Raw genomic sequence first — 144179 nt, 5'->3', positions numbered from 1 at the left:
GATCTTTGCAGTCAAGAGCCTTGAGATAGCTTGGTAATTGCTTCTATCAGACCCTGGGAAAGAAGATGCTTTCTGCCTTAAAGCAAGAGTCAAAAGGTGGTGATGGAAAGAAGGTCACTCCCGTTTGTCACATGATCAATGTCAAGGCTGAGGAAACCAGGACATTCAGACAGTTCAAATGAATATAGCAATAGCACTTCGACTTATATACTGCTTCACCGTGCTTTACAGCCCTCTCTAAGTGGTTTACAGAGTGGGCATCTTGCCCCCAATAATCTGGGTCCTCATTTTACCGACCTCAGAAGGATGGAAGACTGAGTCAACCTTGAGCCTGGTGAGATTCGAATTGCCAAATTGCAGGCAGCCGGCAGTCAGCAGACGTAGCCTGCAATACTGCCTTCTAACCACTGTGCCAACATGGCTCATAATATTATACAGTATACTGTATCTCTCTATGTGTGTATATATACATATACATACATACATACATACATACATACATACATATATATCTATTTTCTTTGTAGGGTTTATGTGTGTTTTTCCTCTAGCCAGGTTTTTCCTATGTAACCAAGGTTTTTCTGCAGCCCTAGCTCAGTAGAATCACATCCACTCGATTCTGGGCTTTTTTCTTTTCTGGCAGCCAGCAAGTTCTTGCTGCCAGGTGAGAGACTTATATAGATCTATTTCTAGCTCATTAGCCTTCATCAGTAAGCCACACCCACATCTCATGTATCCTCCCTGTAAAGGTATAGTATCTATTTTCTTACTTCTTCATAGGATTTATGTGTGTTTTTCCTGTAGCCAGGTTTTTCCTACGTAACCAAGGTTTTTCTGCAGCCCTAGCTCAGTAGAATCACATCCACTCGATTCTGGGATTTTTTCTTTTCTGGCAGCCAGCAAGTTCTTGCTGCCCAGTGAGAGACTTATATAGATCTATTTCTGGCTCGTTAGCCATCATCAGTAAGCCACACCCACATCTCATGTATCCTCCCTGTAAAGGTACAATATCTATTTTCTTACTTCTTCGTAGGTTTTATGTGTGTTTTTCCTCTAGCCAGGTTTTTCCTATGTAACCAAGGTTTTTCTGCAGCCCTAGCTCAGTAGAATCACATCCACTCGATTCTGGGATTTTTTCTTTTCTGGCAGCCAGCAAGTTCTTGCTGCCAGGTGAGAGATTTATATAGATCTATTTCTGGCTCGTTAGCCATCATCAGTAAGCCACACCCACATCTCATGTATCCTCCCTGTAAAGGTACAATATCTATTTTCTTACTTCTTCGTAGGTTTTATGTGTGTTTTTCCTGTAGCCAGGTTTTTCCTACGTAACCAAGGTTTTTCTGCAGTCCTAGCTCAGTAGAATCACATCCACTCGATTCTGGGCTTTTTTCTTTCTGGCAGCCAGCAAGTTCTTGCTGCCAGGTGAGAGACTTATATAGATCTATTTCTGGCTCGTTAGCCATCATCAGTAAGCCACACCCACATCTAAATTTATGACCGGGCCAATATTCTTTTCAGAAAAGATGTATTGTATGTTTGTTTGTGTGTTTTAAAAATAAAAAAAAATACTAAAAAAAAAAAATCAATCGAATTCAAGATGGGCACAAGGTACCTGAGACTAATGATAAATTTGATCCCTCCCTCGCGTAAAGCCTGATCATCTCCTACAATCAAAGTTTTATATCCGCCCCAAGGCAGCCCTCAAAGGCTACTTACTTAATTGTCTATTTCTCAAATATTTTTATCCTTAATTCATCATCATGCTTTTTCTCTTGCCAATGTTTCTAAATTGATTAATAAAAAAATTGAAAGTGAGTGAGTTTTCTGTTTCTTCAAGAATAGAATGATTTTTTTTAAAAAAATTTGATTTATATGCCACCCTTCTCCGGAGACTCAGGGCGGCTTATATTGCTTAGCGCATTGTAAGCCACCCTGAGTCTCCGGAGAAGGGCGGCATATAAATCAAATTAAAAAAAAAAAGAGGCAGTCAAGCAATGACTGAAGTAAAATTTCATTAGCTCTCAATTCTAGTATAGTATGCTTAAAAATGGGGCAGACCTACCCATCAGATAGGAAATCTTTTCTTCTTCACATCGAAAACAATCATAGCAACAGAAGGGCTCAGCCTCCTTCTTGACCTTGTGAAATCCAGGCTGGCAGGGATCATTGCACAGAGAAGTAGGGGGTACCTGTCCAAACACATTAAGATGGAGATAATGTAGTTTTAGGATGACTATCATCATGATTTATCACTTGTTGCTTGTATCTACACTGAAAGCATATGCACTGGAGACAAATTCCTTTTGTGTCCAGCCACACTTGGCCTATAAAGAATTCTATTCTATTCTGTTCTGTTCTGTTCTGTTCTGTTCTGTTCTGTTCTGTTCTGTTCTGTTCTGTTCTACTCTATTCTACTCTATTCTAATTCTTCTCTTCTCTACTCTACTCTACTCTACTCTACTCTACTCTACTCTACTCTACTCGATTCTTTATTTCAGTTTCCATCTGTCAACTGCTCAGTTTAATGGAATGAAGAGTTTTCACATAAAGTTGGATGCTCTTGGCTCTAAGAATTTGCAGTTTTGTAAACCATTGAACCATAATGAACCATTTCTTAGTTCATTATTTATCAACTTCCCAAAAAATACACTTTCTACTAATAATTTTCTGCTTAAAATATGCCAGTGGCCATATGAATCTATTTCAAATTTCTTAGAGTGGTTGGAAAAATGCTTTTGTTCATTTGTTAATATGAAATCTGCTACCACCTTATTCAGATGGATAGTGAGGTGGGCAGAATATAAATTAAATGAAAATTGCATTAAACAAAGAAACAAAGAAACAAACAAGCTGCTAGCTAGCAAGCAAGTTAAAAGATGCTTGCTCCTGGGGAAGAAAGCTATGGCAAATCTAGACAGCATACTAAAAAGCAGAGATATCACTCTGCCAACAAAAGTGCATATAGTCAAGGCTATGGTTTTCCCAGTTGCAATGTATGGCTGTGAAATTTGGACCATAAGAAAGGCTGAGCACCAAAGAATTGAGGCCTTTGAACAATGGTGCTGGAGAAGACTCCTGTGAGTCCCTTGAACTGCAAGGTGATCAAACCGGTCACTCCTAGAGGAAATCAACTCTGACTGCTCTTTAGAAGGCCAGATCCTCAAGATGAAACTCAGATACTTTGGCCACTTAATGGGAAAGAAGGACTCACTGGAGAAGAGCCAAATGCTGGGAAAGATGGAGGGCAAAAGAAGAAGGGGATGACAGAGAATGGGGTGGCTGGATGGAGTCACTGAAGCAGTCGGTGTGAGCTTAAATGGTCTCCGGAGGATGGTAGAGGACAGGAAGGCCTGGAGGAACATTGTCCATGGGGTCGCAATGGGTCAAACATGACTTCGCAACTAACAACAACAAGTAAGCAAGCCACCACCCTGTTCAGATGGATTTAGCTAGCTAAGTAAGTAAGTAAGTAAGTAAGTAAGTAAGTAAGTAAGTAAATAAATAAATAAATAAATAAATAAATAAATAAATAAATAAATAAATAGCTGCTAGATAGCAAAGCAAGTAATCAAGCCAGCAAGCCCTTATTTCAGCACAATGATCTTTTGGCTACCTGTTTGAAATCTCCATGCCACTGAATTCTTTCATCAGTCACCACAAATTCTTTCTCTGAAAATGTTTTAGGATTCAATCTTCCCACTTTCACCCTGGTGTAGGAGCCATTTGGAAAAGTGATCAAGTTGATAAGATCAAATCCATCCATCACTTCTCCATGTTCATTCAAGGTGACTTCATCTCCAACACTGTTGTTGAAAGAGATTTTTTGAAGAAGTGAATGGAGCTTGGGGGGGAAAAAGTAAGGCATTTAAAAACATTTTCACCTTTCTGTAACCACCCTGCGCTTCATAGCATTAAGCAGTGGTGAAATCCTCTGTGGATCGCCACCGGTTCGCTGCCCGCACATGTGCGCTGCGCACCTAATGCGCACTGCATGCATGCATGCACATCACACACCAAAATCACGCTGCATGTGCATGCACAACATGCACCAAAAGCACACCGCGCACATGTGCAATACACGCCAAACGCATGCTTCACACAGAAAAAGAAGACTTCACTAGGTAAGTAGAACAGTGAGGGTGGGAACAGCTCTGCCGCACAATTTAGCTTTGCTAGAAAGCAGGATTTCCTGCTTTCTAGCGAATATAAACCGTGCGGCACAGCTGATTATCGGAAATACTGGTTTGGATGGTATTTTTTATTTTTTTTAAACTACTGGTTCGACTGAACTGGTAGCTTTTTTTTTACTACCGGTTTGCCAGAACCGGTAGTTTTTAATCACTACTGGTTCTCCCAAACCAGAACGAACCAGTAACATTTCACCCCTGCCAGTAAGGTTAGGAAGGAATTGTTACCTGCCAGGGTTCAATATCTTGAGATCTTGGTACTGCCTTAGATCTGTGGTTGGATGAGTACATCGTATCTAAGACATGTGCCATGGCATAAACTGCATTGTAGATGCTGTAGCTGTGACCAGTCATGCTCATTTCAAAGATAGGCGTGGAAAGATCCTGCAGCATCTCTTCTCCAGTACAATCATCTATTGTGGTGGAGTTTGAAATTGAACAACTGAAAGCATTTTCCCAAAAATTATTGATGAAACTGTTTCCATTTGCCAACGAAGGCTTTACTCTCTGAAGAAATTCTTCAAAAGCTAAAACTTTCTTTGAGTGGATTGAAAAGGAAAGGGTGCCATGGAAGATCTGTATATTGAAATCTTTTTGAAATTTGTTTGATACGAAATCAATCTGGGCTGTTGAAATCCACACTTTTCCTGAAGAAACGTTGAACTTCTGTTCTGAAATTAGCATGCTCATCCCGATGTCGTACCACCATAAAAGATCTGCCAGCCAGAACATGGTTACAGTTTCTCCATAAACAACAACTGCATTGGCTCTGCTATTTTGGAAAACTGAGATCTGATTAGGAATTTCTTCAAGAATTTCTTCTATACTGCAGATTGGGTGAGTTTTTGGAATTCTTTTAATGAAGGCTGAACATATTCCCTTCTGAGAAAGTACAGGTTGCAAAACCTCCAGGAAACGTTCCCCACTTTGGTCATCGATACTGACGAGGCCAACCCATGTCCACCTGAAATGCAGAAGTAACTGGACTATCCCCTGAAGTTGAAGGGCTTCATTTGGAACCATGCGATAAAAGGAAGAGAAGTGAGAATCATAATTTACTGTTGGTTGAAATGAACCATAAGAAAGCTAGGGGGGAAAAAAAACCATATGTTTCAAAGAGGAATGAAATGGAAAAATGACAAAATCCTGCATAGTCAGTCAGTCTGTCTGTCTATCTGTCTGTCTGTCTGTCTGTCTGTCTCTATCATCTATATCTATCACCAATCTATTATCTATCTATTATCTATCATCTATCTTTCTATCTCTATCATATAACTATCATCTGTCTGTCTGTCTGTCTGTCTGTCTGTCTGTCTGTCTACCTATATTGCCTATCTTTATCAACTTCCTATCATCTATCATCCCATAAGAAAAGCGAGCATTCCACAAAGCCAGAGCTGCAAACATTGCAACAGTGGTGCCCACACATGTCTGTCCGACATATGGCAGAACATTTTGTGCCTGTATAGGCCTTACCAGCCACCTGCAGACACATTGTGGATAGTTTACAATCTGTTAGATGTCAAGGTCCTCTTCAAACATGATAGACAAACATCATCTATCATCTATCTGCCATCTATCGTCTCTCTATCTCTCTACCTATCTATCATCTGTCTGTCTATCTGTCTATCTATCTCTATAATTTATTTCACTCATCAATCTATCATCTGTCTGTCTATTTCTATCACATCTATCTATCTATCTATCTATCTATCTATCTATCTATCTATCTATCATCTATTCATCTATCCAAATATCCAAATATCCATCCATCCATCCATCCATCCATCCATCCATCTATCTAGCTATCTAGCTATCAACCTCTATCATCTGTCTATCTGTCTGTGTATCTATCTCTATCATTTATTTCACTCATCAATCTATCATCTATCTATCTGTCTGTCTGTCTGTCTGTCTAACTATCTCTACCACCTATCTCTATCATCTATCTATCTATCTATCTATCTATCTATCTATCTATCTATCATCTATCTATCTATCATCTATCATCTATCATCTATCTATCTATCTATCTATCTATCTATCTATCTATCTATCTATCTATCATCTATCATCTATCTATCTATCTATCTATCTATCTATCTATCTATCTATCTATCATCTATCTACAGTATATCTATCATCTATCTATATCTATCTATATCTATCCACCATCTATCTGCATCCCTCCCTTTATCCATCTCTGTCCATTTCAATAGATGCCAAGAATATAGTCAACTATAATCAGGTATTATGTATAAATACAAATACCCAAGACCCAATGTTTTTGGTATCAAAATTTTGGTCCACAATTTCATAATGAAACAGTTTAATGGAATATTGAACATAAGATAAAAATAAGTCCAAAGACAATTGTTCTACTATGTACATTGATGAGTTATTCGATGGAAAAGTTTCTCCGTCGTGGGCCAATGTTTTCTGTCTCATCATTTTTAACACTATTATTTTTTTTATTGTTCTTCATCATCACCCTCTTTCCACTGCTGTTGGATTAGGAACAGTAGCAAAAACAGCAACTTGATCATTGATTTGTACTCCATGCGTTTGGAGAATTGGAATGTAATCCTTAAAAGATGGCCACGACACAGAATTTGAAGAAGTATACTTAAAAAAAAAACAAAAAAACTTTTCATATTTGTGTGTTTGTATATTTGTTTGTATGTGTGTGTATACACATACTAGCTGGAGTAGTCTCCTGTGCCGATAAAAAACAATATGTTTTTAATGTAACACATTTTTTCATATAATAAAGTTTTTCTTGTCATTTGAAGATTCAAGAAATTGATGGCATACTGAAAGTTTTGTGAATTAAAGTTCTTTAGGTGGCTGTAGCATAATTTATAAAATGTTATCATGTACTACTATTTTTAAAGGCTTAAATATACTACAAACCTGATATATAATTTTTATTATTTTTTTTTAAAGGAAAATATAAACTCAGATAAAGAGAAAGAAAAGAAAAAGAAAAAAATCAAAGAGAAAGCTTAAAAGAAGTAACTTCCCATTTTCTTTTTGGCAATTATACGCAAAATCTACCTCTTATGCTATGGTTACAACATAATTCTCTTCTTTATATATCAAACGTGTCTCATCGCCAAACCATAAATCATAAATTCATTTTCTGTTTCCTACAAAAAGTTTATGAGAGGTTTCCACTCAGCAATAAAAACAGATATTGTCTTTGATCAAATAAGTCAATTTAGCCATCTAATCAAGATCTATCATCTTCATGAATCATTTTTCCATTATGGGTAATGTTGAATATTTTCATCACTGTGCATACAATAATCTTGCTTCTGTTATCATACAGAAGAAACAGAGCTCAATGTCTTTTTTTCCCCAAGTGTCCATCAAATCCAAAAGAAAAACTTCTGGTCTCAATTGTATATTAATCTTTTAAATCCCCTGAATCAGTGTATGTATTTGAATCTGGAATTTTCTAGCTTTTTTACATACCCACTAAACATGATAAAATATCTCACTAACATTTTGAAGAGCTCTGAGGCCTTCAAGAGTTCTGTAATGACTACTACTACTACTTCTTCTTCTTCTTCCTCCTCCTCCTCCTTCCTCCTCCTCCTCCTCCTCCTCCTCCTCCTCCTCCTCCTCCTCCTCCTCCTCCTCAATTTTATATATTTAAAAAACGGTCTTAACTGGTTGTAATTAAGAGACAATTTCTCAATTACTAAGTGTTTTTGCAAAAGGAGTAAACTAGGGATGGGTTCTACTTACCTTTACTACTGGTTTGCAATGGGATTGCGTGTGCGAGTATGTGTGCCTTGCTTCTGTGCATGCACAGAAGCTTCTGCGCATGCACAGATCTTTTCTGATGATGTCAGGATCAGTGGGCTGAGCCTCCCTCCAGTTTTACTACCGGTTCTATAGAATCTGTCCAACCAGGGGCAACCCACCACTGGAGTGAACCCCTACATAAAGGCACATATTTCAGGTGCCATGATGTACTTATTTATGACCTTATGCTTTCAATCCTTTTTCTTAAATCATGCTTCTCTCATAATTTGTGATGGTCAATTTTCTCCCAGGAAAAAATGAGACGGAATTAAGGATCAGATTATCATAAATATCATGATGCACATCCATAATTCTTACCTGGGGAACTTTGTAAAGGCCTAAGATTTCTTCCATACACAAGGAAGTATCAGCACTTAGTCCACCAATGACACCTGTTAATTTTCCATTGCTTCCACACTTGTAGTTGGGAAGAAACTGATGTGATTTAGAGAGCAGGTCCAAAGTGGCATGGAAGGTTGTCCTTGAATCAGTATAGCTGTCATGGATGTGAAACCCTAGAGTAACATTGGGTAGGAGCTTAGGGTTATCATTGATCTCATCAATGGCGAAGACCAAGGCTAAGATATGTTGGATGAACTTTGTGATCAATCTGCAAAGAAAGAGATTGGATGATTGTAGGCAGAAATTAAAATTAATTATTTTTAATTATTTATTGTTTCCCTTTGGAAACAATAAAATAGGTCATAGCTGCCACCAAACTGACTACGTCCATGAACTACGCTTACTAAATAAATTTTTAAAAAGTGCTAGTGCAGATCAGATCTATACACTCACCACTGAGCTATAGAAACTGAAGATTTAAATGGAAATTATGTTGAATTAACTCCATCAGATACAAGCTCCTTGTACGGAATTATATTCAATGCAAGTACAACCTAAACAATACATTTTATTCATTTCTTATCCCTGTGAATGGAATCCAGGCTTAATTGTCCTTAAAAAATTTAAATAAATGGGATTGAAATTTGTTTTACCATGATTCCAGTGGATCCAGTGACAGTCCAAACATAACTAAATCTGGGTCCAGTTGTATGTCTTTAGCATTTCTGTTTAAACTACTGATCCTGATTGTGAAGTTACTTAATAGAACATAGGAATTTCTTAATAAAACTGGAAGACTTGGATCTGTAACATTCATTAATTTCTGGTCACCCCTCCAATGTAATGTAATTTCATTTTGCCTACTGTTTTAATTTCACTCATGTTCTTGTTTTCCATAAATGTGGCCTTTGAGAAGTATATTTTTATGGTACAGACTAGGCAAAGAGCTATGTCAGGTATAAATCATCTATCCAATTACTACCAATCTGCCTTCCATTGAGGACCTGCATACTACATGAGTCAAAAAGAGGCCTATGAAAATATCTACAGACTCTTCACATCCTGGACATAAATTGTTTCAACTCCTACCCTCAAAATGATGCTATAGAGCACTACACCCCAGAACAACTAGACACAAGAATAGGTTTTTCCCGAATGCCATCACTCTGCTAAACAAATAATTCCCTCAACACTGTCAAACTAGTTACTAAGTCTGCATTACTATTAATCTTCTTATTGTTCCTATCACCCATCTCCTCCCACTTATGACTGTATGACTGTAACCTTGTTGCTGGTATCCTTAAGATTTATATTGACTGTTTACCTATGACTATCATTAAGTGTTGTACCTTATGATTCTTGACAAATGTATCTTTTCTTTTATGTACACCAAAAGCAAATGCACCAAGACAAATTCCTTGTGTGTCCAATCACACTTGGCCAATAAACAATTCTATTCTGTTCTATCCTCAGTTCTGTTCATGGTTTCTTCAAAATTATAACAATGTATTAGATAGCTGATAGACGGGACATAAGAATATTTCCCCAAGGCAGTTCTGATTCAGCCCTGGATCTGAATGTTCTCCAACACACCAACTAGAATGAAATTAGGGTGACAGAACATCTGCTTTGGTAGATTTGGCATACTGGATAGTTCCAGATGTTATGTTAACCATTAGTTTGACTGTTCTATATGTATGTCTTACCCATGTATATAATGTATATCTTGGATAGGATTCATAAATGAATTTTTCACACATTTTCCTACTAGTTGCTCTGGAGGATCCTCAATGGACTCCTATATTACTAAAAATACAGCTGGGAAGTTAAAGTAACTTCTTTTATCCAGGAATTTAAATAGCTGCCTTGTTCTGAGTATAACTCAGCAGGTATAATCAGCCTTGTTTAATAAATTCTACCAACGAAGGTCTGAAGTTGAGAGATGAATTAAATTGAAACATGTGGAACGACTTGCCTCCAGAAGTTGTGAATGCTCCAACACTGGAAGTTTTTTAAGAAGATGTTGGATAACCATTTGTCTGAAGTGGTGTAGGGTTTCCTCCTAAGCAGGGGGTTGGACTAGAAGACTTCCAAGGTCCCTTCCAACTATTCTATTCTATTCTATTCTATTCTATTCTATTCTATTCTATTCTATTCTATTCTATTCTATTCTATTCTATTCTATTCTATTCTATTCTATTCTAAATGTTTAGATGAAAGTGAACTGTTATATACTGAAAAAGTAGAAGGGTATGAGAATCTCTCTCCAAGGCACCTTTGTTTCACTCCTGGGTTTGAAAGTTCTCCAAGATACTAACTAGAAAGAAATTAGGATGCCAGAACTTCCATCTCAGTAGAAATTAGACACTGGACAAATCCAGATGTGCCTGTGTAACCATTATTTTGGGTACCCCTTTCTACTCTTTTCCAGCTTTATAGCATCGATTTAAGACCAGAAATCATCCAAAATAGAATGCAATTTTCCAGATGAGCTTTCACCATAATATTTCTACAAAAGCATTGTATAATATTATTTCAGATGCCTGGTACAGAAACAACAATAACAACAAAACCCTTTTTCACAGATTCCACACAATAAAGATATATTTCCGCTGATATTATCCAAAAACTGATTCCATATTCCTATAACATCATATTATTTTAGTTTATTTATTTTGTGAATGTCTGGCAATAGCAAGTCTCTTTTTCTGATACTTTGGGATTTCAAAGAAATCCTAAGAAACGTGTACGCCACGATTACGTTATATAAAAATATGTACACGTCAATAAATTCAAATCTTTATTGTCAGTGCACAACATATGTACAATGAGATTGTTTGAGCTGAAGAAATAGTAATTAAACAGATCCTCAAATGTGCTGAAATGGATCAAATGACAATGGAGATTAAAGAAAGAGATGATTCGGACTACTATAAAGTATGGAATAGATTCTATACGTGGCTAGAAAATAGAATGATTAGGAGGATTGAATTTAAATGTAAAGATAATTGTCGATGCAGAAAGTTGTAAAATATTATATAATGTTGTTATTTATGTTTTGTATTTTACTGCTTGGTGTATGTGTATGTTTTCTTTCTTCTTTTTTCTGTCTTTTTTTTTGTCTTTTTCTATTATATTTTTTGTTTTAAAAATGTAAAATATTCAATAAAATCTATTTTAAAAAGAGAGAGATTGGTTGAGCTCCCTCAGTGCATCTCCTCCTAACACAATACAACTAACAGCAAAGACAGAAAATCCCTAATAATTTAATACTAATTAAAAAAAAACCAATGGGGAGAGCTTCTAGTCATCCATGAAAGTTTTGGGAGAAAGGGAGAAAATGATTTCCTTACATCGGAATGTATATCCAGTCTTGAGAAGGAACCTTTGTAAACATTATCTCAGACAAAAGAGGAATGATGTGAGAGGTAACTCCGCCGATGATGATGTCACCTGATTTGTGCCACTCGTGTAAGATGCTATGAGGTTCACTTTGCATGCATGTAACAGAACCTGCTTTGCCCACAGTGTTAGGAAGCAGCAGTAGCAGTATTGCCAACACTACAAACCTCCCCATTTCCAATGCTAAACTTACACCTAAAGTGCCATTTTCCCCATGTCTGTTTACTAGATCAGCCTGGTTTTATGAAACAAGCTGCCCTGGTTTTCTAAGAAATATATTAAAGTGGGAAATAAAGATGATTGAAAGCATGCCCTGAAAGGTATTCAAGAGAGAAGTATAACTCTAATATCAGCTGGACAAACTGTCAGGAGTTAATGGCAAATCCCTGCTATGCTAAGCCCCTAATTGCTGTTCTCCATGGTCTTCATTGATTTATATTGACATTTCCGCTCTTTCTCTCCAAATCTGGTGGCTTCAGCAAAGCCACCAGAACTCTGGCTAGACAAGTCGATAACACCGGCAATTTCCATAATTACAATAATTATTTCAGGAAAGTGCAAAAATATGGGAAGCAAACAAGTTCAGCTCAACTCAACTATGCACCAGTTGTTTCATGGAATGAAACTCCTGAATCCCAATGATCGAATGATAAAGTGCATCTCAAAGTATTCTATCTCTCTTTGGAATTGGATGCCATCTGCGTCTCTTTTTTTCTGAGCATACATTACCTGACTCTGTGGTTTCTTCCCCAAATCCCCAAAATTTTAACCTTCGACTGTCTACTGTAGACCTCACCCCATTCCTAAGAGGTCTGTAAGGGGCATGCATAAGTGCACCAACGTGCCTACCGTCCCTGTCCTAATGTTTTCTTTTATTCATATCCTTTTCATGTATTTATAATTATATTTACACTTGTATCTGTCATAAAATACATGCTTGATGAAAATAAATCAATAAATAAATCAATAAATAAATCAATAAATAAATAAATAAATAAATCAATAAATCAATCAATAATACACATAGGGTCACCTTTGCACTTGCTATGGTTGTTGGGAAGCTCATTTTAATAATCACTTTAATAAAAGTATAATTTATACATATAATTTATACCTCACCCATGTTTCTCTCCATATTGTACTATTCCTCTAAGAAAGAGTGTACATGAAGGGATCTTGCATCAATTAGAAGTAAGACCAAGGATCAGGATTCAATTTCCATTGTGTGCTGTAATGTAATTTCTTCTAAAAAGTTGACCTCTTCCAATATGAAAAGATGGAATTGTCTTCTAAGGGCCAAGTCACTACTTTGGTTAGCAATCACCATGGGATTCAATTTAAGAGAGTCATTCTTGAGTTTAGATGGGAAACAAGGCCAGTTCCTGAATAATCGTCACTCCAAGAACTTAGCAAATGAAGGAACTTCCATACAGGTAATCCCTAATATCCTCCTCAGTAGCTTCATACCATGATTTGTGTGTCCACACTGCTGTCTTCTTTTAAAGCCAGCCAGCCAGCTGGCTCTGTCCTGAGCTATGAAATGGGACAGTGCCATGATGAAACCTATTCTCCCACTAGTTATCATTCTCTCTCATTACATTGACATTTTGCAACATTGCCCAAATGGTCACATGGGGTAATAGCTGAATGGAGCAAGGATGATCGCAAGGCACCTTGGTTGCAGAAAAGAGGGCTATTCCATGAATGGAGAGTAAGAATTCTCACCAATGGGGAAATACCTTCCCTATTAGCATTTCCTGTGGGCCAGGACCAGGGGTGGTATTCACTTACTTTCTCTACCAGTTTGCAAATGTGAGCATGTGTGCATTCACGTATGTGCCTAGCCTTCCATGCATGTGCTTTGCTGGTACACATGCCTTCTGCGAATGCACCCGGCCTCAAAAACATGTTGTGGTCTGGCAGTGGAGTCGGACAGTAAGGAGGCTGGGAAGGACAATGGGCCAGTCCTGGAGTCAGGGGAAGGCCTGGACGAGGGCTCTGAATCAGAGGCAGAGATGGGGCCAAGGACATATGGGAGCGTTGTGCAGACTCCGGAGCCTCCAGAGGCAGACAGCAGAGAGGCAAAGGAACAGGAGTCTGTTCCTAGTGCATGCATGCAAAGAGCTGCCAGAAGGCAAGAGCAGCTGAAGCAAAAAGGACAGCTCAGGAGTAAGGCCAGAAGATGATTGGCCAGTCCCATAAGGCTTAAAAGAGCATCAACGAGCTGTTGGGTTCTTTGTAGAAAAGCAACATGGATTCCAGTGCTTCTTGTCAGCATCTCTTGAACTTTGTGGGGCTTTTGCCAAGAAAAGCCTTTGACAGGTTGCCGAAGACATCAAAGGTTGGTGATAAGGCCGGCGGACTGGTTATTAAGAATTTTGTTTTGGACTAAGCAGAGAATGAATTAATTCTCAGCTGTTTTAATAAAATAAGTTTCAGGATTGAATTGTGTTTGGTAATCACTACTTGGGCCTCGGTCACAACAAAACGTGCCTAAATAAGATGGCATAGAGCTGGGATGGGTGGGTGGGTGGACAGGCCCATCCGCGTTTTCCACTACCAGTTCAGGCAAACCAGTCTGAACCAGCTGAATACCACCTCTGGCCAGGACCAATGGCTAGCTGGATAAATTTCCCAATCCTTAAGTCACAGTCATGTCAGGACAGGCACCATAGGAAATGTAAAAGCAGAACAGTAAAACAGTAAAAAGACTTAAAAATAAAGAACATCAGGAACCACAGGAGAATTGTGGAATGAACTTAAGTAAATGCTTAAAGTCAGGGGTGTCAAACTCATGGCCCATGGGCTGGAAGCATCACACACTGGCCAGGCCCACCCTGTTTTAGTGAAGGGGGAAAATGTTGTGATATGTCACATGACAACAATGTGACGACATGAGTTTGACATCCCTGCTTAAAGTAGTTACAAATGTGAAAAGAGATTTCCAGAAATGAAAAAAAAAAAAAAGGGGGGGGGAGCAAAGTAGATGTTAGAAAACAAACAAACCTAGACATTGCCAAAAAGAAAAGACAATCCAATGCCAAGAAAGACAAAAAAGACAAAAATCTCGAAAGGGAACTTAACGAGTTCCAAAGAACTGTTAGTAGAGAAAGAAGTTGGAAAATACATCAACATCTATAAAAACACTGAAGATGGAAACAGAAAAGATCCCTAATTCCAAAAAATCCCTGAACTCAGAAGGATGTTCCAATCTCAAATTGGTAAGCTACAGTGGATAGATAGTATCCAATTTAAATGATGTCAAAGGAAGATGGAAAAAGTATACTGAAACACTATATCAGGGATCTCCAAACTTGCCAACTTTAAGACTTGTGGACTTCAACTCCCACAATTCCCCAGCCAGCATGGCTGACTGAAGAATTCTAGAAATTGAAGTCCACGGCAGGGGTGGGCTGCTGGGGGTTCACAGGGCTTTGGGAGAATCTCTAGCTAAGATTCTGTGCAGTTCAGAGAAACCCCAAATCCCACTCCTAGCTGGCCCCGCCTACCCCACCCTGCCCTCACAGGAGTCCCCACACAGGAGGGGATGCAGGTAAGTGCAGGACATGAGGAGGGCAAAAAAAGGGCCTATTGGAAGTTCGGGAAGGCCAGACACAGGCCTCCAGACGGTGTCCAGCTGTTTTCCCCCTCCCGGAGGCTCGAGGAAAGCCTCTGGTGCCCAGGGAGGGAAAAAACACCACCTTCCTGCCGTGGTGCAGGAGGCCAACTAGGCCACGCCCACCATGGCCAAGCCCACCCAGTAACCAAGCAGAGAAACCCTTGCTAAAATTTTTGAAGCCCACCCCAGTCCACAGGTCTTAAAGTTGCCAAGTTTGAAGAGCTCTGCACTAGACAATAGAAACATCAATATCCAAGATGTCTTGGAAGATATTGCTTACCTACAATAACCTATAGACCTAGATCTATAGATTTAGAAAAGCCCAAAAGAACACGACAATATTGCTGAAGCATGCTGGATAATTCAAAAAGTTAAAGAATACCAATAAGTAATCAGTATGTGTTTCACCAATTATAGAAAACTCATTGATTGTTTTGATCATGTCAAGTTGTGGAACATGTTTGGAAAATGAGAATCCCAGAACACTTCATTCTTCTCATGAGAAATTTACTGTATTTTTCAGACTATAAGACACACTTTTTTGTCTCCCAAAAGGGGACAAAAATGTCTGTGCATCTTTTTCTTTTAGTCAGGTTTTTATTATTATTTTTTAAAAAAAATATACATATCATTGTGTGAATAGTTGCATGCCGCTGTAGCAAATTGTTCTAAAAGGTATTTCACTTAAATTTTTTCTGGGGTCCAACTTCAGCTGTAAATCTTTTCTTACCCAGACGACACACAATTCAGCATTTCTCTACTCCTGCACAAACTTATGGTTCTAGCTGTTTCCCGGCTTCATGGCAGCAATTTTGACTGCTGCTGCTCCTAGTCTTCGGATGAGGGTTTTGTCTGAGTCAGAGAGGGGAGATGCAGCTCCCCTTGACCTGCAAGGTGGCTCCTCTTTGCTTCACCACCACTCCAAGGTGGCTATGGCTTCTAGTGAAGCCCCTGACAGGGAGAGTTCAGAATGGACCTGAGAGGTTGCAGATCTCGTACCGAAGGTGCCAGAAGTTCAAACCAGAAGTCTCATGTCTGTGTGTCTTATAGACCAAATATTGCCGAAGCCCTGCCCACCCGCTGGCCAGGTTTTTCGTCTCCACATGCCCTGTTTTGGGGCCTTTTTTCAGCCTTTTTCAGGCCATTTTGGCCCATTTTCAAGGCTTTTTTCAGCCTGTATTTTTGGCTTTTTGGTCCATTTTGGGGGCTCTTTTTTTGGCCCATTATTTAGGAAAAAATGGGCTGAAAAAAGCCTCAAAAACAGCCCCCCAAAGCCCCCAAAATGGGCCAAAAAGCCTCAAAATAGGGCTGAAAAAAAGCTCAAAAAATGAGCTGCAAAAAGCCTGGAACACTGGAAATTCTATTCTATTCTATTCTATTCTATTCTATTCTATTCTATTCTATTCTATTCTATTCTATTCTATTCTATTCTATTCTATTCTTATCCATTTCATGTATTTATAATTCTGTTTACACTTGTATTTGTCATAAAATACATGCTTGATGAAAAATACAAAATAAATAAATAAGATAAATAAATAAATATAAAATATAAACATATTTATTTATTAATTAAATTTCTATACCGCCCTTCTCCAATAGGACTCAGGGCGGTGCACAGCCAAGATAAAAACAAAGCATACAAAATTTAAGAACAGTATTAAAATAATTAAATATTTTGGCCGAAATTAAGATAACCCAATTTAAAATCAATTTAAAATTTAACTCAGGCCAGCCCAGCTTGTTGAAATAAATAGGTTTTCAGGGCCCGACGAAAAATCGGTATGTAGGTTCTGTATGGATAATTTTTGTCTAAAACATTGTATACATATAAAAATGCTTATATAGGTATATGTGCATACCCTCTTATGTGTGCATGATATATGTAATATATCTATGCCTACCCTCACACATATGCGTGTATCTTGTATATACATATGTATTTTATTTCCTTCTATTATAATACTTACAAATTTGGATATAGAGGATAAATGCAAATATTATGCACCAGAATACAGCAAATCTTGCAAGTAGTTTATTAAAACATGCTAAAAGAACAGATAATGCAAGCTGTGTGATGTCAAAACACAGAAGAAAGATTAGAGTTCCCTTTAATCAATGAAAATTCTTTCTTTTTGATTAGTGTTGAGCATGGCTTGATCAGGGACACAATGGCTCAGTGGCTAAGATGCTGAGCTTGTCGATCAGAAGGTCGGCAGTTCTGCAGTTTGAATCCCTAGTGCCGCGTAACGGAGTGAGCTCCCGTTATTTGTCCCAGCTTCTGCCAACCTAGCAGTTCGAAAGCATGTAAGAAATGCAAGTAGAAAAATAGGGACCACTTTGGTGGGAAGGTAACAGCGTTCAGTGTGCCTTTGACATTTAGTCATGCTGGCCACATGACCACGGAGATGTCTTTGGACAGCCCTGGCTCTTCGGTTTTGAAACGGAGATGAGCACTGCCCCCTAGATCTGGGAATGACTGGCACATATGTGCAAGGGGAACCTTTACCTTCCCTTGGTACTCAGGTAAAAAGTAAAGTAAAAGCCCACCTCTGTAGTGTAATGCTGTAATGATGTTGCAATGGTGGTAATGAGTCAACAGGGTTATTTGACTGTTACCACTTTAAGAGATTGTATTATAAGAGAGGCCCTGTTGGGGCGTATCTCTCTCTCTGTGTGTTCTTCCCTGCTGTAACTGCTGATTGATTGTTTGACCTTTGCCTAGTACATGTATGTATATTCTTTTGTAGAGATAAACCACTACTTATTATTACAAACCTCTGTTTGCTATTTTTCCTCCTGGGTAGTCTCACATAGTCATACTGTGCGCACTCTGACAATGTCCCTTTGTAATCTCTCCAAATTTTATTGTTACAGTCAATACAAGCAGTCTTCATTTAATAACTGCCTGTTTAGTGACTAAATTTACAAATGGTGCTGAAAAAAGTTACTTTGTGACTGGTCTTCAAACTTATGATTACCACAGCATCCCCATAGTTATGTAATTGCCATTTATGTGTTTCACAAGCAGTACACATTTATGATGGGAGCAGTATTATTATTATTAGAGGGTCAAGGTTTATAATAACACAGTAAGAGGAAATACAAAATGGTTGTTCATCTGGGAATGGGACTCATTTGGGAAAGGCATGGTGGTTCAGTGGTTAGGATGTTGGTCTTGTTGACTGGAAAGCTGGTAGCTCAGGTTCGAGACCCAAATACTACATGATGGGGTGAGCTCCCATTCTTGCCACAGCTCCTGACAAACTAGAAGTTCAAAATCATGCAAATGGGAGTAGATAAATACTTTGGTGGGAAAGTAATGGTGCTCCATGATGTCATGCTGGCCACATGACCATGGACATGTCTTTGAAGAGTGCTGGCTCAATGGCCTTAAAATGACATGAGCATTTCCCTCTATCAGCGGCAGCAACCAGTGGAGCAGAGGTGGGATTCACTTACCTTCCCTACCAGTTCGCAAATGTGCTTCGCTTGCACAAGCCTCCTTTGTGCATGCGCATGGCCTTCTGAGCATGTGCAGTGCTCATACATTACATCTGGGTGGGTGGGCGGAGCCTCCCACAGTCACCGCTACAAATTCGCCTGATCCAGAGAGAACCAGCTGAATCCCACCTCTGCAGTGGAGTAAAATCCGCAGGGACCTTTTTATCTTTTTTTTAAAAAAAAACTTTCTGCTGCATAAATTAAAAAGAACTTCAATTTCAACAATGGTGGAAGGAAAGGTATAAGAATGGTGGGAAGCAGATTGAGATATTCACAGGATTGTAAGAACATGAACAGCATCACTGAATCATTAGATACTGAACTATAATCATGGTAATAATCTGTACCACTGTATGTCAGCTGAAAAAACTCTAACATTCATCAGAAGTTAACGTGTTAATGTACAATTGTGATGGGTGAATAACTTCAAATCTATGGGTCAGGCTGCCATTTTGTTCAGTGTTCACAAGTAAGAGGAAAGGAAATTCCAATTTTTAAAGTAATGCCACTAAATTCTTTTTTCATATATCTATATTTGAGAAGTTTAGTACAGCGGTGTAGGGTTTTCTGGCTAAGCAGGGGGTTGGACTAGAAGACCTCCAAGGTCCCTTCCAACTCTGTTATTCTATTCTATTCTATTCTATTCTATTCTATTCTATTCTATTCTATTCTATTCTATTCTATTCTATTCTATTCTATTCTATTCTAGTGTCATTCAATCAGGATAGAGATTTGGCACATAGATTTCCAAAACAGGATCATTTCTCAAACCTTCCTTCATAAAAAAGAAAGTTGGAAGGATAGATCCCCTTCTTCACAAGGACAATTTATTGTGAGTTGCATAAAATCATGTAAAATCTAATTTTAATGTACATTGAGATTTGGAAACCGAGAATTCCTATATATTGAGAATGACTATCAAAGAATATTAATTTTGACAATGAGGGTTTTATTTTTTACAGTATCATGAGACAGAAATTTCAATTTGACCAGAACAAAATTATTGTAGTTAAAAATTGGTATAGACCAAATAAATCTATACTATGGTCACTACTGCTAATTCATTGTTATCTGAGACAAATGATAAGTACCTGTACTTTAAATTAACAATTGTAATGCGTTAAAAACCTATTGTATTAGCTGACACCTGACATAGCTTAAAACCTTTTAATACATGTGACTTCAGCAATCCTTTGGTGAAGTCTCTTTTTTTTCTAAAATGACTATTTTGAGTTATGGAATGAAGTGTCCTGGAAGACTGAAATATTCTGATGTTCTTTTGTTCTTGTTTGGAGTTCTTATGTTAAACATTTGTCCATGAATTCTCTTTCACAAAGCTTGATCTGTTTATCCTATGTAGAAAGCAGAGGGGCATTGCTGGCTAATGGTGGAATATATCCAGGGTTGAAATGCTCCTGGTTCAGACCGGATCTCCCAATCCGGTAGTGATGGCGGCAGGTGGTTCGGAGAACCGGTAGCAAAAATCCCTGCCCCCACCATGCCCAGCTGAGCCGTGCAATCATCAGAGGCTTTTTTTTTTTTTTTTTTTACTTTTAAAGCATTTTTTCTTTGGCGGAAAAAATGCTTTTAAAAGTAAAAAAAAAAAAAAAGCCTCTGATGATCGCATGGCTCAGCTGGGATGCTTTTAAAAGTAAAAAGAAAAAAAGTTGGCCACACCCACCCAGTCAAATTACCCCCCCACAGACACACACACACCAAGCCACACCCACAGAACCAGTAGTAACAAATTTTACAATACACCACTGAACATATCACATTAGAGGACAAGCATCAAGTCACCTCTAATGTTATATATGAATTTTTGAGGCCTGCGATGGGCCTCTTGGTGCAAATGTGGGGGCAAAGTAGACATACTCTGGTTTGTTGCAGGCTCTGGCTCCCATGTCAGCAACATTGTTATGTTGTTTCTTCTTGCTTGTGAAAATTGGTTTCAGACTGGGTTGTTGTTTCTATGCAATTATGGGTCTGGCACCTAGTGCCTGAGAAAAAACAGTGTCCTTGTATTTGTATTATATTGGATATAGGTTATTAATAATGTGTTGGTGAGCTGTAAGTAACAACCAGTGAAAAGCATTGTTCTGTGTGTGAGAGAGAGAGGGTGTGTGTGTGTGGTTTGACTTTTAATAGACCCAATACTGTGGATTTTATCTTTCCCTGATCTATATCACATAAAACATCTATACTGTTTCTTCTTTAAAATGAGATGGAATGAATAACCACCAGTACGTGATTATCTATTCTATGTTATAATTATCCAATTAGACATCATTATCTCCACTTCTTTTCCAAAACCTTGAAAATATCAATGTGGAAAACAGAAAGATGAAGAATGCTATTAATTCTTCCTAAACATTCAGTGCTGGGCTGCAGGCAGACAAGAGTTTGTCCGTTGGATCACTAACATATTGTATTGTCCAGTTTGGTCTTGGGAACAATTGAGGGAATCATGGCAGGATCTATGATTTGGAAATATGCATTTGCCAAAGTGAAAACAGGTCCATGTATATACAGAAGGAAAACTTTCAGGCAATATGGTGGCATTTATTGTTTCCTTATTAGCATCAATGCCTGGGTGGTGTGTAAAGTCCATAATCGTAATTGCAATGTTAGTAAACCTCTCCCTATTCTTCATAAATATGTTCAGTCTGGAGATCTCAGAATTGCTGGCATTATTTCTCAAGTCTATGTCTTTTCCAATCCTATTGCTTTCATTCAACATCCTTCTCTGGAAATTCTTGATGACTTTGCGTAAGTCTTGCATTTTTACCTCAGTGTTGAATTAAATTAAATTTCTCAAGATAATCTCTACTATAGCTATCAAACCCCAGTAATCTGTTTAATCGATTTTTAAAAATAAATATTTATACATATTTCACACTTGGAAATCACCCATCTTTCTTACAGAACAACTCTTTAACATTAACATAGAGATGTGGAAACTTTCTGTCAATACTGGCATTCTTCGACTGAATATATGAATGATACCAAAATACTTTGATAACAATAACCACTATAGCATAACCACTAAGGAGAAGGGATAGAACAAGCGCCTAAATTATGTTTGACTTAAATTAGTTTAACATTAGCTAAAATTAGCTACAACTTCTTCTTTTTTGCATTATCGGTACCAGAAGTATCATTCTTTAACCCTTAGTTTCCATCCACTATTATGAAGCTGGTTTGTGATACTGCGAATTCTGCATACACACAAAATTAATTATGCAAATTATATTTACTTAAAGCCAATGCTTAATTGTTCAGAAATATCCAAACAAGAGTTTTTTTGCATTTACTTAATCAAACCGTGATTTTTTAGAAATACAATTGATGAAATGCTTAGCATTAAAGTGATTTCAGCATAAATATAGTTAATACTTTTGGAACCATTTACTTTTAAAACAGCATGCAGTTTTCATTGCAGGGTATTGTTTCAGAGTTACCAACACATTCTGGCCTTAGTTTTTGCTATAAAAGAAATCAATGAAAATCCTCAGATTTTACCCAATGTCACCATGGGATTCAACATCTATAATAGCTACTTCAGTCCAAGCTGGACCTACCTTGCCTCAATGGAGCTTCTCTTTGCTCAGAATAGATTCGGCCCTAATTTTAAGTGTGACATTCAAAACAATCCAACTGCAGTCATTGGAGCACCTGATATCTGTCTCCACATGGCAACCATACTGGACATCTATAAAGTTTCACAGGTAAAGTGTGTTGATGACACAATATGAACCAAGCAAGCCATTTACTGTTCTTGTGGTTGTTTGGATGCAGTTTGTGGCTGAGGGTTGAGAAAGGGTATGATTAAAACATGCAACTAACATTATGCTGGGAGAGAAAATTCTTGAATTCACTTATACACAAAGTTTCCAGTTTGTGAAACCGACCTGCAGTTTGCTTTCATTTACAGGTATGGGCATTGCCTGGTCTTTGTTTTAAGCTTCATCCATGTAATAGCTTCATTTCAAAAATCTGTTTCTGGATCACAAACAATCCATCATTTTAGTCTCAACTCAATTTGTGAAGACTCACTCATTACTTCAAGCACTTGCCTGAAGTAATAACTTTCCTCTAAAGCTAAGAGATACCCATTTTTTTAAGGAAAAGGCTTTAATTCAGGTTTTGATTTTTTTTTATTGATTAAATAATCAGCGTGCACATTTGGCAAGGAGAAGAAACTTTGTGAAATCACACAGCAGGTTGTTATGTACAGAATAGAATAGAATTCTTTATTGGCCAAGTGTGATTGGATACACAAGGAATTTATCTTGGTGCATATGCTCTCAGTGTACATAAAAGAAAAGATACATTTGTCAATAATCATAAGGTAAAACACTTAATGATAGTCATAGGGAACAAATAAGCAATCAAATCCTATTAGAAAACAGTCAATATAAATCTTAAGGATACCAGCAATAAGATTACAGTCATACTGTCATAAGTGGGAGGAGATGGGTGATAAGAACGATGAGAAGATTAATAGTAATGCAGACTTAGTAACTAGTTTGACAATATTGAGGGAATTATTTGTTTAGCAGAGTGATGATGTTCAGGAAAAACCTGTTCTTGTGTCTAGTTGTTCTGGGGTGCAGTGCTCTATAGTGTTGTTTTGAGGGTAGGAGTTGAAACAGTTTATGTCCAGGATGTGAAGGGTCTGTAAATATTTTCACAGCCCTCTTTTTGATTCGTGTAGTATACAGGTCCTCAATGGAAGGCAGATTGGTAGCAATTGTTTTTTCTGCAGTTCTAATTATCCTCTGAAGTCTGTGTCTGTCTTGTTGGATTGCAGAACCAAACCAGACAGTTATAGAGGTGCAGATGACAGACTCAATAATTCCTTTGTAGAACTGTATCAGCAGTTCCTTGGGCAGTTTGAGTTTTCTGAGTTGGCGCAGAAAGAACATTCTTTGTTGTGCTTTTTTGATGACCTTTTTTATGTTAGGTGGCAATATTCCTATATATTAAGAGTTATCCTTTTGCATACAATTACCAAAAGTTTTGGTCATTCAAAATTTTGGAACCATGCACTAAAAGTAATGTTCAGTGGAACATCAACCGAAAAACATCATCACAAATCTCATGATTAACATTTAGGTGGCATAGGGTGTCCAATCTCGATCTAGATTGTATTGTATAGAATCTTAAGCCTTTGAACTCCCACCACATTCTTAAACTTCTTATGTTCTTTGGAGAAAAGTTTTAATGAGAGCTTCTTAACAATGCAAAAGCATTGTTGCACTTGTAATACCAGGACTGTGCATTGAAACATCCATTAAAAACATATAGCAGTTCAAGTCAATTTCCTCCTAAGGGCAGATGTTTTCTACAGCAATACATTCATAATGCTCTCGTGTCCACATGGAAAAAATGGAAATAGCCCAATTTGTTCAAAATCATCATAGGCATGCATGAGTATATTCATGATACATCCCATTTGCTATTTGAAAGATAAAATTATAATTTAGAAAGGATAACACCATTTAAAAAGCCAGTTTGATGTAGCGATTAAGACACTGGGCTTGAAACTGGGAGATGCAAATTTTAGTCCCACCTTAAGTATAAAGCCAATTGAGTGATCTCGAACCAGTTACTCTTGCCCTGCTCTAGGAAGTAGGAAATAGCAAACCACTTGTGATATCTTGCTAAGAAAACTGAAGGAATTTGTCCAGGCAGTCACCAGTATGAACACTATTCCAAAGGTGGGGGAAGGGAGCAATTACCATTGTTCAGGAAGAAAATAGAATAGAATAGAATAGAATAGAATAGAATAGAATAGAATAGAATAGAATAGAATAGAATAGAATAGAATAGAACAGAACAGAACAGAACAGAACAGAACAGAACAGAACAGAATAGAATAGAATTCTTTATTGGCCAAGTGTGATTGGACACACAAGGAATTTGTCTTTGGTGCATATGCTCTCAGTGTACATAAAAAGACAAGATACATTTGTCAAGAATCATAAGGTACAACACTTAGTGATAGTCATAGGGTACAAATAAGCAATGAGGAAACGATCAATATCAATATAAATCATAAGGATACAATCAACAAATTGACAGTCATGCAGTCATAAGTGGGAAGAGATGGGTGATAGGAACGATGATAGTAATGCAGACTTAGTGAATAGTTTGACAGTGTTGAGGGAATTATTTGTTTAGCAGAGTGATGACGTTCAGGAAATCAGTCTTACGCATCCCTCATTCTTCCCTATCATTTTTCTTAGCTGACCTATGGCTCTGCTCCAGTCATGGATAAAGAGACTCAAGCAGTTTTCTTCCAACAAATGTTTCCAAATGAATCCCACCAACATAAGGGCCTCCTCCAGCTATTGCTCTACTTTAGATGGATCTGGGTCGGAGTTCTTGTGAATGATGACCAAGGGGAGAAATTTGTACAGGAGGTGCTCCCCGTGTTTTCTCAGAAGGGCATCTGCTTTGATTTCATAGGAGAGTTCCCCAGTGTAGCTTTTTACAGTGACTTTACAAATGTGATGGATGAAACATACAGAACCTACTCTACCATTGCAAAAAGTACAGCCAAGGTGATTGTCTTATACGGCACGATGCAATCCATGACTTTTTTGAAAATATCAGTGCAGTATGCAGAAGTGGAGGATATATCGGTCAATACGAAGGTCTGGATCATGAATGCTGAAATGGATTTCACATCCGTATCTGTTCAAAGAGATTGGGATGTCAATTTCCTCCAAAATGCTTTATCCTTTGCAGTTCACTCAAAAGAGGTGCCAGGCTTCCAGGAATTTCTACTACTCAGAAATCCAACAGCAGCAGAAGACGATGGGTTTCTAAGGAGTTTCTGGGAGCATGCATTCCAGTGCTTGTTTCACAGCTCTGAACTAAATAAAAAATATGGCACAATCTGTACAAGGAAGGAAAAAATGGCAACCCTTCCAACCTCTGTGTTTGAATTTAGCACAACTGGCCACAGTTATAATATATACAATGCAGTCTATGCTGTAGCGCATGCTTTGGAGTCAATGCATTCATCAAAACTCAAACACAACCATCTTGTGGGCAGAAGAGGACCAAAACTTCAGAACCAACAATTCTGGCAGGTAATGGGCAGAGGAGAAATATGCAGGAGAACTGCAAGTTCAGATAGGCCACATAGAAGGCTCACTCCAAAGGAAATTGGGACATCTAAAGTCCATGTCTACCACCAAGTCCATTCTTACACCATCTTAGGACCACAGAGGACATAGGAAGCAATTGTGTTATTAACACCACAGTCTCCTTATGTTGATTAGACCATTTGTTTGGTCTAAGTTCAAGGCAAACAACAGAAGGGATCCTTTGCATTTATAACATATTCAGTGCCCTCCAAACAAGGAATATCTTGTTGCTATGGCTCAGACACTGAAGGAGACAATGAACCCATAATAATAGAAGCACATAGTTACATAAAAACCTTGGAAATTAATTCTGCCTTTGAATCAGCTCCAGTGTTAGAGCTGTTCATGGTCCTTGTTGGAGATAGCGTCTTACAGTCTTTCATATCCTCATATCCAATTTTATTTATTTATTTATTTATTTATTTATTTATTTATTTATTTATTTATTTATTTGTCAAACATGTACAAGATAACAAGTATAGGTATGAACATAAACATGAACAAAGGAAGTAAATACAGATAAATGGGGACAGTAAGACAGGGACGGTAGGCAGACTGGTGCGCTTATGCACGCCCCCTTTACGGACCTCATAAGAATGGGGTGAGGTCCATGGTAGACAGTTTGAGATTGAAGCTCTAAGGGTTTGAGGCTGTAACAACAGAGTTGGGTAGGGCATTCGAGGCGTTGACCACTCTGTTGCTGTAGTCTTATTTTCTGCAATCGAGTTTGAAGTGGTTTACCTTGAGTTTATATCGATTGCTTGCCTGTGTATTATTGTGGTTGAAGCTGAAGAAGTCATTTGCAGGCAAGATATTGTAGCAGACAATTATGTGTACTATGCTTAGATCGGACTGCAGGCAGTGCAGTTCCAGATTGTCAAAGCCCAAAATTTCAAGCCTGGAGGCATAGAGAATTCTATTGTGAGTGGAGGAATAGAGTACTCTTCTCGAGAAATACCTCTGAACCCACTCAATTGTGTTAATGTCCGATATACAAAGTGGGTTCCAGGTGGATGAGCTGTATTCAAGAATTGGTCTGGCAAAGGTTTTGTATGCCCTAATTAGCAATACAGTGTTACTGGAGAAGAAGCTTCGCAAAATTAGGTTAACAACTCTTAATGCCTTTTTGGCAATGCTGTTACAGTGAGCACTGGGCCTTAGATCATTTGTTTATTTATTTTTTGCTTTTATTATTTTACAAATAACTCAAGGCAGTGAACATATCCAACACACTTTTCTCTCCCCGCCCCCCAGAACAGTAACCCTGTGAAGTGAGTTGGGCTGAGAGAAAATGAATTGTCTCAAGGTCTCCCAGTTGGTTTTTATGGCTAAGATGGGACTTGAATTCACGGTTTCTTGTTTTCTAGCCCAGTACCTTAAATACTAGACCAAGCTGGCTCTCCATATTCCATATTCTCCCTATTCCATATTCTCGATATTCCTTACATTTCTCAGAAAAATAACAACAATGCTGGAAACATATACTGAAATATTAGGCTGAACCTCATTAAGGGAGGAAAAACATTTTTAACATAGTTAACATACACTTTTAATGTATACTACTAACATCTTTCAAAGCCTTCCATTACAGAACAATGCAATCCAATATACAGTATATGTACGTTTTCATCTGTTCCTCTGTTTAAGAAACTCAGGCTAAGACCGAACAAAATGGACTCTGACCAGAAATAGAACGATGAATAGTTCCTAAATATTTTATCTTCCCTCCCTTCTTCTTTCCAATTTAGCTTCATCCTTTCCTAAGAACAGTTTCATTCAATAACAGTGCTGGAGAGAAGATTTCATTTGACAAAAATGGGGAGCTCATTGGTGGATTTGATATTAACAACTGGATCACATTCCCAAACCGATCATTTTTTAGGATCCAGGTTGGAAGGATAGATCCCATGGCTTCCCCAGACAAATTCTTCAACATTTCCAAAGATTCTATCACGTGGCCCAAAAGTTTTAACCAGGTGAGGTCTAACTAGTTGCATTTTCTTTCTTTTAAACAGCATTAAAAACATCCTGGATTCAAATGTATTTCTCAGCTCCTTCTCTGGGAAAAGCCAGTGTTAAAGTTACTCCTTTTTGAAGGCTGATTTCCTAGGAACAGAAAAAGATTCCTACACATCCCATGTTTGTCGTTAGATACAAAACATAAATTGCTACAAAAAAAAAAGCTTCTTCCTCTTCCCCTTCCCCTTCCCCTTCCCCTTCTTCTTCTTCCCCTTCCCCTTCTCCCTCCTCCTCCTCCTCCTCTTCTTCTTCTTCTTCTTCTTCTTCTTCTTCTTCTTCTTCTTCTTCTTCTTCTTCTTCTTCTTCTTCTTCTTCTTCTTCTTCTTCTTCTTCTTTTTCTTTTTTTTGCTTTGAGTGTTTTCTTAGTTATAGACTCTGAAACTTTAGTCAGGAAAATTAGACTGCTGTTCGATCCTAGGTAGAGGCAGATGTAGGATCTCCTGCTTGGGCAGGGGGTTGGACTCAGTGGTGGGATTCAGCCAGTTCGCACCACTTCAGGAGAACTGGTTGTTAACTTTCTGAGCAATTTGGCAAACTGGTTGTTGGAAGAAATCATTAGGGCAGAGAACTGGTTGTTAAATTACTTGAATCCCACCACTGGTTGGACTAGATGACCTGCAAGGTCCCTTCCAATTCTGTTAATCTGTTTACTGAAATGGGGTTTTGGGAGGCCAAAAAGTGGCTGTATTTGCTTTATAAGATGCACCAACATTTCCACCCTCTTTTGGGGTGGGGGTGAGTGCGTCTTATACTCAGTGGTGAAATCCAAATTTTTTTACTACTGGTTCTGGTGGTGTGGCTTGGTGGGCGTGGCAGGGGAAGGATACTGCAAAATCTCCATTCCCACCTCACTCCAGGGGAAGGATATTACTAAATCTCCATTCCCACCCCACTCTGGGGCCAGCCAGAGGTGGTATTTGCCAATTCTCCAAACTACTCAAAATTTCTGCTACAGGTTCTCTGAATTGCTCAAAATTTCCGCTACCGGTTCTCCAGAACCTGTCAGAACCTGCTGGATTTCACCCCTGCTTATTCTCCAAAAAGTATGGTAATTGTTCTTTAAATTGCCAATTCACAGATAGGATTTTACAATAGTTTGTTTTCTCTGAATTCATTCTCAGGCTGCCATCCTAAATGCGATTAAAAGGCAAAAAGCCCAGTAGATGTAGGATTTTTGTTTTTTAGAAAGAAACTGGAAGCAAAATATGTATGAAGATCTGAAGAGGTTCTTTCTTTCAATGAAATGTCACATGAAACTTATTTTCAGATGTTAAAAAAAAAAAAAAAGTGTCCCCTCACTTGTAAGAACAAAGCAAATTGACTATGTGCTTCACTTTTTTCTGTTTGGGTACTCCTCTCAGTCTTTTTCTTTTCAAATGTCAGGAGAGGCCAAAATAATCTGTCTTCTGGCTCATGTGCTTCCAATCTAAGCAATGGAAGTGACTACTCTGGGGCTCTCTCGTGGTGTGCTGATAGCCTTTAGCTGGCTACTTTGCCACATTCTGCAGTATTACCTTCACTATGAAGTAAAGCAGAGTTGAATTCCAGCAGGTTCTGACATGTTCTGTATAGGAAATTTTGAGTAGCTCAGAGAACTGGTAGAGGAAATTTTGAACTGGCAAATACCACCATTGGCTGGTCCCAGAATGAGGTGGGAATGGGGATTTTGCAGTATCCTTCCCCTGGAGTGGGGTGGAAATGGAGATTTTGCAGTATCCTTCCCCTGCCATGACCACCAAGCCACACCTACCAAGCCACGCTATGCCCACCAAACATGCCCTTTACCAAAATCTTTGGTTAGATCTGGAAAGGAGTTCTCCTTAGCATACTCTACAAGTGTGAGCCATAGGAAGATGAGAAACATCTCTCTATTAGGTGGCTAAATTTCTGATCAGTGTTGCAAAGGAGATGTCATTTGCTTTCTACAGGGCATTGGCCAGTACCTTTGGTGATCTGGTGATCTTAGTCTTTCAGGCTAGGCCCTATGGCATGAGTGCCGGAAGTGGCACACAGAGCCATCTCTCCAAGTACACCAGCCATCACCCGTTGCTCTTCTGGGTTCCGGGTGGGTGCACATGTACGCACCGGGAAGCTGAGCTTCCAGTTTCCAGCACACTCATGCGTGCTGGCCAGCTGGTCTTTGTGTGCGCATGCACACCAGAAACTGGAAGACCATGTGTCTGGCGTGCACATGTGCGCCGGAAACTGGAAACTCTGCTTCCCAGCATGCACATGCACGCCAGGGAACTGCTCTTCCGGTTTCCAGTGCTTCCCGCCACCACACGTGCTCCTGTTTCTGCAGTCGGTGCCAAAAAGATTTGCCAACACTGGGCTAGGCAATTGCATAGCATGAATCAATCAATCCCAAAGAGCACCAAAGATAGAAACTCTTCAATGTCAATATTGAGGAAGAAGTCTGAGAGAAGCCTTCTTTTTCATCAGTCACCCATAATGACTTGATGCCCTCCAAGTGGCTTCATTCATCAGCTGAACTTTTTACTTCGGACTTTTAATATCTGTCACCTCCATTCCACAAAAGGCTTTGCTCTAGCAAATCTACACTGCTTCTCACAGGACTACAATAAAATTGCAAATTAAGCTTTTTCCCACCGCCAAATAAATTACAAATGAAAAGGTTTGCACATGTAACGACGGAAAAATGAATGCTAATATACGCACAACATTGTAGCTGTGGTTTATGTACATAGTAGAGGGGTCAAAATGTGCAAAACAATGGTCATGAAATCATGATGAAAGCACTGCCTTTTTGTACAGACATGGCACATTGGCACATGTACAGGAGGCATGGGGCACCAGATAGCAATTTGACAGAGAAGCAGATTTTTTAACAGATTAACAGAGTTGGAAGGGACCTTGTAGGTCATCTAGTCCAGCCCCCTCCCCCCACTCAGCAGGAGACCCTACACCATTTCTGACAAATGGCAGTCCAATCTTCTTGAAAGTCTCAAGCGATGAAGCTCCCGCAACTTCCAAAGGCAACTTCTGTTCCATTGGTTGATTGTTCTCACTGTCAGAAAGTTCCTCCTTATTTCTAGGTTGAATCTCTCCTTGTTCAGTTTCCATCCATTATTCCTTGTCTGGTCTTCAGGTGCTTTGGAAAATAGCTTGACCACCTCCTCTCTGTGGCAACCCTCAAATATTGGAACACTACTATGATATCTCCCCTGGTCCTTCTCTTCACTAGACTAGCCAGGCCCAGTTCCTGTAACCGTTCTTCATATGTTTTAGTCTCCAGTCCCCTAAGCATCCTGGGTGCTCTCCTCTGCACTTTTTCTAGAGTCTCAACATCTTTTTCATAGTGTGGTGACCAAAACTGGGTGCAGTACTCTAGGTGTGGTCTTACTAGGGCTTTATAGAGTAGTATTAGTACCTCACTTGATCTTGATTGTTAATGCAATTTAGGATTGTATTGGCTTTTTTGGCTGCTGCTGCACACTGCTGGCTCATATTTAGTTGGTTGTCTACTAAGACTCCAAGATCCCTCTCACAGTCTGGTTTCACCCAGTTTATATGTGTACTTTTGGTTTTTCTTACCTACATGTAGGACTTTACTTTTCTCTACATTGAATTTCATTTTGTTAGATAGATGCTAAGATTGTTCTTCCTAGTAGAAGACCTTAGCTGCAAAAATCATCTGCATTGATCTGATATAGAGATTGAAGGATGAAGAACACTTTGGCTTCTGGAACCAGTTAAAGAAACATTAGGGTACACATTTGAAGAAGGGTGGATATTCCATTGCATCATTGCAGATCAAGTATTCTTTTCTAATAAAGTTGTTATAATAGTTCAATGGAAGTTATGACTCCATGCCTAAGCTTTAAATTCTCCAGCAAGATAGAAATTAGTCAAAAGCTTTTTAAAAATCTTAACAATGTTCTCAATTTTTGGATAGGCACATCCCCTTTCTTTGTGTAACGATCCTTGCCAAACAGGGCATAGCAAGACTAAGAAGGAATCAAGACCATTTTGTTGCTATGATTGCCATCCATGTCCAGAAGGGAAAATTTCAAACAAAGAAGGTAAACAATTTTTTAGAAGTAATGGAATAAGCTACCTTATTAATAGGGCTTTTTATTTTGATTATTTATTTATTTTGATTATTTATATGACTACCAATGTCATACAAGTGACTCTGGATAGTGTACAAAGATTAAAACATAAAGTCCCCTATGTATGGAAATTCCCTTGCATTTAAAGCTATTCACAGTGAAAAGGATTGTGTAAATACATTACATACATATTTGTAACCAAGAACAATATATAGATAATACATAGTATGTGATATCCGAGGTAGAATGAAATGCATGGAAGGTAAAGGCTTTGGGTATGGGCCAACGTTTCTGGCTCTCATATTTTCTCTAATTCTCTTTTTTATTAAAAAAGTTTTACAAGTACAAATTTTCCCATTCCCCCCCTTTCCCTCCCTAACCCTCCCTAACCCTCCTCTCCTCCCATGACTTCCCCAAGGTGAAATCCAAATCCAAATCATATTATATCATACTTTACCGCCTGTCTATTCTGCCCCCTATATACTATACATTTCTACACAACATTCAACTAAAAGCTATCTGGTACTTCCTAGTTTGATATTTATTCTGCACATAATCTATCCATTTCTTCCACTCCCGTGCATAAGTCTCTTGAGTCCGGTCTTTTAAGTATGCTGATATCTTCGCCATTTCTGCAAAACCTTCAAAGTCCATTCTTCAATAGTAGGCATAACATCCCTTTTCCAATATTGCCCAATCAGTAACCTAGCTGCTGTCACCATATACAATATCAATTTTATTTCACCCTTTGAAAAGTCCTTAACTATACCCAATAAAAGCAATTGAGGAGAAAATTGGAGTTTTTTCTTCAGAACATTTTGCATAACCCACCAAATTTTTATCCAGAAAGCCTTCACTTTCTTGCAAGTCCACAATATATGATAATATGTAGCATCCAAACAATCACATCTCCAACATTTTGGTTGAACATTTTCTCTAATTCTCAGTAATCCTCAGTGAATATGATTTCATATTAAAATGGTTAAGTTGTCAGGGTATGTAGTTTTAATAGCTGTAAGCTGATGAAAGGTTGTAAGCGGAAGCAACTGAAAGCTGATGCAATGGGAATGAGGCAGCAGCGTTATTGCCACTTTAAGAAGCTGGATAAGAAGCTGCCTATATAAGGGAAGCCATTAGAGGGTGTTCCCCTTCTCCTCATGTTCTCTCTCATTGTGTATCTTATTGCTCTCCTTGTGTCAGTATCTGTATGATAAGGTATTTAACACATATACAGTCAGGTCCAGAAATATTGGGACATCAACACAATTCTAACATCTTTGGCTCTATACACCACCACAATGGAGTTGGAATGAAACAAACACAATGTGCGTTAATGCAGACTGTCAGCTTTAATTTGAGGGTATGTACATCCAACTCAGGTGAACGGTGTAGGACTTACAGCAGTTTGAATATGTGCCTCCCACTTGTTAAGGGACCAAAAATAATGGGACAATTGGCTTCTCAGCTGTTCCATGGCCAGGTGTGTGATATTCCCTCATTACCCCAATTACAATGTGCAGATAAAAGGCCCAGAGTTCATTTCAAGTGTGCTATTTGCATTTGGAATCTGTTGCTGTCAACTCTCAAGATGAGATCCAAAGAGCTGTCACTATCAGTGAAGCAAGCCATCATTAGGCTGAAGAAACAAAACAAACCCATCAGAGAGATAGTAAGAACATTAGGCGTGGCCAAAACAACTGTTTGAAACATTCTCAAAAAGAAAGAATGCACCGGTGAGCTCAGCAACACCAAAAGACCTAGGAGACCACGGAAAACAAGTGTGGTGGATGACCGAAGAATTCTTTCCCTGGTGAAGAAAACACCCTTCACAACAGTTGGCCAGATCAAGAACACTCTCCAGGAGGTAGGTGTATGTGTGTCGAAGTCAACAATCAAGAGAAGACTTCACCAGAGTGAATACAGAGGGTTCACCACAAGATGTAAACCATTGGTGAGCCTCAAAAACAGGAAGGGCAGATTAGAGTTTGCCAAACAACATCTAACAAAGCCTTCACAGTTCTGGAACAAGATCCTATGGACAGATGAGACCAAGATCAACTTGTACCAGAGTGATGGGAAGAGAAGAGTATGGAGAAGGAAAGGAATTGCTCATGATCCTAAGCATACCACCTCATCAGTGAAGCATGGTGGTGGTAGTGTCATGGCGTGGGCATATATGGCTGCCAATGGAACTGGTTCTCTTGTATTTATTGATGATGTGACTGCTGACAAAAGCAGCAGGATGAATTCTGAAGTGTTTCGGGCAATATTATCTGCTCACATTCAGCCAAATGCTGCAAAACTCATTGGACGGCGCTTCACAGTGCAGATGGACAATGACCCAAAGCATACTGCAAAAGCAACCAAAGAGTTTTTGAACGGACAGAAGTGGGATGTTATGCAATGGCCAAGTCAATCACCTGACCTGAATCCCATTGAGCATGCATTTCACTTGCTGAAGACAAAACTGAAGGGAAAATGCCCCAAGAACAAGCAGGAACTGAAGACAGTTGCAGTAGAGGCCTGGCAGAGCATCACCAGGGATGAAACTCAGTGTCTGGTGATGTCTATGCATTCCAGACTTCAGGCTGTGATTGACTGCAAAGGATTTGCAACCAAGTATTAAGAAGGGAAAGTTTGATTTATGATTATTATTCTGTCCCATTACTTTTGGTCCCTTAACAAGTGGGAGACACATATGCAAACTGCTGTAAGTCCTACACCGTTCACCTGAGTTGGATGTACATACCCTCAAATTAAAGCTGACAGTCTGCAGTTAACGCACATTGTGTTTGTTTCATTCCAACTCCATTGTGGTGGTGTATAGAGCCAAAGATGTTAGAATTGTGTCAATGTCCCAATATTTCTGGACCTGACTGTAAATCTGTACATATTTAGCTGTAGACAAAACCACTGATAATTATCTAAAGACTCTGTGTGCTGTGTGCTGTGTTTTGCTCCTGGGTTTATCTCATAATACTAGTCATGCTGCCTAAACTCTGACATAAGTAGTTAATGTCACTGTTGATAATTAGCTTCTCTCTCAGAGTTATGCAACTCAAAGACTTGATGAATGAAAATCAATGCACAGAATTGTTGTTTTATTTTTTTCAGATATGGAAGACTGTTCTCATTGTCCAGAAGGTCATTATTCAAACCATGATAAAAATGCATGCATTCCAAAACACATCACTTTCTTATCCTATGAAGAACCCTTGGGGATCAGTTTAGCTATTTGTGCTCTTTCTTTTTCTTTTATCACAGCTCTGGTGCTTGGGATCTTCATTAAAAACAAATACACCCCTATTGTCAAAGCCAACAACCGTAATCTCACCTACACTCTTCTAGTTTCTCTCCTCCTCTCTTTTCTTTGTGTTTTATTATTTATCGGGAAACCTGATAAGGTTGTGTGTCTCCTTCGACAACCAGCTTTTGGAATCATCTTCTCCATGGCAGTTTCTTGTGTCTTGGCCAAAACCTTTGTTGTGGTCCTAGCTTTCATGGCCACCAAGCCTGGATCTAGAATGAGGAAATGGGTGGGGAAAGGAATGGACAGTTTCATTGTTCTCTTTTGTTGCCTTATTCAAACCACTATATGCATCATATGGCTGGGAATTTTTCCACCATATCCAGATTTTGATATGCACTCAATGTCTCAAGAGGTCATCATGGAGTGCAATGAAGGCTCAGTCACTATGTTCTACAGTGTTTTGGGTTTTCTGGGTTTTCTGGCTGTGATCAGCTTTTCTGCTGCTTTTCTAGCTAGGAGGTTACCTGACAGTTTCAATGAAGCCAAATTTATCACCTTCAGCATGTTGGTCTTCTGCAGTGTTTGGCTGTGTTTTATTCCAACCTATCTAAGCACAAGGGGAAAATATACATTGGCTGTGGAGATCTTCTCCATGATCTCTTCCAGTGCTGGATTACTGGTGTGCATCTTTTCCCCAAAGTGTTTTATCATTGTGATGAGACCTGAGCTGAACAATAAACATCAGCTAATGAAAAAAAAGTTTTAAAAATGAACAAATGAACCATTTGTCTGGAGTGATGTAGGGTTTTCTGCCTAGGCAGGGGGTTGGATTAGAAGACCTTCAAGGTCCCTTCCGACTTTATTATTCTATTCTATTCTATTCTATTCTATTCTATTCTATTCTATTCTATTCTATTCTATTCTATTCTATTCTATTCTATTCTATTCTATTCTATATAAATAACAAGTCCATTCTTAAGCAAAGGCCTTAAAAACCCAACAAAATTACAAAAGGACTTTCCTGAATCAACTGCTGAATGCTGCTTGCAATATAAGCCCTACCCCCAAAATAATCTCTAGATAAGAGTGTCCTCACTGGTGGTTGGGACGGTGGGCACGGCCAACTAATGTTGCTCGCATTGGGGGGTGACTGTGAGGGAAGGAAGATTTCTTCACCACCACCACCCCCTTACCTGCTTTTCATGGAAAGGAACCAAGTCGTTAATGAAACAAAAGGACAAACGTTGGGCCTGAGCACATGGGAAGCCCCTCCCCACCAAAAACGCAAGGACATTTGGGGATAAAAGAATCCCTGAAGCCTGCCTATTTTTGGATTCCAGACTTTGTGGCTTCAATCCTTCTGGCTAGTGCCTGGAAGCCTAGCTGAGAAAGTGTGCGTGTATGTAAAGGCAAATAGATACACTTTGTAATCAGTAAAAGTTTGCTGTTATTTCATATTCACTGGGTCTCCATGTATTTTAAAGAACAGTTAGTGTTCAGTTGAAAGTGATTTGAGTTTGGCAATTTTCCAGGCCTGTGAGTGTGTGAGTGAATGACCATAAGCTGAACCTCAAAGCACACTTGTGTAACACCGGTCTGGCACCACGGCGCTACAGTTGGGGCTATGGCGGGCTCTAATGAGCCCGCGGAAACCCTGACTGACAAACCACCGATCAATCAGTCTTTGGACCGACCCTGTCTCGTAGGGATGGGGGAGAGGAGGAGCACCTTGGAAGGCTTAGAGGAACAGGCAAGTTCCTCGGAAGCCAGAGGGAATCCTCAAAGTCGGCGGTGGGGGTAGGCAGCCATGGTGGCGGTTGCAAAGCCATGGTGGACCGTGAAAAGAATGTGCAGGAGAGAAGAGGAAAGGAAGAGTTTTTCAAAGCCGGGTGAGTGTCACCAACCCAGGCAAGAAACAAAAATTTGTTCTTTTGAATTTTTACTTTTAAAAGATCTAATGGGAAATCAGGAATGGAGCTTGTTAAAGGAATGTAAGCGTGTAAACCATCTATGACCGGATTGAAACTCTGTTCTTGAAAGTTATATTTTATGTTTATGTTTGAAAAAAATAAAAAAAAAATTTACAAAAAAAAAAAAAAGCACATTTGTGTCACAATTTCTCCTACTCTAATTTCAGGCATGGAGAAGAAATAACATTTTAATTCATGCCAACTAGGAGGTAAATTTGCCTTTACATTTGTTTTACATTTTAAAATGACATTTAAAATTGCCAAAATAACCAAGGTTACATCTTGCAAAGCTCAGCACATTTGGATTTGGTCAGTATTTAGATAAAAGACAACCTGAAATTCCAGAAGTGTAGCCTAGATTGAGCAATCCAACAATACCAATGAAAGCCCACTTAAAATTGTTGCAAAGAAAATGATACAGATTTGTCCATAAGAAGCAAAGTTTGACTGTAAAGAATTTTAATTATACTTTATGTATAATTAACTACATAAAAAAACTCATGTTTTCTTTTATCTTGTGTCTGTACCTATTTGGGAAGATTTTTCCAATTTTAATCCAATGTTCTTGAGATAGATCACTGCTTATTGTCTCAAGGGAACCAGGCATATTTTCTTTTGATTTGTGACATACATTTTCACAATTCAAGAGTTCAGAATTCTGAATAGGTTATTATCTCAACTATAATTAAACATTACCTGCATGCCTGTTCCAAACTCATGGGATTTCAGGCAAAATGGAAGAACTGAGCCTGAAGAATGCTATTAATGATCCCCATGATATTCCAAACCATGGCTGGATGCCACAAAGCTCTGTGATTTAAGTTGGTAGCATGTTACATTCTCTATTTTTGTCTGAAAAACATCGCACGAAGGCAGGTCAGTCTGATCTATTTCAAGGATGCCCAACAGGGGCATTTATACAAAGAAAGAAGAGGCGTATGGAAGATGCTAGTTAGTTAGAAGGATCTTGACAGACTTGAACATTGGGTGCTATCTAACAAAATGAAATTCAACAGTGAAAAAAGTAAGGTTCTACATTTAGGCAAGAAAAACAAAATGCACAGGTACTGTATATGTGGTACCTTGCTCAATAGTAGTAATTGTGAGAGGGATCTTAGGGTCCTGGTGGACAATCATTTAGATATGAGCCAGCACTGTGCAGCAGCTGTCAAAAAAGCCAACACAGTTCTAGAATAGAACTGATAGAATAGGATAGCAGTGTTCCAATATCTCAGGGGTTGCCACAAAGAAGAGGGAGTCAAACTATTTTCCAAAGCACCTGAGGGTAGATCAAGAAGCAATGGGTGGAAACTAATCAAGGAGAGAAGCAACTTAGAACTAAGGAAAAATTTCCTGACAGTTAGAACAATTAATCAGTGGAACAATTTGCCTCCAGAAGTTGGAACAACTTCTGGAAATTTTAAGAAGATAACCATTTGTGTGAAGTGGTATAGGGTTTCCTACCTGGGCAGGGGGTTGGACTAGAAGATCTCCAAGGTCTCTTCCAACTCTGTTATTCTATTCTATTCTATTCTATTCTATTCTATTCTATTCTATTCTATTCTATTCTATTCTATTCTATTCTATTCTATTCTAGTATTCATGAAGTTACTGTTAACAATAATGCCTCAAGTGATGTGCAAGTGTAACTTGGATGAGCCTCTTCCTATTCGTCACACATATCACCAGCTTGGAGATGTAAACATTGCTGGCATTATTTCTGTATTCGCAACATTTTCTGATGCTATTGATTTTAGTCAACATCCTTCTCAGGCACTTCAAGATGGAGTTATGTAAGTACATCTTTCATTTATAATCAACCTCTATAACTTGCTGTTCAGCCACAATGGTACTCGAAATATTTCCCTGAAAGTTTGTCATTGAAAAAGTGTCTGAAACATCCCTCTTAATAAAAGATGTATCAATCTATGGTCAACCTCCATTTCAGTTTCCACATGAAGTGGATGAAAACTTTTTATTTGAAAGCTGCCCAGAATCACCCTGAGATTGTTTGGATAAACAAATAAATAGACCAAAACTCATTTAATCGTACTTCTAAGTTATCAATCAATAAAAAGACCAAAGCGCATTTAATCATACTTATTTCTAAGTATAGACTGTGGAAACAGATAAAATTACTACCACTAAAATATGTATGGTATATAAGAGCAGTGATTACCTTTTCTCAGTTGATTTTATTTGTAACAAAATAGAGTTACATTCTTCTAAATATAATGAATGTCTAGGAATCTATGATTTGCTACTAGGCATTTCTCATGTATTACAAAATAACTCTTCCAACCTCAAGCCAGTGTTTGCTTATATTATTATTATTATTATTATTATTATTATTATTATTATTATTATTATTATTATTATTATTATTATTATTATTAAAAGTAAGTTCTGGAGTAGTATATACATACTTCAATTTTCCTAAGCATTTCTTAGGTTTCTAGCAGAAAGATAAACATATTGCACTAAAATATGTTCCACTGAATATTCTATTGAAAGATTCCATTTTCTAAACCACACCCTTCTTAATATATTATGTAATGTTTGTTGCAGAGTATCCTTTCAGAATTACCAGCTCATACTTGCCCTAATCTTTGCTCTTAAAGAGATCAGTGAAAATGCTCAGATCCTACCCAATGTCACACTGGGTTTTCACCTTTATAATAGTAATTTCAGTCCAAGTTGGACATATCTTGCCTCAATGGTGATTCTCTTCAAGCAGGGCAGATTCGTCCCTAACTACATCTGTGGGGCGCCAATCACTTTAGCTGCAGTCATGGGGGGATCAGACATCTGTCTCTACATGGCGACCATTCTGTGCATCTACAAAGTTCCTCAGGTAAGATGTGTTGAAGTTCTACAGCAATTTCTGAACAAGCCTGGGTTGTTTTGCTTTTATGATAAAGAGCTCAGTCTGTATATATAACTCAGAAAGGAAACTTTAAAATGGCTGATAGTCAGTATTGATTAATTGGATCCAGATGGCACACATTATCTATTCCTTGTTATTCAGTGAGCATTTATGACCACAGATGAAGAAATGGCATCCAAGAAGTCAACTTTTTCTTGGGTTAATAGCAAAAGTACAAGATGTTCTAATGATCTAACTTGGTTGAAGTAATCAACTGAATTTCAAACTCCAAATAAAGGTAAAAGTTAATAGAAAGAGAAAAAGAATAAATATGCATTGACAATGTGGGGAGGATGGAGACAGAAATGTTTCTTGAAGAGCAAACAGAGATTTGAAATGATCAGATATCCTAAAGGTCCAAAGTATTTATTTGAACTGTAAGGAAGACTTGGCATTAATGTACAGGTGAAACTCAAAAAATTAGAATATCGTGCAAAAGTTCACTTATTTCAGTAATGCAACTTAAAAGGTGAAACTAATATATGAGATAGACTCATTACATGCAAAGCGAGATAGTTCAAGCCTTGATTTGTCATACTTTTGATGATTATGGCTTACAGCTCATGAAAACCCCAAATTCACAATCTGAGAAAATTAGAATATTACATGAAATCAATAAAACAGGGATTGTACATAGAACAATATCGGACCTCCGAAAAGTATAAGCATGCATATGTACTCAGTACTTGGTTTAGGCCCCTTTTGCATCAATTACTGCCTCAATGCGACGTGGCATGGATGCTATCAGCCTGTGGCACTGCTGAGGTGTTATGGAAGACCAGGATGCTTCAATAGCAGCCTTCAGCTCTTCTGCATTGTTCGGTCTCATGTCTCTCATCTTTCTCTTGGCAATGCCCCATAGATTCTCTATGGGGTTCAGGTCAAGTGAGTTTGCTGGCCAATCAAGCATAGTAATCCCATGGTCATTGAACCAGGTTTTTGTACTTTTGGCAGTGTGGGCAGGTGCCAAGTCTTGCTGGAAAATGAAGTCAGCATCCCCATAAAGCTCGTCTGCAGAAGGAAGCATGAAGTGCTCCAAAATCTCCTGGTAGACGGCTGCGTTTACCCTGGACTTAATGAAGCACAGTGGAACAACACCAGCAGATGACATGGCTCCCCAAATCAACACAGACTGTGGAAACTTCACACTGGACTTCAAGCATCTTGCAGTGTGTGCCTCTCCATTCTTCCTCCAGACTCTGGGTCCTTGGTTTCCAAATGAGATGCAAAAGTTGCTCTCATCAGAAAAGAGGACTTTGGACCACTAAGCAACAGACCAGTTCTTTTTTCTTTAGCCCAGGTAAGATGCTTCTGACATTGTTTGTTGTTCAGGAGCGGCTTGTCAAGAGGAATACGACATTTGAAGCCCATGTCCAGTATCCGTCTGTGTGTGGTGGCTCTTGATGCACTGACTCCAGCCTCTGTCCACTCCTTGTGAAAGTCCCCAACACTTTTGAATGGCCTTTTCCTGACCATCCTCTCTAGGCTGTGGTCATCCCTGCTGCTTGCCATCCCTGCACCTTTTTCTTCCACACTTTTCCCTTCCACATAACTTTCTATTAATGTGCTTTGATACAGCACTTTGGGAACATCCAACTTCTTTTGCAATTACCTTTTGAGGCTTTCCCTCCTTATGGAGGGTGTCAATGATGGTTTTCTGCACAACTGTCAGGTCAGCAGTCTTTCCCATGATTGTGATTCCTACTGAACCAGACTGAGAGACCATTTAAAGGCTCAGGAACCCTTTGCAGGTGTTTTGGCTTAATTAGCTGATTAAAGTGGGATACTTTGAGCCTAGAATATTGAATCTTTTCACAATATTCTAATTTTCTGAGATTGTGAATTTGGGGTTTTCATGAGCTGTAAGCCATAATCATCAAAAGTATGACAAATCAAGGCTTGAAATATCTCGCTTTGCATGTAATGAATCTATCTCATATATTAGTTTCACCTTTTAAGTTGCATTACTGAAATAAGTGAACTTTTGCATGATATTCTAATTTTTCGAGTTTCACCTGTATATCCCAAGTTTTAGCTTTCTGGAGGAAAAAAAGAACACCTGTGGCATTTTGGGTGTCCTGGGATTCCATAGATGTTTCCCTCCCTAGGAAATTGTTTATCCATTAAAGGGGGTAGACAGAAGAGAGCCTTATAATGTTTAGCATTCATTTATACTTGATTGGATTAGTAGGGGAACACAAATAATGATAAACCTGATCAGACAATGGGAATATTGGAAAGAGGTAAATATGAGAGGTCCTTGGTGCTCTGTGAGCTTGGTTGTATTCATGCAGATGTTTCATTACCCAAACTAGGTAATATCCTCAGTATGCAAAAACAAACAAACCAACCAACCAACCAACCAACCAAGCTCACAGACGTCTCATTTCAGTCCCGAGACACAAATACTCTCCTTTACAGGTAAATATTCTTACACTGAATTAAAGTTCAAACTTACTCTTTCCTTTTCTAGAATGGTCATTTTATATTTCTTCAAAAACAAAGAAATAAACAATAAGAGTTCTTTGACAAGAAAGAAAAAACATTTCTTGAGTACTAAGATTGAAGCCAAGATAGTCATGAAATGAACAAAATTATTTAGACAAAGTTTCAATATGCAAACTCAGGAGCACCCTAAAATTGAGTGCATTCACAGAGGCTCCCATACAACTTTGCAATTGCAAACATTTATCTTTTCTATAGTTGACCTATGGCGCTGCTCCCCTTATGGATAAAGAGACTCAAGCAGTTTTCTTCCAACAAATGTTTCCAGATGAATCTCACCAAAGTAGGGGCCTCCTCCAATTATTGCTGTATTTTAGATGGATCTGGATCGGGGTTCTTGTTGTGAAGGATGACAAGGGAGATAAATTTGTACAGGAGGTGCTCCCCACATTTTCCCAACATGGCATCTGCTTTGATTTCATACAAGAGTTCCCTAGGGTAGATTTTTACATTGATTTTAATGATCTAATAGGTGAAGGAGTCCACATATACCAAGTTCTCATGAACAGTACAGCCAATGTCATAGTCTTCTATAGTGAAATTGAATCTATATCACATCTGAGAACATACCTCCAATTATCAGAAGTAGTGGATATACCAAAGAAGACAAAAATCTGGGTTACAACCGCTCAAATAGATTACACTTCCAGTTCATTTCATAAATCTTGGGACATCCATTTCCTACATGGGGCCTTATCCTTTGCAGTTCACACAAAAGAAGTCCAAGACTTCCAGAGATTTCTTCAAAACCTAAATCCAACTAAAAATCAACAAGATCATTTTCAAAAAGATTTTTGGGAACAGGCATTTGATTGTGTCTTCTCAAACTCAAAAATGGAGAAATCTGAGAAAAAATGTACCGGACAGGAGAAGCTTGTGACCCTTCCTACATCTGTGTTTGAAACACACATGAGAGGCCAAAGCTACAATATTTACAATGCAGTCTATGCTGTGGCACATGCTTTGCAATCATTGTATTTATCCAAATCCAGGGGAAGAATAATAGCAAAAAAAGGAAGGCAACAGTTTCACAATCACAAGTTCTGGTGGCAGGTAAGATTTTAAGCACAAAAATGCCAAAATCTCACAATATCTGTAGTTGCAACTTATGTCCATAAAATCTAACAAGCCATATTCTGTAAGGCTATTGACATTTTGTCTAAATGTGAAATATAGTAATGTCTTCACCAGCTAAAATATTTATATGCTCATATTAAAATTACAAAAGTGCATTACTTTTGAATTATGTGCTGAAACACAGCTTAACAGCCTTTTATTCTAGATGCTTTGCTTGGAATATTTACACTGAGTTTGATCCAAAATGCTCAATATACTTTTAGAAATTTAACATTCTATAAGTTTCCAATAGATTCACTATCATATTTTTTTAAAAAAATGAACAATGAATTTTGATTGTTCAAAATACTTTCATGCCTACTTTTCAACTTTTAGATTAAGTCATTCTCAACCAAACCTTGAATGGAAGGAAAAGGACTGATAAGAGCCTCGATGGTGCACTGGTTAGAGTGTAGTACTGCAGGCTACTTCTGCTGCCTGCAATTTAGTAGTTCAAAGCCCATCAGGCTCAAGGTTGACTCAGCCTTTCATCCTTCTAAGATGGGTAAAATGAGGACCCAAATTGTTGGGGGCAATACTCTGTAAACCGCTTAGAGAGGGCTGTCAAGCACTGTAAGTCTCAGTGCTATTGCTATAATAGTGAGATTCTTACTTAAGAAAGACACAGGTTATTATAATTTCCCTTTTCCAACCCTGTTTATTTCAAAGAAGAAATCATTCACTATAGAGTTGACCATTTTTCACCCTGAAATGTGAATAGTGACTTGTTAGCAATGATTGTTATGAATGGACCCATCCATCATGCTTTATGGATATTACAAATAGAATATCTCCCCTAAAAAGGTTGGTCTTCTATAATGCCCACATTTTTTCCCTTCCATCCTTCTAAGCTCAGTAAAATGAGGACCCAGATTGTTGGGGGCAAAATGCTGAGTCTTTAAACAGCTTAGAGAGGGCTGTAAAGCACTGTGAAGCGATACATGTCTAAGTGCTATTGCTATATAGATTTTTCACTGTTTTACATTTTATATTCTGTAATTCTATATTAATAACTATGAAATACTATATTAGAATATTAGAAGTTTGGTATTTTATTTGTATATTTAGGAGTAATTGCTATGATATTTGTTTGATGCTGGTCTAAAAACTAGAATAAAACAAATAAATTTCCTTCCTTCCTCCCTCCCTCCCTCATCTTCTTTAGCTTCATTATTTTCTGAGAAATGCCAGATTCAACAACAGTGTTAGTGAAAAGATTTCCTTTGATGAAAATGGAAAAATCATTGGTGGATTTGATATTATCAACTGGATCACATTCCCCAACCAGTCCTTTCTTAGGGTCAAAGTTGGAGCAGTAGATCCTACATCGCCTCCAGACAAGTTCTTCAATGTCTCTGTGGATTTTATCACATGGCCAGTAGGCTTTAATCAGGTTAGATATATGAATCTAGATTTGTCTGCCTACATCTATGTAGATAAAATATTATCTTTATTGACAGAAGTCCCATAGTTTTGTTCCTGTGCTAACCTACAGAAGCTAGGGGTGGGGGATATCTATAGGAATGTTGACATTTCTGCACCTGGAGGGGTGTGACTCGGAGGCCTCTCCATTTGGAACACTGCATCGATTGGGCCATGTGATGGACATGTGGGTGCTGTGCAGGGACTTGGATTTTTTCTATGAGTGGGGAAAACCTGGAAGCTTTCAGATTTGCATTTTCCCAGATGTGCCCATATGACATCTCTAATAAAATGGAACTTTGAAGAACTTCTAGCCTCAGAGTCTTCTTTCCTTGGGGGTGTTACTTGGAACCCTGACACCTTACCTCTTTTAAAGTGGCTTGGAAATCTTGTGAGTGGGTTCTAATAATAGTTAATTCATCTTTGAGTGAAGTATTCCTTTACCCCTTAACGAAGCCCTGATCTGCCTCCTATTAAAATAAAAGCTTATTGCTAGAACCTACATACTGGGCAATTTTTGTTAAGTATCGAACCTCCCATTTAGAGGAATGTTGTGGAAAAGGTGGCTCCATGACAGCTTCAGAGGACCTTGGATTTTTAACGAATTAGTTGTAGAATAATTAGTCTTTTATCTATGTAGGTAAAATATTATCTTTGTTGACAGAAGTCCCATAATTTTGTTCCTGTGCTAACCTACAGAAGCTAGGGGTGGGGAATATCTATAGGAATGTCGACATTTCCCATATTTGGCATAAAAAACGGCACCCTTTGCTTTGTCCCACTATATACTCAAAACCAAGAATGGACAATAGGAACCATCGTTTTGATGTAAAAGCTCCACTCTTATCTATAGCACTAAGAACTAGTGAAGCTAAAGTGTCTTGGGTGCCCAGCTTCTTCCCTCAGGAATGATTGGGGTGCATATAGAATAGAATTCTTTATGGGCCAAGTATGATTGGACACACAAGGAATTTGTCTTTGGCGTATATGCTCTCAGTGTACATAAGGAGAATAAAATACATTCATCAAGAATAAAAAGATACAACTTAATGATAGTCAAGGTTACTAATAAGCTATCAAATCGTACCAGGAAACAAGTAAAAACAATATAAATTGAAAGAAACAAGCAACATGGTTATAGTAATAAGTGGGAAGAGATAGATACTAGGAAGGAAGAGAAGAATAATAGTAATACATTCTTTTTATATATTTTGCAATATCCTTCGCCCAGGAGTGGTGAAGGAATGGAGATTTTGCAATATCCTTCCCCTACCACACCCACCAAGTTGCGCCCACAGAACCGGTAGTAAAAAAAATTAGATTTCACCACTCTGTGAGGAGATCTGTAGATATTTTCACAGCCCTCTTTTTGACTCATGCAGTATAGAGATCCTCAATGGAAGGCAGGTTGGTAGCAGTTGTTGTTGTTGGATTTTGTTTTGTTTTTTTGTTGCAGTTCTATCCGTTGAAGTCTGTGTTTGTCTTGTTTGGTTGCAGAGCCAAACCAGACAGTTATGGAGTTATGGAGATGACAGACTCAATAGTTCCTCTATAGAACTGAATCAGCAGCTGTTTTTTTTTTAAAGAATTTTTTTTAAATTTATAATCAGCAGCTGTTTGGGCACTTTGAGCTTTCTGAGTTGGCGCAGAAAGAACATACTTTGTTGTGCTTTTCTAATGATGTTTTTGATGTTAGGTGTCCATTTTAAGTCTTGAGATATGTGAGGGATACAGGAGCATGTCACACTCTCAGAGTGTGCAAGACTGTGTGTGTGTTGTTGTTGCTGCTGTTGTTGTTGTTGTTGTTGTTTTTCCAATTTTGCATTCCTTTGTCTCAACCTCTGTACCCAGTCAGCAGACCTTAAGTAATCCTGGCTTTCAGTTGGCCTGTAAACCAGGGGTGAAATGTTCCTGGTTCAGACCGGATCAGCCGATCCGGTAGTGATGGTGGCTGCAAAAATCCCTGCCCCACCTGTCCATGCATACCCAATCTCCTGGTCACCCGTTTGCCACTTCTTTTTAAAAATGCTTTTAAATGGTAAAAAAAGGTCTTATGATCCCAGCAGAGCCATTTTTATTACTTTTAAAAGGATTTTTTTACAACCTATTCAGCTGATCACCCCCCCCCCCTGAATGCGCTGTTCTACTTATCCCATGCCTCCTTTTGGCATAGTGTGCACTGTACATGCTTGGAACCTGACACCTTACCTGTTAAAGTGGCTTGGAAATGTTGCATGAGTGGGTTCTAATAATAGTTAATTCATCTTTGAGTGAAGTATCCCTTTACCTCTTAACAAAGCCCTGATCTGCCTCCTACTAAAAAGGTTATTGCTAGAACCCACCATACTGACCAATTTTTGTTAAGTATCAAACCTCCCTTTTAGAGGAATGTTGTGGAAAAGGTGGTTCCATGACAGCTTCAGAGGACCTTGGATATTTAACAAATTAGTTGTAGAACAATTGGTCTCAAAGTCTTTATATTACTTCATGATTCTTAATGGAGTGATCACTGAGAGAATGATCTTGGAAGACCTTGGGGTAGGTTGAGAGGAGGTGAAGAGATGCTGCCTAGCTAACAATATTTTAAGAAAGTGCATAATGGGCAGAGAAAGAAACCACAGAAAGGAACCACTCAACATTCTGAGGTTGTAAAAGGGATGGCAGGAAATAATACTTCCAATAATCTGTTAATAGCCCTACAGTAAGGTAAAATTAGCTCATTTGATCATGTTTCCTATATGGTATATCTGGGAAGGTTCTTAGTTTATCATTCCCTCCTTAATCTGTTGATTACCCAGTAATAATATCTCTTCAAGCTCTTCCTTTCCCTTCTGTACCTTAAAAACTTCTTCTTCATTCATGAATAGGGATCACCTTTTTCTAGGTGCAATGATCCCTGTGAGGCAGGATACAGCAAGGCCAAGAGAGAAGGGGAATCATTTTGCTGTTATAATTGCCTTCCATGTCCAGAGCGGGAAATATCCAAGGAGAAAGGTAGGGAATTTCCAAACATAATGAGACTAAGCCATGAGAGTGCAACATGGTCTCTAATCCACTATGTCCACTCTATTGTGCTCTTTTTCAGACATGGATGACTGCTTTCGGTGTCCAGAAGACCATTATCCGAACCCTGACAAAAATACCTGTATTCCAAAGCAGATCACATTTTTGTCCTATGGAGAACCTTTGGGTATCAGTCTGACTGTTCTTTCTCTTTGCTTTTTTTTAATGACATCTTTGGTCATCACCATCTTCATGAAACACAAGGACACTCCCATTGTCAAAGCTAACAACCGAAATCTCACTTATACACTTCTAGTTTCTCTTCTCCTCTCTTTCCTTTGTGTCTTTCTATTTATTGGAAGACCCAATAAGGTTGTGTGCCTCCTTCGACAACCAGCTTTTGGCCTCGTCTTTTCTGTGGCAGTTTCTTGTGTCCTGGCCAAAACCTTTGTTGTGGTTCTAGCATTCATGGCCACCAAACCTGGTTCCAGATTGAGGAAATGGGTGGGGGGAAGAATGGTAAGTTTCATTCTTCTCACTTGTTCCCTTATCCAAATAGGTTTTTGTGCTGTGTGGCTGATAACATCCCCACCATACCCAGATTTTGATATGAAGTCAATGACTGAAGAAATCATTATGGAATGCAATGAAGACTCGGTCATGTACTACTGTGTTTTGGGCTTTATGGGTTTTCTTGCTCTTCTTAGCTTCTCTGCTGCTTTTCTAGCTAGGAAGTTACCTGACAGTTTCAATGAAGCCAAATTCATCACCTTCAGCATGTTGGTCTTCTGCAGTGTTTGGCTGTGCTTTATTCCAACCTACCTAAGCACTAGGGGAAAATATATGTTGGCTGTGGAGATCTTCTCCATGATCTCCTCCAGTGCTGGCTTATTGGTGTGCATCTTTCTTCCCAAGTGTTTTATCATTGTGATGAGACCTGAACTGAACAAAAAACATCAGCTCATGAAAAGAAAGTTTTAAGAAATCTTTTTGTTTGCTTGATATTCTTTATAGTTAAATGTGGACATTTAACCCAAGATACAATGTACACTTTTATTGGTATTCCATGTTGCTTGCCCCTGTGATTTAGATATCTCAGAACAAATTGTATAAATAAACCAACAATAGCACAAATGTATTTATAGATATTTATTTTTATTTATTTATTTGGTTTGTACATATAAGATCACAGGTATAAGTATAAGCATGATTATGAAATGGATACAAATAAATGGGGACAATAGGACAGGGAGGGTAGGCACGATTGTATGCTTATGCATCCCCCTTACAGACCTCTTAGGAATGGGGTGAACAGTCTAAGGTTAACATTGTTGGAGGCTTGGGGATGGAACCACAGAGTCAGTTAGTGCATTCCAGGCATTGACCACTCTGTTGCTGAAGTCGTATTTTCTGCAATCAAGTTTGGAGCGGTTTACCTTAAGTTTGTATCTATTGTGTGCTCATGTATTGTTGTGGTTGAAGTAGTCATTGACAGGTAGGATATTGTAGCAGATAACTTTATGTACTACGCTTAGGTCAGACTGAAGGCAATGTAGTTCTAACTTGTCTAAGTCCAAAATTTCAAGCCTGGTGGCATAAGGTATTCTGTTGCAAGCAGGGGAGTGAAGGCCTCTTCTTGTGAAATATCTAATATATCCTAGTATGGAAGTGTATAGAGGGGTTAAGGAGTGAAAAAATTCTTACTTTTTACAGAAAAATGGGAAATGTTCCTCCTTATTTGATTACTCACAATTTTGCCATGAACAAAGTATTCCACTAAATATATAGATTTCATGTGAATCATTAAATTGTCTTTATTTATTTATTTATTTATTATTTATTTATTTATTTATTTATTAAATTTATATACCGCCCTATTCCTGAGGGACTCAGGGCGGTGAACAGCGAACAATAAAAAATACATGTAATACAAATGTTAATTAAACAAAAACCAATTAAAATATACTAAACACTCTGGTCCTAGATAATTCAAGACATCCCAGTTTAAAATAAAATCGAAAGCAATATAAAGGGAAAGTTAGGCCAGGCCGGCCTGCTGAAACAGGAATGTTTTGAGGGCACGGCGGAAAGTGCGCAGATCCGGAATCTTCTGTATCTCTGGGGGGAGCTCGTTCCAGATAGTGGGTGCCCCCACAGAAAAGGCTCTCCCCCTGGGGGCCGCCAGTCGACACTGTTTGGCTGACGGCACCCTGAGAAGCCCCTCTCTATGGGAGCGTACTGGGCGGTGAGAGACTATTGGTGGCAGAAGGCAGTCTCGTAAGTACCCCGGTCCTAAGCCATGGAGTGCTCTAAAGGTGGTAACTAAGACCTTGAAGTGCACCCGGAAGACCACAGGGAGCCAGTGCAGCTCGGGCAGGAGGGGAGCCACATGGGAGCGCCATGCTGCTCCCATAACTACCCGCGCGGCCGCATTCTGGACCAGCTGGAGCCTCCGGGTGCTCCTCAAGGGGAGCCCCATGTAGAGAGCATTACAGTAGTCCAGGCGTGAAGTGACGAGGGCATGAGTGACCGTATTTAATGAGTCCTGATCCAGAAAGGGACGCAACTGGCAAATCAGGCGAACCTGATAAAAAGACCTCCCGGCCACAGCCGTCAAGTGTTCTTTTAAAGACAGCCGTGAGTCCAAGAGGACGCCTAAGTTGCGAACCCTCTCTGTGGGGGGCAATGACTCATCCCCAATAGTCAGTGATGGCACCAACTGACTATATTGGGATGTCGGAAACCACAGCCACTCGGTCTTGGATGGGTTGAGCCTGAGTCTGTTCCTCCCCATCCAGATCCGTACAGCCTCCAGGCACTGGGACATCACTTTAAGGGCACCATTGGGGTGGTCCGGGGTGGAGATGTATAGCTGAGTATCATCAGCATACTGATGATACTTCACCCCAAAACCACGGATGATCTCACCCAGCGGCTTCACATAAATGTTGAACAGAAGGGGTGAGAGAACCGACCCCTGTGGCACCCCACATACAAGGGGCCTCGGGGTCAACCTCTGCCCCCCTGTCAACACAGACTGCGACCGATCAGAGAGAAAGGAGGAGAACCACCGCAACACGGTGCCCCCCACCCCTAACCCTTCCAACCGGTGCAGCATGATACCATGGTCGATGGTATCAAAAGCTGCTGAGAGGTCTAATAGGACCAGGACAGAGGAGCAACCCCTGTCCCGGGCCCTCCAGAGATCATCTACCAATGCGACCAATGCCGTTTCCGTGCTGTATCCAGGCCTGAAGCCCGACTGGAAAGGATCTAGATAAGACGATTCATCCAAGTACTGAGAAAGCTGTCGCGCTACCACACTCTCAACAACCTTCGCAATGAAGCGAAGGTTGGAGACTGGACGGTAATTAGCCAACACTGCTGGGTCCAGGGAAGGCTTCTTGAGGAGAGGCTTCACCACCGCCTCTTTCAAGGCAGCGGGGAAGGCACCCTCTCTCAAGGAAGCATTTATAATCCCCTGGAGCCAGCCTCGTGTAACCTCTCGAGAGGCCAGCACCAGCCAGGAGGAACACGGGTCCAATAAACATGTGGCCACGCTCAGCTTGCCCAGTATCTTGTCCACGTTTTCCGGAGTCACAGAATCAAACTCTTCCCAGATAATATTCTCAAGACTTGCCTCCATCCTCCCTCCCGAATCTACCCAGTCAGAGTCCAAATTTTCCCGAATCTGAGCGATTTTGTCATACAGATATTGTACAAAGTCCTCGGCTCTACCCTCCAAGGGGTCCTCCCGCGCTTCCTGGTGGAGCAGGGAGCGGGTCACCCTAAACAGGGCGGCCGGGCGATTATCTGATGACGCAATAAGAGCGGAAAAATAGTTACACTTTGCCGCTTTTATTGCCACCAGGTAGGTCTTAATATGAGACCTTACCAGTGTTCGGTCAGATTCAGAACGGCTGGCCCTCCAACTGCTCTCCAGGCATCTTTTCCGGCATTTCATCTCCCTCAGCTCCTCGGTGAACCAGGGAGCCAGGTGAGATCGATGCCGGGTTAGAGGTCGCAAAGGCGACCCGGTCCAAAGCTCCAGCAGCCACCCAATCCCAGGCAGCCACTAGATCTTCAGTCGAGCTGTGTGCCAGAGCCTCAGGAAATGGCCCAAGCTCCGTCTGGAACCTATCCAGGTCCATCAGGCGCCTGGGGCGGAACCACCTCATCGGTTCCGCCTCCCTGCGGCGGGGTGTGCCGGTTTGAAGGTCAAAGCGAAGGAGGGAGTGATCTGACCATGACAAGGGCTCGATCGCTATATCCCCTATCTCGAGACCACTCAGCCACTGACCAGAGACAAAAACCAGGTCCAGCATGTTTTCCCCCGTGTGAGTAGGGCCATAAACTAATTGGGTCAGGTCCATGGCCATCATGGAAGCCATGAACTCCTGAGCCACCTCAGACGCCTCACCGACAGATGGCAGGTTGAAGTCCCCCATGACCATAAGCCTAGGGGTATCAATCGCCACCGCGGCTATAACATTGAGTAGCTCAGGCAAGGCCGCTGCCACGTGGCAGGGAGCCAGGTACATAACCAGCAGGCCCATCTGCACCCCATGACCCCACTTCACAAGGAGGGACTCACATCCGGCCGTCTGAGGAACAGTGGCCTCCCTCAGACCAAGAACCTCTTTAATGATAACTGCCGCCCCCCGCCCCTTCCCTGTGACCTTGGCTGATGAAATGCCCAGAAACTGGGTGGGCACATCTCTACGAGAGGGACTCCCCCCTCCTGGCCCAACCAGGTCTCCGTAATACCCACCAGGTCCGCTCCCCCTTCCTGAACAAGATCACAAATGAGGGGGGCTTTATTTACCACGGACCTGGCATTGCATAGCATCAGCCGAAGGCCCAGGGCCTGAGGGTCTGTGCCACCTGGGGAACGAGAAGAGCATTGGGGGCCGGAGCGTGCCACCGCTTGAAGACAGTGAGCATGCACTCCCGCAACTTGATGTGGCCCCCTACTCCCGCCATATCTGCCCCTCCCACCTACAGTACTGATGTAATGTCTATCAACAGCACAAGCTCTAACCCTCTCCTTGGCCCCAGATTCTGCATCTCCTCCACCGTGCTCTTCAATTAACTCATATGCACAGTATAGAATATTGTATAGAATAATATAAATGATCATTGGTCTGTTGAGTACATAGAGTTGTTGCAGCACTTGACTGAAAGGCAGGCTATAATTCTATATGCCACTTGATGAAATCATTCTGGTTTCGCTGGGTGAGCACTGGATCACATTTGCAGAGTCTTTGGAACTACCCTTTGTTGTGTTTCACTGATAGAAATGAGATTTAAATAGGTAGAGGCTACAATGTCTCCCACTAACCTGTATTGTTTTGCCAACACTTCCTTTTTTTAAGTGTCCTACTAGGGAAGACTGTGATGAGTCTTCTTTAGTGGCACTCAGGAATCTTATGTCTAGTGTAATGAAAAGAATGACTAGGAGAGATGTGATACCAGTGTTCCAATATTTGAGGGGGTCCTACAATGATGTAGGGGTCAACCTATTTTCCAAAGCACCAAAAGGCAAGATAAGAAACAATGGATGGAAGCTCACCCAGGAGAGAAGCAATCTAGAACTATGGAGAAATTTCCTAATGGAGAGAGCAATCAAGCAATGGAATAGATTGCCTTTAGTAATTGTGGGTGCTCTATCACTAGAGGCTTTCAAAAAGAAATTGGACAAACATTTATCTGAAATGTTAAAGGGTCTCCTCCTCACGGAGGAGATTGGACTCGATTCCAAGGTCCCTTCCAATTCTATTATTCTATGTTCTTTGAGTTCAGGGTTCCAGGACTATCTGATTTGTTTTCTTATTCACTAATATTCAAAGCTCACTTCATATCCCCCAAAATGACAAATAGTATTATAAAGCCAAAAAAGACAACAAGACGAATTCAGCTACAATGGTCCTAAGCAGCTGAGTATGCATAATTATCAAATGGAGCAATCCTGGTTAAAGCCAGGTTTTTCTATTGTGGATCAGTGCATTACTCTGCAGAACTCTCCGCAAAGTGTATAAACCCTCCAGAAGGTGCTCTGAGTTCTGTTTCCATGGATCTGAAAGTGGCATTTGTCAAAAGTTTTGTTCCAACCCAACCTTAACAAAAACAAGAAACAGACTCCTTGTCCCGAGAAACCCCTCTTTATTTATCTCCTGTGAATTAATGGCATTCACACAATGAAAAGTCCAGGCAATAATCCTTCAAAGAGTTAACTGCAGTAACAGATCTTATCAGTTCTTTGAGATAATTGCCAGGCAGGGAGCTTCCCACCACAAAGCTGTAAATAAAGGTCTGGCAAGCAGTCTCTGAGACATGAAACATGATGAGCCAAATCTTCCAAATTACAAATGGTTGTCTCCCACAACCACCACTCCTCTTTCCTTCTATTTATTCCACAGCCAGGGAGGGGCCATTCAGCATCCACATGTGCCTTTTTCCTCGAGTCGACTCCTTCTCCTCAGTTGTTCTCCTCTCCTAACAGCTCTACGCATACACGCATATGGAACAGGTCCCAGCTGTTCTTCCTCCCCACTTATCTCAGCTTCCATAGGCAGCTGCCTCTCTGGTAGCTGGGAAATGTCAGAAAGCCCTGGCTCTATTTCTGCTTCCAACACAGAGCATCCATCAGAGTCTTCCCCAGACTCCAGAACTGGCTCAAATTCCTCCCCAACCTCCTCATCATCCGAGTCTGCCACCAGCTCCACTGTCAGCTGACAGGCCACAACAAGATTGTGGAAAAAACAATTCCTTTATTATCACTGGTTCCTGCAAGTTCTTGAGTTACAATCAGTTGCTGAGTTACAGGTGAAAGTTAACAGGGACATCGCCATAGCCATAACCTGGATTCAAAGTTCTGATGGTCAAACAGATCACATTTTGACCTGCACTTATGGCTCTTTAGAGTCATGTAACCTTGATTGCTTTGCTTTGCTTTGCTTTGCTTTGCTTTGCTTTGCTTTGCTTTGCTTTGCTTTGCTTTGCTTTGCTTTGCTTTGCTTTGCTTTGCTTTGCTTTGCCTTGCCTTGCCTTGCCTTGCCTTGCCTTGCCTTGCCTTGCCTTGCCTTGCCTTGCGTTGTGCTGCATTGCGTTAGGTTACGTTACTAATTTAATTTAATTTAATTTAATTTAATTTAATTTAATTTAATTTAATTTAATTTAATTTAATTTAATTTAATTTTTTATTTTATTTCATTTTATTTTATTTTTTGTCTAGTCTAGTCTAATCTAGTCTAGTTTTGTCTATTTTGCCAAAATTACAAAATAAGCAAGATTACATCTTGGAAAGCTCAGCACATTTGGATTTGGTCAGTATTTATTTATTTATTTATTTATTTATTTATTTATTTATTTATTTGTTGTGACTTGTATGCCGCCCTATCTCCACAGGACTCAGGGCAGCTCACAACAATTAAAACAGAACAGACAAACCATTAAAACAGAAGTCCAAGTTAAAAGTAAGAAATTCAATAAAACCCAGATTAAAACCCCCATCAGTCCAAGGCGGCCAGGTGAAATAGCCAAGTTTTCAGCCCACGGCAGAAAGAGCAAAGGTTGGAGGCCACCCAGAGCTCCAAAGGGAGTTGATTCCAAAGGGCGGGTGCGCCCACAGAGAAAGCTCTCTCCCTGGGGGTCGCCAGCTGACACTGTCTGGCCGATGGCACCCTGACTAGGCCCTCCCTGTGGGAGCACACTGGGCGATGGGAAGCTATTGCTGGCTGCAGATGGTCCTCCAAATATCCCGGGCCTAGGCCATGTAGGGCTTTATAGGTAATCACCAGCACCTTGAATCTTATCTGGAGGGCAACCGGCAGCCAATGCAAGTCACGCAGAAGAGGTGTAACTGCCATCACTACCTGCACAGCCGCATTCTGCACCAGCTGAAGCCTCCGAGTGGTCTTCAGGGGCAGCCCCATGTAGAGAGCATTGCAGTAGTCAATACGAGAAGTGACGAGTGCATGCGTGCATGAGAGGTGATGAGTGTGTAGGGCATCTCGGTCCAAGTAGGGGCACAACTGGTGCACCAGGCGAATCTGGGCAAATGCCCCCCTGGTCATGGTCGTTACATGGTCTTCCAAATTTAACAGTGAATCCAGGAGGACGCTGAGATCATTAGTCTGCTGAGCTGGATAGCTCAGCAGACTAATGCATTGTAATTTAACTCCAACTGTCTGCAATTAGTAAGTTTGAATCTTGCCAGGCTCAAGGTTGACTCAGCCTTCCACCCTTTCTAAGGTCGGTAAATTGAGGACCCAGTTTGTGGGGGCAATAAGCTGACTTTGTAAAAATATACAAAAGTATGAAGGCTATTGCTTAATGCATTGTAAGCCGCCCTGAGTCTCCGGAGAAGGGCGGCATATAAATAATAATAAAAAAAGTTGTGTGCCCTGTCTACAGGGAGCAACACCTCACACCCCTATAACCAAAGGTGGAATATCTTGTTCGAACCGAGATGCCGGTACCCACAGCCACTCAGTCTTGGCAGGGTTGAGCCAAAGCCTATTTCTCCCAATCCAGGTCCACACCGCTTCCAGGCACTGGGACATCGCGTCGAGGGCATCACTGGGCTGGTTCGGGGTGGATATAAAAAGCTGGGTATCATCAGCATACTGATGATACCTCACCCCAAAACCACGGATGATCTCCCCCAGCGGCATCATATAGATGTTGAACAGAAGGGGAGAGAGGACTGACCCCTGGGGCACCCCACAAATGAGGGGTCTCAGGGCCGACCTCTGCCCCCATCCAACACCACTTGCGAACGCCCCGAGAGCTAGGAGGAGAACCACCGTAAAACAATGCCCCCCAGCCCCAATCCCTCAAGGCGTCGCAGCAAGATACCATGATTGATGGTATCAAAGGCCGCCAAGAGATCCAATAGGACCAAGGCAGAGGAAAATCCTTTGTCCTGGGTCCTCCAGAGATCATCCACCAGTGCGACCAATGCTGTCTCTGTGCTGTACCTGGGCCTGAAACCCGACTGGTATGGATCTAGGTAATCTGCTTCCTCCAGGGCCAACAGGAGCTGCCGTGCCACCATGCTCTCAACAACCTTTGCAATAAAGCAAAGGTTGGAGACAGGACGAAAGTTATTCAAAATGGCTGAATCCAGGGCAGGTTTCTTGAGGAGGGGCCTCACCACCCCCTCCTTCAAGGCAGCAGGGAAGCTACCCTCACCCAGGGATGCAGTAATCACTGCCCGGATCCAGTCACATGTAACCTCCCGAGCTGCGTAAACAAGCCAGGAGTGACACGGGTCCAACAAACATGTGGTAGCACTCAGCTTCCCCAAGATCCTGTCCACTTCCTCAGGGGTAACAGGATCGATCCTCCCAGATGACAAGATCTGTCGTCTCTCCTCGTCTGACCCTGCCCAGTCAGAGTCCAGACCGTCCTGAATCTGAGCGATCTTGTCCAGCAGATGCTGACTATACTCCTCGGCACACCTCCGTAGAGGGTCATCCCCCGCTTCCCGATTCAAAAGGGAGCATGACACCCTAAACAGGGCGGCCAGGCAATTATCTGCGGACGCGATGAGGGCGGAGAAGTAAGAACGCTTCGCTGCCTCCATCTCCACTAGATAAGACTGTGTAAAGGATCTTAATGGAGTGCGATCAGATTTGGAACGACTGGACCTCCAACAGCTCTCTAGGCCTCTTCTCCGCCGCTTTTAGATAAAAGACAACCTGAAATGCCAGAAGTGTAGCCTAAATTGAGTTGTCCAACAATACCAAATGAAGCCCACTTAAAATATTTGCAAAGAAAATGATACAGACATGTCCATAAGAGCCAACGTTTGTCTGTACAGGAATTTTAATTATACTTTATGAACATTAATACTCATGGGGTTTTTTTGAATCTTGTGTTTCTATTTGGGGAGATTTTTCAAATTTTAATCCAATGTTCTTAAAATATCACATGAATTTGTCTCAAGGGAACCAGGCATATTTTCTTTTCAGTTGTGACATAGTTCAAGAGCTCAGAATTCTGAATAAGTTATTATCTCAACTATAATTAAACATTACCTGCATGCCTGTTCCAATCTCATGGGATTTCAGGCAAAATGGAAGAACTGAACCTGAAGAATGCTATTAATGTTCCCCAAGCTATTCCAAACCATGGCTGGATGCCACAAAGCTCTGTGATTTAAGTTGGTAGCATGTTACATTCTCTATTTTTCTCTGAAAAACATCTCATGAAGGCAGGTCAGTCTGATTTACTTCAAGGATGCTGTTGCCAACAGGGGCATTTATATACCGAAAGAAGACACTCATGGAAGATGTTAGTATTCATGAAGCTACTGTTAACAATAATGCCTCAAGTGGTCTGCAAGTGTAACTTGGATGAGCCTCTTCCTATTCGTCACACATATCACCAGCTTGGAGATGTTAACATTGCTGGCATTATTTCTGTATTCTCAACATTTTCTGATGCTATTGATTTTAGTCAACACCCTTCTCAGGCACTTCAAGATGGAGTTATGTAAGCACATCTTTCATTTATAATCAACCTCTATAACTTGCTGTTCAGCCACAACAGTGATCAAAATATTTCCCTGAAAGTTTGTCATTGAAAAAGTGTCTGAAACATCTCTCTTAATAAAAGATGTATCAATCTATGGTCAACCTCCATTTCACTTTCCACATGAAGTGGATAAAAACTTTTTATTTGAAAGCTGCCCAGAATCACCCTGAGATTGTTTGATTAATCAGTCAATAAAAAGACCAAAGCTCATTTAATCGTACTGAATTATTTCTAAGTACAGACTGTGGAAACAGATAAAATTATGAAGGTGTAACTACCACTAAAATATGTATGGCATGTAAGACCAGTGATTATTCCTTCTCAGTTGATTTTATTCGTAACAAAATAGAATTACATTCTTTTGAATAAAATGAATTTCTAGGAATCTATGGTTTGCTATTAGGCATTTCTCATATATTACAAAATAATTCTACCAACCTCAAGCAAGTGTTTGCTGGTATTATAAGTTTTTTTTTTAAAAAAACCACAAGTTCTTGTGCAAATATAGCATATGTGCTATATTTGTGCTAAGCATTTTCCAGGATCCTAGTAGAAGGATAAATATATTGCACTAAATATAATACAAAAGTATGTCCCACTGAATATTCTACTGAAACATTGCATATTCTAAATAATACCTTTCTTAATATATTATGTAATGCTTGTTGCAGAGTATCCTTTCAGAACTACCAGCATATACTTGCCCTAACGTATGCTCTTAAAGAGATCAATGAAAATGCCCAGATCCTACCCAATGTCACACTGGGTTTCCACCTTTATAATAGTAATTTCAGTCCAAGTTGGACATACCTTGCTTCAATGGTGCTTCTCTTTAACCAGGGCAGATTTGTCCCTAACTACATCTGTGGGGCACCAATCACTTTAGCTGCAGTCATGGGGGGATCAGACATCTGTCTCTACATGGCGACCATTCTGTGCATCTACAAAGTTCCTCAGGTAAGATGTGTTGAAGTTCTACAGCACTTTCTGAACAAACATGGATTGTTTTGCTTTTATGATAAAGAGCTCAGGTTGTATATAACTCTTTGATACGTACTGAGAAAGGAAACTTTAAAATGGCTGATTGTCAATATTGATTACTTGAATCCAGCTGGCATAGAATCATCTATTCCTTGTTATTCAGTGAGCATTTATGACCACAGATGAAGACATGGCATCCAAGATGTCAACTTTATCTTGGGTTAATAGCAAAAGTACAAGATGTTCTAATGATCTAACTTGGTTGAAGTAATCAACTGAATTTCAAACTCCAAATAAAGGTAAAAGTTAATAGAAAGAGAAAAAGAATAAATATGCATTGATGATGTGGAGAGGATGGAGACAGAAATGTTTCTTGAAAAGCAAACAGAGATTTGAAATGATCAGACTTCCTAAAGGTCCAAAGTATTTATTTGGACTGTAAGGAAGACTTAGTATTAATGTATATCCCAGGTTTTAGCTTTCTTGAGGAAAAAAAACAACAACACCTGTGGCATTTTGGGTGTCCTGGGTTTCCATAGAGATGTTTCCCTCTCTGGGAAATCATTTATCCATTAAAGGGGGTAGAAAGAAGAGAGCCTCATAATGTTTAGCAATCATTTATACTTGATTGGATTAGCAGAGGAATACAAATAATGATAAACCTGATCAGACAATGGGAATTTTGGGAAGAGGTAAATATGAGAAGTCCTTGGTGCTCTATGAGCTTGGTTGTATTCATGCAGAAAAAAATGAAACATCTGCAAAACAACAAGAATATCAGCAAGAACAACAACCAAGCTACAGACCTCTCATTTCAGTCCCAAGCCACAAATACTCTCCTTTCCAGGTAAATATTCCTACACTGAAGTAAAGTTGAAACTTATTCTTTCCTTTTCCAGAATGGTCATTTTTATGTTTCCTCAAAAACAACAACAATACAACAATAAGAGTTTTTGAGGAAGAAAAACATTTCTTGAATACTAAGATTGAAGCCAAGGTAGTCATGAAATGAACAAAATTATTTAGACAATGTTTCAATGCACAAATTCAAGAGCACCCTAAAATTGAATGTGTTCTCAGAGGCTCCCATACAACTTTGCAATTCTTTGCAATTGCATATGTTTATTTTTCTGTAGTTTATATATGGCTCTGCTCCAGTCATGGATAAAGAGACTCAATCAATTTTCTTCCAACAAATGTTTCCAGATGAATCCCATCAACATAAAGGCCTCTTGCAGCTACTGCTGTGTTTTAGATGGATCTGGATTGGAATTCTTGTTGTAAAAGATGAGAAAGGAGAGAAATTTGTCCAGGAGATGATTCCCACATTTTCTGAGCATGGCATCTGCACAGAATTCATAGCAGAGTTACCAAATGTAGCTTTTTACAGTGACTTTACTGATACTATGGAGGAAGGATTACATATATACCATGTTCTCATGAACAGCATGGCCAATGTGATAATCTTATATGGTGAAATTCAGTCCTTATCAGTTCTGAGAACTTTCCTCCAGTTTTCAGAAGTGGAGGATATACCAAGGAAGAATAAGATTTGGCTTATAACTGCTCAGACAGATTACACTTCAATGTCTGTTCATAAATCATGCAATATCAGTTTCCTACATGGTGCTTTATCCTTTGCAGTTCACACAAAGAAAGTACCAGAATTCCAGGAATTTCTTCAGAACTTAAGTCCAAACAACAACCAACACGATCATTTTCGGAAAGATTTTTGGGAACAGGCATTTGATTGTTTCTTTGCAAACTCAAAAATGGAGAACTATGAGAAGAAATGTACTGGGCAGGAGAGGCTTGAGACCCTTCCCACATCTGTGTTTGAAACACACATGAGTGGACAGAGTTACAATATTTACAATGCAGTCCATGTTGTGGCACATGCTTTACAATCTCTATATATGTCCAAATCCAGGGAAACAACAATAGTGAAAAAAGGAAGGAAACAGCTTCGCAATCAAGTGTGGTGGAAGGTAGGTTTGTAATTAGAATAGTGCAGAAACCACCATATCAGTACTTTCAACACTTGTCAGTAAACTTTAGCAAATAATACTTTTTAGAGGTATTGACATTAAGTCTGAAAGCTGTACAATTCAATTGGAAAATAACTGAAACCTTTATGGGGAAAAATAACAATAAACATATTCAATAAACATATAAAATACATTGGTTGCATAAGTGTACACATCTTCCTGTAAGTGTGGATAATTAATTCATAATTAATCACATTCAAACTGATGGAAACTAGTAGTCAGTACACACCTGCATCAATTCAAGTGTCTCTAATATAGCTTCTGTAAAGTGCAGCTGTTCTACTAGGAGTTTTCTGACACTTACTCAGTTGCCTCTTACAGGAAAACCTATGGTCTATAAAGAGCGTAAAAAAAACATCAAAGAGATCTCATTGTAGGAAGGTATCAGTCAGAAGAATGGATTACAAAATAATTTCTGACATACTGGATATATCATAGAACACAGTGAAGGCAGTCATCAAAAGCGGAGAAAATATGGTACAACAGTTGCATTACCAAGAATTAGATGTCCCTCCAAGATTGATGAAAACCATTAGAAAATAGGCTGCCAAGAGCTTATAACAGCATTATAGGAACTGCAGGAATTTCTGGCAAGTACTGATTGTGTCCTATATGTGATAACAATCTCCTATATTCTTCATGTCTGGGCTGTGGGTTAGGGTGGCAAGATGGAAGGTTTTTCTTAGAAAGAAAAAACATCCAAGCCTGGCTACATTTTGCAATAAACTTACATTAGGTCTGACAAAAGCAATGTGGGAAAATGTATAATGCTCTGGTAAGATCAATGTTGAAATTTTGGCGATAAAATTCCAAACAGAACAGCTTCCAACTTCCTTCTAGCTTTCCCATTGACTTTGCTTATGGAAAGCCAGCAAGGAAGATTGCAAATCACAACCATTTAAATCTAGGAGGATGCAATACTCACAAATGCAGGCCAGTGGCCAAGATCTAGGATTGTGATCATATGACAGGGGTAATATGACAGTGAGAATCTCAAGAAAGTAATTCGTGCCATTCATTCTGCAATATTTCAATTTCAAATGATTGTTGAACAAGCAATCATTACACAAACTTGCATTTATGTGTTGTTCTGCTGCCTCATTTACTGAGACCCAAAAATGTTGACTAAGAAACCAATAACATTTAGGTCAGGACTAATTTTATAGTACTAGATTCCTACAAGTCTGAGAGTGTTTATATATGTCCCTCATATTCTTTGTTTGATGTGGGTGTAACTGAAATATTTTCTCAAGTTATATTTCTTGGTCCAGGCTCAAGTTCTTATTTGACTGTTGCCTTGATAGTGGCTCTCCATCCTGTCCTATTAGCTCTAGAGATGGAGGGAGGTTGATTTCCTTAGTCTCTTGTTAGCTGGCCAGGAATGGGGATATCAGACATTGTAGCTGTGTTTCTTATGAGAGCCATGAATTCATTGAATTCATATGACTCCTTTAAGTGAAATGATCCTGAACCCATCTAGATCAACATAACTCAATTTCCTTATGCTCATTTATCTCTCTCTTTTCAATATAAGATTACATATTTAAAAATGGAAGACAAGAACAAGATTAAAAAATACCCTTACTGAAAAAGTAAGTCTTGCTGTATGTATGTGTAGTGTGTATACATACATACATGCATAAATACACATATACCTTTTCAGCTACATTTTCTTTTATCTTATTATTTATCTTGCTTCTAGTCTGTTGGATTGTAACTGCAATAATTCAAATCAAACTTTAGCATGGCTAGAGCAAGTACATAGCTCTTTAGAAGTAAAAATAGGATTAAACTTTTGTAGCCTTACGGATCATTGTATTTCTTATATATTTATCAAAATTCATCTAGTTTAAGTAGTTTTAACAATTACAATTTAACAATTTAACAATTTAATAATCTACTAAGTGTTGGGGGGGTTTTTTTTGGTTTTTTTTTGCCTTTTTATATTGAGATTCTGTGCTAATTTTATTTCAGTAATTGATATTTTACCTCTACTGCTATTTTGGAATAAATGTTATGTTATTTGATTGGTATTGGCCTACAACCAAAAACATGTTTTTATATTTTTTTTCTTTAAAGAGACATCCACTTTTTGAACATATGAATTATTTTCCCTCCCTTTATCCTGTTCTCTCTTTGTCCCTTTTTCTGTGTTGCTGTATTTCAGGTTCATTCTTTTCTGAAAAGCATCAGATTCAACAACAGTGTTGGGGAAAAGATCTCCTTTGATAAAAATGGAGAATTCATTGGTGGATATGATATTATCAACTGGATCACATTCCCAAACCAGTCTTTTCTTAGGGTCAAAGTTGGAATGGTAGATCCCACAGCTCCAGCGGACAAGTTCTTCAATATTTCTGTAGATTCCATCACGTGGCCAGTAGGCTTTAATCAGGTTAGTTGTTTCAATCTAGATTTGTCTGTCTTCATTTATATACTATAAAAATATGATTACTAATGAAAATTATCATCTCTGAATAATGTTTGTACTAACTAGAAATGTCCTGGAGAAGGAAAACATTATCTGTAAGAATGTTTACTTTTCTAATAGTTGGCAGAAAATATTGTACCCTTTATTTTGGCCCTGTTAGTTATGGACCATGTTTTCATGGTTTAGAAATAGGAGCTGAAGTCCAGTGTACTATATTACACCAGTCTGCTGACTTCTTTAACTAACCAGAGCAGAAATTGTCTTTGGAGAGTGAGGTTGATAGTTATTAAAGGCCATAGATGCCAATAAAGATAGATATTTAATGAATTATTATTTAAGACTGAGTCCATGTCAAAATGATGAAAGTTCCCAGAACATCATCTCTGAATAGACTAAGTACAAATGTCCTCAGGAAGAAAAGAAAAGAAATCTGCAGTTTGTGTAGACTATTTACGTTGGCTCTCTGTTAATTATGGACAATGTTTTTCATGGTTTTTGAAGTAAAAGCTGCAAGCCAGTGTACTAGATTTCATCAGTCTGGAGATTTCAAAATTCAGAGGCTGAGAAAACCATCGTTAACTAACATCACAGAAATTGTCTTTGGATAATTATGAAAGGCCATAGATGCCAATAAAGATGGATATTTAATGAATTATTATTTGAGACCAACTACCGGTACATCTCAAAATGATGTCATCACATTACTTCTGATTATTAAGTACTCCTTGTCCCCTCTATATCTCAAAATATTCTGCCAGTATACCAGATTTCATCAGTCTGGAGATTTCAAAATTAATCAGCACAGAAATTGGCTTTGGATAATAGGGATGATAGTTATGAAAGCCCATAGACACCAATAAAGATAGATATTTAATGAATTATTTGTCAACTCGCAAAGCCAATTTCAAACCAATTCCATATCGAAATGATGTCAATACACTACTTCTGCTTATTAATCCATTTTTGTTCTGTTGATTCCATACTAACAGTATCTCTCCAAGCACTTCCTTTCCCCTCTGTATCTTAAAATATTCTTCTTCATTCATTGATAGGCATTACCTCTATCTTTGTGTAATGATCCTTGTGAGACAGGATACAGCAAGGCCAAGAAAGAAGGAGAGTCATTTTGCTGCTATGATTGCCATCTGTGTCCAGAGGGGAAAATATCAAAGGAGAAGGGTAGGAAATTTCCAAATTTAATGGGACTAAGCAACAAGGATACAACACTATCTAGAATCAACTATATCAGTTCCACTCTGTTCTTTTTCAGACAAGGATGACTGCTCTCCATGTCCAGAAGATCAATATCCAAATCCTGATAAAAATATGTGCATTCCAAAGCGGATCACTTTTTTGTCCTACGAAGAACCCTTAGGGATCAGTCTGACTGTTCTTTCTCTTTGCTTTTCTTTGTTAACAATTTTGGTAATAATAATCTTCATGAAACATAAAGACACTGCCATTGTCAAGGCCAACAACCGGAATCTCACCTACACTCTCTTAGTCTCTCTCCTCTTCTCTTTCCTTTGTGTCTTTCTATTTGTTGGAAGACCTGATAAGATTGTGTGTCTCCTTCGACAACCAGCTTTTGGATTGATTTTTTCTGTGGCAGTTTCTTGTGTCCTCGCCAAAACCTTTGTTGTGGTTCTAGCATTCATGGCCACCAAACCTGGTTCCAAATTGAGGAAATGGGTTGGGGGAAGAATGATCAGTTTCATTCTTCTAGCTTGCTCCCTTGTCCAAATAGGTTTTTGTGCTGCATGGCTGATAACATCTCCACCATATCCAGATTTTGATACGAAATCAATGTCTGAAGAAGTGATCATGGAGTGCAATGAAGACTCGGTCATGTACTACTGTGTTTTGGGCTTTATGGGTTTTCTTGCTCTGGTTAGCTTCTCTGCTGCTTTTCTAGCTAGGAAGTTACCTGACAGCTTCAATGAAGCCAAATTCATCACCTTCAGCATGTTGGTCTTCTGCAGTGTTTGGCTGTGCTTTATTCCAACCTATCTAAGCACAAGGGGAAAATATACATTGGCTGTGGAGATCTTCTCCATGGTTTCCTCCAGTGCTGGCTTATTGGTGTGCATCTTTTTCCCCAAGTGTTTTATCATCGTGATGAGACCTGAAATGAACAATAAACATCAGCTCATGAAAAGGAAATTTTGACAACTCTTTCCATTTGTTTCATATCCTTTATATGTAGATTTTGGAGTCTTGCACAATTAAGATAGAGAACAATGTGCAGCTATATTTGACTTGCTATGTTGCAATATTTACCCTGTCCCTTATATTTGGATAGGGCAGAACTGTTTTTCCTTCCGAAGTCAATTATACATAGGTACTTTAACATACATATATTTAAAAAATAAATAATAGTACAAATTGATTTATTGACATATGTGATGGTAAGCTCTGACTACTTATATAGGTTAAATGTGAATTATAATTTCTCTGTGCCTTAATTCATATGAACATATGTTCATATATTCATAAAGAAAAAGAAATGGGATTAAATACAAATAAAGCTTTTGTTTAAATAGGGAAGGTATCAATTCACAAATCATCCCTGGCCTACTCTCGAGTTGCTATAGGCCAGGGGGAATGGGAAACCTGCGAAATGGCACAGCAGCCAAAGACAGCTGCACATTCCACACTTATCTCTCCCAAGGCTGTATCCCAGGGTTACCTGCAGATGCCAAAGAGGAGTGACCTCTACAACCCGCAAAATCATTCCATTGATGAATGTGATTGATATTACACCCTGGGTGGGGTGGGGGAGGGGGGAAACAGAGTCATAATTGGAACATAAATTACATAGGGTCAGAGCTGGCTTTACTTAGGAATGTGCCAACATGAAGCTCCTAATAAATAACTAGATTTCTTTTGAAGCTTGGCTCGAGATTCATGATTTAATTAGGGCATCCATCGGAACCCTGACAGATCTATGGATTGTTTCTGAAGTAATTGGACAGAAGGAATTCTCTGGTGCACATCCTGTGTAGTGGTCACCTACAAAATTCTATTGGGTTTTCTTCTTGAGCAGGAGGTTGGACTAAAAAACACTGAAGGAATGCTATTGGCTTTCCTTTTTGATAGGTAGAAAACCTTGAAGGTCCCCCCCAAAACTCTATTGTTTTGTTAGTCTGTTAAAGCATGGGGTAAATTTAAAGGATTTTCCAGCTGGCAATGAGGTTTTCTCTTTAGTAGCAAAGACCAATGAAATCTCTGGAACAAAAATAATTCTAGTAAATTCAAATTCCATCAGACATCCAAATGTACCAACTCTCTGCAAAGTACATTAAACCTCCTGTAGGTTCTCTTTGCTGTTTTTGTAAATCTGTTTTTATTTTTTATAAATGTATCAAATCATTTCATAAATCTGAAAGGGGTACTGGATTGAAAGATTGTGGGAGGGAAAAAAACCCAAGAATAAATTTAAACATATTACAGGATGATAGATCTAGAGGGGGTTTTGGCCTACCAGCGTGGGAAAAATACTATAAGGCAGCGAGTTTAACATGGATTAAGGAGTGGTTCAATTTGGATAATTACAGACTATTAAAATTGGAAGGCCATGATCCATTAAAGGGCTGGCATGGCTTCTTGTGGAACACCGGGAACAAAATCTATAAACATTTTAAAACCACATAATAAGAAATTCACTGATTGGCACTTGGTTCGAAATTAAAAATAAACACTATATGAAGGTTCCTGGCTGGATATCTGCATTGGAGGCGGCAATGCACCCAACACACTAGCCCCCCATAAATTAATAAGATATAAAGAATTATTGGATCCCCAAGGAAGATTAAAAACACGGCAGGACGTCAGGGAACAAGGCATAGAAATAAATTGGTGGCCCTACCTACAAATACAAACTAGATACAATAAAGATAATGAGGAAGGAGGAATCGAAATAAATCCCAACCGACTAGACAATTTATTAGGAGCTAAAGATGGAAATTTGATTTCAAAGATTTACAAATTCTTATTAGAATTCAACCTAGCAGAAAATCTAGTCAAAGGGTAAATGATAGCTTGGGCAAGGAATAGTGGCAAAAACATACAATTGGAAGAATGGGAAAGGGTATGGGAAACCAATTATAGAATAACAAAATCCGTAGCATATAAGGAGAACCACTACAAGATGTGGTACAGATGGCGAGGATGTATGCAAATCTTAATCCAATGTGTTGGAAATGTAAGCAAGCACAGGGAATCTTCTTTCATCTCTGGTGGCTTTGCCCAAAAATTAAGAAATATTGGATAAAAATAAAAATTTGGATATCAGAAATAATTGCCGAGGATATTGAGTTAGAACCAGAATTTTTTTTGTTAGGAATGCTTAAACAAAACATTAGAAAGGAAAAAAAGTACCTAATATTACATATAATTATGGTAGCTAGGTTAGCCCTAGCACAAGTCTGGAAAACAGATCAATTGCCAACGGAGCAGCAAATAATTCAAAAAATTTACACATGTGCAGAAATGGATAGACTAACGCTGAAATTGAAAGATAAGGAAGACTCACAGTATTTTAAGATATGGGACAGTTGGTATGAGTGGATAAACCAATAGAAAAGAAGGTAAAGTCAAAATTTAGTAAGAAATTAAAAGTAATAATTATACACCGTCATTAAGGAAAAAAAGGAAAATAAGTTTTTGTATATATGTGTACTTATATACATTATATATACTTTGTTGTTTGTTGATACTGTTGATTGTATTTTAAGGTTGTGAATGTTTTATATGATTTTATTTTTTTAAAATCTAATAAAGTTTGTTTTTTAAAAACTAAAAAAAAGAAAAAAGAAAGATTGTGGCAAAAACTACCTACTTCCTTCATTGACCACTGCCACCTGCAACTACTCTCAAGTTTCAGTTTCTTAGTGTCAGTTCAAAGATATTATAGACATCTTCAGAGCTACTTAACTTCTGATGGTCAACTCACTCATCCCACAGTCACATGATCATTTTGAATGCTCAGCAATTAACCCACATTTATAGGTGCTTGCAGCATCTTACAGTCATGCAAGCATCATTTATGGGTTGTTGTTACCATGAGCATCATACCTTTACCATGAGCATCATGACTTATGACCAAGAATCTGCACTCATTTGCAGTCACAGGTTGAGCACTTCCTGTATAAAACTAATGGTTTGAGCCCTTACCAAAGTTGATTTCTTTCCCTCTGTTATGCAGCCAGTAAACCAATCTTCATTCTGCTGTATGCTTAACACACTGTCATTTGACTGCTTCACAATGCAATCTTTGTAAATTAGTATTCTACTGGAATATATGCCAATAGTAGAATTCAACCATATGACAATCAAGTATTGCAATACACGTCCCAATTTCTGGAGAAATACCTGAAAATAATTGCAATGGAATGCAATGGAGGGTAGAGAATGGAGAGTAGTGTCGTTTAGTGTAGTGGAAGAATGGAATGGAGTCGAGAAGTGTTTTTTATCAGGGCAACCTGGACTACCCAGTAAATATAAATTTAACAAAAAAAGAGAGTTGAGTGGAGTGGAGTGGACCAGAATGGAACAGGACAGGACAGGATAGAATAAATCTACAGTAGCTACAAACAATGCCTATACATATGGCCATAACTATAACTATATCTCTGTTTTGGTTTATAGATCTCAAGATATTATATTTTTCTTGTGGCTCATTCCTTCTTGCCTCAAGAGGGCCTCAGATGTTTTGTAGATGTTTACACAGGTAACGGTGTCTCTATTGTAATGGATTTAGTTTGTTTGTCTCTTCCAAATCCTATGGGTCTCCATGGAAAAAGGAGGGGCTGACCCTATTTATTGTTCTCATGATATTCCATCCCATGGATGGAAGCCCCAAAGCTTTGTGAGTTGATTTGATAGTATGTTACATTCTTTATTTCTTTTTGAAAAACATCTCAAGAAGACAGGTCAGTCTGATCTACTTCAAAGATCATATTGCAGACAGAGATATTTGTACACAAAAAGAAGACACACATGGAAGATGTTAGCGTTCGTGCAGTTACTCTTAATAGTACTGCTTCAAGTAGTGTGCAAGGATCCCAGCTTTCACTGTGATTTTGATGAGCTCCCTCTTATTCATCACACACATCATCAGCTTGGAGAGATTAACATTGCTGGCATTATTTCTGTATTCTTTACATTTTCTAAACCCATTGATTTCAGTCAACATCCTTCTCAGGGGTTTCATGATGGACTTATGTACGTACAACATCGTTTCATTGTCACGTTCTGGTGTTGCTGTTAAATCACATGGTGCTTCAAGTTTTTATCTTTAATGACAAAAATCAAAAAGAAACATCTTAAACAAAATGCAAGATTTATGAAGTTATATTTTACTTTAGTTTCCATGTAAAGTTGAAAAAGATCCAAATCTACTTTTATATAAAAAGAACCATCTATATATACAATATATAAATATAGAGGGACTTAATTTATGAAGCCAGTAATGATAATAGCACTTAGATTTACAGCACTCTCTGAGCAGTTTACAACATCAGCATATTTTCTAAATCAATTTAGGTCCTCATTTAATTGATGGTGGAAGGATGGAAGAATGAGTCAATCTTTTTTTAAAAAAATATTTTATTTGTTTTTAAACATCTTAAACATAAAATACATCTTTTAAGAGCTAAGGTTTGGTCCGGTATTAGATAAGTACAATTGCCCACACTTCTTTAACCAATTTGATTCCAAATTTCATCCATTTACATCTTTAAAAAGAAAAACAACATCAAATCAGTAATTTTTTATCATACAATCTAACATCTTATTCTAAACACTTGGCATTCTATTGTATCACCATAAATCTTAAATCACAAATAAACACAGCTCCTTTTTATATACAATCTTTCATTTCCAAATAAACACCATTCTAATTTTTTTCCATTTTGTCAATCAGAATTCCATATATATTCCTTAATCTTAAAACCCATTTCATCAAATCTATATTTTAATCTCTATTGATTTACATCTAATTTCCTTAATCTTGTCATGAAATACACTTCTCATTTTACATAAAATCACTTCAGAATCATTTCACATTATCATTCATTCCACGTTTCCATCCATAATTTTATCTAATTCCCAATCTATTTTATTTTAGCTGATTTCCAGCGTATTCTCCATTAATTCTAAATCTATTATTTAGCTGGTTCACAACTAAATTAGTTATTTTCCAGCATATTCTCCTCGACTCCTCTCGCTGATTCGCAGCATATTCTCCTCCACTCCTAAATCTATTATTTAGCTGGTTCACAGCAAGCTGTTTTCCAGCATAATCTCCTCCATTTCTCCCGCTGATTGCCAGCATAATCTTCTCCACTCCTAAATCTGTTATTTGGCTGGTTCACAGCATTTTATTTTAACTGTTCTCCAGTATAATATTCTCCAATCCTTCTGCTGATTACCAGCATAATCTCCTCCACTCCTAAATCTATTATTATAAATGTTTTATTTTAGCTGGTTCACAGCATATTATATAGGTTGCTTTTTCAACATATTCTCCTTCATATCTCCCGCCAATTTAAAATAGAAACATGTTACAACAAATATCTTCTCACTTATTCTCTCCTGGATTATAAATTTCTCTTAAATTCGTCCCATTTCATATTTATTCTTATTTTTCTATGGAAGCAACATTTTTATCTGCCTTAAAATCAATTTTCTGTATTTATTAAATCTATAAATAACTCCTGTTCATATTCAAAATTCATTTAAATATTTAAAACATCCTATTCTCATTTAATCATTTAAATTCTTGTTTCATGACCAGATTGATATATGTATTTCTAAATAGTCAAATTTAAAAGGAATGGAAATAGAAAGTAAAAAAGCAAGAGACAACAAGAAAGAGAGGAAAGAAAAAGGTAACAAAAAGGAAAAGGAAAAAAAGAAAAGAAAAGAAAAAGAGAAAAAGGGGGAGAGAGAAAAAAACACCTCCGATTAATATTCAAGCTTCATGTAAAAATTTAAGCATTACATTTCCATTTTTAATCAGGCTATTTTATTTTCTTATCTCACAACCAGCTATATTCTATTTTTCCTTTTCCCCATCTGTCCAAAACTGTTCCTTTTCAAGTTCAATATTGTCAAAATTAAGAATTCTGCAAAGTTTAGCTCTTTTGTAACATCTATTCCATATACAGTATCATTGTCCCTTCTTTTATTGCTGCACCATTTTCTTTTGTTGCCACACCTGCTGGTTCAATTTTAATTGTTCCATTTTATTTCTTCTTTCTTCCCATCAATAAGATCGCCAATAGATAGATTGGGAATCCCCAAGATCAAATCTCCTTGGTTATTCAAAATAATCCAATTTAGGTAGCAAGACACATTGTTTTTCTTTCAAGCCGAAAGCAATCCATAATTTATACTTTCACTTCATCGCGGCAATCCTCCATTTTGTCCATTATATGTCCTTTCCCCTTAGTTTTTAAGGATTCTTGCTTATCGCCTCTCCCCTCTTTCTCTCTCCAAAAGTAGTCCATTCCAATTTAAAGAAGTTTCAAATTTTTGTAACTTTCCAACAGACAGTCATTCCAAATCAGTCCATAATAAAAGTAAATCCTTGATGGGTCTCTTCCTCCTGCACATTATCTTGTCTTTTTGCCCCAATAATCCGTAGCCGCTAATTAAGGCTAAGGGCTCACTTGTAAAAGTCCATTTTTTTGAGTGCTGTTCCCACCTGGGTTAATGTCACTCACCCGGCTTCCAAACACTTTGCTCTTTTTTCTCCAATCTTCCTCCTGCATAATGCTTCTCTGGTTTGCCCCGGCTTCGAGGCCGTTACCATGGCTGCCGCATCCCCACCGCCGACTGAGAGGGTTTCCTCTCTGAGTCCAGAAGACCATTATCCAAACCCTGACAAAAATACCTGTATTCCAAAGTAGATCACGTTTTTGTCCTATGGAGAACCTTTGGGTATCAGTCTGACTGTTCTTTCACTTTGCTTTTTCTTTTTTCTTTTTTTATTGAAAAAGTTTTCAAATACAAATTTTTCCCCTTTTTTTCCTTCCCCCCTCCTCCCTAACCCCCCCTCGCCACCCATCCCCCCTGTGACTTCTTCACACCAAAAACCTAATTCATAACAGATTACATAATATTTTACCATCTCCTTACTCCCTCCTCTATATACTGACCCTTACTTACTAAAAATATTATTGATATTGTTACTTTCCCCTTTTACCATACATTTCAAAAAAAAAGCAGTCTGCTATAACATTGTATGATAACTTCTAATTTAGCATAATATTATTATAACTCCCAATTTAGCAATAATCTGCCCTTTTTGTCCTCCCCAAAACTTATATCTATATATTATTACAACATTTCAAAGCAACCTTCCACTTTAAGACTATATAATAAATCCTACTTTAACATTTATTCTTTGTGTATATTAATATAACATTTCAAAGCAGCCTTCCCCATAAATCCTAATTTAACATTTATTCAACTCTATCCATTTCCTCCACTGCCCTAAATATATCACTTAAACATCCCTTTTCTTAAACTAATCAATCAGTAAACTAACATATTTCCACCCACTTTCCTACAAAATTACCATGCACAACAATTCTTAATATCTTTAATCCACTGCCCACTCTGCTAATATATATATATATATATATATATATATATATATATATATATATATATATATATATATATATATATGTATGTATATATTCCGTTATTTATTTATATTATATTTATATTTATATATATTTTTAAAAAAAAGACAATAACTTTAAATTTATAATCCATATAATATCTTCTTTGATGTCTTTCCACTGGATTGTTGAGTCCCTCATCCATAATTGGGTAACATAGCATCCTGGTGCAACAGTTTATTCAAAGTCTTCAGTCATCATCTGCCCCCATCAGTAATGAATATCCTCATATATATATAAAAGTAAAAACAACCACCCGAGTGACATTATGATTATATTCCATATAGTTGTAATTGTGGCTTTCATCAGGATTATTAATTCCCATCATCCTAATGGGTAACAACCAGATCTTCTGCATGCCCCAACATAGCTCTCTTGCCTCGTAGCTCAGAATAGTTATAATATATTTATCAATACAAGAAAGAAATCAAAAATAGATAATTCAAATCCAACAGTTTAAGGCTCTTTTCACATCCCAAAATTACGGCATTGCAGAGGTCTGTCACTGTCCTCAGGATGATATTAACCTGCTTTATAAGTTGATCTTGTTGGTTTTGTTTTTGTATCTCATATTTCTTTTTTGCCAATTGTATGTCAGCTAATTGATTTCTATACTTGTCTTTGACTTGGTGAATCATCACATTGAAATCAGATGCCGCTTCTCTCATATTTGTAGATAATCCATCTGGGGTATCGAGAGAATCCAAAGGCAATTTGTCTACCGCAACCTCTGTAATTCGATGTTTTCCCTTTATTTCCAACTCCTTCTGCTTATCCTGTATTGTGCCTATAGATGTTAAGTTCATTTTCAAAAATTTTTGATAAAATTCTTCCGCTTTTTCAACAGTATCTAATTGGTATCTTTCTCCTTGATATCTCAATATTATGCCAACTGGGGCATCCCACCTAAATGAAATATTTCTGTATTTTAACTCAGTCACCAGAAAACCAAATTTCTTCCTTTCCGTTAACATCTTGGGGGGGGAGCTCTTTGTAGATCCATATCTTTCTTCCATACAATTGCAAAGTAGAATTGAAGGAATTTTGCACAATATTATTCCTAATTTCTTTATCTGTAAAATAAATCACCACATCTCTAGGCAATTGCCTTTGCTTTGCAATCCAGGAGTTTATTCTGTAAACTCTGTCAATCCTACAAAACACTTCCTCAGGTTGAACCTTTAAAATCCCAGCCAGAATTTCAGAAGATATTTTCCTTAAATCATCTCTGTTATTTTCCTGCAAACCTCTCAGTCTGATCGCATATTCTGTAAAATTGTAATGCACCATTAGAACCTCTCTTTCAATCCGTTGTTGTAAATTTTCTGCATTACAAGACTTTTGTTCAACCTCCATTTTAGGTTTTTCTTCTAAGCTATTGTCTTGAATGTTTGTCAAATCATTTTCAATTTTTTGTATTTTATTGTCCAAATTGTCCTCAATTTCTTCCACTTTAGACTCTAATAAGTTAGTATTTTCACCCAACTTAATCATAAATTCTGCAAAGCCATTAGCCATTTTTATAATCTTTTGATCCAGAATATCAAACTTTAATTGCACTAATTATTTAATTTCCTGCTTAAATTTTTCAAAGTTCTGATTCACAATCTCATCCCTTCTTACAATCTCCTCCAAAAGAAATTCAATTATATTAAAATCAGTTTTCTGAGACTGGAGCTTTAAAACTTGGTCACGTAATTTGTTAATAGGGGAATCCCCCCCCATTGCTTGTTTGTCCGGCTTTAATGCCATATTTCAACACAGACAAACTATTTTTTTTAAAAAAAGAAAAGAGAGGCAGCAGAGAAAAAAAACTTCTTTCCAACCAAGATCAATATCAGATCTCCAGGAAGAGAAAAAACACAAAAGTAGAGCTTTATTTTCAAGTGTAGCCAAAAGTATTTATTCAGCTACTTTGTATCTCAATAGGAAACGGAAGGACTCTCCCTTTCAGCCCCTTCTCAAGCCTCGGCAATCACCCTTTTTAAAGATTCTTTTTTCCTTTTCCTTTTCCTTCTTCAATAATTGTTATAAAATAAGTGAGATACTTGCGATTCAGGGTTACAGGTCCAGCTCATATCCCTTCAAATGTAGCCAGGAGCATTTATTCTGCTACTTTGTGGCTTAATAAGAAATGAAAGGACTTTCTCTTTTCAGCTTCCCTGTTCCAGTTTCAGCAATCGCCATTTTAAAAGGTCTTTTTTACTTTGTTGAATATCCTTTACGAAATAAGTATTAATACTTGCAATTTAGGGTCACAGGTCCAGATCCAAATCTCATCATCTTTAGTTAATCTGTTAAATATCTTAAAAAGCTTGTCTTCATAGCCTTGTTCTGCAAAAAGGCAGAAGTCTCCCAACGCCCGGAGCGGGCGGTGAGTGCTATAGGGAGCTTCCTCCGCCCGCCCCCAAGAGTAAAAAAAACCCTGGGGGCTACGGAGAGCTCTACCTACACTCACCTGCTCTATCCCACATTTCCTCCTGGAAATGGGGTTTTTCGAGCCGCCTTTGCGCTGTACAGGCGGCTCTTTACAGACGAAGGGGTTGGCGGTCCCGAGGGACCGTCTGGTGGCTACGAAGAGCAAACCGGAAGTCCTCTCTTTGCTTTTTCTTAATGATATCTTTGGTCATCACCATCTTCATGAAACACAAGGACACTCCCATTGTCAAAGCCAACAACCGAAATCTCACTTATACACTTCTAGTTTCTCTTCTCCTCTCTTTCCTTTGTGTCTTTCTATTTATTGGAAGACCCAATAAGGTTGTATGCCTCCTTCGACAATCGGCTTTTGGCCTTGTCTTTTCTGTGGCAGTTTCTTGTGTCCTGGCCAAAACCTTTGTTGTGGTTCTAGCATTCATGGCCACCAAACCTGGTTCCAGATTGAGGAAGTGGGTGGGGGGAAGAATGGTAAGTTTCATTCTTCTCACTTGTTCCCTTATCCAAATAGGTTTTTGTGCTGTGTGGCTGATAACATCCCCACCATACCCAGATTTTGATATGAAGTCAATGACTGAAGAAATCATTATGGAATGCAATGAAGACTCGGTCATGTACTACTGTGTTTTGGGCTTTACGGGTTTTCTTGCTCTTCTTAGCTTCTCTGCTGCTTTTCTAGCTAGGAAGTTACCTGACAGTTTCAATGAAGCCAAATTCATCACCTTCAGCATGTTGGTCTTCTGCAGTGTTTGGCTGTGCTTTATTCCAACCTACCTAAGCACTAGGGGAAAATATATGTTGGCTGTGGAGATCTTCTCCATGATCTCCTCCAGTGCTGGATTATTGGTGTGCATCTTTCTTCCCAAGTGTTTTATCATTGTAATGAGACCTGAACTGAACAACAAACATCAGCTCATGAAAAGAAAGTTTTAAGAAATCTTTTTGTTTACTTGATATTCTTTATAGTTACATATTGAAAAATGTGGACATTTAATCCAAGATGCAATGTACACTTTTATTGGTATTCCATGTTGCTTGCCCCTGTGATTTGGATATCTCAGAACAAATTGTATAAATAAACCAACAATAGCACAAATGTATTTATAGATATTTATTTTTATTTATTTATTTGGTTTGTATATATAAGATCACAGGTATAAGCATGATTATGAAATGGATACAAATAAATGGGGACAATAGGACAGGGAGGGTAGGCACGATTGTATGCTTATGCATCCCCCTTACAGACCTCTTAGGAATGGGATGAACAGTCTAAGGTTAACGTTGTTGGAGGCTTGGGGATGGAACCACAGAGTCAGGTAGTGCATTCCAGGCATTGACCACTCTGTTGCTGAAGTCGTATTTTCTGTAATCAAGTTTGAAGCGGTTTACCTTAAGTTTGTATCTATTGTGTGCTCATGTATTGTTGTGGTTGAAGTAGTCATTGACAGGTAGGATATTGTAGCAGATAACTTTATGTACTACGCTTAGGTCAGACTGAAGGCAATGTAGTTCTAACTAGTCTAAGTCCAAAATTTCAAGCCTGATGGCATAAGGTATTCTGTTGCAAGCAGGGGAGTGAAGGCCTCTTCTCGTGAAATATCTAATATATCCTAGTATGGAAGTGTATAGAGGGGTTAAGGAGTGAAAAAAATCTTACTTTTTACAGAAAAATGGGAAATGTTCCTCCTTATTTGATTACTCACAATTTTGCCATGAACAAAGTCTTCCACTAAATATATAGATTTCATGTGAATCATTAAATTGTCTTTACTGGTCATATTAACTCATATGCACAGTATAGAATATTGTCTAGAATAACATGTTCCATGTTCATAGGTCTGTTGAGTACATAGAGTTGTTGTAGCACTTGTCTGAAAGGCAGGCTATAATTCTATATGCCACATGATGAAATCATTCTGGTTTCGCTGGGTGAGCACTGGATCACATTTGCAGAGTCTTTGGAACTACCCTTTGTTGTGTTTCACTGATAGAAATGAGATTTAAATAGGTAGAGGCTACAATGTCCAAGATGGCGCTTCAACGCTAGAGCTCCGATTCTTGGGGGCGATGTTCTGGTCAAAGGGGGCTTCGGGGGGGTCAGTTTGATCATCTACGACCCCCCACCTGGGTAAAGGAGGGTCTACGGAGCATTTTGAGAGCTTCGCTAGCTCTCCGGGTCATCCCAGCTCTGAGAGGGATGGTGTTCAGGCGGGGACAGCGCGAGATGGTGGGCGTGGCCTTGCAGGGGTGGCTGTGGTTGATCCAGCGGCTACCTGATGGCGGGACGGTGGCAGCGACATCCAACGATGGCGATGCTGAGGTGCCCTGTGGAGTCCTCCCATGCCCCTGGATGCCTCAAGAAAGATCTGTGGAGGCTAGGGGCGGCTGGGGACGGCCGCGGGGGGGCCAATGGCGATGGTGTCGGTGGTGCGAGGGTGTCTGCGATGGTGGTCGGCAAGGATGGCGGCTGGTGCCAGGGCGGCTTCCTAAAGGCCTGTAGACCAACTGAGGTGGCGTGGACTCTTGGCAGCAGCCTCAAAAGTGGATTTCCCTGCTGGCTGGAGGGTGTTTGGCCCTTGGGGGCAGGGCCACCCCCATGCAGACCCAGAGACCTCCATGGTGAGCTGGAGGGGGCAAAACTGGGTGAGCACTATGTTCCATCAATTGGAAGTTTTGAGAGATTTGAGGGGGCTGGAAAATGTCTGTTGGCACTTGCTGCCTGTATTTCCCCCTCCTCTCCTTCCCTTTTTTCAACCGAGTTAAGACCTTGTTGGCCTTATTATGGCTATAGCTACCCAGCCTATCCTGGCCTGCTGAGCTGTTCCTACTTTCCCCCATTTCCATCAAGCCATCTCTGAATCTCCTGCCTTGCAAGATTTCTCCTGAACTAAACTTCGAACTAATCCTTCTCATGAACTGGAGGATTGGGCTTTCTGACTTCTCCTAATCCATATGGGGAACTGGATCTATGGACTCGAGGCCGGTGGGAGTCGGTGTATGGCTGCCTTCACTCCCAGGTTTCCTCTCCTTTGTGAGAGGACAGTCGGCCAAGAAATTTCCGGGGGTCGGATGGCATATCTCCCCCTCCACTGCTGTGAGAGGGCAATGGAATTCGGCTGCCTGTGCCATGGACTGGAACTTTTTCCCCTGTATTATAACATCATGGTGGTCTCCCGACCATGGACTATCCTCACCCCTGACGATTTAAAGTACTCAGTGTCTGAACTCCTTGCCCTGCGAGATTCCCCCCTCTCGCAGGTTTGGCCCTCCACTCTATCGAGGGCCTATCTCGATGACAGATTTTGGGATCCTGAGAGATGGCATGGCGCGAGGAAGGGCTTGTGGGGTTTTTTAGGAAAGTGTTTTAATAAGATTTTAAAGGGTTCGGGGAGGGGGTCTTTTAACAATTTTTTAAGGGGAACTGGGAGGACGACCAAAGGGGATGGGCGGGGAAATCCACTAAAGTCAGAGCCGAGCCTGGCATGGGGCAACGGTTTGGAGGGTGCAGGACAAGGGATTGGGGAGGGGTTGAAGGGCTATACCAATGAGGGGTGTACCATCAGCATGGTGGATGGGAGGAGCAGATATGGCGGGAGCAGGAGACCATATCACGTGTCGGGGATGCGCACTCGCTGTTTGAGAGCTATTGCACGCCCCGGTCTCCAAGGCTCCCCTCGGATACTAGGTGGCTCAGATATTCAGGACCTGGGCCTTCGGCTGATGCTGTGCAATGCCAGATCCGTGGTAAATAAGGCCCCCCTCATTCACGATCTTATACAGGAGGGGGGAGCGGACCTGGCGGCTATTACGGAGACCTGGTTGGGCCCGGAGGGAGGGGTCCCTCTGGTTGAGATGTGCCCACCAGGCTTCAGAGCATTCCATCAGCCGAGGGCCCGGGGAGGGGCAGGGGGGTGGCGGTTATTATTAACGAAGGTCTTAGTCCGAGGGAGACCACTGTGCCACAGATTGCCGGATGTGAATCCCTCTTTGTGAGATGGGGTCATGGGGTTCAGATGGGCTTGTTGCTTGCGTACCTGGCTCCCTGCCACATGGCAACAGCCCTGCCCGAGCTCCTCGACGTGATAGCCATGGTGGCAGTTGATACACCCAGGCTTATGGTCATGGGTGATTTCAACTTGCCGTCCATCAGTGAAATGTCTGAGACAGCTCGGGAGTTCATGGCTTCCATGACGGCCATGGACCTGACCCAACTAGTTCATGGCCCCACCCACGGGGGGGGACACACTCTGGACTTGATTTTTGTCTCTGGCCAGTGGCTGAGTGATCTTATTATAGGGGATATAGACATGGAACCCTTGTCATGGTCAGATCACTCGCTCCTTCGCCTGGACCTTCGAACCACTACACCCCGCCACAGGGAGGCGGAGCCAATAAGATGGGTCCGCCCCAGGCGCCTGATGGATCCTGATAGGTTCCAGATGGAGCTTGGGCCATTTCCTGAGGATCTAGCACATGACTCGGCTGAGGACCTGGTAGCCGCCTGGGATCGGGCAGCTGGTGGGGCCTTGGACCGAGTCATGCCTTTGCGGCCTCTGACCCAGTGCCGATCCCGCGCAGCTCCTTGGTTTACTGAGGAGCTGAGGGAAATGAAGCGCCGGAAAAGATGCTTGGAGAGCGGTTGGAGGGCCAGTCTCGCTGAATCTGATTGAACACTGGTAAGGTTGCATATTAAGACCTACCTAGTGGCGATAAAGATGGCAAAGTTTAATTACTTTTCCGCCTCTATTACGTCATCAGGGAATCATCCGGCCGCCCTGTTTAGGGTGACCCGCTCCCTGCTCCATCCGGGAGTGCGGGAGGATCCCCTGGAAGGCAGGGCGGAGGATTTCGGACAATACCTGTATGACAAAATCGCTCAGATCCGGGGGGATTTGGACTCTGACTGGGTAGATCAGGGCAGGGTGACGAGGAATAGTCTTGAGAATGTTATCTGGGAGGAGTTTGATGCTGTGACTCCCGATGATGTGGACAGGATTTTGGGGAGACTTAGTATGGCCACATGTTTACTGGACCCGTGTCCCTCCTGGTTGGTACTGGCTTCCCGGGAGGTTACACGAGGCTGGCTCCAGGGTGTTATCAACACTTCGTTGAGTGAGGGTTACTTCCCCGCTGCCTTGAAAGAGGCAGTGGTGAGGCCTCTCCTCAAGAAGCCGTCCCTGGATCCGGCAATATTGGCCAACTATTGTCCTGTCTCCAACCTTCGCTTCATGGCGAAGGTTGTTGAGAGTGTGGTCGTGCGACAGTTTCCACAATTCCTGGAGGAAACATCTTATCTATAGCTGTTCCAGTCGGGTTTCAGGTCTGGGCACAGCACGGAAACGGCATTGGTCGCATTGGTTGATGATCTCTGGAGGGCTCGGGACAGGGGTTGCTCCTCTGTTCTGGTCCTGTTAGACCTCTCAGTGGCTTTTGATACCATTGACCATGGTATCATGCTGCACCGGCTGGAAGAATTGGGGGTGGGAGGCACCGTATTGCGGTGGTTCTCCTCCTTTCTCTCCGACCGGTCGCAGTTTGTGTTGGCAGGGGGGCAGAGGTCGACCTCGAGGCCTCTCGTCTGTGGAGTGCCACAGGGATTGGTCCTCTCGCCCCTTCTGTTCAACATTTATGTGAAGCCACCGGGCGAGATCATCCGTGGCTTCGGGGTGAGATACCATCAGTACGCTGATGATACCCAGCTGTACATCTCCACCCAGGCCACCCCAATGATGCCCTTGAAGTGATGTCCCAGTGCCTGGAGGCTATGCGGATCTGGATGGGGAGGAACAGGCTCAAGCTCAACCCTTCCAAGACTGAGTGGCTGTGGCTCCCGGCATCCCGATATAGTCAGTTGACTCCATCACTGACTATTGGGGGCAAGTCCTTGGCCCCCACAGAAAGGGCTCGCAATCTGGGAGTCCTCCTGGATATGCAGCTGTCCTTGGAGGAACATCTGATGGCTGTAACCAGGGGGACTTTTTATCAGGTTCGCCTGATTCACCAGTTGTGGCCCTTTCTTGATTGGGATTCCCTGTGTACAGTCACTCATGCCCTCGTCACTCTCGCCTTGACTACTGCAATGCTCTCTACATGGGACTCCCCTTGAGGGGCACCCGGAGGCTCCAGCTGGTCCAGAACGCAGCAGCGCGGGTAGTGATGGGAGCAGCATGGCGCTCCCATGTAACACCGCTCCTGCGCGAGCTGCACTGGCTCCCGGTGGTCTTCCAGGTGCGCTTCAAGGTGTTGGTTATCACCTTTAAAGCGCTCCATGGCATAGGGCCTAGCTATCTTCAAGACCGCCTGCTGCTACCGACGACCTCCCAGCGACCCATGAGCTCCCACAGAGAGGGCCTCCTCAGGGTGCCATCAGCCAAACAATGTAGGCTGGTGACCCCCAGGGGGAGAGCCTTCTCTGTGGGGGCACCTACCCTCTGGAATCAGCTGCCCCCAGAGATAAGGAGAATCCAAGACCTCAGTGCCTTCCACCGTGCCCTTAAAACCCACTTTTTCCAGCAAGTCGGGCTGGCTTAGGAAGAATTTTTTTTAAAATTTTTAAATGTTTAATTGGTTTGTGGTTTTTTAAATTTTGGGCAAAATTTATATAGATTTTAATTGTTTTTAATATTTGTATTTCATGTTTTTAATTCTGGCTGTGCACCGCCCTGAGTCCTCAGGGAGAAGGGCGGTATATAAATTGAAAAATAAAATAAAATAAATAAAATAAATGTCTCCCACTAACCTGTATTGTTTTGCCAGCACTTCCTTTTTTTAAGTGTCCTACTAGGGAAGACTGTGATGAGTCTTCTTTAGTGGCACTCAGGAATTTTATGTCTAGTGTAATGAAAAGAATGACTAGGAGAGATATGATACCAGTGTTCCAATATTTGAGGGGGTCCTACAATGATGAGGGGGTCAACCTATTTTCCAAAGCACCAAAAGGCAAGATAAGAAACAATGGATGGAAGCTAACCAAGGAGAGAAGCAATCTAGAACTATGGAGAAATAGGGACAGCGAAGAAAGAAGACGCAGGCTGGCACGGATAGGGAAAGAGCAAGTTCCCTGAAGTGCCAGCATTAGTCTTTGACCCATCGGCAAAGGAAGGCAGCCATAGAGCTGTCAAAAGCCGGAGCAGCCACAATCAAAAAGAGAAAGTGCAGGAGTTGTGATTGAACAGAGTATTGTTACCGGATGAGTGATTGGCCAACTCACAGGTAAGAAGAAAAAACTTTTAAAAGCTCGAAAGAAGTCCCAACGAGCAATTAGCGGCTAATTTGCACTTGGGAATTTAAGCGGAGGGGGAAAAAAGGAACTTTAAAGTGAAAACAAAAGCCCTAAAAGGAATCTTCCACTTGGATTTAAAATTGGATTTTCAAAGAAATAAAAACAAGACAAGGGAAAAGGAGACAGAGGAACATTTTTTAAACAATAAAAAGATTTAACTCAGAAGAGAGGAAACGGGCATTCCCTTGGAGTTATAAAATGGATACTTTGTTGCCGAAAGAGTTGTGAATTGAAGAGAGACATCTGCTGGAGGAGAGATCGTGGGAAAGAGCCATAGGAGTATATAGCTGAAAAGATTAAGAGAAGCAGGGAAGACGAGGACTGAGATTGTGATGGCTCAAGTGAGTATTTGAACTGGACACTATCTGGAAAGAAAAGGAGATATTGCATGGACTTTGAAACTAGAAGTATAAGTAAATGAAAATAATAAATTGGAAATTTCTAGCCTTCTAAAGTGACAATATGGAGAATTGGGAGGATGAATGTGAGATATTAAGGGAGATGTTTGAAAAATAAGAGAAGCATTTAAGGGAAATAAGGAAGCAGAGAATTGGTTAGAATGCAAGAAAAAAGAAAGAGAAAAGATGAATGAGAAGCAAGAGAAACAAGGAGGAAATATTGAAAAGGAAATAAATGAAAATAAAAATAAAGATGATTACACTGGGATTAACAGTGATAGAATAAAAATGGATAAGAGAGAATACATCTCAAAACTGAAAAGAAGAGAAATAAATGGGAAAATATTGAGAGGGAAAATTAACAGAGTGAAAATTAAAGAAAAGAGGCAGAAAGGGAGATATAAGAAAAGAAGAGGAATAAAGTAAGGGAATGAAAGAAAGTGAGGAAAGCATCAAGAAATGGATTGTGGAGAGTTTAAAAGAAAATGGTTAAGAGTCAGTGAAAATATTAATATGTTAATAAAGAGAAGGATGTTGTAGAAATTATATGTGAAAATACCGTTTAATGTAAAATAGATCAGTAGATGAAATGTGAAAAAAAATGAACTATGTTTTTGATGTTGGAGGAATCACTAAGTGGAGAGAAATAAAAGCAACAAAAGAATTAATTGAAATTAAGATGGGAATTGAAATTGAAATGAAAAATTGAATGAAAATGAAATGTTAGCAAATGATGTAAATGACAGACTTGTAAGAAGTAAAACAGAAGAAATACATTGTTAAAGGGAAAAAAGCAAGGGTTGAAAGATTATTTTAACAAAGGTTTCAAGGAAAAAATGCAATCAGTTGAAATATTTGTTAAAAATTAAAAAGAGGAGGGGAATTTTGAGTAATATTTTTAATAAATGAGAAAGATCGGGGTTGCCTGAACACCATAGTGGAAAATATTAAATTGAAAATGAATACAGCAATAGAGAGAGATGAAAAAGGAGTAGAGAGTAGAGAGATGGAAGAGAGGGGGAGAAGAGAGAGGGATGGAAGAGAGGGGAGGAAGGAAGAGAGAGGAAATCAGAGTAGGAGAGTGGGCTAGACAGGGAGGAAGAAAGGAGGAGAAGGAGAAAGGAAGAGGAAGTAGAGAGGAGCAGGAGAGGAGGAAAAAAGAAAGTAAGAAGGAAAGAAGAAAGGGAGATGGCAGGATTGAGAAGAAAGATTGCTGTACAACAAAAAAGATGAAATGGAACAAAGGCAACCCCGAACATATATACTAAGATAAAGAATGAATGGTTAGAAAATAAAAGAGAATAAATATGAATAAGCAGGAAAATTAGAATTTGAGGGCGAATGAAGATGTTGTTTATATAAGTAAGCATAGAAATATTGAAATATGATTAAAAAAAGGGAAAAAAGAAAATTGTGGCAAAAATTGTAATTGAGTAAAATGTATTAGAATTTGATAAGTTGTATAAGATAAGATATGGCCAATACTCTGTTCAAAAAAGATGTAGGTGAATGTGGGGGAAAAATAAACCAATAAAACTTGATTTAAAAAAAAAGCTCACTTCAAATCCCCCAAAATGACAAATAGCTGAGCCACACGATCATCAGAGGCTTTTTTTTTTACTTTTAAAAATATATTTTCTACAACCTCTTCCGACAAAAAAATGCTTTTAAAAGTAAAAAAAAAAAAAGCCTCTGATGATCATGCGGCTCAGCTGGGATCGTCAGAGGCTTTTCAAAGCATTTTTTCCTGTAACCTCTTGGCCGAAGAGGTGGTAAAAAAAATGCTTTGAAAAGTCTCTTACGATCCCAGCTGAGTTGCCTGATCAGCAGAGTGGCATTTTTAAAAAAGCCTCTCTGACGATCCCAGCTGAGTTGCCTGATCGGCAGAGGCTTTTCAAAGCATTAGAAAAAATACTTTGAAAAGTTAAAAAAAAAAAGTTGGCCACGCCCACCCTGTCACATTATTCCCCCCCACACCAAGCCACACCCACAGAACCAGTAGTAACAAATTTTACATTTCACCCCTGATCCACATGTGCCTTTATCCCAAGTCGACTCTTTCTCCTTAGTTGTTCTCTCCTAACAGCTCTGTGCATACACGTATCTGGAACAGGCCCCAGTTGTTCTTCCTCCTCACTTATTCAGCTTCCATAGGCAGCTGCCTCTCTGGTAGCTGGGAAATATCAGACAGCCCTGGCTCTATCTCTGCTTCCGACACAGAACATCCATCAGAGTCTTCCCCAGACTCCAAAACTGGCCCAAGTTCCTCCCCAACCTCCTCATCATTCGTGTCTGCCACCAGCTCCACTGTCAGCTGACAGGCCACAACAAGATTGTGGAAAAAATGATTCCTTTATTATCACTGGTTCCTGCAAGTTCTTGAGTTACAATCAGTTGTTAAGTTACAGGTGAAAGTTAACAGGGACATCGCCATAGCCATAACCTGGATTCAAAGTTCTGATGGTCAAACAGATCACATTTGGCTGCACTTATGGCTTTTTAGAGCATCCTGAAGTCATGTAACCTTGTTTTGCTTTGCTTTTGCTTTTGCTTTTGCTTTTGCTTTGCTTTGCTTTGCTTTGCGTTCTGTTCTGTTGCATTGCGCTGCACAGAGTTGCATTGTGTTGTGTTGCATTAGGTTCTGTTACATTACGTTATTTTATTTTATTTTATTTTATTTTATTTTATTTTATTTTATTTTATTTATTTCATTTAATTTTTTGTCTAGTCTAGTCTAGTCTAGTCTAGTTTTGTCTATTTTGCCAAAATTACAAAATAAGCAAGATTACATCTTGGAAAGCTCAGCACATTTGGATTTGGTCAGTATTTAGATAAAAGACAACCTGAAATTCCAGAAGTGTAGCCTAGACTGAGCAGTCCAACAATACCAATGAAAGCCCACTTAAAATTGTTGCAAAGAAAATGATACAGACGTGTCAATAAGAAGCAAAGTTTGACTATAAAGGAATTTAATTTTAATCCAATGTTCTTGAGATATCACTGCTTATTGTCTCAAGGGAACCAGGCATATTTTCTTTTCAGTTGTGACATAGTTCAAGAGCTCAGAATTCTGAATAGGTTATTATCTCAACTATAATTAAACATTACCTGCATTCCTGTTCCAAACTCATGGGATTTCAGGCAAAATGGAAGAACTGAGCCTGAAGAATGTTATTAATGTTCTCCATGATATTCCAAACCATGGCTGGATGCCACAAAGCTCTGTGATTTAAGTTGGTAGCATGTTGCATTCTCTATTTTTCTCTGAAAAACATCTCACGAAGGCAGGTGAGTCTGATTTACTTCAAGGATGCTGTTGCCAACAGGGGCATTTATACAAAGAAAGAAGACACTCATGGAAGATGTTAGTATTCATGAAGCTACTGTTAACAATAATGCCTCAAGTGGTCTGCAAGTGTAACTTGGACGAGCCTCTTCCTATTCGTCACACATATCACCAGCTTGGAGATGTTAACATTGCTGGCATTATTTCTGTATTCTCAACATTTTCTGACGCTATTGATTTTAGTCAACACCCTTCTCAGGCACTTCAAGATGGAGTTATGTAAGCACATCTTTCATTTATAATCAACCTCTATAACTTGCTGTTCAGCCACAACAGTGATCAAAATATTTCCCTGAAAGTTTGTCATTGAAAAAGTGTCTGAAACATCCCTCTTAATAAAAGATGTATCAATCTATGGTCAACCTCCATTTCACTTTCCACATGAAGTGGATAAAAACTTTTTATTTGAAAGCTGCCCAGAATCACCCTGAGATTGTTTGATTAATCAGTCAATAAAAAGACCAAAGCTCATTTAATCATACTTATTTCTAAGTATAGACTCTGGAAACAGATAAAATTATGAAGGTGTAACTACCACAAAAATATGTATGGTATTTAAGAGCAGTGATTACCCTTTCTCAGTTGATTTTATTTGTAACAAAATAGAGTTACATTCTTCTGAATAAAATGAATTTCTAGGAATATATGGTTTGCTATTAGGCATTTCTCATATATTACAAAATAATTCTACCAACCTCAAGCAAGTGTTTGCTGGTATTATAAGTTTTTTTTTTAAAAAAACCACAAGTTCTTGTGCAAATATAGCATATGTGCTATATTTGTGCTAAGCATTTTCCAGGATCCTAGTAGAAGGATAAATATATTGCACTAAATATAATACAAAAGTATGTCCCACTGAATATTCTACTGAAACATTGCATATTCTAAATAATACCTTTCTTAATATATTATGTAATGCTTGTTGCAGAGTATCCTTTCAGAATTATCAGCATATACTTGCTCTAACGTTTGCTCTTAAAGAGATCAATGAAAATGCCCAGATCCTACCCAATGTCACATTGGGTTTCCACCTTTATAATAGCAATTCCAGTCCAAGTTGGACATATCTTGCCTCAATGGTGCTTCTCTTCAACCAGGACAGATTCGTCCCTAACTACATCTGTGGAGTGCCAATCACTTTAGCTGCAGTCATGGGGGGATCAGACATCTGTCTCTACATGGCGACCATTCTGTGCATCTACAAAGTTCCTCAGGTAAGATGTGTTGAAGTTCTACAGCACTTTCTGAACAAACATGGATTGTTTTGCTTTTATGATAAAGAGTTCAGGCTGTATTTTGATACATACTCAGAAAGGAAACTTTAAAATGGCTGATAATCAATATTGATTAATTGGATCCAGCTATCACACAATCATCTATTCCTTGTTATTCAGTGAGCATTTATGACCACAGATGAAGACATGGCATCCAAGAAATCAACTTTTTCTTGGATTAATAGCAAAAGTACAAGATGTTCTAATGATCTAACTTGGTTGAGGTAATCAACTGAATTTCAAACTCCAAATAAAGGTAAAAGTTAATAGAAAGAGAAAAAGAATAAATATGCATTGATGAAGTGGAGAGCATGGAGACAGAAATGTTTCTTGAAAAGCAAACAGAGATTTGACTTCCTAAACGTCCAAAGTATTTATTTGGACTGTAAGGTAGACTTGGTATTAATGTTTTAGTTTTGTGGAGGAAAAAAAGAACACCTGTGGCATTTTGGGTATCCTAGAGATGTTTCCCTCTCTAGGAAATCGTTTATCCATTAAAGGGGGTAGAAAGAAGAGAGCCTCATAATGTTTAGCATTCATTTATACTTGATTGGATTAGCAGGGGAACACAAATAATGATAAACCTGATCAGACAATGGGAATATTGGGAAGAGGTAAATATGAGAGGTCCTTGGTGCTCTATGAGCTTGGTTGTATTCATGCAGATGTTTCATTACCCAAACAAGGTAACATCCTCAGTGTGAAAAAAATGAAACATCTGCAAAACAACAAGAACAGCAACAAAAACAACAACCAAGCTACAGACCTCTCATTTCAGTCCCAAGCCACAAATACTCTCCTTCCCAGGTAAATATTCCTACACTGAAGTAAAGTTGAAACTTATTCTTTCCTTTTCCAGAATGGTCATTTTTATGTTTCCTCAAAAGCAACAACAATACAACAATAAGAGTTTTTGAGGAAGAAAAACATTTCTTGAGTACTAAGATTGAAGCCAAGGTAGTCATGAAATGAATAAAATTATTTAGACAATGTTTCAATACACAAATTCAAGAGCACCCTAAAATTGAATGCGTTCTCAGAGGCTCCCATACAACTTTGCAATTGCAAATATTTATCTTTCTATAGTTGACCTATGGCTCCGCTCCCCTTATGGATAAAGAGACTCAAGCAGTTTTCTTCCAACAAATGTTTCCAGATGAATCCCACCAATGTAGTGGCCTCCTCCAGTTATTGCTGTATTTTAAATGGATCTGGATTGGGGTTCTTGTTGTGAAGGATGACAAGGGAGATAAATTTGTACAGGAGGTACTCCCCATATTTTCCCAACATGGCATCTGCTTTGATTTCATACAAGAGTTCCCAAGGGTAGATTTTTACATTGATTTTAATGATCTAATAGGCAAAGGTGTCCATATATTCCAAGTTATCATGAACAGTACAGCCAATGTAATAGTCTTCTATGGTGAACTTGAATCTATATCACTTCTGAGAACATACCTCCAATTATCAGAAGTAGTGGATATACCAAAGAAGACAAAAATCTGGGTTACAACTGCTCAAACAGATTGCACTTCCAGTTCATTTCATAAATCTTGGGACATCCATTTCCTACATGGGGCCTTATCCTTTGCAGTTCACACAAAAGAAGTCCAAGACTTCCAGGGATTTCTTCAAAACCTAAATCCAACTAAAAATCAACAAGATCATTTTCAAAAAGATTTTTGGGAACAGGCATTTGATTGTGTCTTCTCAAACTCAAAAATGGAGAAATCTGAGAAAAAATGTACCGGACAGGAGAAGCTTGTGACCCTTCCTACATCTGTGTTTGAAACACACATGAGAGGCCAAAGCTACAATATTTACAATGCAGTCTATGCTGTGGCACATGCTTTGCAATCATTGTATTTATCCAAATCCAGGGGAAGAATAATAGCAAAAAAAGGAAGGCAACAGTTTCACAATCACAAGTTCTGGTGGCAGGTAAGATTTTAAGCACAGAAATGCCAAAATCTCACAATATCTGTAGTTGCAATTTATGTCCATAAAAGCTAACTAATATATTCTGTAAGGGTATTGGTATTTTGTCTAAATGTGAAATATAGCAATGCCTTGACCAGCTAAAATATTTATATGCTCATATTAAAATTATAAAAATGCATTACTTTTGAATTATGTGCTGAAACACAGCTTAACAGCCTTTTATTCTAGATGCTTTGCTTGGAATATTTACACTGAGTTTGATCCAAAATGTTCAATATACTCTTAGAAATTTAACATTCCATTAGTTTCCAATAGATTCAGTGTCAGGGTTTTTTTTTTAAAAATGAACATCAATTTTGATCGTTCAAAGTACCTTGATGCCTACTTTTCAACTTTTAGATTAAGTCATTCTCAACCAAACCTTGAATGGAAGAAAAAGGACTGATAAGAGCCTGGATGGTGCAGTGGTTAGATTGCAGAACTGCAGGCTACTTCTGCTGATTGCCGGCTGCCTGCAATTTGGCAGGCAATTTTGCAGGCAAATTCAAATTGTAAATTCAAATTTACAATTTATATTCTGTATTTCTATGTTAACAACTATGAAATATTATGTTAGAATATTAGACGTATGGTATTTTATTTGTATATTTTGGAGTAATTGCTATGATATTTGTTTGATGCTGGTCTAAAAACTAGAATAAAACAAAAAAAAAATTCTTCCTCCCTCTCTCCCTCTCTCATCTTCTTTAGCTTCATTATTTTCTGAGAAATGCCATATTCAACAACAGTGTTAGTGAAAAGATTTCCTTTGATGAAAATGGAAAAATCATTGGTGGATTTGATATTATCAACTGGATCACATTCCCCAACCAGTCCTTTCTTAGGGTCAAAGTTGGAGCAGTAGATCCTACAGCGCCTCCAGACAAGTTCTTCAATGTCTCCGTGGATTTTATCACATGGCCAGTAGGCTTTAATCAGGTTAGATATATGAATCTAGATTTCTCTGCCTACATCTATGTAGATAAAATATTATCTTTATTGACGGAAATCCCATAGTTTTGTTCCTGTGCTAACCTACAGAAGTTAGCGGTGGGGGATATCTATAGGAATGTTGACATTTCTGTACCTGGAGGGGTGTGACTCAGAGGCCTCTCCATTTTGAATGCTGCATTGATTGGGCCATGTGATGGACATGTGGGTGCTGGGCAGGGACTTGGATTTTTTCTATGAGTGGAGAAAACCTGGAAGCTTTCAGATTTGCGCTTTCCCAGATGTGCCAATATGACATCTCTAATAAAATGGAACTTTGAGGAACTTCTAGCCTCAGAGTTTTCTTTCCTTGGGGGAAAGAAAACTTGGAACCCTGACACCTTACCTCTTTTAAAGTAGCTTAGAAATCTTGTATGAGTGGGTTCTAGTAATAGTTAATTCATCTTTGAGTGAAGTATTCCTTTACCTCTTAACAAAGCCCTGATCTGCCTCCTATTAAAAGGTTATTTTTTACAAAAATTGGGCAATTTTTGTTAAGTATCGAACTCCCTTTTAGAGGAATGTTGTGGAAAAGGTGGCTCCATGACAGCTTCAGAGGACCTTGGATATTTAACAAATTAGTTGTAGAATAATTGGTCTCAAAGTCTTCATACTTTAAAGTATGCTTCATCAAAGAACATAATTCTTAATGGAGTGGCTTGAGAGAATGATCTTGGAAGACCTTGGGGTAGGTTGAGAGGAGGTGAAGAGTTGCTGCCTAATAACAATATTTTAAGAAAATGCATAATGGGCAGAGAAAAAACCACAGAAAGGAACCACTCAGCATTCTGAGGTTGTAAAAGCGATGGCAGGAAATAATACTTTCAATGACCTGTTAATAGTCCTATGGTAAGGTAAAATTAGCTCATTTGATCATATTTCCTATCTGGTATATTTGGGAAGGTTCTTAGTTTATCATTCCCTCCTTAATCTGTTGATTACCTAGTAATAATATCTCTTCAAGCTCTTCCTTTCCCTTCTGTACCTTAAAAACTTCTTCTTCATTCATGAATAGGGATCACCTTTTTCTAGGTGCAATGATCCCTGTGAGGCAGGATACAGCAAGGCCAAGAGAGAAGGGGAATCATTTTGCTGCTATAATTGCCTTCCATGTCCAGAGCGGGAAATATCCAAGGAGAAAGGTAGGGAATTTCCAAACATAATGAAACTAAGCCATGAGAGTGCAACATGGTCTCTAATCCACTATGTCCACTCTATTGTGCTTTTTTTCAGACATGGATGACTGCTTTCGGTGTCCAGAAGACCATTATCCGAACCCTGACAAAAATACCTGTATTCCAAAACAGATCACGTTTTTGTCCTATGGAGAACCTTTGGGTATCAGTCTGACTGTTCTTTCTCTTTGCTTTTTTTTAATGACATCTTTGGTCATCACCATCTTCATGAAACACAAGGACACTCCCATTGTCAAAGCCAACAACCGAAATCTCACTTATGCACTTCTAATTTCTCTTCTCCTCTCTTTCCTTTGTGTCTTTCTATTTATTGGAAGACCCAATAAGGTTGTGTGCCTCCTTCGACAACCGGCTTTTGGCCTCGTCTTTTCTGTGGCAGTTTCTTGTGTTCTGGCCAAAACCTTTGTTGTGGTTCTAGCATTCATGGCCACCAAACCTGGTTCCAGATTGAGGAAATGGGTGGGGGGAAGAATGGTAAATTTCATTCTTCTCGCTTGTTCCCTTGTCCAAATAGGTTTTTGTGCTGTGTGGCTGATAACATCCCCACCATACCCAGATTTTGATATGCAATCAATATCTGAAGAAATCATTATGGAATGCAATGAAGGATCAGTCACCATGTACTACTGTGTTTTGGGCTTTATGGGTTTTCTTGCTCTGCTTAGCTTCTCTGCTGCTTTTCTAGCTAGGAAGTTACCTGACAGTTTCAATGAAGCCAAATTCATCACCTTCAGTATGTTGCTCTTCTGCAGTGTTTGGCTGTGCTTTATTCCAACCTACCTAAGCACTAGGGGAAAATATATGTTGGCTGTGGAGATCTTCTCCATGATCTCCTCCAGTGCTGGCTTATTGGTGTGCATCTTTCTTCCCAAGTGTTTTATCATTGTGATGAGACCTGAACTGAACAAAAAACATCAGCTCATGAAAAGAAAGTTTTAAGAAATCTTTTTGTTTGCTTGATATTCTTTATAGTTACATATTGAAAAATGTGGACATTTAACCCAAGATGCAATGTACACTTTTATTGGTATTCCATGTTGTATGCCCTTGAGATTTGGATATCTCAGAACAAATTGTATAAATAAACCAACAATAGCATAAATGTATTTATTGATATATATTAGTATGGAAGTATATAGAGGGGTTAAGGAGTGAAAAAAATATTACTTCTTTTACAGAAAAATGGGAATTCTTCCTCCTTATTTGATTGGTTACAATTTTGCCATGAACAAATCTTCCGCTAAATATATAGATTTTTTGTGAATCATTAAATTGTCTTTACTGGTCTTAACTCATATGCACAATATAGAATATTGTATAGAATAACATAAATGATCATTGGTCTGTTGAGTACATAGAGTTGTTGCAGCACTTGTCTGAAAGGCAGGCTATAATTCTATATGCCACTTGATGAAATCATTCTGGTCTCTGGGTGAGCACTGGATCACATTTGTAGTGTCTTTGGAAGTACTCTTTGTTGTGTTTCACTGATAGAAATGAGATTTAAATAGGTAGAGACTACAATGTCTCCCACTAACCTGTATTGTTTTGCCAGCACTTCCTTTTTTTAAGTGTCCTACTAGGGAAGACTGTGATGAGTCTTCTTTAGTGGCACTCAGGAATTGTATGTCTAATCTAATGAAAAGAAGGACTAGTAGAGATATGATACCAGTGTTCCAATATTTAAGAGGCTCCTACAATGATGAGGGGGTCAACCTATTTTCAAAGCACCAAATCGCAAGATAAGAAACAATGGATTGAAACTAACCAAGGAGAGAAGAACCTAGAACTATGGAGAAATTTTCTAACAGAGAGAGCAATCAATGAATGGAATAGATTGCCTTCAGAAGTTGTGGATGCTCTATTACTAGAGGCTTTCAAAATGAAACTGGACAATCATTTATCTGAAATGGTATAGGATCTCCTGCTCAAGCAGGGGATTGGACTGGAAGATTCTAGAATAGGATAGGATAGGATAGGATAGGATAGGATAGGATAGGATAGGACAGGACATGACAGGACAGGACAGGACAGGACAGGACAGGACAGGACAGGACAGATCTACAGTACCTATAATCAATGCCTATAAATATGCCTACATTATATCTCTATTTTGGTTTACAGATCTCAAGATAATATTTTTGTCTTGTGGCTCATTCCTTCTTGCCTCAGGAAGCCCTCAGATCTTTTGAAGATGTTTGCTTAGGTGACAGTGTCACTATCACAATGGCATCATTTTGCTTGTCTCTTCCAAATCCTATGGGTCTCCATGGAAAATGGAGGAACAAAGCAGAAGCATGTTATTTATTGTTCCCATGATATTCCATCTCATGGATGGAAGCCCCAAAGATTTTTGAGATGATTTGATAGTATGTTATACTCTGTATTTCTCTTTGAAAAACATCTCAAGAAGATAGGTCAGTTTGATCTACTTCAAAGATCTTCTTGCAGACAGAGACATGTGAACACAAAAAGAAGGTACTCATGGAAGATGTTAGCATTCATGTTAATAGTAATCATTATTACTACATTCTCTCATTATTAAGAAAGAATGCTTCCAATTTCAAGCCAGTGTTTGTTTTGTGATAAAAATAACACCAGTTCTTGAGAGGATATATATGTGCCAGTATTTTGCTTTGCATTTTCCAAGGTCTTAGATGAATAATAAAAATATTGTACTGAAACACATTCCACAAAATGTATTGTAGTGAAGGATGGCAAGTGCCATAATAAGAAACAAACACCTTGTAATGCATTTTTAATTTTGATTATTTGTTTTTGCAGAATATTTTTTCAGAATTACCAGCATATCGTGGCCTTAGCGTTTACTATAAAACAGATAAATGAAAATCCCCAAATCCTACCCAATGTCACGCTGGGCTTCCACATTTTTAACAGCCATTTTAGTCCAGGCTGGACTTATTTGCTTCAATGTTGCTGCCTTTCACTCAGGGAAAATTCATCCCTAACTACAAGTGTGGGGTCCCAAAAACTTAGTAGAGTAGAGTAGAGTAGAGTAGAGTAGAGTAGAGTAGAGTAGAGTAGAGTAGAGTAGAGTAGAGTAGAGTAGCGTAGCGTAGCGTAGCGTAGCGTAGCGTAGCATAGTGTAGCATAGCATAGCATAGCATAGCATAGCATAGCATAGCATAGCATAGCATAGCATAGCATAGAATAAAATGGAATGGAATGGAATAGAATAGAATAGAATAGAATAGAATAGAATAGAATAGAATAGAATAGAATAGATCTACAGTAGCTATAATCAATACCTATAGATATGCCCATAATTATCTCTATTTTGGTTTAGAGATATTAGGATATTATTTTTGTCTTGTAGCTCATTCTTTTTTGCCTCAGGAGGCCATCAGATGTTTTGAAGATGTTTACATAGGTGACAGTATCACTATTGTTAGGGAATTATGGGCCCAAATCCTATGGGTCTCCATAGAAAAAGGAGGAGCTGACCCTGAAGGATGTTATTTATTGTTCTCATGATATTCCATCCCATGGATGGAAGCCCAAAGCTTTGTGAGTTGATTTGATAGTATGTTACATTCTCTATTTCTTTTTGAAAAACATCTCAAGAAGACAGGTCAGTCTGATCTACTTCAAAGATCTTGTTGCAGACAGAGACATGCATACAGAAAAAGAAGACACCCATGGAAGATGTTAGCATTCATGCAGTTACTGTTAATAGTAATGCCTCAAGTGGTGTGCAAGGATCCTAGCCTTCAGTGTGATTTTCGTGAGCCTCTTCCTATTCATCATACACATCATCAGCTTGGAGAGATTAACATTGCTGGCATTGTTTCTGTATTCTTTACATTTTCTAAACCCATTGATTTCAGTCAAAATCCTTCTCAGGGATTTCATGATGGACTTATGTAAGTACAACATTGTTGTGGAGGTTAATAAAATCAATGAACCATGAACTTTTGTCTCTGTGAATTTCTACTTTAACAAAATGAGCCTTTAAATCATTTAACAGTAAATGTTTTTTATTTACATAATAAAAACATAACAATATCTATACAATTAATAAACAACACTTAGTTACTATGATGAATTGTCCTGTCAGCTATATATCTATATCTATTCTCTCTAAACTATGTTATCTATGACTATTCTTCCTCAGAAGAAATATTATTATAAACCACCAGAACTGCTCTTCTAACAGACTTCCAAAGTGCTCACAGTTGTTTAACGGAAGATCCTAGAAGAGTTAAGATCTAAGACCTAAGACCAAATAGCTAAGATGAGTGAAGATCGAAGAGTAAAGAGTTTCTGACAAGAATCTCCTTTTATACTGCTAACTATGACAGTTAGGGTAGGACCAGGGAGATTCAAACATATTAGTTGCCCTCTGATTGGCTTATGCATCTGTCCATTCCAAAAGCCATTAATAGGCACAGCTATAGAGAAATAAATTTGCTCTAACAAACATCATGTCAAGTTCTGGACATTGCTGTTAAATCACATGATGCTTGAAGTGTTTTCCTTTAGTGACAAAAGCATCAGAAGAAGCATCTTAAACAAGATGCTAGATTTATTTTATGTGAAGTTATAATTTACTTCAGTTTCCATGTAAAGTTAAAAAAAGGTCCAAGTCTCTGTTTATATAAAAAACCCACATTTAAATATATATATAAATATAGAGGGATGTGCGACTTAATTTATGAAGACAGCAATAGCTCCACAGTGCTTCACAGCACTCTCTGAGCAGTTTGTAGTAGCATATTGCCCAAATCAATTTAGGTCCTCATTTTATTGACTTTGGAAGGATGGAAAGATGAATCAATCTTGAACTGGTCAGAATCAAATTCCTGGCAGTGGGCAGAATTAGCTTACAAAGCTGCATTCCAACCACTGTGCCACCATGGTTCAGATATAACTACAACTAAGATTTTTTGGCGGGAGGGGGGAAATATTTCACATATTTCCCATGATATTTTTCTCATTTGATATTTCTGGTATGTAAATTTAGCAATTTCATCCATAGTTAAAAACTGTGGTTGGATACTTTGCCTTTCTCATGCATTAGGAAATGATGCTTCCAATTTCAAGCCAGGGTTTGTTTTCTATTAAAAATAACTCCAGTTCTTGGGAGGATATATATGTGCCAGTATTTTGCTTTGCATTTTCCAAGATTTTTTTTTTTTAATTTGATTTATATGCTGCCCTTCTCCGGAGACTCAGGGCGGCTTACAATGCATTAAGCAATAGCCTTCATACTTTTGTATATTTTATACAAAGTCAGCTTATTGCCCCCACAAACTGGGTCCTCATTTCACCTACCTTAGAAAGGATTGAAGGCTGAGTCAACCTTGAGCCTTGGAGAGATTCAAACCAGCAGAAATTGCAGGCAGCTGTGTTAATAACAGAGCGCGTAGACCACTGTACTATCAAGGCTCTACTATCTTAGATGAATAATAAAAAAATAATAAAAATATTGTACTGAAACACATTTCAATAAATGTATTGTAGTGAAGGATGGCAAGTGCCATAATAAGAAGAAATACTTTGTAATACATTTTTAATTTTGATTATTTGGTTTTACAGAATATTTTTTCAGAATTACCAGCATATTCTGGCCTTAGCGTTTACTATAAAACAGATAAATGAAAATCCCCAAATCCTACCCAATGTCACGCTAGGCTTCCACATTTTTAACAGCCATTTTAGTCCAGGCTGGACTTACTTTGCCTCAATGTTGCTGCCTTTCACTCAGGGAAAATTCATCCCTAACTACAAGTGTGGGGTCCCAAAAACTTTGGCTGCAGTCATTGGTGGACCTGACATCGCTCTTTACATGGCAACTGTATTGTGCATCTACAAAGTTCCTCAGGTAAGATGTACTGAAGATATACATTATTCTGCCATAAATTTCGTTTTATCTATTTTTTAAAAAAAGAAAGAGCTTTCAGATTCCTAGTTATTATTTTTTGCTTGGTAGGATCACTATAGCAACAAGAATAATTGTAATTCTGAACAGCCAGTGGGAATATTTGGCATAGCAAATTGTTCCCCAATTCTAGACATTGAATAAAGGTTGAAATGAGACTACTTCCAGGAAAACGTATTTAATGATAATTTAGGAGCGACACCTTGGTTGATATTTCAAAATAAAAACAACTAGTATTTCATTACATAGACTCAAGGGCAATCAAAGAAATGAATATTCATGTTTTCAGAGACTCACATAGACCTTTGGAATTGCATATGTTTATTTTTCTGTAGTTGACCTATGGCTCTGCTCCAGTCATGGATAAAAAAACTCAATCAATTTTCTTCCAACAAATGTTTCCAGATGAATCCCATCAACGCAAGGGCCTCTTGCAGCTACTGTTGTCTTTTAGATGGATCTGGATTGGAATTCTTGTTGTAAAAGATGAGAAAGGAGAGAAATTTGTCCAGGAGATGATTCCCACATTTTCTGAGCATGGCATCTGCACAGAATTCATAGCAGAGTTACCAAATGTAGCGTTTTACAGTGATTTTACTGATACCATAGATGAAGGATTACATATATACCATGTTCTCATGAACAGCACAGCCAATGTGATAATCTTATATGGTGAAATTCAGTCCATATCAGTTCTGAGAACTTTCCTCCAGTTTTCAGAAGTGGAGGATATACCAAGGAAGAATAAGATTTGGCTTATAACTGCTCAAACAGATTACACTTCAATGTCTGTTCATAAATCTTGGAATATTCATTTCCTACATGGTGCTTTATCCTTTGCAGTTCACACAAAGACAGTCCCAAAATTCCAGGAATTTATTCAGAACTTAAGTCCAAACAACAACCAACACGATCATTTTCGGAAAGATTTTTGGCAACAGGCATTTGATTGTTTCTTTGCAAACTCAAAAATGGAGAACTTTGAGAAGAAATGTACTGGGCAGGAGAGGCTTGAGACCCTTCCCACATCTGTGTTTGAAACACACATGAGTGGACAGAGTTACAATATTTACAATGCAGTCCATGTTGTGGCACATGCTTTACAATCTCTATATATGTCCAAATCCAGGGAAACAACAATAGTGAAAGAAGGAAGAAAACAGTTTCGCAATCAAGTGTGGTGGGAGGTAAGTTTGTAATTAGAGTAGTGCAGAAACCCCAATATCAGTACTTGCAACATCTGTCAGTAAACTTTAGCAAATAATATTCTTTAGAGGTATTGACATTAAGTCTGAAAGCTGTACAATTCAATTGGAAAATAACTGAAACCTTTATGGGGAAAAATACCAATAAACATATTCGATAAACATATAAAATACATTGGTTGTATAAGTGTACACATCTTCTTGTAAGTCGGGATAATTAATTCATAATTAATCACATTCAAACTGATGGAAACTAGTAGTCAGTACACACCTGCATCAATTCAAATGTCTCTAATATAGCTTGTGTAAAGTGCAGCTGTTCTAGTAGGAGTTTTCTGACACTTACTCAGTTGCCACTTACAGGAAAACCTATGGTCTATAACTGTGATGGCGAACCTATGGCATGCGTGCCACAGGTGCCACATGTAGCTGTATCAGTGGGCATTCCAGCTCAGTTCTGACACACATGCGCGTGCCGGCCAGCTGATTTTCGGGATTTCTGGGCCCACCAGAAGTAGGGAAACAGGCTGTTTCCTGCCTCTGGAGGGCCTGCGGTGGGGTGGGGTGGGGTGGGGTGGGGAAGGTCCGTTTTTCTTTCTCACTTGGCTCCAGATCCTCTCTATGCATCTGGGGAGGGCGAAAACAGCTTTCCCCACTCCTCGAAGGCCCTCCAGTGCCTGAAACGGCCCATTTCCCAACTCCCATTTGGACAGGAAGTGACATTTTTTTCTGTCCCCAGCCTCCAGAGACTCCTAGAGAGGCCCTCCCCAGATGCATAGAGAGGATCTCGAGCCAGGTGAGAAACTGGGCCATTCCGTGCCAGGAGCGGGGGGGAGAGGTGGTTTACATGTGCAGGGTGGGGTGAATAGAATTATGGGTGTGGGCATGCATCCACACAAACCTTCCCCGCCCCCCCCCCTCCTGGCACACGATGGCAAAAAGGTTAGCCATCACTGGTCTATAAAGAGCGTAAAAAAAAACATCAAAGAGATCTCATTGTAGGAAGGTATCAGTCAGAAGAATGGATTACAAATAATTTCTGACATACTGGATATATCATAGAACACAGTGAAGGCAGTCACCAACAAGCGGAGAAAATATGGTACAACAGTTGCATTACCAAGAATTAGATGTCCCTCCAAAATTATATATTATATATATATATATATCTTTAAAGAGGCATCCATATATATGTTTTGAACATATGAATTAATTTCTGTCTCTTTATCCTGTTCTCTTTTTCTGTGTTGCTGTATTTCAGGTTCATTCTTTTCTGAAAAGCATCAGATTCAACAACAGTGTTGGTGAAAAGATCTCCTTTGATAAAAATGGAGAATTCATTGGTGGATATGATATTATCAACTGGATCACATTTCCAAACCAGTCTTTTCTTAGGGTCAAAGTTGGAATGGTAGATCCCACAGCTCCAGCGGATGAGTTCTTCAATATTTCTGTAGATTCCATCACGTGGCCAGTAGGCTTTAATCAGGTTAGCTGTTTCAATCTAGATTTGTCTGTCTTCATTTATATACTATAAAAATATGATTACTAATGAAAGTTATCATCTCTGAATAATGTTTGTACTAACTAGAAATGTCCTGGAGAAGGAAAACATTATCTGTAAGAATGTTTACTTTTCTAATAGTTGGCATAAAATATTGTACCCTTTATTTTGGCCCTGTTAGTTATGGTTTATAGTTTTCATGGTTTAGAAGTAAGAGCTAAAGTCCAGTGTACTATATTACACCAGTCTGCTGACTTCTTTAACTAACCAGAGCAGAAATTGTCTTTGGAGAGTAAGGTTGATAGTTATGAAAGGCCATAGATGCCAATAATGATAGATATTTAATGATTTATTATTTGAGATCAATTACAATGCATCTCAAAATGATGTCATCACATTACTTCTGCTTATTAAGTACTTCTTCTCCCCTCTGTATCTCAAAATATTCCGCCAGTGTACCAGATTTCATCAGTCTGGAGATTTCAAAATTAACCAGCACAGAAATTGTCTTTGGATAATAGGGATGATAGTTATGAAGGGCCATACACGCCAATAAAGATAGATATTTAATGAATTATTTGTCAACTTGTAAAGACAATTTCAATCCAATTCCATATTGAAATGATGTCAATGCACTATTTCTGCTTATTAATCTATTTTTGTTCTGTTGATTCCACAGTAACAGTATTTCTCCAAGCACTTCCTTTCCTCTCTGTATTTTAAAATATTCTTCTTCATTCATTGATAGGCATTACCTCTATCTTTGTGTAATGATCCTTGTGAGACAGGATACAGCAAGGCCAAGAAAGAAGGAGAGTCATTTTGCTGCTATGATTGCCATTTGTGCCCAGAGGGGAAAATATCAAAGGAGAAGGGTAGGAAATTTCCAAATTTAATGGGACTAAGCAACAAGGATACAACACTATCTAGAATCAACTATATCAGTTCCACTCTGTTCTTTTTCAGACAAGGATGACTGCTCTCCATGTCCAGAAGATCAATATCCAAATCCTGACAAAAATATGTGCATTCCAAAGCGGATCACTTTTTTGTCCTATGAAGAACCCTTGGGGATTAGTCTGACTGTTCTCTCTCTTTGCTTTTCTTTGATGACAATTTTGGTAATAATAGTCTTCATGAAACATAAAGACACTGCCATTGTGAAAGCAAACAACCGGAATCTCACCTACACTTTCTTAGTTTCCCTCCTCCTCTCTTTCCTTTGTGTGTTTCTATTTGTTGGGAGACCTGATAATATTGTGTGCCTCATTCGACAACCAGCTTTTGGACTGATCTTTTCTGTGGCAGTTTCTTGTGTACTGGCCAAAACTTTTGTTGTGGTTCTAGCATTCATGGCCACCAAACCTGGTTCCAAATTGAGGAAATGGGTCGGGGGGAGAATGATCAGTTTCATTCTTCTGTCCTGCTCCCTTGTTCAAATATCTTTTTGTGCTGCATGGCTGATAACATCTCCACCATATCCAGATTTTGATACAAAGTCAATGTCTGAAGAAGTGATCATGGAGTGCAATGAAGACTCGGTCATGTTCTACTGTGTTTTGGGCTTTATGGGTTTTCTTGCTCTGGTTAGCTTCTCTGCTGCTTTTCTAGCTAGGAAGTTACCTGACAGCTTCAATGAAGCCAAATTCATCACCTTCAGCATGTTGGTCTTCTGCAGTGTTTGGCTGTGCTTTATTCCAACCTATCTAAGCACAAGGGGAAAATATATGCTGGCTGTGGAGATCTTTTCCATGATCTCCTCCAGTGCTGGATTATTGGTGTGCATCTTTTTCCCCAAATGTTTTATCATTGTGATGAGACCTGAACTGAACAATAAACATCAGCTCATGAAAAGAAAGTTGTAAGAATAATATTCTTTATTTCTCCATGTTGCAGCTCTTCCCATTTGCATATTTAAACCAGAAAACAATCTGTAGTTAGATTGGCCTCCTATGTTGCAATTCCTATTCTTCCCTGGAGATTTGGGTAGCTCATAACTTTTTATTCCTTCTGAAAGGCAATTAAAAAAATAAATAGTACAAATTGATTTATTGAGATATTTCAGTACGTGATAGATATCTCTGACTAAATATATAGATTAAATATGAATTTTAAATCTGTTTTTACTGGTCATCTTAATTCCTATGCATGCTAAAGGTAAAGGTTTCCTTATCCAATTGTGTTCGATTCAAGGAATGGTGCTCATCTACGTTTCTTGGCTGAGGGAGCCAGCATTGTCTGAAGACATTTTCTGTGGTCATGTGACCAGCATGGCTATATGCCAAAGGCGCATGGAATGCTATAACCTTCCCCACCAATGTGGTACCTATTTATCAACTTTGAACTGCTGGGTGAACAGGGGCTGGGACAAGAACCAGAGCTCACCCCATTTTGCAGGGCTTGGGTCTCAAATCTGGGCTGTCATCTTTGCAGCTGACAAGCTCGGTGTTTTTAACTGCTGAGCCATCATGTCCCCTCACCATATGCACACTAGAATATGTAAAAATTAAGTGGGGATTAAATACAAATAAGACTTTCATTTAAACGGGGTGGGGGAGGCTATGAATTGATTCTGTAGCAATTGGACAGTGGGAATTCTCTGGTGCACATCATGTGTAGTGATCACCTACGAAACATGCTGTAAAATCAAAATATCTTTTATCGGGACATATGCCTTCTCCTCAGTAGCAAAGACCAACGTGGAAACTCCTGTGCTACTTTTAAGCCTTCAAAGAATTCTGCTTGATGATTATAATCTCTTTCATATTTTAGTTGAAAGAAAATATAGGCTACTGCTATTTTGAACCAAGCTAGAGAAAAGAAGACAGAAAAGAGAGAAAAGAGAAAGGAGAAGAGAGAAGAGAGAAAGGAGAAGACTGTAAGGAGGAGAGAGAAAGAAGAAGAGAGGAGAGAGGAGAAAAGAAAAGAAAAAGAGGGGATGGTGTGCAGTGGTGATCCTTCGGAACTGATTTGCTCACAAATGCTGATACAAATCTCTGATTAGTTGGCTATAGTTTTGTCCTCTTATTCACTAATATTAAAATCACCCTGCAAGCCCCCAAGGAACAGATCAATTCTTTGATAAACCAGGCAATAACTGTCCTAGCAATTGACTATGCATAATTATCAACTGGAGCAACCTGGGTTAAGGCCAAGCTTTTCTATTGTGAATCAGTGAATCACTCTGTACCAACTCTCTGCAAAGTATATTAACCCTCCTGGGGTGTTATTTGGAGTTCCTGGGGTTTCATAAATCTGAAAGTGGTATTTGATTGAAAGATTGCAGCAGAAACTGGTTCCTTCATTGATTAGTAATTTCTGCAACTATATCTAGTTCTCAAGCTACAATCAGCTTTTTACTGAACATTCAAAGCTACAATGGACATCTCTAGGGCTACCTATGACCCGGATTTAAGGTCCTGCCATCTCCCTATGGTCATATGATCACATTTGGAATGCTCAGTAATCTGCCCACATTAAAGGATAGTTGCAGCATCCTGCAGTCATTTATGATTTTTTTTTTTGCTGGAAACTTCTAGTTTCTAACAAAAAATATTCATGGCAAATAATGGATTTGCTTAATGATCACCACTTTCACCTTCCGTCTATAAAGAAAAATTGTAAAATTGAACCCAGTCATGAAGTGACCTGCTTAATGACTGTCATGAGAGATGACAATAATCCTGAGCTCAGTTATGTTCATAGGTTAAGGACTTCCTGTACTTAGAATGTTATATAAAGGGACTACAACATAGGTTAAATAGTTGATTACTGGAAAAGTGACTCACCCTATTCCAGCTTCAAAGAGTTAAACAAAACAAAACAAAACAATTCTAACTCAATATCTAGGGTGATTGTCAATCATGCAGGTCAAGGCTTTCTCAAAGGTGCTTCCCCCCCAAAACAACAACAACAACAACTGAACTTCATTGGTTTTTTAAAAAGATGTTTTGCTTCTTATCCAATAAGCTTCTTCAGTTCCGCATTCTGACTCCTATATTCTTTAATTTTCAAATTAACACTATGGTTTGAGCCCTTACCAAAGCTGACTTTTTCCTCTGTCCTGTGACTCATAAACCAATCCTCACTTGGCTACGTGTTTACCACACTGTCATTTGTCTATTTCCCAATGCAGTCTTCATAAATGACCGTAGCATCCGACTGCATCTATACCAATCTTACATGACAACCAAGTATTGCAAAAAAACCATCCCTATTTCTGGAAGAATACATAAAAATATAGATAATCCTTGAGGTAAAACAGGCCATTTAATGAATTTTTGAAATTGTGACAGAAACCCCCCCCCCTTCAAAAAAGCTTCATATGACGCCTTTTCCAAATTATGATGACTGAAGAGACCCTATGGTTGTTTGCCCTTACAACCCACCACAGGGTCGCTGCCATGCCCTCCTGCCTATCTCCCCCCATCCCTCCTTGCTGGACCCCTGCAGTACATGGTCCTGGCTCCCCATATGCTCATCATGCCTCACAATTACTTTTAGAAGCTCTCTTTTGTGAAAGGAGACCCGGCCATTTGTTTCCAGACCATGTGGCGGCAATCCAAACACAGCCAACATTTTGTCCCATCCATTTGGCAGCCACCAAAGATGTTGTTTCATTTTGCTGCTTTAGAGGGGTCTGCAGAAAGAGTATTTGGAATGAAATCGAGTGTAATGGAGAGTAGAGTAGAGAAGAGAAAGCAGTATACTTTAGTGCTTTTTGGCTGTATATATCTTTTGGACTGTATATACACTGCTGCACAGCTCAAAAGTATACGTAGACCTGAATATGGCTGCCATTTTGTCGCCACCCACAAACAGGCAGGGGATAAAATGGTGGCTGCCAGACAAGCTGCTATTCTGTTCTGTTCTCTATTCCATTTTTTCTGTTATATTGTTGCAATATATACTGAGGCACTCACTATTGTAACTGTAACTCTTTATTGCTTCACCATGTAACTGTAACTGTAATGGCTCAGCTAGAAAAAAATGGCAGTTGACAGCTCTTATATATGAACAGCTCAACTGCTCCAGCCAATAGCTAACAAAAGAATCTTCCGTGCTGATGACGTCATCGGTTTCATCCAATAACAACACTACAACTATAACTAAACCCTGCTAGACATAACACCCCTCCCCTCCTGGATCACGTAAGTGTAATCATTAAGGTACGCCGGGCACCTGCGTGTTCGTCCGGACCGTCGTAGTTCAGGTTCAATAACAGGTGCAGCTGATTCCGGCATGGATGGAGAAGAGAACGGTACAATTGATGGAGTGTTCCCTGGAACAGACTTCCCAGCCTCGGACTCGAACTCAGGTAAGTTGAGCCACTGTTGGCTCCTCACGGCGCCCCGCGTTAAGTTTTCATTTGCTTGTGAACTTAGCGTTGGATCTGGCACGGAACTTAGCAGTGTTGTAGGTGACGGACTCATGACCTCTGCCGGGTTTTTTTCTAATACACGTTTCCGTAACTGGTCCACGTGTCTCCGCCAGGTTCTGCCATCAACGAGCAGAACCCTGTAAGAACAGGGACCCATTACTTGTATAATCTGTCCCGGCAACCAACGGGGGTCGCCCCCATAGTTTCGTGCAAAAACCTGATCCCCCTCTTTAAACACCCTAGGTGGCAAATAGCCTGTTGTAGGCCAGTCTGAGTTATATAAAGGATGCAGACGGTCAAGTGTTGTTCGTAATCGGTGGCCCATCAGCATCTCAGCAGGACTTCGATTAGTGCTTGAACAAGGTGTTGTGTGCTGAGAAAGCAAATATGTGGAAACCCTTTCTTGCCACCCCCGTGGTCCTAATCTTGCCAGCGCTTCTTTAGTTGACCTCACAGCCCTTTCTGCCAAACCATTACTGGAGGGACAATAAGGGGCAATCTGGGCATGGCGGATTCCTAAACTGGCCAGGAACATTTGAAATGGGGCGGATGTCAGTTGTGGGCCATTATCGGACACCAGAAGATCCGGAAGGCCATGTGTAGCAAATAATTTATTTAAAACACGTATGACGGCCTCTGATGTGATGGATGGCATTATTTCTACCTCGACCCACCTTGAATACACGTCCACCACAATAAGGAACTGGTGGCCCATAAAGGGGCCAGCAAAATCCAGATGGACCCGCGACCATGGAGCCCTCAGGAATTCCCACTCCCTGGGAGGGACAGATGGTGCTGCTGGCCTTGACAGCTGACAAGTTTGGCATTTGGCTACCCAATCTGTTATATCCTGGTCGATCCCTGGCCACCACACATAACTTCGGCTAAGCCCCTTCATCCTGATTATACTAGGGTGGGCTTCGTGCAAACACTCCAAAATAGAGTTACGCAATTTTGGGGGAATAACGACCCTATGACCCCACAACAGGCAACCCCGGAGGACAGAAATTTCGTGTTGCCTGAGCCAGAACGGCTTGAACTGCTCGGCCACTTGTCCCAATGGCCACCCCCTTGCCACCCAGTCGAGCACCTGTGCTAACAAAGGGTCAACTGCCGAGTGGGCGGCAACGTCGGTTGCAGATAATGGAATGGGCAGCTCCTCTACAAGGAGGACAGAAGAGGTCGGTGCAGGGTCCTCCACGGGCAAGGGCAATGGACAGCGGCTCAACGCATCAGCATGTGCGATCTCCTTACCCGGGCGGTATCTTAAGGTGTAATTATAAACCGCTAAAAACTCAGTCCAAGGGGACATCCTGGGGGAAAGTATCAAAGGAGTCTGACAGTCCTCAGCTAAGAGCCCCAGAAGAGGCTTATGGTCAGTGACCAAATCAAAATGGCGGCCATAAATATAATCGTGGAACTTCTTTACAGAAGCCACTGCGGCTAGGGCCTCCCTGTCTAATTGACTATACTTGCGTTCCATGGAGGAAAGAGTACGGGAATAATAGGCAATAGGTGCTTCTATTCCATTTGGAAACCTATGGCTAAGTTCGGCACCGATGCCAAAAGGGGATGCATCCGCTGTTATTACCAGAGGAAGGTGAGAACTATATTGTACCAGGACAGCAGAGGATGTTAGTAGGTCTTGGACAGCCCGGAAAGAACGGTTTTCAGCCTCACCCCAGGACCATGGCGTATTTTTTTCCAATAAACGGTGAAGAGGCTCCGCCAAGGTGGCTTTATGGGGTAAAAATACGCTATAAAAATTGAGGAGCCCCAGAAAAGCTTGCAGGTCAGCTTTGCATGTTGGAACAGCAGCGTTTTTTATAGCTGCCACCTTTGAGGGAGTAGGGTGGATACCTGTGGCATCAATTAAATACCCCAAAAATTCAACCTGTGGCACACCAATAAAACATTTAGATTTCTTCAATTTTAGGCCGGCCTTCCTGAAGCGTAGAAGGACGGCCCTAACACGGCCAACGAGCTCATCCCGCGAAGACGCGGAGATGAGCACGTCATCAAAATATGGGACTACCAACAAGACCAATCTACAAAGCAGAATAAAAACCGACCAGATGATACACATTTTGTAGAAAGGGAACCAGGATGGAAACCGAACCCACAAAAAGAAAAGAAAAAAAGAAATAGGTGGCATAAAAACAGAAATTTCTAAATCAGGCAACAGTGAAGCCAGTGATTTTAAAATATGAACGATTATGTGTAAACACAGAAGAGGTGACGTATTGGTTAATATCATCCTGAGGTTTGTGGCAGATCTCTGCATGGCTGTAATCTGGGGACGTGAAACGAGCCTTAAACTGTTGGATTTGAATTATCCATTTTGGAATTTCTTTTTGTGTTGATAAACATATTATATTATCTTGAATCACAATGCACGAGAATTATGCTGGGGCATGCAGAAGATCGGGTTGTTACCCACTACGATGATGGGAATTAATAATACTGATGAAACCCACAATTATTACTATATGGAATATAATTATAATGTCACTCGGGTGGTTGTTTTTACTTTTATACATATAAGAAGATATTTACTACTGATGGGGGCAGATTTGATTGAAGATCCTGAATAAACTGTTGCACCAGTAAGCTATGTTACCCGATTATGGATGTTGGTTCTACCAATCCAGTGGAAAGACCTCAAAGAAGATACTATATGGATTATAAATTTAAAGTCATTGTCTTTTCTTTTTTTTTTATTTAGATATAATGGAAAATATAGACATATATTTTTAAGTAGTGTGGGCAGTGAATCAAAGATGTTAAGAAATGTTGTGTATGGCAATTTTGCATGATAGTGGGTGAATAAGCTAGTTAGTAGATTGATTAGTCTAAGAAAAGGGATTTTTAAGTGTTATATTTAGGGGAGTGGAGGAAATGGATAGAGTGGAATAAATGTTAAACTAGATTTTATGGGGAAGGCCGCTTTGAAATGTTATAGTAATATATATAGAAGATTAAATGTTAAAGTAGGACTTATCGTATAGTTTTAAAGTGGAGAAGTTATTCTATAATGTCATAGTATAATGTCTTTTTTTTTTTCCTTTCTTTTCTCTTTTTTGATATGTATGGATAAAGGGGGATGTTATAATATTAATAATGTTTTTAGTAAGTAAAGGTCAATACCTAGAGGAGGGAGTAAGTAATCTGTTATGAATTAGGTTTTTTTTTTGTTATGAAGAAGTCACAGGGGGGGATGGGTGGGGAGGGGGGGTTAGGGAGGGGGAGGGAGAGGGGAAAAAAAAGGGGGAAAAATTTGTATTTGAAAACTTTTTCAATAAAAAATAAATAAAAAATATGGGACTACCCCGGGAAGTCCTTGTAGGAGGCGCTCCATTAAATTTTGAAATAACCCCGGGGCTATGCTAATACCGAATTGAAGCCGTTTGCACTTAAAAGCTCCCCGGTGGGTTACAATCGTTTGGCTTCAGCTGAGGCCTCATCCACCGGAAGCTGCTGATACGCTTGAGCTAGATCAAGCTTAGCAAAAATGGAGCCTGAACCCAGGGAGTGGAGCAAGTGTTGGACTACCGGAACAGGATAGGGGTTGGCTTGTAATGCCTGGTTCAACGTACTTTTAAAATCCGCGCAGATGCGGACCGACCCGTCCGGCTTGATAGGAATGACTATTGGGGTTTCCCACCAGGAATGGTCAGTGGGTTATAAAACTCCCTGGGCAATCAACTTATCTAACTCGGCTTCTACTTTTGGACGGAGGGCCAAAGGTACTCTCCGGGGTTTGAGCCTAATAGGGGCAACGTTCGGGTCTAAATTCAGTGAAATTGGGGAACCCACATATTTACCCAGAGCATCGTTGAACACATCTTTGAATTCGCTAGCCAACATATCAAAATTGCTCTCTGATGATGTTGAGTGGATGCCTGTGATGGCAAGGCCAAAGGATCCAAACCAATCTAAGCCTAACAGACTAGGAAGGGAGCCATCCACCACGATTAAGGGGAGGCGGCCAGTGAAACTATCATATTCAACTAGGAAACGACCGTGCCCAATAATTGGAATCCGGTTTCCCTGATAATCTCTAAGTTTAACAGGGCTGGGGTGAAGCTGATTTTTCTGCAGGCTAGGCATCATTTCTTTGATGGTGGTCCAGGAGACAATGGATTTAGATGAGCCGGTGTCGACTTCCATCCTGCAAGGAACACCTTCGATCTTCACAGTCAGGAAAAGCTTGTTTGAATGTGTAGTGGAGTCATGGTGGGTTGTTATTTCAGTGACCCGCCGGCTGCGGAATATCGCAAAACAGTCTTCACTGATGACTGCAGCACCTTTTGGTCGAAACGTAGATTGCCTCTGGCGACCTGAGCGGCAGACACGTGCGAGGTGGCCAAGTTTGCCGCAACGTCGACATGTCACTGAACAGAACCGGCAAGTTGTTCGGGGGTGCTGATCGCCGCAGCTGAGGCAGGAGGATGGAGGAGGTTTTTTTCCAGTTGGCCCCCCACCTTTTTCAGTAAACGTCTTAATACGACTGACTTCCGGCTCTTCTTCATCGTCTTCAGAAACAACCTCCTCACTATGGACAGCCGTGGCTTGATTAGCAGAGGGATGGCACTTACGGATGTCCGCGGCAGATTTATCTGACATCTCCGCCGCCTGGGCCTCTTCCATGGCCGTTTGAAGATCTAGGGTTTTTTTCGCTAACAAATGCTTCTGTAAGTTTATGTCGCGTACCCCACAAACCAACTGTTCGACCAAAGCGTCATCTAAATCCCGGAACTCGCAGTCGATGACGGCTGTATGCAGACGGGCGACATAATGGTTGACAGGCTCCCCTTCCTCTTGTAGTATTTGCCTTAAATTAAACCTACAGGCTATACGAGACAGAGTTGGAGCGTAGTGAGCCCTCAATTTCTGCCTCAAAACTTCCCAGGAAGTAGTATGCACAGGCTGGGGAGCAAGTAACGCTCGGGCAGTAGCAAATACCTCAGGGCCACAAGCATTTAAAAAATGAGCCCTTTTCTTACTGCTTCAGAGGTCAGTAAAATCGTTGGCTTCTAAAAAACATTCAAACTTCTCTTCGTACGCATCCCACGTCTCAGCAGCAGCGTTGTATGGAGCGAAAGTTGGAGGAGCCATTTTGTGGATTGGTGGTTTGTGTATTGGGTGACTCACACTCTTTTAATGCTGATTCTGCTCTCAATTCGCCTCAGGAACATCCCATCCTCGTCGCCAGTGTTATATTGTTGCAATATATACTGAGGCACTCACTAATGTAACTGTAACTCTTTATTGCTTCACCATGTAACTGTAACTGTAATGGCTCAGCTAGAAAAAATGGCAGTTGACAGCTCTTATATATGAACAGCTCAACTGCTCCAGCCAATAGCTAACAAAAGAATCTTCCATGCTGATGACATCATCGGTTTCATCCAATAACAACACTACAACTATAACTAAACCCTGCTAGACATAACATTTTTCACTACATTCCACTGCACTAAAGTATACTGCTCTCTGTTCTCTATTCTCCATTAACAGTAGCAGAGTTGGAAGGGACCTTGGAGGTCATCTAGTCCAACCCCCTGCTCACGCAGGAGACCTGTACTAGGGATTCAAACCGCTAAACTGCCGACCTTTCTGATCGATAAGCTCAGTGTCTTAGCCACTGAGCCACCTAGTCAGGCTACACTTGATTTCATTCCAATTACAGGTAGTCCTCAAAATATGACCCTAATGGAACCTGACCACTAAAATAAAGTGTGGGTTGTTAAGTGGAGGGGATGGTTTCTAGGTGGAGGAAGTCTAGCAGAGGCCTAGACCTGCCTCCCCTGGCCCTCCCATTGCTCCCCTCACCCCCAAGATGTCCCATACTCCCCACACCTTGGATCTCAATAGGCATTTTCCCATTCTCATTGTGTCCTCCCAGGCCTTATTAGGCCTGATTTCTACCCCACCGGGCCAAACTTTCTTCTCCTCACATTTTGAAGTGAGTGCTGGAATGACTTTTTTTTTTTTTTGCAGGGCCAAATGGTTCTGAAAGCAGCCACACATTTAGTAACATCCAGGTCAATGCTACATGGCCCGTGGACAAACTCCTTCAGTTTACTGCCTGAACAAACTCCACAAAGTGCTGCAGAGAGCTTCTGCAGCATCCAGAAGTTTGTGTAACACAGTTGTTGGAAATGAATTCAACCAACAAGCATGGGTCGATGAAAACAAAGAGACTTTATTAAAAGAAAATAATAAAAACAATTTTGCAAAATAGGGTGGTATCACAGCAGATCTCAACAAGGAGTTTGAGCCAGGAAGCCACACCTAAAGTTTCAAAAGCATTACATTTTATAGTTCCCTATCCCGACACCCCCCCGCATGCCCCTCCTCCATCGCATCCAGTGACTGATCACGGCTAATCCGGAGCGCCTTTTAGAGAGAACATCATCTCTTTCTCTAATTACATGTTCATCAATACCTCCCTTTAACTATTCATAAAATATTTTGCAAGCATGGCTCTTTCTTATCTCTATTGCCTTGGCAATAAAGAGTGGGCCTCTTTCTAATGGGCCTCAAACAAAAGAAGATCTATTCTAACACAACAGTGTTATATATTGGTATGCTTTCAGCATGTTCTCCAACTATCTTAAAGCAGAATAATGTCTAACAAATTTAACAGAGTAGCAGAGCTGGAAGGGACCCTACAGGTCATCCAGTCCAACCCCCTGCCTGAGCAAAATTGAATCTTCACTTATATGCATTTCTAATCTATATACCTACATACTATTTTATTTTTGAATTTTCTCATATCCTACACGGTGGAGATCTCTCTAATCATTAGCTGAATGATATCAATGCCACACATATATTTACATTTGTATTTTGCTTAATGGCTCTAATGGTTTTATTTTTTTCTGGTAGCTCATAGGCAGGAGAACAAAGTAGTTTATCCCTGGACTGTGCAGCAGTGACCTGAATATGGCCGCCATTTTGTCCCCACCCACTAGCAGGCAGGAGACAAAATGGTGGCTGCCAGACAAGTTGCTTCATTCAGCTGCCTTAGAGAGTTTTCCACTGTGTTACAGAAACTTCTGTAACAAACTTTGCAGAGTTTGATCAGGCAGCAAAATGAAGGAGTTTGTCCATGTATTTCATCTCAACAATACCCCTTCTAATACCAGATTGGTTTAATCGAAATAATTACAAGTATTGTAACTATAATATACTATTTATATATTTACACATAGTTTCTTTGTTAAATAAATATGCTGATTTGATGGGAGTGGTTTAGTTAATATATCTGTGGTTTGTTCTTTTGTTTTACAATATACCGCCTTTATAATCCCATTTCTGATAACTGTCTCACATGTTTATATTTAATGTCTATATGTCTGGATCTTTGACCAATTGCGTCAGCTTTAGATATGTCAATGGCGGCTTTGTTGTCTTCCCGTATGATTATTGGATATGCAGGCTCTTTCCAAATGTCTATCATTAAATCATCAAACCATATTAAATTGTTTGCCGCTTTTGACAAACATACGAACTCTGCCTCTGTAGTTGAGGTTGATACAAGCTTTTGTTTATCCATGTACCAATGTATTGGGCTTTCATTTAAATATATGACATAACCTGAGGTGCATTTTCTTGTTTTAGTGTCAGTAGCCCAGTCCGCATCTGCATAACATGAGAGTATTGGTGACTTGGATATGTTTGGAGTGAGTGTTAATGTGATGTTCATTGTATGTTTCAGATACTTTAGCAATCTTTTAACAGCTTTCCAGTGATATATCTTCGGGTTATTTACATGTCTAGATAGTAAATTGACAGGGAGAGATATATCGGGTCTGGTCCAATTAGCTATATAGAGCAATGAACCAATTGTTGATCAATATAGTGTATTTTCATTAAAAGTTTCATCATCATTATACATATTTCTTATAAAATCAGCCTGCATAGGCATATCAGATGGTTTAGCATTGGTCATGTTGCATTTTAATAACAATTCTATTTTTTTTTTCTTTTTGTGATAGTACAAAACCATTCTCAGTTTTGGTAACTCTCAGGTATTTATCAATCTTTCCCAACGATTTTAGTGAAAAATAGTCATTGAGTTTTTGAGCAAATTGATCACACTTGGATTTACTTTTACCGATGTATAAAATATCGTCAACATATACTAATACCTTTTCATAGGAACCCTGATCTCTCCTGACAAACACACATTTGTCAGCTGATGTGGAGGTGAAACCTATCAGCCCAAGTGTTTCAGAAAGACAATCATACCAACGCTTACCCGATTGTCACAGACCATAGAGACTTTTCTTTAATAACCATGTTTTGCCCTCATCTTGGTCAATTCCTGGTGGTGCTCTGACATAAATTTCTAGTTGTGCGTGTAAATACACTGTCTGTACATCAAATTGAAACACATGTTCGTTTAGAATTGATGCAATGACTAGTGCGGTTTTTACACTTTCTGACTTGACAGCAGGAGAATAGGTATCTGTGTAATCATCTGGAAATCTTTGAGAAAATCCTTGTGCTACAATTCTTTCCTTATATAAATTTTTGTTATCTTCTAAATGTTTTATCTTGAATACCCATCTCGTTCCAATTGTTTTTTTGTGTTTGGGGACTCTAGCTGGTGTTTATAATTTTAGTGCCCTTAAACTATCCATCTCTTTTTGCATAGCGTTTTTCCACTTTATTTGTTCCTCCTTGGGAAGAGCCAAAATGTCCTCATAGTTTTTTGGCACAGTGACATCGCAATTAATGGACATCACATAGTCCTTTAAGATTTTAGGCATTTTCCCTTTGTTTGATCTAGGTGATCTTCTGATGTTTTTTTCTGCGTTATTAGTATTTTCAGATGATTCGTTGGTGTTCTCTTCATCAATGTCTCGTGTATTAATGATGTGGTGGCTTCTTTCCAATTCTTAATAGCTACTTTATGTTTGATTGATTTGTTGATGTGTATGTGAGGTTTTGATTGTGTTTGATTATCTTTATATGTATGTTTATCTAATATGATTTCGTTTGAATGTATTTTGCTCCAATTGGCATTTTCATCAAATTCGCCAATCCTGAAATTATTATTTTATGATTGTTGTTCATAAATCTATATGCTTTGGTTTTGGACTCATAACCTATGAATCTTAGCCTTTTTGAAATTTTGTCCCCCTTTCGTCTAAGATGTTTGGGAATATGTACGTTGGCCATTACCCCAAAGACATGAAGGTGAGATAATTTGGGTTTGCAGTTATACATGATTTCATATGGGGTTTTTTGAATTACACTAGACCATAATCTATTCAATGTATAATTTGAATATAGAACAGCCTCTCCCCAGTATGAAAAACGTAATCCTGCGTCTTCCAAAACACACCTAACCATAGTCAGTAAAAGACCATTTCTGCGTTCAACTACACCATTTTGATATGGCGAAAACGGTGAAGTTTTGTAATGTATCACACCATTTTTGTTACTCCAATTACTAAATTCTTTGCACATTAATTCAGAACCTCGGTCTGTCATTATCTGTTTGACTTTGATATTATGTTGAGTTTCGACTCTCTTATAAAATTCTTTGAATTTTGCAAATGTTTCGCTTTTGTGTTTGAGAGTGTACACAAAACCGTATCTACTATGGTCGTCAACAATCGAAAAGAAGAAACGTTTGTTGCCAATTGAAGGCTTCAATGGGCCAACTAAATCCATGTGCACCAGTTGAAAAATGTGTGTGGTGCTCCTTATAGATTTCTTTGGTCGGGGTCTGTTTTTTAATTTTGAGCTTTTACAAATAGAACACTCTAAATAATTATCACAGTTGTTTACTTTAAGACCTTTAGAACAGTTTAACATCTTTTTTATAATCGGGAAACCAATGTGTCCCAATCTTCGGTGTAATAGGTGGGCGCAATTATCATGTATAGGTTTACCGATAGAAATACATTTGTTATTGATTGGTTCAGATACAACATATTCAATATCAATGTTATTAACATTGTTACTATTTTCCCCTTCTGTATTATATTCATTAGTATTACAATCATCATCTATATTCTCTTCCCCTTCTTTTCCATAGTCATCAGTATTACAATCGTCATCTATGTTCTCTTCCCCTTCTTTTTTCTCTACACCATCATTATCATCATCTTCGTTACTAAAGCTAGAACTTATCTGTTCAATAGATTCGTGAGATGGTATATAGTAAGGTAGTCCTCCTGATATAACTACAATTCCTACTTCTTTTCCAATGTTAGTTAACAATACATTACAATATCTGAATAATACTTTTATTTTTGTTTCTTTACTCAACTTTACTGTAGCAAGAACATTGTAAGGTATTTCTGGTACAAAAAGAACATCACTTATATTGCCAATACCTGAAATATGAACATTTCCCTTCCCATCAACTTTTACGAGCTTTTGATTGGCTACTTTAATGTTGAATGACATTTTGGTGAAGGAGGTAAACAATTCTTTGACACATGAAATATGTGATGTAGCCCCAGAGTCTAATAACCAATAATTTCCTTTCTTACCCCTTTTAAGGATGGGATCAATATCCCTGAATCAGTTTACATATTCACTATTGTTCCTATCTTTTTCTCTTTCGGATACTCTACCCCTTCTTGGACTAGGTGATTTCTTGCCCCTTGAGTTAATACTTATTCTTTGATTACTATGAGTCCTATCATAATATCTCTGCCCGGAATTAGATCTCTTTCTATGGGCATTGATATTGTGTGTTCGGACATATTCATTAATTGGTCTTTCTCTAAAATTTCTTGGGCAATCTTTCTTAAAATGATCCTTTGAACCTCATGTATAGCACCCTTGCAGGACATTTACTTGCTCATCAAAATCCACCTTCCTTGTATTTCTGTTTTCACTACGCATTAATGCTCTATCCCTTCTGAGGTTATCCTCAGCTATTAATCTTCCAGATAGACTTTCAAGAGATAAATTTCCGTATTCTGGATTATCTAACTGATTAAGAAAGTTGTCCCAGGATGAATTGAGGGAATTGATAATAATACTAATAAAACTCTCTTCAGATATAATTTCTCCCCTTCGTAATAATTGAGATCTCATAGCATTTAATTTAAGCAGATGTTCACTCATGCTCATAGCTGGCTTTAATCTGGCAGAGTGAAATTCTCTAGAAATTCTAGAGGTAGTACTTCTGTTTTTGCTGTGGAAAAAAATATAGGTTTTTTTTCCATATTTCAAATATTGTAGAACCATTGGGTATAATGTAGTAAATAGCTGGTTCAAGTGAGCTTAGCAATAAACAGAATGCTATATGTTGGACACAATCCACTTCTAATGACCCCGGTTTTTCGGGTGGACTCAATATGAGGAAAAGTGCGTTTTCTCTCATTAAAGCAATTTGAAATTGTTGGGCCCATTCTATTAAATTATTACCTGTGGCGCATAATTTAGGGAAACCGTTTGGCAGAATGTTAGGTTGTGTACCACTGTTATTCACAAATTGTTGTTGAAGGTGACCCTGAACGTGAGAATATTGACAGAAGGGTATGGGCATGCATGTAGTAAGATTTGAAAATTCTGTTGGTCTTTCTTGACAGGTGATCGAATTTTGTTGAAGTAAACAATGATTTATCTTGTGTTGATCGCTGATTAAAGATGCTCTCTGTGTGGTTGCTGTCAGATGTAGCATTTCAGAAGATTGTTTTATAAGAACTGTCAAAATGCAATGGATGAACTGTTACTCCTGGTTCTCAACGATGCATTATTAGAGGCAGAAATTCCCAAATCCTGGACTGAAACCATCATTACACTTATCCCTAAAGAAGACACAGACCCCACACAAATTAAAAATTATAGGCCGATTTCACTGCTTAATGTAGATTATAAACTCTTCATGTTGGTCATAACGCAAAGACTGAAAGCAATTATTCATAAATACATACATACGGATCAGAACGGTTTTGTCCCAAGAAGACAGATCAAAAACAACATAAGAACAATTATTAACGTCCTGGAACATTACGAGAAAAGAAACGATAAACAAGAAGCCCTACTTTTCCTAGACGCACAAAAGGCCTTTGATAATTTAAACTGGAACTTCCTCATATCGCAATTAGAAATTATGGACTTTGGCGCTAAATTTTTACAAATGATTAGAAAAATATATTCCCACCAAACGGCCAAAATTATGATCAACGGAGATATGACTGAAAACCTAGATATACAAAAAGGAGTGAGACAAGGCTGCCCCTTATCCCCACTATTGTTCATAATCTCTTTGGAAATATTATTAAATGAAGTCAGGAAAGACCCCGAAATAAAAGGTTTGAGAATACGGAAAGAGGAGTACAAATTGCAAGCCTTTGCTGATGACGTGGTGTTTATAATGGAGCAACCGGAAACAACAGGAGCCAAACTTTTAGCGAGGATAGAGGAATATGGAAGAGTTGCAGGGCTTAAAATTAACAAACAAAAAACTAAAGTATTAACAAAGAACTTGACAAAGGTACAAGAGATACAACTAGAAGACAAATTAGGAATACAAATTGTAAAGAGAATAAAGTATTTAGGAATCTGGCTTACTGCCAAAGCAATAACAATCAGAGAAGACAATTACAATAAATTAATGAAACAAATTAGAAAAGACCTGGAAACGTGGAATAAATTACAACTGTCATTCCTAGGGAAAATTGCATCCATAAAAATGAACATACTCCCTAGATTACTCTACCTTTTCCAAGTAGCCCCAATCTGGCCAGGAAAGAATTTCTTTAAGGACCTCACTAAAATAACAACAAAATTTATTTGGAATGGGAAAAGGGCCAGAATTAAAATAAAATGTATGCAAGATACCCGAGAAAAAGGAGGCCTGGGCCTACCGGACTGGGAGCTATATTATAAAGCAGCGTCGCTAAACTGGATAAGGGACTGGATAGATCTTAAGAATAAAAGAATGTTATCACTAGAAGGCTTTGATCTACAACGCGGATGGCATGCCTTTCTCTGGGAGGGAAAGGATAAGCACCATGGGTATTTTCAGCAACATATCATTAGAGAAGCATTGTACAAATCATGGCAAGAGGTTAGGAAACACTACACCAAGATCCCACGATGGCTATCGACAATGGAAGCACAAATATACCCCAATGCCATGGATATAGCGAAAATGAGGACTTATAAAGAACTACTGAACAGTGAAGGAGAATTACAAACAAGACAAGAATTACAAAATCAGGATATAGACATTGATTGGTGGCCATACATGCAAATAGAATCAAGATACAAAACGGATCGGGCACAATTAGGATTCCAAAATGAACCAAATGAATTGGATAAAATATTACAAAGTCCAGATGAGAAAATGATTACCAAAATTTATAAGTACCTACTACAATACAAATTGGAAGAGGAGGTTGTCAAAGAAAGCATGATAACATGGGCCCAAAACATAGGATATACTATTGAATTGGATAAGTGGGAGAATTTGTGGAAGATAAACTATAAGATGACACTGTCCATACCCTACAAAGAAAACCTTTACAAAATGTTCTACCGATGGCACCTCCCACCGGCGCGTCTAGCCAAGATGTTCCCAAATACATCTTCGATGTGTTGGAAATGTAAATCACAGAAAGGGACATACTACCATCTCTGGTGGCTATGCCGAAGGGCAAAACAATACTGGCAACAAATTAAAACAATGATTGAAGAAATTACGAAACAAAAACTTGAAATGAGACCGGAAACCTTTTTATTGGGAATCATCACAGCAAATTATACCAAAGAAATAAAATATCTAATCATTCATATCCTCACAGCAGCACGTATACTCTTTGCCCAACATTGGAAATCTGAACAGTTACCTACAGAAGACAAAATAATAACTAAAATTACAGAATGTGCAGAATTAGATAAGCTTACAAAAGAAATACAAGAGAAGGATGATACTGATTATTATTTAGTATGGCAAAAATGGTACGGCTGGCTGGAGGCAAAAATAGGAATACAAAGATAGTTTATGACTAATCAATAGAAATGTATAGAAGTAAATAAGGAATCAATTATATATATATATATATATAAAACCGTGTAAATAGATGATTATAGACATTAATATAAATACAAAAATGGAAAATACTCCACCGTTATAGTAACTTCTAAGAGTTAGTCATTGGACTGAATCGATGTTTGTTAGTTTTGTATGTTATTTTATGTATTTATGTTGGTTTTGTTTTTTCTTTTTATTATTAATAAAAAAAATTTAAAAAAAAAAGAAAATTCTGTTGGTCTTTCTTGACAGGTGATCGAATTTTGTTGAAGTAAACAATGATTTATCTTGTGTTGATCGCTGATTGAAGATGCTCTCTGTGTGGTTGCTGTCAGATGTAGCATTTCAGAAGATTGTTGAACATTTGGATTCTCACCTTTCAAATTCAGTAGAAAAGGATTGTTGCCTGAAGATTGACTTTGTTTAGCAGGGTAGAATCCTTGCATATAATAATCGCCCTGTTGATGTTGTAGATTGGATGACATCATGGGTACAGTATTGTTAGGTATGCTTCCATGAATGGTTTGATCTCCTGAAGTAGTTGCAGTCATTGCTTGAGGTTTTGTTGAAAAAATGCGATAAAACTGAGAGATATCTTCAATAAACATTGTATTCATCCCAAGAACCTCAGTTGAAGCTGGGTTGTTGTTTACAATGTTGCTTTTCGAAGACGTTTCTGTCTGAGTTTTCTTTAAAAACCTGGCTGCTTCTTCTGTCTTCTGAGCTGTTGTTAGTGAGGTACCTGAATAGCAATCTGCTTCAGTGTTTTTAAAGATTGGGAGGTTTAAAATGCTGCCAAATGCGGCTTCTAAAGTCTCTATTGCCTTCGCAATTTCTGTATCTGAAGGTAAGAGTTGTCTTTGATTTTTTGGAGTTCGGTTGTCTGTATTAAACTTCTGTAGTGCATTTGGGTTGTTTGAGATGCATTCATTGTTATTGGTCATTGGGCGGCCATTTTGATTGATTGAGTTTGAAAAATCTGTTGCTCTGAAAATGGTGCCTTACCTTCGTTATCATGTTCCAACAACATCAAATTGTCTCCTGAGGGGCTCGTTGGGTCAGCATCATTAGCTTTGATATAATCTTCTAAAAGCAATTTTATTTCCCCTTTTGAATTTTTATTTCTTTTAGATATATTAATTATTTTAGTTATAGTAGAATCTATATCGTTACCTTTAAAAGGTGTTTCATCTTGTTTCTCAATTTCTTCAGTGGATGTATTTATATTTTCTTCATCCGGAACAGCTCCTGTTATTGTCTTTACGGGAGTCATTTGAGCCGCTATTTTGTGGGTGAAGGCTCTCGTGTTAATTCTTCTTTTTTCTGATTCTGACATCTTTTTTTTTTTTTTAGTGAGTTAAGTTTGGCTAACCATCCTCTTGCTACCAAATTGTTATATTAAAAATGATCAAGCCAAACAATTCCATATGATTAGAATCAGTATATATATGTTTTATTTTATATCTAAGCTAATAAATCAATCCTTAAATATTCTATCTCAGTACATTACTTCACTGAAACACAGACGAGAGTGAAGGAAAAGAGAAGGTGAGTAACTTTTATATCAGGTGGGAGGGGGGAGTGGAACATTGCATTATGGGACATCTAGTTTAAATAGAACATGTTATATTGATGATGTTTATACCAGATTAAAACACTCTGGTATTTCATCTCAACAGTCCATGGGCTGTGTGGCATTGATCTTGGGTGGCTACTTTCAGAACCATACAGCCCTGCAAAAAAACGTCATTCCAGAACTCTGGAAGGCCTCAGATCTCTTCAAAATAGGAGGATATGTTTAGTCTGGTGGGGTATAGGAATCAGGCCTAATAAGGCCTGAGAGGACACAATGGGATTGGGAAAAGGCCTATTGATACCCAAGACGTGGGAAGTATGGGGCATCTTAGGTGTAAGCGAGGCCATAGGAGGGCCGGGGCAGGCAGGTCTGGGTCTGTAATAGACATCCAACAGCCTCCCCACACACATAGGCAACCCCCCCCGCTCCACTTAACCTGCACATTTGTTTACATTTTATTGGGGAGAGCAGAAATGGGGTTATTAGGTGACATGTTTCATCTAATGACTGCTGCAACATGTGACTGCAATGGGCAGGTTTCATTAGGGTCGTATCTTGAGGACTACCTCAATTGGAATTGAATGGAATGGAATGGAGAGTAGCGAATAGATAGAAAGATATTTTAGTGTAGTGTAGTGTAATGTAAAAATAGAATAGAGAGCAGAATATAACAGAGCAGAATGTATCTCTATCAATGCCTATACACATATATTTACATTGGTATTTTGTTTTATGGAGCTAATGCTTTTATTTTTCTCTGGTGACTCATCAGTCCCTCCTCTGGAGGCTTTGCATGTTTTGAAGATATTCACATGTGTGACTGTCTCATTATCATTATGGAATTTGACATTTTGTCCCTTCCATGGAAAAAGTAGGAACCAGCCTTGAAGGATGCTATTTATTGTCCCCATTCCAACCCACTGCTGGGAGCCCCAAAGTCTGTGAGTTGATTTGATAGTATGTTACATTCGCTAGTTTTGTCTGAAAAACATCTCAAGGAGAGAAATCAGTTTGATCTACTTCAAAGATCTTTTTGCAGACAGAAGCCTTTGTACACAGAAAGAAGACACTCATGGAAGATCTTAGCATTCATGGAGTTACTATTAATAGTATTGTCTGAAGTGGTGTGCAAGGATCCAAGTCCTCACTGTGATTTTGATGAGCCTCTTCCTATTCACCACACATATCATCAGCTTGGAGATATTAATATTGCTGGCATTATTTCTGCCTTCTTTGCAACTTCTAATCCCATTGATTTCAGTCAGCATCCTTTTCAGGGATTTCAAGATGGAGTTATGTAAGTACATACTCAATTTATTGTCATGCTCTGGACATTGCAGTTAAACCACAGGATGCTTGAAATGTTTTCCTCTACTGACAATACGTCCAGTAAGAAACATTGTAAATAGAATATCTAGGTGTATTTTAAATGGTTATATTTTACCTTAGTTTCTACGTAAAGTAAAAAGGGGCCAATTCTCCTTTTATAACAAATCACATCTTAATATCTATAAGTAGAGAGAATCTACTTATATTTAGAGAAATTTAGAGTATATCTAAATTTATGAAAGTGCAACTACCAATAAGATGGGGGAAAATATTTCCCATAATAACTTTTTTTATTTGATATATCTGCAATTTCCTTCTTGATATAAAACATTAAACATTAGGTTGGATACATTTCTCACCTTTTCAGAAACAGTGCTTCCAATTTCAGCCTATGTTTATATTTAAAATTACTTCAGTTCCTATAGAGGTATATATGTACTAGTATAATGCTTTGCATTTTCCAGGTTCTGAGTTGAATAGCAAAGATAAAACACTAAAACTCATTCCACAAATGTGTCGTACTGAACGGTTGGAAGTATCATAAGATGAAGCAAACATTTTCTTATGCATTTTGTCTTTATTTATTTTTTACAGAGTAGTTTTTCAGAATTACCAACATATCCTGGCCTTAGTTTTTACTCTAAAAGAAATCAATGAAAATCCTCAGATTCTACCCAATGTCACACTGGGCTTCCAAATCTTTAATAGCAATTTTAGTCCAAGCTTGACTTACTTTGCCTCAATGCTTCTGCCTTTCACTCAGGGAAAATTCATCCCTAACTACAAGTGTGGGGTCACAAATACTTTGGCTGCTGTCATTGGGGCACCTGACATCTCTCTTCACATGGCAGCTATATTGTGCATCTACAAATTTCCTCAGGTAAAGATGAGCTGAAGATATACCTTATTATTTTGCTGTACCTTCCCAGATGTTTGTATTTTCTCTTTCTAAAAAGGATAGACCTTTCAGATTCCTAGCTATTATTTTTTGCTTGTGTTGGCAGAAAAATCCATCTGGTTCAGTTCCAATCCGGAAGAAAGGTACTTGAAATAAAATGGAGGCTGGAGGCTGATTGGAAAGAAAGGTTCCCTTTATTGATGAAGCAGAATCACCAACCACATGTGATTCAGGGACAGCTGACAAAATGGAGTTGAGAATGGATGGGTTTTATACCTTCTTTGGGCTTTGTATTTGAGCTTCCTGTTCCTGTGCAAGAATATGTCCTTTAATATTCTATTGGCTGTTGTCAGATTCCTATGGGGTCATCGCTGGTTCTATAGGCAAAGGGGAAATACAAATCCTAGGTGCTTCTCTGAGCTAAACCTCTCAACCCTTCTTGACTATATATGCGCAACATTGGAAGAGTAGTGATATACCAACACCAGATAAAGTAATCAATAAAATTATGGAATGTGCGGAATTAGATAGACTCACAAAGGAATTACAAAATAGGGAAGAACATGACTTTTACTTAGTATGGGAAAAGTGGTATAGTTGTTTGAAAGATAGGAAAGAGATGAAGCAATAGGAAGTAAATAAAATGACCAAATATAATATGATGGAAACAAAGGACAGACATAGGTCAACAAAGATCAATATTAGATAGACAAAAGGGAATGACCAAATAAGGAAGAGTCAAAATACAAAGAGAAATATATATTATAGTTGCGACAAACTGGACATGTATTGAAATGGATGTTTATATGTTTTTATGTTTTGTACATTTCATTGTTCTGTTTAGTTTGTACTTATAAATAAAAATTGGAGGAAAAAAAAAGATTTTTTCCCCATTTCTCCTGCCTTTTTTTTTAATATTTCCCAAAATATTTCATTCTTCTGGAGTGTGTGTGTATGTGTGTGCATGGCTTCCCACACTTGCTAGGATCAGCATAACAGCATGAATAATTGTACTCTGAACAGATAATGGAGATGTTTGGCACAGAACAACAAACCCCAATTTCAATCACAGAATTAAGTTTCAAATTTGAATTATTCATAATGAGATTTATTCCAGAAAAATATCTTTGTGACATCTTGGTTGATATTCCTAAATACATACAATTTAGTTGCACAATGTTTTGCTTGGTAAGAACAAGGGCACCGAAAGACTCAAATGTACATAGCTTCAGAGGCTCACATAGACCTTTGCAATTGCATGTTTATCTTTCTGTAGTTGACCTATGGCTCTTCTCCAGTCATGGATAAAGAGATTCAAGCAATTTTCTTCCAACAAATGTTTCCCGATGAATCCCACCAACATAAGGGCCTCCTCCAGCTATTGCTATACTTTAGATGGATCTGGATTGGAATTCTTGTAATGAAGGATGAGAAAGGAGAGAAATTTGTCCAGGAGGTGCTCCCCACATTTTCCAAGCATGGCATTTGCATTGAATTCATAGCAGAGTTCCCAAATGTAGCATTTTACAGTGATTTTACTGATACCATAGATGAAGGACTACATATGTATCATGTTCTCATGAACAGCACAGCCAATGTGATAATCTTATATGGTGAAACTCAGTCCTTAGCAGGTCTGAGAACTTTCCTCCAGTTTTCAGAAGTGGAGGATATACCAAGGAAGAAAAAAATTTGGCTTATAACCGCTCAGACAGATTACACCTCAGTTGCCATTCATAAATCTTGGAATATCCATTTCCTACATGGTGCTTTATCCTTTGCAGTTCACACAAAGGAGGTCCAAGACTTCCAGAAATTTCTTCAAAACCTAAATCTAACCAACAAACCTCAAGATCATTTTCGGAACGATTTCTGGGAACAGGCATTCAATTGCTTCTTTTCAAGCTCAAAAACTGAGACATCTGAGAAAAAATGTACTGGACTGGAGAGGCTTGAGACCCTTCCCACATCTGTGTTTGAAACACACATGAGTGGACAGAGTTACAATATTTACAATGCAGCCTATGCTGTGGCACATGCTTTACAATCTCTATATATGTCCAAATCCAGGGAAACAACAATAGTGAAAAAAGGAAGGAAACATTTTCACAATCAAGTGTTGTGGCAGGTAAGTCTGTAAGTAGAGTAATGTAGAAACCACCATATCTGTAGTTCCAATATTGCTCTATAAACTCTAGTGAATAATATTCTTCTGGGCTGTGGCCATTAGGTGAAAAAGTGAGGGTTTACAAAAAGATTAACCAATTGAAATATTTATTTGCTTATACTAAAATTTTAAATGGAATTCAACAAAATTTCAACTGCATCTCCTAGACTATACTTCTGTCCATGAAATTGTCTGCCTGGCAAGCCCCAAACCAAGAATTATACATGGTGATTCTTCCAAGTTGCTTTCTCTATTATCTTACATTTATACACTGTTTCATGCCAGAATAAGCACTCTCCTATCTATATCTACAGTATTCTCTGTGGAGTGGCTATCTTCATGTTCTTTCATTCTTTATCCTTATATCACACCCATAGTACAGGTAGTCCCCCACTTATGACCACTATTGAGCCCAAAATTTCTGTTGCTAAGCAAGACAGTTGTGAGTTATGCTTCATTTTACAATCATTCTTGCCGCAGTTGTTAAGTGATTCAGTGCAGTTGTTAAGATATAGAATAGAATAGAATAGAATAGAATAGAATAGAATAGAATAGAATAGAATAGAATTCTTTATTGGCCAAGTGTGATTGGACACACAAGGAATTTGTCTTTGGTGCATATGCTCTCACTGTACATAAAAAGACAAGATACACTCTTCGAGAATCATAAGGCACAAAATCCAGTGACAGTCATACAGTACAATAAGCAATCAAATCACACTAGGGAACCATCAATATTAACATAAATCGCAAGGATACAAGCAACAAAGTTACAGTCATGTAGTCACAAGTGGGAGGAGATGGGCGACAGGAACAATGAGAAGACCAATAGCAATAGTAATGCAGTCTAATGTGAATAGTTTGACAGTGTTGAAGGAATTATTTGTTTAGCAGAATTATGGCATTTGGGGAAAAAATTGTTCTTGTATCTAGCTGTCTTGGTGTGCAGTGCCCTATAGCTTCATTTTGAGGGTAGAAATTGAAACAATTTATGTCCAGAATGCAAGGGGTCTGTAAATATTTTCACAGCCCTCTTTTTGATTCATGCAGTATATAGGTCCTCAATGGAAGGCAGGTTGGTAGTAATTGTTAACATGTAACATGGTTGTTAAGCGATTCTGACTTCCCCATTAACTTTTCTTGTCAAAAAGTCACAAAAAGTGACCACATGCCCCTGGGACACTGCAACCATCATAAATATGAGTCAGTTGCCAAGCATCTGAATTTCGATCACGTGACCATGGGGATGCTGCAACGGTGGTAAGTGTGAAAAATGGTTAATAGTCACTTTTTTCAGTGCTGTTGTAACTTCAAATGGTCACTAAATGAATTGTTGTAAATAGAAGACTGCCTGTACTCAAACCAAGTTGCTTTTCAGGGGCTGAATAAAGAGGACCAAGAAGGATGTTATTTTGACCCTAGTTTTTGTGAGACATACAGTATGTACTTCCATGGGATGGAAGTATCATAGCTTGAAAAATGTACATTTAAGCCAACGAATCCAGCCTGTGCTTAGTGCAGGATTACAAAGTTAAGCATCTCAGACAATGATGACTCTACTTCTCTTTGAACACATCCAGTAAAAGGAAGGGCATTGCCTTTGGTCCTCAATTCACATTCCTAACCTCTTCTCCTCAGACATGATTTCTTAGGTAGAATACAGTTTCCTAAAAATATATAAAGATATAGATATTTTCCTATTCACAACTCATTAGTGGGGGGTGGGGAAAGGCCGATTTCCTTAGTTTTTTGCTCAATGGCCAGGAATGGGCATCTCACATACTGTAGGCCTGTTCCTTAGGTAAATGATGACTGAATGCATATGATTCCTTTAAGTGAAATGATCCTGAACCCCATCCAGGCTACCATAAATTGATACGTCTTGTGATCATTTTCCTCTCACTTTTGAATATAAAGGGGGACACGATGGCTCAGCAGTTAAGAAGCTGGGCTTAACGACTGGAAAGCCGACAGCCCATTGAACGATGGGGTGAGGTCCTGTTCTCGTCCAGGCTCCCACCAAACTGCCCTAGCAATTTGAAGGGATCAATTGTAAATAGATAAATAGGTATCCCTTCGGTGAGAAGGTAACATTGCTCCATGATATCATGCTAGCCATAGGTTGGTGTAAACTGTCATAGAACAATGATGGCTCAATGGCCCTTGAAATGGAGATGAGCACCACCCCTGGCAATAACTAGCAGAGTAAAATCCTCAGAGACACTTTTATTTTTTCCTTTTGAATATAAGATAATATATTCTAATATAAGGGACACGGTGGCTCAGTGGCTAAGACACTGAGCTTGTCGATCAAAAGGTTGGCAGTTCAGCGGTTCGAAACCCTAGTGCCACGTAAGGGGATGAGCTCCTGTTATTTGTCCCAGCTTCTGCCAACCTAGCAGCTCGAAAGCATGTAAAAAATGCAAGTAGAAAAATAGGGACCACCTTTGGTGGGAAGGTAACAGCATTTAGTCATGCTGGCCACATGACCATGGAGACGTCTTCTGACAGGGCTGGCTCTTTGGCTTTGAAACAGAGATGAGCACCGCTCCTTAGTGTCAGGAACGACTAGCACATATGTGCGAAAGGGAATCTTTACCTTTAACCTTTACCTTTATTCTAATATATGAATCAATAACAAGATAAAAATATAATGTAACTAAAAAGTATACTTGAATGTGTGAATGTGTATATATATTTTCAATTACATATTTTAAATATTTTTTATTATATTGAGGTTTGTTGGATTGTTTTTAAAGTATTTTTATTATCTTCTAGTTTGTCGGATTGTAGCTGCAATAATTCAAATCATACTTTAGCATGGCTACAGCAAGTATAATGCTCTTTTTAAGTAAGAATAGTATTAAATTTTATAGCCTTCATACATCTTAGCATTTCTTATATATTTATCTGAAGTCATATGGATTAAGTAGCTTTAGAAATTAAACTACCTAGTTTTATTTTTTTTCCACTGGGTTTATTTATTGAAATTCTATATTAATTTTATTTCAGTAATGTCATATTTTACATCTACCCCAGTGGTGGGTTCCTCCCAGTTCAGCCCGGTTCGGCCGAGCCGGTAGCAGTGATGATATGATGTCACCGAACCGGTTCTGCCCCCTGCCCTCCCCCACCCCCCGGTTATTCTTACCTTTTATTTGGCCCCACCCCCAATCTATTGCTGTCTCCTGAGTCCCAGCTGATGGCTAGAGGGAAAAAAACTGTTTAAACTCTTGCCGCGGGGCTTCAAAGGGCCGCCCTACAGCTGATCAGTGTTAAAAGAAAACAAATGTGTAGACCGGTGCCTGCAAAAATAAATCCCAGTGGTGGGATTCTACTTTGGTAGAACCAGTTGTTAAGTAGTTAAATAGTTAAGCAGTTCGGAGAACCAGTTGTTAAAATAAATCTCCTTTTGTTTTTTTTCCACTTTACAGGGTTAATACTGTAAGGATTAATTACAACATTTGGTGTTGTTTCCTAGCCTAATCTTTATTACCGAAACTGCCTCTCTGGCAGTATACCTAGACTTACTGTCATTTCCTGTTCCGGAGGCTATTTTTTTGCTTGACTTTCTTAAAGGGGAAGGGTTGTTTAAGCTTTTTACACCACTGTTGGGAGAAAATACTCCCCTGTTGGAGTTCTTTCAGCCAGGGTGCAATCATCAGCACTTTGAAGAAATAATTGAATCCTTTTGTGCATATGGACTACTCAGAGGGCTGAAAAAGTTATTTTTGACTGGTCCTTGCACTTTTGACCAATCCTCGAACTTACAACTCTCCTCACATTTTACGTTTTTTGCCCTATCATGTCACCATAGTGAAGAGAAACAGTTGTGAAATGAGTGACATGGTTGTTAAGAATGCTGCACAGGCATAAATGTGAGGATGGTCATAAGTGTAAGGACCAGTCAAAAGTACGAGGACCTGTCAGAAATGACTTTTTTCAGCCCTCTGAGTCCCTATACACATAGCCATGGCCACCCGGTCACATGACCAGCTAGCCATGCCCACCCAGTCACATGACCTCCAAGCCACGCCCACAAAATAAGCCACACCCACAGAACCGGTAGTAAAAAAATTTAGAGCCCACCCCTGATCTACCCTTATTTTGGAATGATTGTTATGTTATTTGTTTAATACTGGCCTTAAATTAAAATAAAAACTAATACTTATATTTTCTTTCTTTAAAGAAACATCCAGATATCTATTTTGAACAAAAAAAAGTTTTCTTCCCCCCTCTTGTCTTTTTCTCCTCTGATTGTCTCTATATTTCAGGTTCATTCTATTCTGAGAAGAATCAGATTCAACAATAGTGTTGGTGAAAAGATCTCCTTTGATAAAAATGGAGAATTCATTGGTGGATTTGATATTATCAACTGGGTCACATTCCCAAACCAGTCCTTTGCAAGGGTCAAAGTTGGGACGGTGGATCCCACAGCTCCAGCAGACAAGTTCTTCAATATTTCTATAGATTCCATCACATGGCCAGTAGGCTTTAATCAGGTTAGCTATTTGAATCTAAACCGATTTGCCTTCATTTATGTAGCATAAAAATACATTTATTGATGAAAGTCCCAGAGCATCATCTCTGACTGGGCTAAGTACAAATGTCCTTAGGAAGGAAAAATTATGTGTAGTTGGTATAGAATGTACTCTTTACTTTGGCCCTCTGTTAATTATGGACAATGTTTTTCATGGTTTTGAAGTAAAAGCTGCAAGCCAATGTACTAGATTTCATCAGTCTGGAGATTTCAAAATTCAGAGGCTGAGAAAACCATCGTTAACTAACTAGCACAGAAATTATCTTTGGAGAATGATGATGATGGTTATAGAAAGCCATAGATACCAATAAATGTAGATGTTTAATGAATCATTATTTCAGACCAAATGCTGTTATCATATCACTTCTGCTTATTAATCTATTTTTTTCTGCTGATTCTACATTAAAAGTATCTCTCCAAGCACTTCCTTTCCTCTCTGTATCTTAAAAATTCTTCTTCATTCATTGTTAGGCATTACCTTTATCTTTGTGTAATGATCCTTGTGAGACAGGATACAGTAAGGCCAAGAAAGAAGGGAAGTTGTTTTGTTGCTATGATTGCCATCTATGTCCAGAGGGGAAAATATCAAAGGAGAAAGGTAGGAAATTTTCAAATATAATGGGACTAAGCGATAAGGGTAGAACATTGTCTATAATGCACCAAATAAATTCAACTGTGTTCTTTTTTAGACATGGATGACTGCTCTCCATGTCCAGAGGATTGTTATCCGAACCTCCATCAAAATATGTGCATTCCAAAGCGAATCACCTTTTTGTTCTATGAAGAACCCTTGGGGATCAGTCTGACTGTTCTTTCCCTTTGTTTTTTATTAAAGACAACTTTGGTAATCACAATCTTTGTAAAACATAAAGACACCCCTATTGTCAAAGCCAACAACCGGAATCTCACTTATACACTCTTAATTTCCCTCCTGCTCTCTTTTCTTTGTGTGTTTCTATTTATTGGAAGACCCGATAAGATTGTATGTCTCCTTCGACAACCAGCTTTTGGCCTCATCTTTTCTGTGGCAGTTTCTTGTGTCTTGGCCAAAACCTTTGTTGTGGTTCTAGCATTCATGGCCACCAAACCTGGTTCCAAATTGAGGAAATGGGTTGGGGGAAGGATGGTCAGTTTTATTCTTCTATCCTGCTCCCTTGTTCAAATATCTTTTTGTGCTGCATGGCTGATAACATCTCCACCATATCCAGATTTTGATATGAAGTCAATGTCTGAAGAAGTCATCATGGAGTGCAAAGAAGACTCGGTCATGTACTACTGTGTTTTGGGCTTTATGGGTTTTCTTGCTCTGGTTAGCTTCTCTGCTGCTTTTCTAGCTAGGAAGTTACCTGACAGCTTCAATGAAGCCAAATTCATCACTTTTAGTATGTTGGTCTTCTGCAGTGTTTGGCTGTGCTTTATTCCAACCTATCTAAGCACAAAGGGAAAGTATATGCTGGCTGTGGAGATCTTCTCCATGATCTCCTCCAGTGCTGGCTTATTGGTGTGTATCTTTTCCCCCAAGTGTTTTATCATTGTGATGAGACCTGAACTGAACAATAAACATCAGCTCATGAAAAGGAAATTTTGACAACTCTTTCCATTTGCTTCATATCCTTTATATGTAGATTTTGGAGACTTGCACAATTAAGATAGAGAACAATGTGCAGCTATATTTGACTTGCTATGTTGCAATATTTACCCTGTCCCTTATATTTGGATAGGGCAGAACTGTTTTTCCTTCTGAAGTCAATTATACATGGGTACCTTAATATACATATATTTAAATAAATAAATAAATAATAGTACAAATTGATTTATTGAAATAAATTCAGTATGTGATGGTAAGATCTGACTACATATATAGGTTAAATGTGAATTATAAATTTGTCTGTGTCTTAATTCATATGAACACAAGAATGTTCATATAGAAAAAGAAATGGGATTAAATACAAATAAGGCTTTTGTTTAAATAGGGAAGGTGTCAACTCGCAAATCATCACTGGCCTGCTTTCGTGTTGCTATAGGCCAGGGGGGATGGGAAACCTGCGAAATGGCACAGTAGCCAAAGACAGATGCACATTCCACGCTTATCTATTCCAAGGCTGTATCCCAGGGTTACCTGCAGATGCCCAGCGGGAGTGACCTCTACAACCCGCAAAATTGCTCCATTGGCGAATGTGATTGATATCACACCCTGGGGGGGGAGGGGGGAAACAGGGTCATAATTGGAGTGTAAATTACATAGGGTCAGAGCTGGCTTTATTTGGGAACGTGCTGACATGAAGCTCCTAATAAATAACTGGATTTCTTTTGAAGCTTGGCTCAAGACTCATGATTTAATTAGGGCATCCGTCGGAACCCTGACAGAAGGTCTATGGATTGTTTCTGAAGTAATTGGACAGAAGGAATTCTCTTTTTGTAGGTCACCTACAAATTGCTATTGGGTTTCCTTCTTGAGCAAGAGGTTGGACTAGAAAATGCTGAAGGAATGCTATTGGCTTTCCTTTTTGATAGGTAGAAAACCTTGAAGGTCTCCCCCAAAACTCTATTGTTTTGTTAGTCTGTTAAAGCATGGGGTAAATTTAAAGGATTTTCCAGCTGGCAATGAGGTTTTCTCTTTAGTAGCAAAGACCAATGAAATCTCTGGGACAAAAATAATTCTAGTAAATTCAAATTCCATCAGACATCCAAATGTACCAACTCTCTGCAAAGTACATTAAACCTCCTCTAGGTGCTCTCTGTGCTGTTTTCGTAAATCTGTTTTTCAAGTTTTTTATTTTTTATAAATGTATCAAATCAGTAAGATTTTCAGATTTTCATAAATCTGAAAGTGGTACTGGACTGAAAGATTGTGGCAAAAACTACCTACTTCCTTCATTAACCACTGCCATTTGCAACTAGTTCTCAAATTACAGCTCCTTAGTGTCAGTTCAAAGATATTACAGACATCTTCAGAGCTACTTAACTCCTGATGGTCAACTCACCCATCCCACAGTCACATGATCACATTTTGAATGCTCAACAATTGACCCATATTTATAGGTGCTTGCAGCATCTTACAGTAATGCAATCATCATTTATGGGTTGTTATTTTTGCTGGAAACCTCCAGTGACCTTTACCATGAGCATCATGACTTATGACCAAGAGTCTGCACTCAATTGCAGTCATATGTTTTTTTGTTGTTTTTTTTTTTAATTTTTTTATTGAGTTTTAAACAGAGATATAAAGACAATACAAAGACTTTACAAAGACAAACGAGTTCCCACCACCAACCTACCCACACCATACTTTACATATATGTTTTGATCATCATCAGAATATATATTGCTTTATAAGTTAATATATACGTAATACATTGTCAATTCAGATGTTTTAGATTAGAAATAATCTTGCATCTCCTCTTTATTTAGTTGTTTCCGGTTTTATTTTTTCTACCCTATATTCTTTCATCTATATTTGTACTGATTTTCTTTTCCAGCCATTGATACCACTGGTGCCACACAAGATAGAATTCACTTTCTTCTTTATCTTGGAGTTCTAATGTCAGTCTATCCATTTCGGCACATTCTGTTATCTTTGAGATTAGTTTGTCTTTGGTTGGGAGTTGATCTGATTTCCAATTTTGCGCAAACAGTAACCGTGCTGCTGTCAAAATGTGTATGATGAGGTATTTTGTCTCTTTGTTGTGTTGTGTTGTTATCATTCCAAATAAAAAAAATTCTGGAGTGTTTTCTACTTGTTGGTTTATTATTTCTTCAATGATTTCCTTTGTGTCCTTCCAGTATTGTTGGGCCTTTGTACATTTCCACCAGGCATGGTAGTATGTCCCCTTTTTTGTTTTGCACTTCCAACAGCGTGGGGAGGTGTTTGGATATATTTTGGCTAGTCTGGCTGGTGTCAGGTGCCATCTGTAAAACATTTTTATGAGGTTTTCTTTGTAGGGTATGGCTCTTGTCATTTTGATGTTCTGTTTCCACAATTTCTCCCAGTTTGCCAGTTGGATGTTGTGCCCTATGTCCCTGGCCCATCTTATCATATTTTCTTTTACTGTTTCTTCCAGTAATTTATATCTAAGTAAGTAGTTATATAATTTGGTTATCATTTTTTGTTCTGGGCCTTGTAAAATCTTATCCAATTCGTTCAAATTATTCGAGATTCCATATTGCTTTTTGTCTGCTATGTGTCTTGAGTGTATTTGAGTATAGGGCCACCAATCGATATTTATGCCGGAGTTTTGGAGTTGCTGTCTTGAAATGAGTTCGCCTTCATGATTCAGTAAGTCTTGGTACCTCATCATTTTTCCTATTTCGAGAGTGTTCGGGTATATCAATGCTTCCATCGGGGACCACCATTTTGGTATTTTAGTATAGTGAGTTCTCTTAATATCCTGCCAGATCTTGAATAATGAAGCTCGAATTATATGACATTGGAAGTACATGTGTCTCTTATCCGATCCGTCCCATAAGAAAGCGTGCCATCCTCTTATTAAGTCAAAGCCTTCTAAATATAAAGTTCTTTTGTTGTCGAGTTCCATCCATTCTTTAATCCAGGTCAATCCTGATGCCTTATAGTAGAGTTCCCAATCTGGTGTTGCTAGGCCTCCTTTGTCCCGTGAATCCTGTAGGGCTTTGATTTTAATTCTGGCCTTCTTTCCCTGCCATATGTAGTTCATTGTTGTTTTGTTGAGGTTCTTAAAGAAATCTCTTCCGGGGTGTATTGGTATCACTTGATATAAATATAGTACTCTTGGTAATATATTCATTTTTATTGAGGCAATTCTGCCCATCAATGAGAGTTGTAATCTACTCCAAATTTCTAAGTCTTTTTTTATTTGTTTTAACAATTTGGTATAATTATCTTCTTTAATTGTAGTTGCTTTTGCTGTCAACCAAATACCTAGGTATTTTATTTTCTTTACTATTTGAAGTCCTAATTCTTGTTCTAATTTCAACTGTTGTGTTTGGGTCATATTCTTCGTCAATACTTTCGTCTTCTGCTTATTTATTTTGAGGCCCGCAACTTCCCCGTATTCCTCTATCATTGTCATCAACCTGGTTCCAGATCGTATTGGGTTTTCCAATATGAAGATCACATCGTCTGCAAAGGCAAGTAATTTATACTCCTCTCCCCGAATCTTAAGGCCTTCCACGTCTTCTTCCTTCCTGATTTCCGTTAGTAAAACTTCCAGTGCGATTATAAATAATAGGGGTGACATGGGGCAACCTTGTCGTACGCCTTTCTGGATGTCAAAAGTTTGTGTCATGTCACCATTTATTGCAATTTTGGCTGTTTGACAGGAATAAATCTTTCTTATCAATTTAAGGAATTTCTCTCCGCAATTCATTAATTCAAGTTGTGATGTAAGAAAGGACCAATTTAAATTATCAAAGGCCTTCTGGGCGTCCAGAGATATTAAAGCTATTTCCTTATCTATTTTCTTATCGTAGTATTCCAGTATATCTATAATCGTTCTCAAGTTATTTTTAATCTGCCTCCTGGGTATGAAGCCGTTTTGGTCTGTATGTATGTATTTATGAATTATTGTTTTAAGTCTCTGCGCTAATATTGACATGAATAGTTTGTAGTCTACATTGAGTAATGAGATGGGTCTGTAATTCCTAACTTGGGTCCGGTCTAAATCTTCTTTGTGTATTAACGTAATAATGGTTTCTGTCCATGATTTTGGGATTTCAGCTGTCAATAATGCTGCGTTGAAGACTTGTAGCAATATTTCGTCTATTTCTTGTTGGGAGTGTTTATAAAATTCAGTAGGAATTCCATCTGGTCCTGGAGTTTTATTGTTCTTTTGTTTTTTACGAGCTTCAATCAGTTCAGTCATTGTTATGGGGCGATTCAGGGTCTCTCTATGTTCTTCTTCGAATTGTGTAATATTCACTTTACTAAGATATTTTCGAATTTGGTCTTCAGGGACATCTTCCTGCCGATAGAGATTCTGAAAGTATGTTTTGGCTATGTTTTTCTTATCTACGTGTGTATGGAATAAAGTTCCTGATTCGTCCTGGAGTTGGTGTATAATTCTTTTGTCTGTTTGCTTTTTTAATTTATGGGCTAACCAGCGTCCAGTTTTATTTGCGTGTTCGAAGTTGGTCTGTTTTGCCATTTTTATTTTTTGTGCCAAATCAGCTTTTGTAGTCAAATTCAATTTGTGTTTAGCCAAATTAAGTTTTTGCAGTCATATGTTGAGCACTTCCTGTATAAGACTAATGGTTTGAGCCCTTGACTAATGGTTTTGAATCAAAGTTGATTTTTTTCCCTCTGTTATGCAGCCAGTAAACCAATCTTCATTCTGGTATGCTTAGCACACTGTTATTTGACTTTTTCCCAATGCAATCTTTGTAAATTAGTATTCTACTGGATTATATGCCAATAGTAGAATTCAATCACATGACAATCAAGTATTGCAATACACATCGCAATTTCTGGAGAAATACATGAAAATAATTGCAATGGAATGCAATGGAGGGTAGAGAATGGAGAGTAGTGTGGTTTAGTGTAGTGGAAGAATGGAATGGAGTCAAGAAATGTTTTTTATCAGGGCAACCTGAACTACCCAGTAAATATAAATTTAACAAAAAAAGAGAAGTCGAGAGTTGAGTGGACTGGAGTGGACCAGAATGGAACAGGACATGACAGGACAGAATAGATCTACAGTAGCTACAATCAATGCCTATACATATGGCCATAACTATAACTATATCTCTGTTTTGGTTTATAGATCTCAAGATATTATATTTTTCTTGTGGCTCATTCCTTCTTGCCTCAAGAGGGCTTCAGATGTTTTGAAGATGTTTACATAGGTGACAGTGTCTCTATCGTAATGGATTTAGCTTGTTTGTCTCTTCCAAATCCTATGGGTCTTCATGGGAAAAGGAGGGGCTGACCTTGAAGGATGTTATTTATTGTTCTTATGATATTCCATCTCATGGATGGAAGCCCCAAAGCTTTGTGAGTTGATTTGATAGTATGTTACACTGTCTATTTCTCTTTGAAAAACATCTCAAGAAGACAGGTCAGTCTGATCTACTTCAAAGTTCTTGTTGCAGACATAGGCATTTGTACATAAAAAAAAGACACTCATGGAAGATGTTAGCATTCGTGCAGTTACTCCTAATAGTACTGCCTCAAATAGTGTGCAAGGATCCTAGCCTTCAGTGTGATTTTGATGAGCTTCCTCTTATTCATCACACACATCATCAGCTTGGAGAGATTAATATCGCTGGCATTATTTCTGTATTCTTTACATTTTCTAAACCCATTGATTTCAGTCAACATCCTTCTCAGGGGTTTCATGATGGACTTATGTACGTACAACATCGTTTCATTGTCAAGTTCTGGACATTGCTGTTAAATCACATGATGCTTCAAATTTTTTCCTTTAATGACAAAAATCAAAAGAAGCATCTTAAACAAAATGCTAGATTTATGAAGTTATATTTTACTTTAGTTTCTATGTAAAGTTGAAAAAGATCCAAATCTACTTTTATATAAAAAGAACCATCTATATATCAAATATAAATCAATTTAGGTCTTCATTTAATTGACGGTGGAAGGATGGAAGAATGAGTCAACCTTGTGCTGGTCAGAATCAAATTCCTGACAGTGGGCAGAGTTAGCCTGCAAAACTGCCTTCCAATCACTGTGCCACCATGGTCAGATATAACTACCACTATGGTTTTTTGGGGGGAGGGGCAGGACACATATTTTCTATTGTAAATCTTCTCATTTGATTTTTTGGTACATAAATTTAGCAATTTCATCTATATTGAAAAATGGAGCTTGGATACAGGGACTTTTCCATACATTAAGAAATAACGCTTCCAATTTTAAGGCAGTATTTGTTTTGTATTAAAAATAACTCCAGTTCCTGGGAGGATATATATGTGCTAGTATTTTGCTTTGCATTTTCCAGAATCTTAAATGAATAATAATAATACTGTACTGAAACACATTCCATAAAATGTGTTGCACTGAAAGATTACAAGTGTCATAATAAGAAGCAAACAACTTTTGCTGCATATTTCATTTTGATTCTTTTGGTTTTACAGAATATTTTTTCAGAATTATCAGCATATCCTGGCCTTAGTGTTTACTGTAAAACAAATCAATGAAAATCCCCAGATTCTACCCAATGTCACGCTGGGCTTCCACATTTTTAACAGCCATTTTAGTCCAGGCTGGACTTACTTTGCCTCAATGTTGCTGCCTTTCACTCAGGGAAAATTCAGCCCTAACTACAAGTGTGGGGTCCCAAAAACTTTGGCTGCAGTCATTGGTACACCTGACATCGCTCTTCACATGGCAACTCTATTGCACATCTACAAAGTTCCTCAGGTAAGATGTACTGAAGATATACATTCTCATTCTGCCTTACCTCCCCAGACATCTGTATGCTTTTGTTTGCAAAAAGGAGAGAACTTTCAGATTCCCAGTTATTTTTTTTGCTTGGTAGGATCACCATAGCGACATGAATAATTGTTACTGAATAGATAGTGGATATATTTGGCACAGCAAACCATTCTCCAATTCCAAACTTTGAACTAAGGTTCAAATCTGAAATATTCACAATGAGACTATTTACTGATATCTTAGGAATGGCATCTTGGTTGATATTTCAGAATAAACGTAACTAGTATTTCACTATATAAACTGAAGGGCAGTCAAAGATTGAAATGAATATTAACATTTTCAGAGGCTCACATAGACCTTGAATTCAATATGTTTATCTTTCTATAGTTGACCTATGGCTCTACTCCAGTCATGGATAAAGAGACTCAATCAATTTTCTTCCAACAAATGTTTCCAGATGAATCCCATCAACGTAAAGGCCTCTTGCAGCTACTGCTGTGTTTTAGATGGATCTGGATTGGAATTCTTGTTGTAAAAGATGAGAAAGGAGAGAAATTTGTCCAGGAGATGATTCCCACATTTTCTGAGAATGGCATCTGTGTTGAATTCATAGTAGAGTTACCAAATGTAGCTTTTTACAGTGACTTTATTGATACTATGGAGGAAGGATTACATATCTACCATGTTCTCATGAACAGCACGGCCAATGTAATAATCTTATATGGTGAAATTCAGTCCTTATCAGTTCTGAGAACTTTCCTCCAGTATTCTGAAGTGGAGGATATACCAAGGAAGAATAAGATTTGGCTTATAACTGCTCAGACAGATTACACATCAATGTCTGTTCATAAATCATGCAATATCAGTTTCCTACATGGTGCTTTATCCTTTGCAGTTCACACAAAGAAAGTACCAGAATTCCAGGAATTTCTTCAGAACTTAAGTCCAAACAACAATCAACACGATCATTTTCGGAAAGATTTTTGGGAACAGGCATTTGATTGTTTCTTTGCAAACTCAAAAATGGAGAATTCAAAAATTGAGACATCTGGGAAGAAATGTACTGGGCAGGAGAGGCTTGAGACCCTTCCCACATCTGTGTTTGAAACACGCATGAGTGGACAGAGTTACAATATTTACAATGCAGTCCATGTTGTGGCACATGCTTTGCAATCTTTGTATTTATCCAAATCCAGGGGAAAAACAATAAAGAAAGAAGGAAGGAAACAGTTTCACAGTCAAGTGTGGTGGGAGGTAAGTCTGTAATTAGAGTGCAGAAACCACCATATCTGTAGCTGCAACATCTGTCAGTAAACTCTAGCAAACAATATTCTCTAGGGATATTGACATTAAGTCTGAAAGCAGTACAACTGAATTGAAAAAATAACTGAAATCTTTAACGATAACAATAAACATACACAATAAAGATATACTATAAATTGGTTTAATAAGTGTGCATACCTTACTGTAAGTGGGGTTATGGCTGTGTTCAAATTAACCAATCACATTCAAACTGATGGAAACTAGTAGTCAGTACATACCTGCATCAATTCAAATGTCTCTAATCTAGCTTGTATAAAGTCCAGCTGTTCTAGTAGGATTTTTCTGACACTTACTCAGTTGCCTCTTACAGGAAAAACTATGATCTGCAAAGAGCATAAAAAACATCAAAGAGATCTCATTGTAGGAAGGTATCAGTCAGAAGAAGGGTACAAAATAATTTCTAACGTATTGGATGTATCGTAGAACACAGTGAAGGCAGTCACCAACAGGTGGAGAAAATATGGCATAACAGTGCCATTACCAAGAGTTAGATGTCCCTCCAAAATTAATGAAAAAAACAGAAGAAAACTGGTCTAAGAGTCTGCGAAGAGGCTTACAAAACATTATAGGAGCTGCAGGAATTTCTGGCAAGTACTGATTGTGTTTTATAAGTGAGGTGGAGAGAATTATGAACAGTTCCAAATATCAGTCAATTTTGGCACAAATACTTCAGACTTCTGCTAAAATGCTGAAGATGAAGAGGGTTTTCACCTTTCAATATATACTATGCCCCAAGGCATACCTTCAAATCAGCAAAAGAATAGATTCACCAGAAGAAGAAGAACATTTTGAAATGACCAAGATAGACTCTAGATCAGAATCAAATTAAAAATCTGTGGACTGACCTGAAGAGGGCAATGCCCAGGAGATGTTCTTTCAATATGATGCCTTTGCCATATGAAATATTTGGACTGCTTTGGCAAGGAAGAGTGGGCATAAATTGCCAAGATAAGATGTGCCATGCTGATAGGTTCCTACCGCAAAAAACTGAATCCTGCCATAAAATCAAAAGGTGCTTCAATAAAATATTAGTTTAACAGTGTGCACGTTTGTACATTGTTATATGTGATTATTTTTATTTCTCCTCCCCAAAAGGTTTCAGTTTCAGTTCAAGTGAGAAAAAAAAATAAACTAAATTGTACAGTTTATATATTATATGAAAGGTGGAAAAAATTCAGAAGTGATTTATCTTAGTCTGATTTTTTATATATATCTTTAGGACCTGGCATTTTAACAGGGGTGTATAGCAGCATGATGGCTCATGAGGGGACACGAGTACTCATGCATGGTAGGGTGAGATCCCATCAATTGCTCCAGTTCCTGCTGGCCTAGCAGTTTGAATGCATGGAATTACAAGTAGATAGATAGGTACCACTTTGGTGGGCATGTTAATAGGGTCATGAAAGGAGCCTTCATCCAGGCATCACTTAATCCTTTCAACTAGGAAGCTCCTTGGTGCTTCCAACACAAAAAAAGATTGCAAACAGGGGTATGTATATATACCCCTGCAACTTAAAAGGTGAAACTAATATATGAGATAGGCTCATTACATGGAAAGTGAGATAGTTCAAGCCTTGATTTGTCATAATTTTTATGATTATGGCTTACACCTCATGAAAACCCCAAATTCACAATCTCATAAAATTAGAATATTGTGAAAAGGTTCAATATTCTAGGCTCAAAGTGTCCCACTCTAATCAGCTAATTAAGCCATAACACCTGCAAAGGGTTCCTGAGCCTTTAAATGGCCTCTCAGTCTGGTTCAGTAGGAATCACAATCATGGGAAAAACTGCTGACCTGACAGTTGTGCAGAAAACCATCATTGACACCCTCCATAAGGAGGGAAAGCCTCAAAAGGTAATTGAAAAAGAAGTTGGATGTTCCCAAAGTGCTGTATCAAAGCCCATTAATAGAAAGTTATGTGGAAGGGGAAAGTGTGGAAGAAATTGTGTATTTATATGTTGCTCTGCTGCCTTATTTACAGAGACCCCCAAATGTTGACCAATACCATTTAGGTCAGGGCTAATTTTATGAACTATAGTAACAGAATCCTACAAGTCTAAGTGTCCTTAGCCCTCCTTCATATTCTCTTTGTTTGATGTGAGTGTGACTGAAATGTTTTCTCTAGTTATATTTGTTGGTCCAGGCTCCAGATCTTATTTGACTGTTGCCTTGATAGTGGCTCTCCATCCTGTCCTTCAAGACCATTCCTATTAGCTCTAGAGATGGAGGGAGGTTGATTTCCTTAGTCTCTTGTTAGTGGGTCAGGCATTGGGCTATCAGACATTGTAGCTCCAGTTCTTGTGGGAGCCATGATTGAATGCATATGACTCCTCTAAATGAAATGCTCCTGAGCCCATCTAGGTCAACAGGTCAACTCGATATGTCTTACGACCATTTTTCTCTCAATTTTCAAAATAAGATTACATATTTAAAAATGTAAGACAAGAACAAGATAAAAATAACACTGAAAAAGTATGTCTTACTATGTGTATGTGTGGTATGTATACATACATACACATATACCTTTTCAGTTACTTTCAGTTACATTTTCTTTTATCTTATTATTTATCATGGTTGCACAATGGTTAGAATGCAGTATTGCAGGCTGACTCTGCCCACTGGCAGGAGTTCAGTCATGACCTAGTGTCAGGGTTCTGATGCTTTGCGAATTGATACCTAGGTTGATTCAGTATTCTATCCTTCCAAGGTAAAATGAGGACCCAGATTGTTGGGGGCAATATGCTGACTGTGTAAGCTGCTTAGAGAGGGCTGTAAAGCACTGTAAAGTGGTATATAAGTCTAAGTGCTATTGTTATTGATATCTTGGTTCCAGTCTGCAATAATTCAAACCAAACTTTAGCATGGCTTGAGCAAGTATAAGGCTCTTTAGAAATAAGAATAGTATTAAACTTTTGTAGCCTTATGCATCCTTGTACTTATTACCATGTTTTCCCGAAAGTAAGATCCTGTCTTATATTTTTTTGAACCCTGAAATAAGCGCTTGGCCTTATTGCCATGTGCTCAAAAGACGGATTGGGTTTATTATCAGG

At 38.9% G+C, this 144179-nt stretch overlaps 7 protein-coding genes across 7 annotated transcripts in view; 6 read left to right on the top strand and 1 right to left on the bottom strand.

Annotated features, from left to right (window-relative positions):
* The window catches only part of LOC132711565 (vomeronasal type-2 receptor 26-like), a 6146-nt gene extending 936 nt beyond the window's left edge, over positions 1 to 5210 (bottom strand). Inside the window, exons 1-3 of the mRNA XM_060690938.2 lie at positions 4416 to 5210; positions 3614 to 3841; positions 2063 to 2189 (exon numbers count right to left, since the gene is read on the bottom strand). Coding sequence (XP_060546921.2) covers positions 2063 to 2189; positions 3614 to 3841; positions 4416 to 5210 — 1150 coding nt within the window. The remainder of the gene's footprint in view (positions 1 to 2062; positions 2190 to 3613; positions 3842 to 4415) is intronic.
* Positions 5211 to 13069: 7859 nt separating this feature from the next.
* On the top strand, positions 13070 to 36135 carry LOC117662238 (vomeronasal type-2 receptor 26-like). The gene is made up of 6 exons (XM_034411555.2): positions 13070 to 13177; positions 22323 to 22595; positions 25119 to 25970; positions 27776 to 28003; positions 31963 to 32089; positions 35234 to 36135. The coding sequence occupies exons 1-6, from the start codon at positions 13070 to 13072 to the stop codon at positions 36133 to 36135; spliced, it is 2490 nt and encodes an 829-aa protein (XP_034267446.2).
* Positions 36136 to 48365: 12230 nt separating this feature from the next.
* On the top strand, positions 48366 to 49292 carry LOC148113874 (vomeronasal type-2 receptor 26-like). The gene has a single exon (XM_087893500.1). The coding sequence runs from the start codon at positions 48366 to 48368 to the stop codon at positions 49290 to 49292; it is 927 nt and encodes a 308-aa protein (XP_087749626.1).
* A 10455-nt stretch (positions 49293 to 59747) lies between these two features.
* LOC132711547 (vomeronasal type-2 receptor 116-like) lies at positions 59748 to 66543 on the top strand. Its single transcript, XM_087893499.1, has 4 exons — positions 59748 to 59810; positions 64050 to 64277; positions 65366 to 65492; positions 65584 to 66543. The coding sequence occupies exons 1-4, from the start codon at positions 59748 to 59750 to the stop codon at positions 66480 to 66482; spliced, it is 1317 nt and encodes a 438-aa protein (XP_087749625.1). The 3' UTR covers positions 66483 to 66543.
* A 20979-nt stretch (positions 66544 to 87522) lies between these two features.
* Positions 87523 to 93852, top strand: LOC132711567 (vomeronasal type-2 receptor 26-like). Its single transcript, XM_087893498.1, has 6 exons — positions 87523 to 87692; positions 88402 to 88687; positions 89834 to 90688; positions 91439 to 91666; positions 92733 to 92859; positions 92951 to 93852. Exons 1-6 carry the CDS (start codon positions 87523 to 87525, stop codon positions 93850 to 93852), a joined length of 2568 nt encoding a protein of 855 aa, XP_087749624.1.
* A 4768-nt stretch (positions 93853 to 98620) lies between these two features.
* Positions 98621 to 103584, top strand: LOC132711568 (vomeronasal type-2 receptor 116-like). Its single transcript, XM_060690940.2, has 4 exons — positions 98621 to 98758; positions 101282 to 101509; positions 102273 to 102399; positions 102491 to 103584. Exons 1-4 carry the CDS (start codon positions 98621 to 98623, stop codon positions 103387 to 103389), a joined length of 1392 nt encoding a protein of 463 aa, XP_060546923.1. The 3' UTR covers positions 103390 to 103584.
* A 12488-nt stretch (positions 103585 to 116072) lies between these two features.
* On the top strand, positions 116073 to 133022 carry LOC132711569 (vomeronasal type-2 receptor 116-like). The gene is made up of 5 exons (XM_087893497.1): positions 116073 to 116117; positions 124593 to 124709; positions 131169 to 131396; positions 131906 to 132032; positions 132124 to 133022. Exons 1-5 carry the CDS (start codon positions 116073 to 116075, stop codon positions 133020 to 133022), a joined length of 1416 nt encoding a protein of 471 aa, XP_087749623.1.
* Positions 133023 to 144179: the final 11157 nt, after the last annotated feature.

Source organism: Pantherophis guttatus, chromosome 4, assembly GCF_059756535.1.
Source record: "Pantherophis guttatus breed Tessera chromosome 4, ASM5975653v1, whole genome shotgun sequence".
Taxonomy (NCBI): domain Eukaryota; kingdom Metazoa; phylum Chordata; class Lepidosauria; order Squamata; family Colubridae; genus Pantherophis; species Pantherophis guttatus.
This window is presented reverse-complemented; position numbering and strand designations above follow the sequence as displayed.

Excerpts from the sequence above, each read along its gene's own strand:
- LOC132711569 (XM_087893497.1), top strand. The coding sequence starts at position 116,073 with ATGTTTGGGAATATGTACGTTGGCCATTACCCCAAAGACATGAAG. Across the intron at positions 124,710-131,168 it reads GCATCTACAAATTTCCTCAG|GTTCATTCTATTCTGAGAAG; the intron begins GTAAAGATGAGC and ends TCTATATTTCAG. Across the intron at positions 131,397-131,905 it reads GGCCAGTAGGCTTTAATCAG|GCATTACCTTTATCTTTGTG; the intron begins GTTAGCTATTTG and ends ATTCATTGTTAG.
- LOC132711567 (XM_087893498.1), top strand. The coding sequence starts at position 87,523 with ATGCCTCAAGTGGTCTGCAAGTGTAACTTGGACGAGCCTCTTCCTATT. Across the intron at positions 87,693-88,401 it reads GCACTTCAAGATGGAGTTAT|AGTATCCTTTCAGAATTATC; the intron begins GTAAGCACATCT and ends TGCTTGTTGCAG. Across the intron at positions 90,689-91,438 it reads ATCACAAGTTCTGGTGGCAG|CTTCATTATTTTCTGAGAAA; the intron begins GTAAGATTTTAA and ends CATCTTCTTTAG.
- LOC132711568 (XM_060690940.2), top strand. The coding sequence starts at position 98,621 with ATGTTGCTGCCTTTCACTCAGGGAAAATTCATCCCTAACTACAAGTGT. Across the intron at positions 101,510-102,272 it reads GGCCAGTAGGCTTTAATCAG|GCATTACCTCTATCTTTGTG; the intron begins GTTAGCTGTTTC and ends ATTCATTGATAG. Across the intron at positions 102,400-102,490 it reads GAAAATATCAAAGGAGAAGG|ACAAGGATGACTGCTCTCCA; the intron begins GTAGGAAATTTC and ends GTTCTTTTTCAG.
- LOC148113874 (XM_087893500.1), top strand. The coding sequence starts at position 48,366 with ATGTCCACTCTATTGTGCTCTTTTTCAGACATGGATGACTGCTTTCGG.
- LOC117662238 (XM_034411555.2), top strand. The coding sequence starts at position 13,070 with ATGGGATTCAATTTAAGAGAGTCATTCTTGAGTTTAGATGGGAAACAA. Across the intron at positions 25,971-27,775 it reads AGAACCAACAATTCTGGCAG|CTTCATCCTTTCCTAAGAAC; the intron begins GTAATGGGCAGA and ends TTTCCAATTTAG. Across the intron at positions 28,004-31,962 it reads GGCCCAAAAGTTTTAACCAG|GCACATCCCCTTTCTTTGTG; the intron begins GTGAGGTCTAAC and ends ATTTTTGGATAG.
- LOC132711547 (XM_087893499.1), top strand. The coding sequence starts at position 59,748 with ATGGGGGGATCAGACATCTGTCTCTACATGGCGACCATTCTGTGCATC. Across the intron at positions 59,811-64,049 it reads GCATCTACAAAGTTCCTCAG|GTTCATTCTTTTCTGAAAAG; the intron begins GTAAGATGTGTT and ends GCTGTATTTCAG. Across the intron at positions 65,493-65,583 it reads GAAAATATCAAAGGAGAAGG|ACAAGGATGACTGCTCTCCA; the intron begins GTAGGAAATTTC and ends GTTCTTTTTCAG.